At 41.3% G+C, this 144,179-nt stretch overlaps 6 protein-coding genes across 15 annotated transcripts; 3 read left to right on the top strand and 3 right to left on the bottom strand.

The window, feature by feature from the left end:
- Positions 1-78,531: 78,531 nt before the first annotated feature.
- On the bottom strand, positions 78,532-93,397 carry LOC309691720 (DENN domain-containing protein 2A-like). 2 transcript variants are annotated; one of them, XM_082509603.1, is made up of 20 exons: positions 93,177-93,397; positions 90,524-90,595; positions 88,310-89,440; positions 88,128-88,219; positions 87,646-87,740; positions 87,338-87,550; positions 86,658-86,751; positions 86,522-86,572; positions 86,232-86,428; positions 86,005-86,114; positions 85,745-85,814; positions 85,363-85,440; positions 83,560-83,700; positions 82,894-83,042; positions 82,138-82,315; positions 82,003-82,044; positions 81,306-81,414; positions 80,641-80,910; positions 80,014-80,100; positions 78,532-79,089 (listed from the first exon to the last, which is right to left on the bottom strand). In XM_082509603.1, exons 2-20 carry the CDS (start codon positions 90,580-90,582, stop codon positions 79,058-79,060), a joined length of 3,198 nt encoding a protein of 1,065 aa, XP_082365729.1. In that variant the 5' UTR covers positions 90,583-90,595; positions 93,177-93,397; the 3' UTR covers positions 78,532-79,057. The 2 variants fall into 2 exon arrangements, with proteins under 2 accessions (XP_082365729.1, XP_082365730.1); XM_082509604.1 differs by lacking the exon at positions 93,177-93,397 and adding an exon at positions 92,255-92,477.
- Positions 93,398-93,426: 29 nt separating this feature from the next.
- Positions 93,427-102,561, top strand: slc37a3 (solute carrier family 37 member 3). The gene is made up of 14 exons (XM_082509605.1): positions 93,427-93,543; positions 95,703-95,901; positions 96,915-97,029; positions 97,305-97,397; positions 97,723-97,806; positions 97,959-98,104; positions 98,443-98,539; positions 98,647-98,731; positions 99,098-99,306; positions 99,389-99,530; positions 100,396-100,497; positions 100,667-100,866; positions 101,039-101,104; positions 101,350-102,561. The coding sequence occupies exons 2-14, from the start codon at positions 95,825-95,827 to the stop codon at positions 101,440-101,442; spliced, it is 1,509 nt and encodes a 502-aa protein (XP_082365731.1). The 5' UTR covers positions 93,427-93,543; positions 95,703-95,824; the 3' UTR covers positions 101,443-102,561.
- A 185-nt stretch (positions 102,562-102,746) lies between these two features.
- Positions 102,747-108,261, bottom strand: cdkn1d (cyclin-dependent kinase inhibitor 1D). 2 transcript variants are annotated; one of them, XM_082509617.1, is made up of 3 exons: positions 108,080-108,261; positions 105,479-105,963; positions 102,747-105,383 (listed from the first exon to the last, which is right to left on the bottom strand). In XM_082509617.1, the coding sequence occupies exons 1-3, from the start codon at positions 108,217-108,219 to the stop codon at positions 105,325-105,327; spliced, it is 684 nt and encodes a 227-aa protein (XP_082365743.1). In that variant the 5' UTR covers positions 108,220-108,261; the 3' UTR covers positions 102,747-105,324. The 2 variants fall into 2 exon arrangements, with proteins under 2 accessions (XP_082365743.1, XP_082365742.1); XM_082509616.1 differs by lacking the exon at positions 108,080-108,261 and adding an exon at positions 107,622-107,815.
- Positions 107,823-133,596, top strand: sapcd1 (suppressor APC domain containing 1; the record flags this gene model as incomplete). Of its 4 annotated transcripts, none has more annotated exons than XM_082509612.1 (5): positions 107,823-107,912; positions 124,000-124,152; positions 132,153-132,323; positions 132,734-132,889; positions 133,051-133,596. In XM_082509612.1, 5 exons carry the CDS (start codon positions 107,823-107,825, stop codon positions 133,138-133,140), a joined length of 660 nt encoding a protein of 219 aa, XP_082365738.1. In that variant the 3' UTR covers positions 133,141-133,596. The 4 variants fall into 4 exon arrangements, with proteins under 4 accessions (XP_082365738.1, XP_082365739.1, XP_082365740.1 ...); XM_082509613.1 differs by lacking the exon at positions 107,823-107,912 and adding an exon at positions 116,871-116,888; XM_082509614.1 differs by lacking the exons at positions 107,823-107,912; positions 124,000-124,152 and adding an exon at positions 128,312-128,852.
- A 2,346-nt stretch (positions 133,597-135,942) lies between these two features.
- prdm4 (PR domain containing 4) lies at positions 135,943-141,164 on the bottom strand. Its single transcript, XM_082510543.1, has 12 exons — positions 141,078-141,164; positions 140,722-140,788; positions 140,409-140,524; positions 139,611-139,799; positions 138,746-139,516; positions 138,509-138,658; positions 138,301-138,419; positions 138,114-138,199; positions 137,899-138,026; positions 137,096-137,650; positions 136,844-137,012; positions 135,943-136,741 (listed from the first exon to the last, which is right to left on the bottom strand). Exons 3-12 carry the CDS (start codon positions 140,521-140,523, stop codon positions 136,384-136,386), a joined length of 2,640 nt encoding a protein of 879 aa, XP_082366669.1. The 5' UTR covers position 140,524; positions 140,722-140,788; positions 141,078-141,164; the 3' UTR covers positions 135,943-136,383.
- Positions 141,104-143,324, top strand: LOC309692235 (achaete-scute homolog 4-like). 5 transcript variants are annotated; one of them, XM_082510548.1, is made up of 4 exons: positions 141,104-141,172; positions 141,325-141,434; positions 142,460-142,512; positions 142,609-143,324. In XM_082510548.1, the coding sequence occupies exon 4, from the start codon at positions 142,613-142,615 to the stop codon at positions 143,150-143,152; it is 540 nt and encodes a 179-aa protein (XP_082366674.1). In that variant the 5' UTR covers positions 141,104-141,172; positions 141,325-141,434; positions 142,460-142,512; positions 142,609-142,612; the 3' UTR covers positions 143,153-143,324. The 5 variants fall into 5 exon arrangements, with proteins under 5 accessions (XP_082366674.1, XP_082366672.1, XP_082366671.1 ...); XM_082510546.1 differs by having other exon boundaries at positions 141,325-141,462; XM_082510545.1 differs by lacking the exon at positions 141,104-141,172 and having other exon boundaries at positions 141,249-141,462; positions 142,433-142,512.
- Positions 143,325-144,179: the final 855 nt, after the last annotated feature.

The raw sequence follows: 144,179 nt of genomic DNA, 5'->3' as shown, positions 1-144,179 counted from the left end.
TGGGATAAAAAGCCAAAGGAGGAGATAGAAGCCACTGACATCAAGACCAGGAAGTTCCTGACCATGCATGGAGGGTTTCACCCCAAGTCCAGCACCATGAGGCTGTACGCTAAGTGGAAGGATGGAGGCCGGGGACTGGTGAGTGTCAGCACCACGGTCTAGGATGACATAACAAACATCCACGAATGCATCAGGAAGATGGCCCCAATGGGCCACGTGCTCAGTGAATACCCCAGGCAGGAGAAACCCAAGAAAGAGGAGGAACCATCATGGAAGGACAGGCCCCTGCATGGTATGCGCCACCAGCAGATAGAGGAGGTAGGACATCCAGAAACCCTACCAGTGGCTGGACAAAGCTGGACTGAAAGACAGCACAGAGTCACTAATGTCTAATGAGGCACTACACCAAGGGTGGTGGAGAATGACCAAGCTAAGACCCTGTGGGACTTCCAGATACAGACGGACAAAATGGTGGTGGCTAACCAACCGGACATAGTGGTGGTAGACAAGCAGAAGAAGACGGCCGTAGTGATAGATGTAGAGGTTCCGAATGACAGCAACATCAGGAAGAAGGAACACGAGAAGCTGCGCAGGACCCACAAGCTTCCAGGCCTCTGGTAGAGGACCCGAGCTTGAATGAAAGACCGCAGGGGCGAGAGGGGATTTTAAATTTTTTTAATATATAACACATCTGCTGCTGTTGATTTGTGTCAGCATCTTACAGAGAGAAAAAAAAAGAACATTCGTCACTGTGACTGTTTAATTGAAAGTAGGCACTGGGGGCTGTTCTATTGATGTGTTACTAACCACAGCAGAAGGTGAGATCTAGGCTTCAGAAGTGTTTTTAAAAAGAAAAATGCATTTACTAATATATATATATATATATATATATATATATATATATATATATAAAATTTGTTGGGCCTATTTTAGTCTACCTAATCTACTTGTTGACTGTATGCTGCATGACAAGAGATGGACAGGCAGGCAATGCTTTTCTCATGAATGTTGGATTTGGTTTTTGGGGGTGTGAGAGAAAAATCTAGAGAAACAACAAAGGCACACACCTGCAGGCTTTATTTTGTTTCTGAATTTCAATGGTATCAGGGTCACCGATAGCCCACACATTTGCCAGACGCATGCACTTCCCCTCATGCACTCACACATGCACACAGCCCGAAGCTACCACTGCCCACACACTTTCACTCTTGAAGCAGCTTCTTTTTATCTGGTTTGTAGATAAAGGCTAACATTTGGAACCAAGCAACACATGCAGAGAGACATCAGACGACTTTTGGCATCGATCACATCAAACAAGGGCAAATCCTGCACCCACGCCATGGTGAACCACTTCTATGTGTGAGTGTGAAAGAGAAGAGGAAACAGTGAGCTCTAACAGACAACAACAAGTCTGTCTGTTGCCTAAACCACAAGCCAAATGTCACATCCAGTGCAGAGGCCTCTTTTTTCACAAATAAACAAATACTGCAGATTTTGCAAAGTTAAATTAATAAAAAAAAGTACATTTTACCCATTAAATGTCAGCTTTTTTAAAAAACTACGTCAACATTACTAGTCAGGAAAACAAATAGACATAGTCAGCACCAGCTACCTATCTCTCTCTTAGACATGATAAATGTCCACTCACAAAAAAAGACACCTGTGAGCACTTGGGCCCAATCCAAAAAACATGCTGCCCTTTTATGACTGACGACGACGATGATACATTTAGCTTGCGATAAGCTGCACTGGTCGATTATTAACTGTAATTAAGGTCAACAATCATCACGAAAGCCAAATGTTTGCGTGCACTCGGGCAAAGGGCAGTGTACACGAGTAATTGATAAAGGGATAAAAAAAAAAAAAAATCCATCTCTGTGCTGGTTTTGATAAGGTGAAGAGGTCAAAGTTCAGCTGTTTGTCACTACAAAGTCTCCTGTGTTTTCAACTTTTATACATTTTTGGTTTTTTAATAATAAGTAACAGAATATTCCACCAAACATTCAAGGAAATTTTTTAAGCAATTGTAGGCTCATTTTTAAATAAATTTCCTCAACGTTCTTGAACTATTGATTCAGTTTGCATCACACATTTGTGCAATGTTGACTTATTCTGCAATTTATTACACATCTGCTTATCTTACTGTTTTCAGCAGCCAAGGTACGCATAGTTTCTGCAGAAGCAAGCTTCTGTATTTACCAGCAGCCACCTTTAATCCAACTAAATGAAATCTTGTGTATATTTAAAAAAAATCGACAATATTCCAAGCACTTTGTTGGTCTGAACTAGCAATAATTTTACTACAATATGAGCGATAAGTGCTGTTTGTAATGAATGCAAAGTTCATTTTTTATATTTCTGCTTTTAAAAAAAGAATCAGGAAATGCCATGTGTTGAGTATGTGTTTTGCTTAAAAAGTCTCAGCCACATTATGTAGATTAGTTTGCATCATTTGTTGATCAACTGTGATAGCTGATACCCAAGTAGAAGAAAACACCAATAGCTGTGTTTTCCATTACAGTGACTTTGTGTGTGTGTGTGTGTGTGTGTGTGTGTGTGTGAATGCAAACTTGCATGTTTGCAATGATATCTGAGCAAACATAAAAGTTTACAGATTGTGGTTTTATAGGTCTTTAAATTATATTTGTTCTTCTCACTGTGTCAAAGGATAGCGCATAAGGCCTGTTCCAAATGCAGATTATACTGAATGTAGCTCAACAGAATAAAATACTGCACTATCTCTGGGATACTTTCACTTAAAGATCTGATTAGTAAGAATATTCACAGAAGTGTGACTGTTTGTGACATCAACTGAAAGAATAAACATTAAGGTACATGACAGCTAGCAACAAAAGCTGATCAATTTGTTTATTTTTTCTTGCATCCAGATCTACTGCATCATTTATACAAATGTTAACCCACCATTCTCTAAACTATCATTTTAAATATTTTAGGTTTATCAAATGAAATCTAAGGAGCTTGGAGTTCTTTAAGTTGTCCAGACACTTTTGTTTCCAAGCTCCTTAGATTACCACGACCCAGATGACTGAGAACCTACACAGATACACCAGATGAAAAAGTAAAAAGAATGTGGGACACAGGGGTAAAGCTAGGTGGCCACAGGTTCCCTTGGCCCTGTACCCCATGGCCATGTCCAGCACCCTTTACACACTTTAATACACACCTTCACACTGTATTGTGAAAAGCATTCACTCACTGCTGAGGTGCATAGTGTGCAGAAGTTACCAAATTTCTGTATAGTCAAAGTAACTCTTAATGCTTTGGCATACTAAGACATCAGCTTTGTGAGAAAAGTTTGGGGATGGCCCCTTCATTTTTCAACATGACTGCGCAGCAGTGCACAAAGCAATGTCCACAAAGACATAAATGAGCAATTTTGGTGTGGAAAAACTTGACTGGCCTGACCTCAACCAGACCAGAACCCTTTTGGGATGAAGTAGAGCAAAAACTGTGAGCCAGGTTTTCTTGTCTTAAGACCAACATTTACAGGATACACCAGGTATAACAACTAGCCTGCTGCTAAGTTAAAGTTAGCTTAAAATAAGGAAGCTAGTCACCTACGCAGCCATAGTTAGCCAATGCTAACTATGGTTTAGGTGTATTGTAAATACAGACCATGGAGCCATCCAGTTTCTCAACTAATTATCCAATTAAAGGTTGAAAGTGCCCATTCTGTCATGGTCTCCGTGCCTGCCCGGTCGGCCCCACAAGGCTACAATTGCTGTTGCTGTTTTCTCCCTCTCTGCCTGGGCGGAGCTCACTGTGGGCTCCCGCCCTTGGCCCACACACACACCTGACAACACTCACCCATCATCACCGGGAGCACTATTTGAGGCTGGAACACAGATCCTCTCGTCGCTGGATGATTGTACCCCTAACGTTAGTGTTCTCACAGCTCTTGTGCTTCATATCCGTGACTTGTGATTAGTTGGTGACCTGCCTTCTCGTCTGCTTCAGATCTCCCCCCCCCCCCCCCCCCCCCCCCGGACCTGCGACCTCCCTGCTGCGGGAAAGTGTGTGAGTGTGAGCGAAGAAGACGTGAGCGAGTTACCCTGTGATTTCCCCCCGGAGTTTTGGATCCCTTCACTGTACATATATTGCACTGCACTGTAAATAAACCACACCTTGGAGATACCTTACCGCTCTGCGCTTGAATCCCTGTACCAGATCGTGACACATTCCAGCTGTCACAGGGCGAGTAGGAGGGTACATCTTGAAGAGGTAACCGTTCTACTGCATGTCTAAAGACTTATTTACAGTTGCCACACTGGTTGTATTGTATGTAAACAGTGATGTTACCACAGCCGTGCCAACATTTATTACTGGCATGGTGGGTGTGTCAGACTCCTGAATGAGAAGTGTTGCCGCTCAGATAAAACCTCTGCACCAGCTCTGCTATAGAATTGGAAGAAACTGAAAAGGTAAATAAAGAAATTGCTGAATTTATTTTTTTTTAAAAATTCTCAAGAGAGCCTAGTTCATTCAAGACATTGCAGCATCTTTCTATGTATAATCTGGAAATCTCTGAGCTCCTGTACTGATATTTGATTAAACTGGCAGTAAAAACTTACAGTAATGTTCACAATCTGGCCACGGTGCAAACATGAGGTAATTGAAATATGCATGAGAAGTCAAATTCATACAAAGTGTGTCTCACGCGAGCAGTTATGACCCACGCCGCCATCTACGAGGTTGATGGCAGCAGGTAACACTGACACACCTGTAATACAGTCACTCTAGAATCACCAGTTAACCGACCAAGCTTGTTTTTGGACTGCTGAAAGCTGAATTGCTCACGGAGGCCAGCTGTCAGATTCAGACCTCAGATCTTACGCTAACCACTGCACCAGATAGTAGTTCATTTAGAAACAGAGACATTTAAAGGTGTTTAGCAAAATGTAGCGGAAATTCCCTCTCCGTGAATCGCTACCTTATCGTGGTGGAGGGGTTTGTGTGTCCCAGGGATCCCAGGGGCTATGTTGTCTGGGGGCTTTTGCCCCCTGGTCGGGTCTCCCATGGCAAATTGGTCCTCAGTGAGGGACCAGACAAAGAGCAATTCAGAAGACCCTTATGAGAAAAACATCGAGGGAACAGTTTACCCTGCCCGGGATAGGGTTACCGGGGCACCCGAGGGCGAGCGTCTGGTGGCCGGGCCTTAGTCCATGGGGCCCAGTCGGGCACAGCCCGATAAGGGGACATGGGCCCATTGTCCCTCAGGCCCACCACCCGCAGGAGGTGCCATAAGGGTAGGGTGCATTGTGTGCCGGGCGGCGGCCAGAAGCGGAGGCCCTGGCGGACTGATCCCCAGCTACCAAGACTGCCAATTGGGACATGGAATGTCACCTCTCTGGTGGGGAAGGAGCCTGACTTAGCACGTGAGGTTGAGAGGTACCGGCTAGATATAGTCGAGCTCACCTCTACGCATGGCTTGGGCTCTGGAACCAGTCTCCTGGAGAGGGACTGGACTCTGTCTCAGTCTGGAGTTGCCCCTGGTGAGAGGCGGCGGGCTGAGATGGGTATTCTAATATCCCCCCCAGCTTGCTGCCGGTACGTTGGGGTTCTTCCCGGTGGATGAGAGCGTTTGTTCCCTGCGCCTTAGGGTTGGGGAACGGGTCCTGACTGTCATCTGCACTTATGCGTCGAGTGGCCGTTCAGAGTACCCAGCCTTCTTAGAGTCCCTGGGTGGGGTGCTGGAAGGTGCTCTGCCTGGAGACTCTGTTGTCCTACTGGGAGACTTCAATGCTCACGTGGGTACCAACAGCGAGACCTGGAGGGTCGTGATTGGGAGGAATGGCCTCCCTGATCTGAACCCGAGCGGTGGTTTGTTATTGGACTTCTGTGCAAATCACAGTTTGGCCATAACAAACACCTTGTTCGAACATAAGAGTGTCCATAAGTGCACGTGGCACCAGGACGCATTAGGCCGCAGGTCGATGATCGATTTTGTAATCGTATCACCAGACCTGCGACCATATGTTCTGGACACTCGGGTAAAGAGAGGGGCTGAGCTGTCAACTGATCACCACCTGGTGGTGAGTTGGATCAGGTGGTGGGGGAGGACGTTGGACAGACCTGGTACACCTAAACGCGTAGTAGAGCAGAGGCCCCAGTCCGCGAGATCTTCAACGCACACCTCCGGCAGAGCTTCAACAGCATTCCGAGGGAGACTGGGGACATTGAGTCCGAATGGACCATGTTCAGCATCTCAGCCCATTGCTACAGGCCATTTGATCCCTATACAACCGTTGCAAGAGCTTGGTTTGCATTGCCGGCAATAAGTCGGACTCGTTCCCGGTGGGTGATGGGCTCCGCCAGGGTTGCCCTGAGGTGGTTTGGGCATCTGACAAGGATGCCTCTTGGGCGCCTCCTGGGTGAGGTGTTCCGGGCATGTCCCACCGGGAGGAGGCCCCAGGGCAGACCCAGGACACACTGGAGAGATTATATCTCTCGGCTGGCTTGGGAACGTCTTGGTGTTCCCCCGGATAAGCTGGAGGAGGTGGCTAGGGAGAGGGAGGTCTGGGCTTCTCTGCTTAGGCTGCTGCCCCCGCGACCCGGCCCCAGATAAAGCAGAAGAAGATGGATGGTAGCAAAAATTCTCTCTGTTATTAATGTCAGTGTGCTTAATTTAGTAATACATTTATCAAATTAATAGGTATTGCTGAATTTAACCTTGACTTAGCCTCTCTCAACCTTTCTGTAAATATTGCAAAATCAAATGTTTGAACCTCTGACATGATCACTGTCACACTGTGGAGGCTCTTCATCATGCAGTAAGGTTAGTGGTCAACATCGAGTTAACAAAGTATTTGAGGGCATTAACATCATCAGTTTTTTTCCAGGATATAAGAAACATTTAATCTATACAGGCCACTAAAAGTTGTACCACCTATTCCACTGTTCTACCAGCTAACCACACAGCACTCAATCTGGCCACTCACTGATACAGTAAGAATATGATAAAGAGACTGACAGGCAAACTTGCAAGCCACAGCACACATGTAAGCAAAATATGATGAGCAGCTGTTGTTAATTTCCCAACCTGTCTGTCACCCAGACCGTTTTTGCAACTGAAGGCATTCTGAACTTTCTCTACGGCTCCAAAGAGGCCAATAAAATGAGCCATAATTGTTATGTAGATGAGGAGTGAGGTTATGTCCCCGGGTATATAAAAATATATCTTTATATGGGAGCATGGTAGGTAATGAGCAGTCATTATGATAGGAGCTGTCTTAGATTGCACACTGAGTCACATCCCAAGGGCTCCACGCTGCAATATAAACACAAATATACACACATGCACGCACACACAGACAATGCTGGGAGTTTTCTCTCTGGGCTGCAATCAGAAGGAGGGCGAAGAGAACAGCTAGCTGAAACCGAAGCTTTTCAAAGGTCTCGAAGAGAAAGAGATTCATAGAGAGAAGGAGTTACATACAGAAAAGACTGAAAGAGAATAATCCCGCCACACAAATGTAGGAATGTCTTGGCTTTTACACACATCTACCATCAGTTTAAAAAAAAATCTGGAAAGTTTGGTGTGTTTGGCAGCAACACCCTCTAAATTAAACACAACCATGAATGTGATTTTATCGGCGTCACTCCTCCTATCTTTTGCTCCACTACAGGAGTTTCTGTACGTCGTGCATCACATTTAAATACTATTGTGGAGTCAGATAAAAGCAAAAGGGCAGTATTATCATTTTCACCACAAGAGACCCCACATTCACAGCTTTAGCAGCAGCCGCACCTCTCTTCAATAAACTATCAGCTGCGCTGGCACACTTTGAAGTCTCAACCACATTCATGCAGGAATTAAAACCAAAATTAGCACAAATAGGATGAGGTGTTGTAATCATGCTGTTTTTGGGCTTAATTAAAACCTCTGTGTCTTTAAGAATTTGACTTTTGCACTTTTAGGATAAAATAAAATTGGTGTCAAGTGAACATTATTGCTTGTTACAATGAAGTAACCAAAAAGTTACAATAGGACTCCTTCTTCAGCCTGGTGGCTCCCTTCACCTCTGGTGTCCACCATTTGGTTCGGGGGTTACCACCATGACACATGAGCATTGAAGTCTCCCAGTAGGACAACAGAGTCTCCAGGCAGAGCACCCTCCAGCACCCCACCCAGGGACTCCAAGAAGGTTGGGTAGTTTGAGCTGCGCAGATGACAGTCAGGACCCATTCCCCGACCCAAAGGTGCAGGGAACAGACTCTCTTATTCTCTGGGGAGAACCCCAATTTACCAGCAGCAAGCGAAGGAGATACTAGAATACCCACCCCAGCCTGCTGTCTCTCACCGGGGGCAATTCCAGACTGACAGAGTCCAGCCCCTCTCCAGGAGACTGGTTCCAGAGCCCAAGTCATGCATTGAGGTGTGCCTGACTATATCTAGCCAGTACCTCTCAACCTCACGCGCTAACTCAGGCTCCTTCCCCACCAGAGAGGTGGCATTCCATGTCCTAATTGCCAGTCTTGGAAGCCGGGGATCAGTCCGCCAGGGCCTCCGTTCCTGACCACCGCCCGACCCACAATGCACCCGACTCCTGCAGGTGGTGGGCCTGCGGGACGATGGGCCCATGTCCCCTTTTTGGGCTGTGCTCGGCCGGGCCCCATGGGCTAATGCCATCAGATGCTCGCCCTCAGGCACCCTCCCCAGGCCTGGTTCTAGGGCGGGGCCCCGGTAACCCTATCCCGGGCAGGGTGAACTGTTCCCTTGATGGTTTTCTCATAAGGGTCTTCTGAATCGCTCTTTGTCTGGTCCTGCACCCAGGACTAATTTGCCATTGGAGACCCTACCAGGGGGCAGAACCCCCCTGGACAATATAGTCCCTCCACCACAATTAGGTAGTGATTCGCAGAGGGGCTCTGCACATATTTCATGCTTTAAAAGCATTTTTCAGACCTGCCTATTCTTAATGTAGCTGTTCACACCGAATGTGTAATTTTGCTGGACAGATTTGCTTCATTTATTTTATCCAACCAAGATTGATTTTTCCAATTTCTGCAAATAAACAGATCTGACCAATGAAATCACTGCATTTGGCAACATTGCGCTTGTAACTCAAAATATGCACCGTTAATGATCCATATTAACGGTGGATAATAAATCCACTATTTATGAATACAATGATCCATAAATAGTATAATAATACTATTTTACCCCAGACACACAGCTAAATGCTGTTTTCCAGGGAACTGATTTGCCGGTGAGTTTTACCCGCTGATCTGTAATTTGGAGCAGCTGAAGAGCAGGTCTGCAGGTCAGGTTACAATGGCAGTGTAGCCTGGTAAGAAGCGAACTGCCTGTGCAATACCGAAATCCCAGGGTTAACCTTAAAGTTACCTGGTTAAGACCAAATCCTGCTTCGTAGTACAGGGAACGGGAATCAGAGTGGGTAGTGCCACTTTATATTTTTAGCTTCTTTCATTACACATTTTTTCTGTCTTCCCCTGTCTCTGTTTTTAACGTCAGTGTTGGATTTTATCTTGCAGTGTCCTCATGTATCTTACAGTTTTGGATTCCTGTTTTTGTTTCACTCTTAGACTTTGTGTATTCTGGATTTCAGCAGCTAAATTACAAGCTCACCTGTTTATTTTTTCAACGTGCCTTCTCATCCTGCATATGTAACCTCTGTTCTTTTAGTTTAACATGGCACATGCGTCACATTGTTCAGGGGTGAAAGACTTTGACCTTTTGATCCACCATGACCCAGACCCTGCCCATACATAGATATTTTCACTCTTTATTACTTTTCATCCACACTTAAGTGGTTTTCCCAGCCTCAGTGATAATACAACAGAGAGACTAGTCAGCTGCACCATTGGTCTTACAATGCAACTGCTGCATGTCATGTAGTGAGAAAAAAAACCTTCAAATAAAAGTTCATTTTCTGCATCTGCTGGATTTACAAGCAGGTAATTATTAACTACTACATTAGAAATATCTTTAAGGTAATATAGTGTCTTCTTTTTTCATGCAGCTTGCTCTGCTCCTGAATAGGGAAAAAGATCAGTTAATATTTGTGTAACGAATTACTGTTAGCATTATAAGGCATATGTTTTGGTAAGCTGGTGTCAAATGTGTTCGTCTCATAAGCCAGTTTGCACAGGTCTTTGGGTACGCAGAAAAAAGGATTATGAGGTCTCAACCAGTGCAACGCAGATGTTATGCACAGTTTAAATCCCTTTCAATAAACTGTCTTGAACAACAAAGAGATCCACAGCTCAGTACAAACAGAAAGAAGTGCCAACAAAAAGTACAATATCAAAATGGCATGGATTAGAAATGCAAACAAAGCATGGACCATTTTAATTGTTTTTAAATGCCATGGACAGATCAACATGTAGACATAATTCGCTGTGATATTCTGACACCTACATAGGCATACACGCTGGCAACTGTAGAGGGGGTTGAGCACAAAATGTGGTAATGCACACAACGCCATCAAGGAAAGGTAATGTAAGGACATCTAGTCAGGTGCAACCAAGGAAGGCCTGGGTGTTAACTACACAAGTCAGGGTAAATAATTAACTGGCAGTTGTCTACAGACTGGTGATGCCCATTTCACAACACTACCCTGCTTGAAGAACAGAAATGAGGCAATGTGCCCACTAAAGGCTAGGATTAAAAGGCAGCTAGCTAATAAACATACACACAGTTGAAGGAAATCTAGTTACTAACTGAAAGGTGAAAGTAAATAGAAATAGGTAGAAATATCAACATGGGGATTTTGCTGAATAACATGATCAGTCATTTGTGGTGTTTTTTGTAATGCTGACTTTTCATCATGTTATTAAACCTAAGGGTCATTTTCTCTGAAAGGAAGCAGAGGGCACTTTCTAATATCCACTGTCCTTGGCTGAATTGCTGGTCAACTTCAAAGCTATTAGAGTAGGACAAGGTCAGTGGTTGTAAAACAGCTTGTTTTCTGGGGGTAGAGTCAATGGACCGAGGAGAAGGGAAGAGGTAAGTGGAGATCTTATCTGGGCTGCGCACGCTCTGTTAAAGAGGAAACTCCTTTTCAACTGCCTGTCAAGAAAAGTTGATTATCTGCATAACAGTGACAAACACTTGAAGCAGATCTGTACGGGCAAATTAATGAAAGGGTGTGGGTAGGGTTAAGTAAAGTCAGTAATATGACTAATGTTTTTACGTGGTCTGGATAAAAAAAAAAAGGTATTTCAAATACCAAATAACAAAGTTCAAGAGCCTTTTTGTACCAGCAAGGTGATTCCAAAGAGCTATTAGCGTTAAAACCTGGGCCTGAACCGTAGTTATATTAATCCAGAAACAACACTGACTTGATGATATCTGATTGAACAGCCCCAAAAGCCTCCTGTTAGTTGCAGTGCATACACACATTAAAAGGGAGTTTTTCCTTCACCACTGTCACCAAGTGCTTACTAATAGGGGTTTGTTTGATTGTTGGGCTTTTCTCTGTATTATTGTAGGCTCTTTATCTTATAATCTAAAGCACCTTGAGTTGACTGTTGCTGTGATTTGGAGCTATATAAATAATCCTGAATAGATGTTACAAAGCTGTGCAGACCTTAGGAGAACTGAATGTATTGACCCTGTTCTTTAGGTCTGTCAACGCTTGTAACCTCTTACAGTTAGTCCATAAATGTAATTTTACGTACTTAATAGGTCCAGGTTTTTTTTTTTTTGGTTTTTTTTTCTTTTTTGTTTTGCAACATCTCTTAGGTGATTCTGCAAAGGTAAGCGGGGTAGGCAAGGTAAACAAGTGGGATGAGATGCAGTTCATCATGAGCTGACAATAATATTTATTCAAGGTCAAACAAGGAAAAAAAACAATAACAGATGGAACCTCCTGTGTACTACATGAGCAAACAGTGAATAAACATGGATACACTTTGTTTCCTCTTTTTAGAACTCAAACTAGAACTCGTTTTTCATCGGTTTGCCATTCTTTATTTTCAAAAACGTCTTTCACACATCTTTCAAAATTATAGTTTGAAGACACAGAAACTACTTTACCACATGCTGATGAGTGGTGGATGAAATGAATACGCTGCTGATTGGAAAGTCAAAAATCTTGGCTGACTGATGGAGTTTCAGATCATGTTTCAACCTCAAAACTGACAGCCTAAAAAATTTTTGGAAGCGAACATACTGTATGCTCCAACCACCGAGCCATAAGTTATGCCCTGGTAGGAAATCATGGAGAACACTGAGGCTCAAATTCATTCCTTGTCAAAACAGGACATACTACAGTGGCCATTAAATTGAAAGGAATGTAGGGAGCGCGTCTCATAATTTCTCTCTCTGTGTCTCTCTTGGCCTCGGCCTTTTGGAAAAGCAAAATGAAAGACAGGCTCTTGTTTGCATGCTCAGGGCAGATGCGTGTGTGTGTGTGTGTGTGTGTGTGTGTGTGTGTGTGTGTGTGTGTGTGTGTGTGGGTAAATGAAGGATTATTAGATGATGATGAGGGGACACAGGACAAGGAACACATTTCGCAGATGACCAGATCAAAGAGTGACAGCTTGGTGGATCCCTTTGTCTCACTTTGTTTGACATCTCTCTCTACCTGGCTCCTCTCTTTTTTGGACAACCACTAAAAGTCCACTAATCTAATTAGGGTTTGCTTAAAGAGACAAAGTGGAGCCTCATCTGGACTGAGTTCGAGAAAAAACGGCTTTTTTTTTTTTAACTGTGGCTTGGAAAATCTCCAGTTTTGAGGGAGGAGCAGGGGTTTTGCTTATCATCACTGCTTCACGTCTCATCTCTTTGCTGCTTTCAGGTTTGCTCCTTTAAGGACAAGAGCTTATCTCTTGTATCCAAAAAGTGCTGCATTCAAGGCAATCGCATGCGTGTATAAGACAGACGCTCAGGTTGACTCTAGGGACACGGAACAAGTGAAAGATAAGAAGCAACTCTAGATTAAAGCAGGGATTAAAATGAAATGGATTATTAATACTGGTAGATTAATTGCTGTTTTCAATCTAATATTTAAACCCCAGAGTAGATCCATACTGAGCAGCCACATACAGCTGATTAATAATGGAGATGGAGCTGGCAGCCCACATGTAAACAATGTGTTTAACATCCACTCACTCTGACAAAAACATTACACTGTGATATATCCAAAACATGCCAAGTCATCATGATGTTAGCTATTATATTACAATTGAACTCAAAGTCTGAAATGACAGTAAATATGCATTAAGATGGGAAAGCAGATAATGTCGCACACATCGCCATGTTGACACTGTAGTTTTGAACCAGCGGTTGGGTTTTGTTTGGCTTGCGGCGTAATGGTGAGTGTGATTTTACTACAACAAGGGTGTGGCTGCTCTCAACTTTACCACACACACACACACACACACACACACACACACACACACACACACACACACACACACACACACACACACACACACACACACACACACACACACACACACACAAACTGTCTTTCAGCATTAAAGAGCCAGTGTAGTCATAAATCTGAGAATCCTCACTCTTGTTCCTCTTTGTCTATGTGTAGCAGCCGGCAATAAGGGGTGAAATTCACAGTAAGATGTAGATCATTATTTAAACTTATTTCTCTGTCTAGATTTATTTAAGTATTCTAATCTAAACATTCAGAAATAAGTGTTTGTTGGCATGCAGAAAAGCTTGAATCCATCCTGCCTTGTAACAGTGGTTCAGGCTGAAGGTGGTGGTGTAGTAATGTAATAATGTGGGGGACATTTTCTTGGCACACTTAGTAACAACTGAGCATCATTTAAGAACACCACAGACTACCTGAGCATTGGCGCTGACCATGTGCATCGCTTTATGGTCACAGTGCTTGCAGCAGGATAATGCTTTCTTGAAGGTTGTTTAAAGAATTGTGTCATGGATGCGCAATGGACAAATTTGTGATGCCATCATGTCAATATGGATCAAAATCTCTGAGGAATGTGTCCTGCAACATGTTGAATCTATGCCATGAAGACTTAAGTCAGTTCTGAAGGCAAGGTGTTAATAGAGTGACCAGTAAGTGTACATTCTGTCTTTTAGTGTAGAATTTTCCTGTGTGTACTCAGGCATCACAACCTTTTGCAACTTAAAATCTGCACACAAAAGACAAACAGATCAAACAGATATACTCTGTCATGACAGTAGAACTGCTTTTACTACTAGCTGTGTTAACCAAACCGGTCAGGCAAGCCAGCCTCCTTTAAAACTGTTGGGTGGAGACATGTGCATGGGTAACGGCACGTTGACCTTGCTGCTCTGCAGGCATTTCCAAACAGATAGAGGTAGTTTTCCATCTGTAAAGCACCACAGGAATCAGTGCCAGTATTTTTCCTCATGTTTTTAGTACACAGCATATGGTATAGAGAATGTAAAGGTATGACACAGAGGCGGAAATAAAATACTAGTTTTAGTTTTGAAGAGTTCGAAGTGGGCTCTCCAGGAATTGTGTGTGCAGTACATGTGTTGGTAAACACGTGCACTTGTCTACCTTTGCACTCAGGTCTGTGCTTATAATTGTTAGAACACTATGACCTTGTAGGTGCAGCTCAGTATGTACTCTTGTGTGCGTGCAGACCCGGGTAAAACATTTACAGTCACGGCCAAAAATCATGTCATGCAGGTGGCGATTAAATTTGCATTACAGGCCATAAAACTCCGGGTGTGTGCTGTATATTATCAGCAGGTACTTGAGTGTTTATATATGTAATAAAATTATTGTTCCACGATAAATCTGCAGTGATAATTCCACCCTGATGCCAGCAGATAACAACTGAGGAATATGCACAGATTACTTCACCTTTGGTTTTTTTTTTTTTTACCTTGGTGTTAATAAGCATGACTTCCCTCTTGATGAGCATTTAAATGCAGATTCACTTCCTTTTATTGTGGCTTACAGTAACTGGTGCCGTAGGTTTTATTACAGTTTGTCGCGGCTACGGTGCTCAAGGTATTCACGGACACTGTGCACTACATATTTAACCAACCAAAACGTATAACTCATTCACTCGGTCGTTAATTTCATGTCAATAACGATCTCAGTCTAACTTCAGCTTTTAAATATTGCTACTGTAGCTAATTTGGTCAAATTATATACATATATATATATATATATATATATAATTTTTTTAATTTCTCAAACCCCCCCTGACCTCTGCCCCTGAACCACTCCAGCCTCAGCTGACCATTAGTCAGTATTCTTCTGGAAACCACTCTGACCCACAAACCACTCTGGATCACTTGCCTCTGGCTCCTCACTTCCCCTCTCAGCTCAACCTGGTATATATATCTATCCCTCTTAACTGCACAGATTAAAAGCAGCATAACATTAGTCTTTATTAATAAACAGTTTAAACAACTGCAGTCCTGTCCTGGTCTGTGTTCTGCATCTGGGTTTAGCAGTAAAGGCCACTGGATTTAAAGTATACAGACTTAAGAGGTTCTTAAGGTTAATGTGTAGACAACAACAAAAAGCCAATCCTGAATTTTAATTACATCAGAAATCATTATTAAATCATTAAATCAATTAATTAGAGTCACATACATAAATGAGCACAACTCTTTAATAACTTCTGATTAATAACTTATGCCTCTTTTCCACCAGTACCTACTTGGTTCAACTCGACTCTACTCACTTTTGAGCGTTTTCCATTACAGTCGAGTACCACCGCTATGTGCTTGGGGTCGTTACAGCAATGTGGCCGAAGGTCCCGTGACATCATTTGTATGTGACACAACGCAACAATGGAGGAAATGGAGGTGATGGTATACCTGCTGCAAAACCAATGGTAAGCGTCTCCACCTCGTCGCCGGACCGTGGTGTTGGTTTCTGCGGGGTTCAGTTCTCTTGTTGTCGAGTTTCAAAAATGGCAGCTTTGATTTTTGAGAAGGGGTTGCTCTTATGATTCATCGAGTGACACCACTGACTGACCAATCAGTGGCACGCAGTCTACTGATGTCACATTTTCGACTTGATTCACTTGGAACCACGGTGAAGTAGGTACTAAAAAAGTACCAGCTACTACTAGAGAGTGCGAGAATGAAAGTCTGTGTCACACACCAGCAGTGTGATTTTGCAACCTGCTCAGAATAAGAAAGTGTGCACTCTGAGAGATATTTTAATGTCCTTTTACAACTTGTTCTGGTTGTTGTAATTGATATATAACACTTACATATAGTCACCTGATAGATGGCAAGGTCAGAGTTCACCCAAAGCTGCTGGAGGTTTGGGCCTGACAGGTGAAATATAGCTGAATGTATTAAGTATTAAATAAATATCTCTTCACTTATTCATTATACAGTAAAGGCTTTAGCTTGACTATTACCTCATCTGTAACTGTCTCAGTGTGCTGTAACTCTTCCTACACGCACACAATCATACACACTGCATGTGAATGAACTACCAAATACTCCAGTACTCCCTGCCTGCCTTGTCTTATCTTGAGCTTTAGCTTGTGCCTGAGCACTTCATTAGTCACACTGTCCTAGTATTAGGTTGGACCAAGAAAAATATCCCCCACGCATTACTCCACCAGCAGCAGCCTGAGCTGTTGATACAAAGCAAGATAAATCCATATTTCCATGTTGTTTATGCCAAATGCTGAGACTTTGACACTCATCAAACCAGGCAACATTTGGTGAGCGAATTGTAGCCTCAGTTTCTTGTTGTTAGCAGACAGTAGCGGTCTTCTGCCGCTGTTGCCCATCTGTTTCAGGGTTTGGAGATGCTCTTCTGCACACATTGGCTGTAATGAGAGGTTATTTGAATTAAAGATGCCTTTCTATCAGCTCAAAGCAGTTTTGGCCATTGTTCTCTGACGTCTGACATCAACAATTTCCTCTTTTTTAGGCCATTCTCTGTAAACCCTAGAGATGTTTGTGTGGAAAACCCCAGCAGGTCAGCACTTTCTAAAATACTCAGAGCAACCCATCTGGCAGCAAGAACCATGCCACGTTCAGTCGCTTAAGCCAAACTCTCCCACCATTCTCATGCTCAGTTTGAACTTCAGCAGTTTTTTTTTTTTTTTTGACGATCTCTACATGCCTAAATACACCGATATTTGATAAGCGGATGAACAAATGTACCTAATAAATTAGCCTGAGAGTGTATTTCTTTATCTCTTTCTCTTGGTTCTGCACACCTCTTTTATCTCTGCTTCAGAGCGTGATTCAAACACTGTAATGCATCATCATGAGCCCACCATCCCTGTGTAAGGCACTGGCTGAAACAGCAAAGACATCCTGGGTAAAATGATGTCATGTTTAACCTAATTTGGTTGTCAAAAGAGACTTAAAGGTGTGCTAAGAACTGTGTCAGCACAATGAAGCATTAAAAGAACATGACATGTTTATCACTGTTTCTAATAGACTCAAAAGAAGAAAGAGTAACTTATGTAACTCTTAACAGATAATCAATGTGTGCATTTATAGTATATTCAAGATCTAAGAGTCTGCAGCAGAATCTACAACAAATGTGTAAAATGTGTGAAATTAACAAATAAGAGCCTTACTGTGGTTACTGATTTGACCTCCCCTGGTCTTATGAGAGGCTTTTGAGCGGCACGAGGAATCACTGTGTTTGAAAACTTCTTAAATTAAGACAGAGTAATAAGGGAAGAGTGTTTGTTGACCATCTGTCAGGGTGCCATGGAAACCTTGGGTGTTGCTGCTTGTAGCCACATATGTCTAGAGGAAATTGTTTGGTGAACACACATGACACAGCTTCCCTATCTCGTCTTATCCAACCTCAAACCAGGTGCTCGCACAACTGTTCAACAACAATAATCCCAAACAGGAAATGTTGACAGCAAGATGTCATTGTCTCTTTTGGTCTGTGAAAATGTTTTGGTTTTGTCAGCCAATAAATCAGTGAATGGGAAGGTGGAAAAAAATGGAGGCAAAAGTAGGTCTGTAAATGCCAAAACAACAAATCTGAAATCTGCTTGTCTTCTCACGATCCAGATTTTATGTTAAAAGACAGACCTTTACATTTACTTTACAGTAAAGGATCGTAAATTGCTCTAACTCAGTAAAAGGTCAAAGCAAAGTGCTCCAAATTACCGGAAAAAGCTTTTTATACGAAAATGAATTACAATAAATATATATGCCACATTTAAGGAGAACCACAAACTAAATGCATACATGGACTTAAATAGCTCATTACATAACACATTTGTTAATTTAAGAGGTGTCGTTGCCACAAATCGATCGGGACGATCGTGGCTCAGGAGTTGGCAGTTCGTCTTGTGATCGGAAGGTTGCCGGTTTGAGCCCCGGCTCGGACAGTTTCGGTCGTTGTGTCCTTGGGCAAGACACTTCACCCACTGCCTACTGGTGTTGGCCGGAGGGGCGCGATATGGCAGCCTCGCTTCTGTCAGTGTGCCCCAGGGCAGCTGTGGCTACAACTGTAGCTTGCCTCCACCAGTGTAAAGCGCTTTGAGGGTCTCAAAAAGCGCTATATAAATGCAATCCTTTATTATTAAATCATTTTATACTTTGCAGGATATTGCTGTTACATGGAACATTCCAATTTTTTCAGATGTTGCTTAGTTACATTTCTGCTGGACAGAGATCTGATGACTGTGGAGGCTGTTTGTACAGGATATCAGATGATTGGATCTTTGTGACCACAGTGTGGTCTTCTGCCGCTGTTGCCCATCTGTTTCAAAGTTCAAGATGTTGTGTTCTCAGAGATGCTCTTCTGCATACCTTGGTTGTAATGAATGGTTATTTGAGCTACTGTTGGCTTCGTATCAGTTTGAAGCTGTGTGGCCAGTCTCGTCTCCTCTCATCCGTCTAGAAGCCTAAATAAATTGCTACAATTGGATTGGTTGGTTAGGAAGTTATGTTAACGGGTAGTTTAGACTATGGTGGCCAGTGAGTGTAAATTAATGAGATGCATTTTGTGTTGTTTTCTAATCTAAATGGTCTTAAACAGGCAGCTGTGGATTCATCTAGGAAGATTTTAGGCAAAAATCTTGTTGAAATTCAGTCAACACTGTACATGAAAGAGGGTTGCACACTGCAGGACTCCAAACCGTAATCTTCTAAACATGGGTGACATCAATCTAAGTTATTATCAGCTAGCTAATGCACAATGCAGCGCTTTGTTATGAAGAACAGGTTTGCTTGAAATGTTAGGTAAAAGTTAAATACTCTATAATCTGTCTCAATATAAATATATTAAATGAGATAACATAAAATATACTTAGTGAAAAGCAAACACTGATTCCTCTGTATGTTTTTTATTACAACATGCCCAATCTGGAGAAAAATTAAGGCTCAGGCAATCTTCTTTCTCATCCTTTCTTGCCAGAGTGGCGGAGAATCTCCATGGATACCATTATTGAAATATGGGTCAGTCCTTTTACCTACTGGACAACTGGCCAACAAATTTAGCCGAGATGGGGATGTACCTGAATTTTTTTTTTTAAATGTAAGTCTAAAGTTTCCTCAAAAGACACATGCTGTTTATGACCAGAAAGAAAATAGGGTCACAATAGCGTTGGCAAGGGCAGAGCAGCTGTCTGAAATGACATTTCCTCCAAACAAACCAAGAAAAAGAGTTTATGACTGTGCATCATAACCAGATGTGATGGTGTCCTCGATGGGGTAATCCTATTAGCTTAAATCAACAGCAGCCTGGACGCTGGGAAAGCAAAGTGAAACATATTGCTTGCACTGGGAGAAGGTCAGATGTAATTTGAAGAGTAGGTTATTTAAGTCAGTCAGCTAAAGCATGCAGTCAGCGCGGTTATTAAAGCACGAGCGCTGAAATTGAAAAAAGATTTTGATAGTTTACCTTTACACAGTATGATGTGTTCTGCTCTGCAGGAGAAGCTGACTTTATGAGAATAAATCAGCGGGACACCATCCATTCCTCAGACAGAACTGATGCCTCAGTTTTGCCAAAACATCTAAAAACGAAAAGAAAAAAAAGAAGTGGGCAAATTCCAGAATAATTTTAAGCGCTCCTGACTCCACTGCAAGTCAGCCGACAAATTTATCCCTCATTAATGATAATAATACCCCTTTAAGGCTATTTTCAGCCAGCAGTGGTTGCCATCAGATACATTTTTAGCCTGTTTAAATGCTCTGTGCTTTTTCCAACTCAGTTTCAGAGGGAAAATAGATGCTGGTTAGAGAGACCTCAGACCGCAGCATGGAACTACGTCAGGCCCATTAAAACACCAGAAGTTCACTAAGTATAGGGAGCGATCCTCAGGTCGCATGCCGTTCCCCTCTCTCCTTTTCGCTCTTAATGTGTGATTATGAGTGTGTGGTGGTTATGAAGTCCAGGTTCATTTGTCAAGTTAGCAGGAAGCCTAAAATTTAGGGGAGCGATCTAAAATACAGGGCTGTAGTACTCAGGTTGTGCTTAGCTGAACCCCCATGATATTACATTTCTTAATTAACTTACAGATTAAAATCCAGTGTCAAAGCAAAGGTAAACACCTTCAGCCAGTGCCGAGGAAAAAGTTGGCAGTTTTCCCCACACTAGGGAGCGGGATGTCCTGACCCAGCTATGGTGCACTGCACATTTTAAAGCACCAGTCTTACCACCAGTTTTTATTTCAGTGTTACATGTTTAAAATCAGAGCTTAGCCACAAACAGCAGCCTATCTGAGCATGAAATCTACACTTTTATTTACTATGAAAGTCACGGTGATATTTACATTGTCAGGGTTACGGGATGTTAAAGGCCAATTTTGGTAACGCTCACTTCACAAGACTTGTTTTCAAAATGTCAACACTGATATTGAGATCGTAACGGTTATGATGATGCGTGCTGATCTGGAGCTGGTCTTTTCTGTTATGCGTAGTGACTGCAGCAGAGAAAAATGAGAACAATTTTAATTGGTTTACTTATTTCTTTACGTATTGCTTTCAAGGAGACGGACATGCTTGTCATTTTTAATAAAGTGGTGTTGAGTAATAGTTCTTCGAGCTTTCTCAAGATCTATCTTTAAAAACTTCACATTTTCAGTCCCTTGTATCAGAGTAATGTACTTTGTTTGTTGAGCAAATTCAAGCATTAAAAAAGTACCGAGATGTGTCAGATCCAAGAAATTATCTACGGGAGCTGCCAAGAAGCTTTTCTTAAAGAAAGAAAACAGGAAGAAAAGGCTCAGTTATGCAAAATTAAACAAAACCAGTGAGGGAGAATCTAAATTTGAAACTTTTAGTTCAAATTGTACAGAGGATGACACAGGAGTAAGGTAACAGTAACAGTGAGAGTCTACAACCATCTGTGAAACACGGTGGAGGCTCTGTCATGGTTTGGGACTGCATTTCAGCCAGTGATGTTGGGAATCTTTTCAAAACTGATGGAATTGTGAACACAGAAATTTCAGCTTCATTTTTCAGCACGACAGTGATCCCAGACACACTGCTAATGCAGTAAAAGCATACCTGGAAAGAAAAACACTCAGTGGAATATTATCAGTCATGGTACTGTTGTTGGCATTGTTTGGGTCAGATTCTCACACAGTCCCTCCATGACTCTCTCAGCAGTAGTGCGATACATAGTCAATGTCAGCAGCAGCCCTTGATGGAAAGGCTGATCCAGAAGCAAGGACTGCGATGGTCTGGCCATGTCTGCACCATGAGCAACCATCGCCTGCCATACCGCCTTCTGCTGAAGGAGCGGCCTGCCCACTGGAGAATCAAGTGTGATGCACCCAAGAAGACTTGGATCGAGCAAATTGAAGACGATCTTAAACAATGACGTCTAACCATCGAGCAAGCAAAGGTCAAAGTATATTGTTGACCAAGATGGAAACCCTGGCTTCGTGGACCGCCAGCTAGGGACGGAAGAAAAGATCAGTAATGAATTAGCCTCCCCGGAGCCTGGACCTCAACCTTTTTGAAGGACCGTGGGATCATCTAGACCGAGAGCAGAACAAAAGGCAGCCAACATCCAAAGAAGAGGTTTGAATGTGCTTCAAGAAACTTTGAGAACTATTCCTGAAAATACTGTATAGGAATTTCTTTTATTTATGTATTAATCACATTATTTTATTGTATAATGCCTTGGTGCCACTGGATTTTAACATGTCTGACACCCAAGACAAATGGTGGGGGTGTAGTAAGGAAGTTGGGAGAAGCAGACCACTCCACAAGGGAGTGTGAACCTTAAGGTGTGAAACAGCTGTGTACTGCCTTTTGTTCCTGGAGAAGGTATTTAACTGAGAGACATGCTAGGCTCAGTGAGACTCTGCTGACCTGCCCCGCGGTCATGTAGGTTCTCCACAAGCTTGGTTTTCTGTTCTTTGTGTGTTTGGATTAAAGAATGTTAGCTACCGCTCACCGCTCGTCTGCAGGCTTTATTTAAATGGAAAACTTCCACAACAATACTTAAAAACAAATGACAAGAAAGCTTTCCTAAGAGAGTTCAGGTTGTGTTGAAGAATAAAGGTTGTCAAACCAAATATTGACTTTTCAGCTTATTTTAATTTTACATATTTAATTTTATGTACTGGACTGTTTGCATATTAGTCATTTCACTACTGCCTACTGGTGATGGCCAGAGGGGCCGATGGTTCGATATGGCAGCCTCGCTTCTGTCAGTCTGCCCCAGGGCAGCTGTGGCTACAACTTTAGCTTGCCTCCACCAGTGTGTGAATGTGAGAGTAAATGAATAGTAGAATTGTAAAACGCATTGAGGGCCCCGAAAAGCGCTATATAAATGTAATCCATTATTATTATTATTAAACCTCTGCAAATATTTCCAATTTTTTCTTGTGAAGTACAGAAAGAAAAGAGGGCTGGCTCGAGATACCTCCACCCTTACAGCTCATAGTCTGCTCACGCACTGATCTAGTCATTTACTTCTTAGCAAAACACCTGAATAGTGCCTCTTGCCCTGGCCTGTCTTGTCTTCATTTTTTTTCCTTCAGTTTCGCTTGCTCTGCCTCCAGCATAGTCTCAAGCTCATGCTCACCACTGCACCCTGCCCTCTTGACTCAGCCACCAGCCCGGCCACCTGCCATCGCTTCCGTTGCCAGTTGGTAACCACTGGCCCTCTCCCTTCAACTGTTATTCATAGTAAAAAGAGTTTAACCAGTTTCTTTGTCCCTCTGTCTGTGCCTGTACCTGGGCTCACCTGAGAACAGAACACGTGCGTTTACATTCATGCCCTTTTATTTCACAGAGAAATATCCTGTATGATTGATGGCAGCGCATCGTGAAATACTTCCACACACAATAACTGCTAAATGTAGTTTAAAGAAAAGTGTGACTGCTACAATAAAGCTGCATCTTCTATCCAATAATCTTGTGTTATTTCTTGTTGCATAGCAGATTTCATCATTTTAAAAGGAACACACACATACACACGACTGGCAGGTTTACTGGGAAATGACTGAAACCAAAGGAAGTGAAAGGAAAACTTACAAGAAATGAATTTTTGACCTGTTTTCTGTGCCAATATATTATCACACTCTCTGACACTCCCCTCGAAAGCAGTTTGAACCAGTATCACTGGACTATCTCACCCTACCAGTTTTAATTTTTCTATAAGGAAATGGATGCAGATCTTTTCAACTGTTCATACTAGCCTTTACTACTACCTGATTGCTGAACAACTCTGGCAACGTGAATAGCTGACCTGGTTACACAGTATCGGCAGTCTGTACTTGTAAACACACGCATGATGAGATAATGAGGAAAACTCGTTACAACCATCTATAGATAAGAGCTGAGTGAACTTTGCTCACATTTTCCCTTGGCTCCAGCGATTTGCCGGGTTAGTCTGGAACAGGCACACCAAGTCTGATCAAAAAGTTCTTTGAGTTGGCCCCCCCCCCCCCCAAAAAATATAGGGGGGTGGTTTTCCCTTCAAGGTCATATCCCTGAACACATCTAAGAACATGACACTGAACTTCCACTTTGATATTCTGACACATGCATGACTCACAGCCTTGTGAACTGTTGCACTTCTTTTAGAGCATATGATATGTATTTCATAATTCAAATGCTGCTGCCAAGGGACTTTCCTGCTCAAAGGTACAAGGAACATTCTCTTAAATTGTGGCATGGATGCTTTAGTGTGTGAGTGTTCCATCTTTTTGGAAAGATACTCGGTTTTATTATGAAACTGAGTTTAAAAAATATATATAACTGGGTTGGTCTTGATGAGCATTCCTCCACGGCAACAGATGACACATCATTTATTTAGTATTTCTTAAAGATCAACAGTAGAGGAGTAAGCGATATTTTTCAGGGCTGTTCCCAGGGAATTTCCTACATGATTGTGTCATCTCGTACGAAAAAAAAAAAAAAAGAAGAAAGAAAGAAAGAAAACGAGACAGACTAGAATCGACTGCATGCCAAGCATAATCTTCCTTTTCTTTTTCTTTTTTTTTCTCCATAAGCTTTGTCCCTTGATGAACAACATGTGATGTCACACCCTCTTTGGTCCACACCTCTGGGAGCTGTTAAAGGTTTCATTTATAAAGTATGACTTTGTTATGTGAGGCAAGAGTGGACAAACTCGATATTTGTGATTTTTCACCATGGAAACTTTCCTTCTGATCAACATGACGTCAGCAAGTGCTTTGAAGCTCAATTCATATTCAAAATATATAAATGATGCTGTAAATTGTGACTACATACAAGCATACCAAAGCATCATTACTTTACAGCATGGAGAGCTGCTAAAACTAATATATTAAATTAATACATACCTTCATACCGTGTACATTGTAACATACACATAATAGACCCATATTTTGTACCCTCATACCTATAACACACCTATTTCTGTAATATATCTATATATCTATATTATTGCTAATATACATTTTGTAATATATAACTATATAAACTATATTATGGCTAAAGCACTTTCTGGATGGATGCAAACTGCATTTCGTTGCCTTGTACTTGTAACATGTGCAATGACAATGAAGTTGAATTCTATTCTATTCTATTTTATTCTATTCTATTAAAGTAAGAGAGGTGAATGCACTTCCAGCTTGGCCAATGTCCAGTTCAGAGTTGATTACTGAACTTTAATCTTCATGAACTCTGGTGAGTTACTACCCAGTCTGGGCAGTGGAAATGGGCTTGAATTGCAACACAAAACTTCTCAGCACACACCAGGTGGGGCAGAAATTTCACTCTGCCCGTATTTAAAATTCTGAATCATTGTTTGAAAGCACAAAACCTCATGTTGTACCCATTGGTAAACCATTTTACGATAGCAATACCACAGTAACAAAAGCACAAGCTGCAGCAGTTCCTTTTTTAAAAAAAATTCTACGAGTGTTTACTAAGCAAAATGTTAGTCTCTGATCTATCCTATCACTGACAGGGGGGAATGTCTCTTGAATCACAAGCAAATTGCTTCCAAAGTTTTAGTCGTTTTACTAAGAAAGGTGTATTAAATGTAATTGTGAACAATACCTGTTATTTGAAGTCATGTTCATATCTGTGGAATGGATTAATATTCAGGCTTGTTGGTTCCATTTTCACGTCCACATCATCTGCAAGGATGCACTGAGTCTTAAATGAACACAAACTTTAAAGTTAGCTGTTGTGATGCTGAAACAATGAGTTGAAAGCTACTTTTTTATTTTCGGTAACTGTTTTCATGAATATAAGAAACAGAGTTCATGTCTGCATTGATCTTAACTGATCTCATCAATTGTTCTTTCTTTCAGTATGACTAGTGATAGAGTGATAGAACTATGTCGAATATATTGGTGGAAAAGAACATTTAACCTTTTGCTAGGTACTTGCTAGGCAACGTGATAATGTCATAATATCTGATATAGGTAAGAACCTCAAGCAGCCTAAAATGTACCAATGTGCTAAGTTTGGTTGCTCATGTTCTGTTCACATTCATGTCACAACTGGCATTAAATTCAAAATAAGTTTTTATTTTTAGAAAAATGCAATTTTCCAGCTTGTCTTTGTTTGATTTTCAGAGTTTGTGTTCTTTTTTCAACAGAACAGACAAAGAAGTAAAACTGCTGTAAACGATACGGGTGTGCTTTTAGATATCTAGTCATCAACTGTGCTTGTGTGGTTTGTGACATTACTCAGAACAGTACAGTTTTACTGTAAAGAGATGCAGGATTATCCGGATGTGCTAGATTGGGCGGTAAGAAGCAATGCAGTTTGAAAAAAACTGGGTGAGGTTCTCGAACTATTTCAATAAGAATTTTTTGCTTAAAACTCAGGAGAGATCCTGACCAGATGGCTTTTAACAGTGATAACATTGTGAGACTGAGACGTTGATTAATTTCATCCCATTTGTCTCACTAGGCTTTGCTACCATGGAGATATGAACAATAATGCACTTTATTCTGCTTGTTTATGACAAATGTGACCTCAAACCCAAGTCATGGCACACAGTGAGACATTAACCTTTATTTAGCTACGACGGTCTGCTGATATTGCTTCTGTGATCAGAGGTCACATTTGCTGCTGTACAAAGATTTTCCTTGCGTTTGACTGGCAAACTTAATAACAATGGCATATCCTGAGGCAAGAAGCAACTTAGTTGCCACCATCTACACTTATTTTGCACTCGGCTAAAAATAAAAGACTCGGGGAGCAAAACATCATACATATGCCTTATAAGGTCTGGGCTATTGGGGCCCTTTATGGTTTCCTATAAAAATAAACAAGCGTGCTGTCATCACAGAGGCTGTTATATTCTAAAGCCAGGCAATTAAAAATGTGCTGATAGTAGCAGGGTAGCAGCCGAGAGCTGAGTCCGTGCCAGGGCTCCATATGTGCGAGGGTGGAATGAACTCACAGCTAAGGTCACAGGAAAGAACAGAACATTTGGTGGATGGCATTGTGGAGTTTGTATGCAAAGGATCTGCACGTGTGTGAGTGTATTTACATTATGTGCTGGTACGTAAATGCTTTAAACTGTTTGCTTACTTTGTGTGCGTGGGCCAGAGTGTTAGCAATGCACCTGCAAAAAAAGAAAAAAACAAAGAATAAAAATGGTCTACGATTATAATACACATTATAAGTTAAGACCAATTGTTGCACCGTGACAGCTTAATAGGGTGTGAGCAGGACTACATTGTTTGCTGTCTACCAGAATTACTCAGTTAAGATGAATGGCGTCTTACACACGCACTCACTCTTGCATGTGGGGTTGTTTGGGATGTGGCGTGCGAACAGGATTATGCACTCAATCACTCATCAGCGTTTATGACAGGTTGCACACATGCACGCTTGCGCACACACAGACACACACACACACACACACACACACACACACACACACACACACACACACACACACATTCAACCTCACACAGACTCCAGGAATATCCCCCTGTCTTTCCTTGGAGGAGTGGGATCACGCTTTACACTCTTTCAGGGTGGCCCATACTGCTGCGTGCCAAATTCTGTATGTAGGGAAACAAAAAGAGGAAATTCTATAAAATTCTATACGGGCTTTACCTTTTTACTGCTCTGCTCCCTTTTGTTTGGAACACTAAAAATAGTTTGGCAAATGCAGCATATGAATTTTCTTACCAACCTATTTGCAACACAGGTCTTTAGAAGAGATGGCTCGTGTTGCGAGATACGCGTAAATGGTGTAATTTGTGTTTACACTGCAATCAAAGCCGAGCTAAGAAAGTTGAGAGAAGTGCAGTGAGAAGTCCACCACAGTGTTGCTTTTATCACGTTACCCCAGGGAAGCTTGATGATAAGCACTGATGCTTATCCACACATACATTTCAAAACTAATCTTTTGGGGTTTATTTTCATGTAGGCATGCAGTTTAGAGCATGCAGCCGTTTTCTGCACTGTGTATTTTTTTGCTCACCTCTGCCTCTTTGGTAGTGCGGTGAGTCAATAAGCACTACAGTGGGAGGATAACTGTGTTGGCTTGTTTTGGCTTGTTATTAGAACATATTAGAGGCTTGTGAAAAGTATAATTACAGGAATGAGTCTTAAAGAGATCATTTAATTTAAATATGTGCTAGCATTTAATGATGTATTTACTTTTGGACCAGTTAAGTAGGAGATCAAATCTCCTGCTTAATCATCAATCAGCGATTATACACCAATCTAAGCATATAAACTTTTTTAAAAGATTTTTGTTTTTGCTACAAATTCCACCTATCAGTTCAATTGACACAATAAGTGTAAGTGTAAGTTTTTCCTAGAGCAATTGTGTGCTACTTTAGGCTTCACTTATACAGGCATAGAGACTGGTTGGCAACCAAATGGTAACTACTGGTTGCTAGGAGAATATGAGCATCCCTCCGTCAAACACTCAGTACTTGCTAGCATGAAACTGTTTGCAAACAGAAATACAATGCTGCACCAAAAACCTCTGTTCAGTTGCTCAAGCTGATTTATCTTCAAGTGGCAACTCCCACGTTAAAAAATAATGCCAACAGTGGAACATCAAAACTACAGTTTATGCAAACTGCAACATGAGGCTGGTTGCAAAAATGAATCATTCCCAATAGACTTCCATGTTTGCGTGATGCAGCTTGTGAGTAAACCTTGCTCACCAAGTTAGCTAGGGATAGCAGAACATCTTGTACTCCACCCTCTCAGCCAAATGTGATTGGCTATGGCTCCAAAAAAATACAAACAAACAAAGCAAAAACAAACCTCATGTTTTTAACACTCTGGTTTAAAATGACATTTCATAGACAACTAGATACTGTTATACTAGCTATCACCATCTTTGATATACAGTCTATGGATTATTGGATTCTTAATACACCTGTTGGTAGAATTGTGTGATCATAATGTAGCTCAGAGGTGTATAAATCACATTGTCTCACAGAGTCTCTCAAAGTCAAACGTCTTGTTGTCTGCAGAATTCAGCTCACAACTGGGAATCTATTATCTAGCATGGATGAAAAAGAAAGCAAACATATGACCTACTGTGTCTGACTCCTGGAGTCTGAGCAAGCAGGACTCTTATTTGACAAATGATGTCACCGAAACTTGGATAGGGCAAAAACTTGGGAGCAAACACCGATGTGCGGAGTCATAAGCACACACACACACACACACACACACACACACACACACACACACACACACACACACACACACATTGTAAACCACAGGCTCTCGGGTCAAAAGAGGGGTTTGTCTGTCACGAAACAAGGATGCAGTGGGTAGTTAGCCCAATCAGTTATAGCCATAAAAGTCAAAAATACAATAGAGCCACACAGAAATCTTGTGCAATCAATATGCTTCCATAGGAAAACACTGTTGAAAATTTTGAATTAAATCTTTTGGTCATTTCGGTTTCTGTCCACACAAATTCCCTGTTATGTACACTGGTAATACACAAAAAGAGCCTCAGTACCATTTGTTTATTGAATAAAAATGTAAAATGAAATTAAAATGTCACTTCTAATGAATTCAATCTCAAATTCATTATATACACAGATAAATCTAATGATAATCTGTACTCTTGACTAATTTGAAGAGGAACACGTGGCCTACTTTCTGCACAACCACAGCCCACTAAAGCTTATTTCTCTGTGTCATAGAGCTCGATTGTTGCCCAAAACAAATCCGAATACCTCAAGCCACACCGCTGATCATTTTAACATGGTCAGTTTTTTTCTTGCAACAAACATGGGGCCTCTAGTTTATTTTGATTCATTCCCACAGCTATTGTTCTGCTGTCATAAATACTAAGGCACCAAATGAGTATTAACTAGCAGCTGAAAAATTGTCCAGGTATTGCTGGAGTCACCATTGTTGAGAATTACTACCAGCTGTTTTTGAAAACTAGTTTGCCCTTTCTAAGGAAAGACTGGACATTTTTTTCAGGAACAACCTTGGAGTGGTAAAGGAAAGTTTAAGTCTGCACTTTCTAAGGGACGGGTTAATGCATTGTTAGTTTTGGACTTTTGTGGTTTCTGACATTAAGAAAACCTGCCTTTTAAAGTTCTCCAGAGCCCTGGTAATGAACTAATCATTTGATTCACATGTGCTGATCCAGGGTGATCTCCTGCAGGACAGTGGCCCTTGAGGCCTGGAGTGACCCCCCCACCCCCCACCCCACCCCCCACCGCCTGATCTAAAGAGTGACCAAGATCATAGATCAAGCTGTCCAATAATCATACATTTCTTTTCAATCTTCATGCAACACTCTAATTTTTGCTAAGTGGTGGCATTAGTGCCTATGGTGGCCATATGTGGTAGATGCAGGATTCTAGATGACAAATGGTAGCCCTCACTGAAGTGGGGGTAGAGATTTAGGGTTTTCCTTTATTTTGCTGAAAAAGTATTTTCAGTTTCCATGGCGAAGTCCAGCTGGCAGCAAAACCTGTGTTGAAATGGGCTGACTTGGCTTATGATGAAAAAGCAGAAACAGAAAAATGTTCTTTCAGTTGTAATCTGAGCGCTAATTTACTTTAAGAAAGATAAAAACAAAAGTGTGAACGAACTGGTTGGGCTCGTCTTGATTATCAGACCAGCTGGGTTAGCCGTCTTCTTACCATTTCCTCTTGTCTCTAAATCCACCAAGACTTGGACGTTGTTCGGACATTCTGGGCTGTGAATTCACCTTTTTACTTAATCTAGATAATGCATGGTGCACAAAAGAATTACAATAAAAGAGATGACATTTGTCCTATTACGTTTCAGTCTACTCCTATCTAATATCTTAAAGATATTATATAATTATCATATAATAGAATATCATCCATTAAAATTTTTTGCTTCTTATCCAGGTCTGGGTTTTGGGGGCAGCAGTCTAAGCAAAGGGACTTTCTCTACAGCCATCTCCTTTAACTCTTCCAGGGAGACACTGAAGTCTTCCCAAGCCAGCTGAGAGATCTAATTTCGCTTTTGTAGGTCTGGCCTGTAGTCTCCTCCCGAGATGAGGTGTTTCAGGTATGTAGTGCATACCTGAAACACCTCATTTACGAGGCATCCCAGGGATGTCCTAGTCAGATGCCCGAAGCATGTCATCTGGCTCCATTCAATACAGTCGTGTAGCGGCTCAACTCTGAGCCCCTCCCAAATGTTCCGTCTCTTTTCATTACTTGTATATGTGATTTCATTCTTTCAGTAGTTACCCAAAACTCGTGGCCATAGATGAGAGTAGGAATGTAGATCAGCTGGTAAACTGAGCCCTTTGCTTTCACACCCAGCTTTGTCTTTACCACAACAGACTGGTACAGCATCCGCATCACCACCCGTGACGCACCAATCCATCTGTCAGTTGTCCATTCCCTCCTTCCCTCACTCATAATCAAGACCCCGAGATAATTAAACTCATCTATGTGGGACAGCAAGTCCTCACGAACTCAGAGAGGATACCCCATCCTTTAACGACTGAAGCGTGGCCTCAGACTTGGAGGAACTAATTCTCATCCCAGAGACTTAAAAGTCAACCTGCAACCTTGGCCAAAGCGATCTTATGCTTGGCCCAGTATAACCTAGAAACCATCAGCCGACAAAGCTATGAGAACCACATCATCCACAGAAAGCAAATCAGAAACTCTCTGCTGCCTGGCTGCACCTGGAGGTCCAGAAACTTTACAAACAGATAAAGAGACAAAGAATAGCCCGAGTGGAGTCAAACTCCCACCAGGAACAGGTTTGACTCACTGCCAGCAAGCTCCTTAACAACAGACCAGATGTACCTATACTCATGAGCACTCCCCACATGACCTGCATGACATCCTGCAGCACAGTCGAATGCCCTCTCCAAGTCCAAAGACTCATGTTGACTGTTTGGGCAAACTCCCACACGCCTTGAATATCCTCAAGATGATTAAGTCATATATGATGCTTTAATACTAAATATGAATGTGCTTACAAGTCTACATATTTCCACATCAAGATGTGTTATTAAAGAATCAATTTCTTGGCTCTTTAAGGACCTACAAGAACAGAGAATAAGGGAGGTAAGAGTAGGCGAAAGTAATGGATATTTGCAGAATGCATTTACCTGATGTCATCTCTTTCCAAATGAGCTGTGTAACTGATCCTGCCAGCCAGCTGGTCTTCACCGTCTGTGGTTTGGGTATAATGAAAGAAGGAAGGGAGGAAACAGAGAGTGAAAAGTATAAATGATATATTGAGGTGGTTACGTTTACTGCAGCAGTAATTTTGAGCTCTTACATCTGAGTCACTGCCTCATCAGTCATCATCTGTCGCTTTCTAGCTCTTATTACCTGTTTCTGCTCTAATTACATGTTGCACTAACATTTTTAGGGTTTCTTCTTTGATGGTTTTGACTAACAGGAGAAAGGGAAGGACAGGGATATTGGATTTGATTCACATTAACGCTGATACTGTGCTTAAGTGTTTTACCAAGCTCACTTCTCAGCTAAACGTGTGTGAATAAGGTCCAGTCTGGTAAACAATTTTATTCAGCGTGCAGCTTCATCCTTCACGTCACCTTTCATCATCTGTGCTTTCTCTGTACGCCTGCTTTTACCTCAACCCTCTCTCAATCCTCCCAAGCACGCTCTCTCTCTCGTGCCAAGACACTCTGTTTTATGCACCCGAGAAGGGAGGGGGGGTCCCCCTCTGTCTATTTCTTTACCATGTCTGCACCACAGGCAGCACACGCGACTTCCACTTGTCCATTAATGCTGTTGGATCAGGAACAGGTGGTTAATATAGTTCAGTTTGACGGCTTTTCCAATGCTGGCTGCACGCTCTGTTTTGCCAAGCAGAAAGATTGCGTGAGTAAGTGTCCTTAGTATTTATACAAGGCCATTATGGGATTAAAGATATAGAAGCTGTTTGCTCCTCTGATTTTTGCAGTTTTAGCAAACGCACGCCTGGTGACAGGAAGACATGGGTGTGTTTGTGCACGCACGGAGGGAATGTCACACTAGCATGACAGCCTGTCCTTGTTAAGCAAGTACAACAGAGTCTTGTTTGACAAGATAACAACTTGCTGTGGAATTACTGTCATCTCTCGTGCAATACATAATTCAGAGCCATGGATGAAGACACAGTGAAGGGCTTATATGTGCTTTTTTGTCATTCAGAGGTCGCTCTCTTCCAGTATTTCATGTGGTACCTGTAGATGGGGCTTGTTTGTTTATGCTTTCGTCATGGTGGCAAGCTGACACTGCAGGCTTAATGCCAGCTCATGTGTCTGCACAAGCCTTGGTGTTTTGGCACTGCCACTGTTATGATAAATAAGGTAACATAATAGGACCTGAACTGTTTTATCAGAAGTTCAAGGTCGCAGAGTTTATGAGTATCTATATTTCCTCTTTCGCTGAATGAGAAATTTAAAATGAGCGCACACAGTATTCAACACAGATATACCAAGGTGTCAAGTAACAGTTTAGCAGCACATTGATGAATGAATTTAAAGTGGGCCATTTATGCTTGTGTCCAGCATAAACATAAAAGTTTGATTCGCCAATTTGATACATTTGATAGATTAGCCAGTGGCAGCGCACTTTACTAACATGGCACATGATGTAGCATCTTTACAATTGTTTTTGACACTGAACATGTTCCAGCACCTCCAATAGGTGAAAACTTATCATTCAAAATCATAATTCTATTCAGTCTATTATTGCAGACTGAATGATGAACTTGTACTCAGTGTAATGTTGCAGTTTCTTCATTACCTTTTTTGGGGGAATTTGACTTTATATTTGTGATCATTTGTGGATCTAAGTGATATTTTTGGAATATATAAGGGATATGGATGGTCCCGTTTTTGGATCAGGTGGTGATGTTGGTGGTGTGTTAAATGTTGTATGAATACTAGATGACAAAACCACAGAAAGCAACTTAAAAAAAAAGAACACAATATAAAATTATGCACATGCATTCTTATATTTAAGTAAGTAATGTGCAGAAGAAGTAGAAAGAAATTAGAAAAACAAGAACCCGTAACCCGTAACTTCAGTGCTGACAAAAGAAAAGGAAATACTTCCTTTTTGTTGATTTAATTCAAGCTTAAGATTGAGACAAGCTATCTTTTGCATCGGCCGTTTGTCGGGTCCCAGAACATAGGTGGGTGGCAGTGGTTAGCAAAAAAACTTCAAAACTGCACCTTTAGATATGTTACCTGAGATCCTGGAGCTGCTTAAACAAAGCTGCAAACTCTCTACGTGTGTTCTGGTCCTTTATGTGGTTTAACATAAGATGACAGACTAACTGCACTTTTTCCTGTGATTGCAGTAAAAAGGCACCAAGTTTCTTTCATTCAAAAGAAAATAAGAATGAAAGAAAACAATGGAAAGATTAGATACGTTAGTGGTAAGTCAATAGTTAAGTGTTAAAGACTGAACACTACATTACACTCCAAAAGCACTCAAAATAATGTCACGGCAAGGCTTTACCTAGAAGATTAAATCAGTGAAAAACAGTGGAAACAACTGTTCTAAGCTCTTGATGTCTGGATTTCTACAGAAGCAATAATGAGCTGTATGTGATCTTTACATTACAGGCTAAACATGGAAAAACCATCCGATCTGGGTCACCTATGGGTGAAGAAAAGCTGTCTTTTTTCCCCTTTCCTGTGCGATTCTATGTTGGCTTATGAAAGCCTACAAAATGAGTGATGTCATACCAATTACAGCACAATGAATCTGGTGCAATAAACCCAAAGAGTTTGACTGCTTTATTAAAAGCCTATCAACAGCGACCGCATATTCTCTTTCCCGCTCACATTATTTACATGATTTTCCTTAATTTCTTCCCCCATTTTTGGACTTTAACCTCAGCTTGCCTTTTTGAACGGGACAGAGAGAAATGAGGGTCAGGTCAGATCTGAATGGTGAAGCGATAGTGAAAAATAAAAGGAACCAGCAAGAAGAAGGCCTGTGCTTTTGTTGGAGGCTGGCCAAGACACGGAGCAAAGAAAACAAGCGCAGGGGAGCTGCTGCAAAGACAGTTGGGATATTATCCACTCAGAACATGCACACTCCAGCTGATTTATAACAGCAACCTGCAGTTTATCAAGCTTCATTTCTCAACAAAAATGTGTATTCTACCTCAGAGTTGTTCATATGGATTGCGCTAAGCTTTTTCTGGGTGTGAGTCTTTACGCACAGTTCTTTTTTACTTTTCTTTTTTCTTGTGATGTCTCTTTCCATTCTGCAGGAAATGAAAACAATAGATTATGCTCTGCTCTGCTCTTCTGGTGGAGCACAACATATAACATGTGTTATCTGAATTATCTGTATGTGGTAATATTATGCATCATAGAGTACAGTCATGTGCCAGTCCATTCGCCAGATTGAAGATTTTTTACTCATACTATAAAGGTTATATGTTTATGTTTGTTATATGTTTGCTTTGTTCATGCCTTTATCCTAATCTCAACATTTTGACTCTTTGATTAGTCCTACCTGTTCCTAATTGCCTCTAATGGTGTACTAATGGTGTCTCCTTTTTTCTAATTTACTTCTAACTGTAGATAAAGTGGGTTTAAGATCACTGTAGCCTCTTAAACTCACTTTATTTCAACTGGCCACCAGGGGGCGACTACTCCAGTTGTAAAGACAGGTCAGATGTTATGTAAGTCTATAAGATAATGATCCTACTTCCTGCTTGATTTATGGACTCTTAACCACTTCCCTAAGGCTCCATTTACACAAATCCAGAAACTTGGCAACTGCCTGACAACCAGCAGTTGCTGGGGAAAATTAGCATTCCCAGGCTGGTTGAGTTGTTGCCGCTAGTTCCTACAAAACTGAGTGCTAAAAAGATTGTATTTAAAAAGATTTAAATACTTATACTTTGTTCTCAATTTACAGCTTATATGACTATTTTTCCACATTTGACTGCCTCAAACGTTTGCAGACAAGTCTGTGTCTTCCCCACAAACTACAAGCAACCACAGAATCTGCTTGCAAGTAGGTTTTTGATGCAACATCCTTTGTGACTGATGTCACCCAGCAACAATCAGTAACCTTGAACAACCACTTACAACCGGTCTGGGAATACACATTTTCCCCTAGCAACCAGACTGGTTGCTGTGGGGTTGCTATGACTGGGGACTATTGAATTCATGCACTGAAGCTCTAGTTTAAAGTCTTCTCAACACAAAATGATCTTCATTCTGTAAATTATAGTCTTGTTGGGGTAAAATAAACCCTAAAGGAAAGCCGTGCCTACCTCACGGCTTCTCACTCAAATTCACTCTGCTTGTGACTCCTAGTTTCAAAGGGAAGAGTGAGACGGGAATCCACTAACTAATGAACAATGTCAGGGTGGCTTTTGTTGCATTCTACCTGCCAGGCGTTTGCATTTGAGCCTCTTACCTTGAGCTGAGCTTTATGTTACAAACTAAAGAAGAAAATGATGTACACTGGAATCTGTATACAGGAATCCTAAAATCCCTTTGAAGCACTCAAAATAGACACCATCGCATTCGTTTCTGCTGGGTGTCACTCTGGATTACATCTCTGTATCCCTCTGCTCCCCCGAAAGGTGCAACAACTGCTTTACTTTGGAAAACTCACTAATGCTTCTGTAGCCCTAGATTTTCCTTAAAAGTGAAGCAGGCCGACCATTATAATCAAATTAAGCCTCTGTCTGTGTAAAGTATGTGTGCAGTTTATGAGCCAAAGCAATGACTATTAGCTGATGAGTGGAAATATCTATAGCATAAATCCAGGGTCCAGTCAGTACTGTGTGCTGCCTCCCTCCTCCTCCTCCCTTTACTCTCCTCTGCCCTCCTCCTCGCCTGCTTTCCCGCCAACTGAAACACTCTCTTTCTCTCTCGCTCCCTCTCTCTGTTTGTCTTTTGCTCTCTTTCTCTCTCTCCCATCTTGTTTTCTTTCTCTTTTTTCCACGTTCTTTATCTCTTCTCTGACTACTAAACAGGTCTCACGTGAGCTCTTTTTTTCCATCCGCTCAGAAAGGACACCGCCCTGTCTGGCCTCTGTGGCGGCCTGAGCCATACTGTGATTGGCTGGAGGTCGAGCACTGCAGGCATAGCGTGTCTAAGACAAAAACACAGGGCATCCTGCCAGTTGTTGTCCCTGAGGGGTGAGAACTGTGAGTTGGAGAACACTGAGTGAGTGCCTGCTTGGCTGGAGGACAGTTTCACTGCAACACACTGTACATCTGTTTTGCAACCACTTCGTCCCCACATATTGAACACTTCCAAGTGAAGAAGACAATATCCTTTTACAGTGAAGATAAGTGAAGATAAAGTTTGATCCCTCATAAACAACATAAATATCACATAAAACCATTCACTAGGAGCTTGTGCAGTTTTTAAATGGATATCAGCTTTTGAAATGAGACCCCTGTGTACTGGCAGCGTGATGAAATAACACAATGCTTCAGCATATGACAGAAGCTTGAAACACCTCATGGAAAAAACAACAAATCTTTTTTGTCTGTTTTAAAAGAGTTCTCAAAGCTCTCAAAGCAACATGAGAAAGCAGAGCTCTATTTTCTACCTGACAACTAAAGTTGTCTATTTCCAAATCTGATCAAGAAGCCTGCAAAATGATTTCATGGGGCAGAGTGAAGTTCCTGGCTGGAGTGGCCGCTTGAGGCTGTAAGGTGGAAACTGACTCAATTTTGAAGTCATCTCTGACTCAAGAGCAATGGAAAGTGTAAACAGCCTGGTCCTACAAAAGAAAAAAGAACAGTTCGATCAAGGTCACCGCAACCAACATAGCTGCGTACTTACCCTAGACTGTTTATAAATGATGGACATAGCACCTGTTCTCATCTATCTGATGGTATAAAGGGCTTTTGTACCATATGACTCTTTCCTGATGGTTTCAATAAATACACACAATTCACTAGTCCATGAACATGCAGTGTCCCTCAGCGAATCTTGCACATTTGGCCCCCAGTCGTAATGTTTGGTTTCAAAATACCAAGATGGCAACAGTAAGATGAGTGATAAAGATAAGTATCTGAAAACCGACTGTGGCTGTTATTCTTCACCAGATTGTTGCTTCCACCATGGTGGTAAATTAGCTCACCAGGTTTAGTTGCTATCCTCATACTCCTTGACTTTTTTCTTTAATCCTCTTTCCTCATTTGTTCCCCATTGGTCTGCCTGGAGTTGACTGTTTGTTTCTCAGGAAACAAGGGCTCCTTCACCATCCCTAGATTCCAGCCCACCTGCCCACCTTGGGTTGAACTTGGCGGGAAGTCCACTCTTGGGAAAACTGGTATACTTAGACTTTTTAACCCTTCACAGACTGACAACCAGCAACATTTTCAACTCTAAAATCTCTGCTGATGTCTTTTCTCCTTGCCATTATGTTTGCACATGGCTCAATATTCCAGATCAGCAATTTGCCAATACTGGCACCTTGGTGCTTACCCACCACTTACCCTCATAGGTCCTGGTGGAAGTTGTAAAGCAATAAAGATGCACTTAGTTTTTCACACACTGCTACCTGCATTTTGGCTTAGTTTTTGTTAAATACATAGAGACATGGTGTAGCATATCATGTTATGTTATTCATCTTTGGTTGAATTAGAATATTTTGAAAACCTACACAAACCTTTATTGTGTTGTGACACATTTTATTATGTCCTGATGTGTAAAGCCTTAAAATTGAAAGAAAGTATACTTTCTTTTTCCATAACTGTATGCACACTTCAGTGTTGGTAGTTAGTTCCAATTTTTTTCTATTCTTTTTTTTAAAATTATCTGCAACAGCCATCATCCTTGACCAGTTACTGTATAGTAGTGAGACTGAAGAGAATTGGCTTTCATGTTTCCACACTGTGACAGCTGTGGGCTTATAGTTTATATTTGTCTTGTGAAGGTATTATCTCAGAAATACTTTGGCACAAAAGTTCAACCAGACTCACAAATGTACTAATTTGATTTTGGTAGTCAAAGTCATGTTGGCCTAATTCTTGTGAAGCTCAGTCATACATGGAGGGATTTTTATCTGGTCTGGGACAAATTTCTGAAAAAATCTAAAGGATTAATTTTTAGAATACACTTAAAAGCCTTTAATTTTCTCAAAATTTGACAGTGCGCCTTACAATCCACCTTATGTATGAATTCTGGTTGTGCTTACTGACCTCGAACCATTTTTATCTAAAATCTGTCAAAAAATGTTTTAGTACGCTACAAAGTAACTATGAAGTAACTACGAAGCCGCACCGCTTGATGGATTGTCGGAGCATTACGCCTACCGTAGTCAGGAGCCTTGCGGAGTAATCTGGGTCCAAAACTCTGCCTTCTTCAGGTCCCAAAGTCACATGAACATTGCAGCATCACCGATAATTACAAATGGTCTAAATTCTTTCATCTTTAATAAAATGATCAGTGTTGCTGCTTTACCAGGTTTAACAAGTAAGTTTAACATCCAGACAGCCATGAAAAGAGAATTTATTAAATTTAACAGAGTTATAAGTTAGCAGGAAGTTAGCTCGCTTTCCACCTAAACACGAGATGAAAACATACCCGTTCATCGACAGTGTGCCTTATAATCCGGTGCGCCTTATCGTCCAAAAAATACAGCATAAATTGATGACAATTCAAAAATTTTAAGTACTGTTTAAGAGTCACTGCAGCTCTGCTAATCATAGAGCTGGCGGTTTGATTCCTGGCCTCCTGAGTCTGCAGGAAGGGGTTCAGTATCTTTACCCAGGGACACACATTTCCCCCACACTTAAAAAAATTGTATTTATAATATTTAGTAAAATTATTGCTTCATGTTTATGAGGGAAGCTAATCTTTTTTGTTTGTTTGTTTTTGTTTTTAGTAAATGGATCAATTGGGGTGTGATTGCGTGTGACAGAAAGAGCTTAAAAGACATAGAATAATAATGATAAAAGAATTGTATGTATAGCTTACAATAAAAAGTGCTCTGAGTGCTCAGGTAGAGCAGTAGAGCATGATATAATTGCCACCCTATTTACTTTGTACAGAAGAATAAATGGACGTAAACTACAAGTTGATGAGCTTGCATAGCCATCCAGTCATGAGATGGCAATATCAAAGGTTTTGTTGTTGTTACTGTTTAAAATGACATCTCTGGGGTTTGGCAGCCACACCTAGAAAGGTGCTGCCGCCAATGCAACCTTGTATATGATGAGTTAGGTCAGTCCACCAAATGAATATCTTAGATGTAGAAAAAGGTTTTGGGGGGGGGGATAGAAGCCAGACAGCTAATTAGCAAAGACAGGATAAAACAAAAGAGGCACTGAAAAGAGAGACAGGATTTCACAGACATCCCTGTGTGTCACTGTCTCACTACCACACCCTAAACCTCTCCCCCCCCCCCCCCCCCCTTGATAAAAAGCATTTGGCTGTATATGTCTGAACCTGCCATGACTGAGCAGCTCAACTTCTTAGAAAAATGTCTGCATGTGTCATGCAAACATAGATTACCTCACAATCTAGACCAGACATTTTACTTGGTTACACCGAAGCCAAGACAGACCTTCAACGTGCTCATCCCTAGTTCAAGTCCTAAGTTGGTAATTTCTGGAAATGGACAGTCGCCTTGAAGTAGAACACATTTGGATAACAGAAAATTAGATGCACATGAGCAATATTTGTTTGTGTATTATAATAATGTGCAGTTTACCCCCCTTCACTTGGATTTCAGAAGAAACTACCGTCAAAGTGCTGACTGGGCTTCTCACAGTCTCGTATTCTAGAGCATTAAAGCATTATCAAACCATGGCAGTGGTTGAAGTGTGTAAGCCATTGAATTAAGGGGGATTTAGGAATGAGATGATATTTCAACGAGTCAAAGTGTGTGTGGAATGTCATGTTATGTCATACTATCGCATTGTCTTGTATCACCTAAATGCAAAATCTTGAAACAGAATACGGCAATTTCAGTGGAAAATCCTTACAAGCCTCATTAGTGTCTTAACAACACAAAATTTGTGGTTGTTAGAAGCCATAATTTGCTAGTGAAAGTTTGTTCACTTTCTAGAGTTTCAAGCTGACTCATTTTGAAATGTTGTCAGAGTTTGAAATATGCACTAAATAATAGATTGCATCTCACTAAAACACATGAACATCCCACCGAGAAACAAAAAGACCACTGAAACTGGGTTGACTTGTGACTGTATTACAAATATGATAAGGAAAATATAAGGTAGTGTGCATTTTCAAATTACATGTTTCACTTAGTTTTAGAAATATCAGATTGTTTGGCAAATGTAATGCTAACATAACGCATGCATCTGTAACATATTACTGTTTTAAATTCAGTAATGACTGGGGTCACTCAAACAATTTTGTCACTAATATTATACAACTTCAATCATCTGCATAACTGAAGGATAGAAACAAAAACTGACAAACATCCCTTTCCATGCATGCTTGTGCCACCATCTACAGTATCTAAGAAGTGGATAATTCCACATTACTTTGACCTTATTTGCATGGAAGCATAAGAATGTGAATGTAATGCACAAAGTGTGGCCAGGACAGGAACAGCTATCCACTGCTGCAAACACAACATCACATCTCCCCAAGCTCCTCCAAATGAAGCATGCCAAACACAAAGCTAGCTAGAAAGACCAGACACAGAGTGGTGTTCAAACCATCACATAGAGTAAAGAGAAATGTTGCCATTATCACCAGTAGATTTGGTAGAATCAGTAGCCACATTTTTCTATAAAGTGCTCTTTGGGCTGGCTTCTAGCAGCTGTGTGGGAATACTTCAATACTACAAGAGCAGATCTTGCGTAGGATCTCATTTTAACTACAGGGTCTGTATGGGTGATATGTGGTTTTATAAAGTTTAAGTTGATTTAACTCAGCTGGCTTGGGTGTCCCCCACAGATGAACTGGAGGAGGTGGCCCAAGAGAGGGAGGTCTGGGCGCTTCTGCTTAGACTGGTGCACCCGAGACACAAACATGGATAAACAGCAGAAATAGACGGATGGATAATTCACCTCATGTGTACAAAAATGTAGTAGCAATTACCTTTTGTGCATTGAATTACTTTCTACAACAAGTGTGGATATGTTAGTAAACTAAAACCGAAATGCTATATACTTTACACAAGGAATGTCAAACTCATTTTACAACATGGGCCACATACAGTCCACTTTGATCTTAAGCGGACAGGACCAGTCAAAACTCCCCTTTCTGTCAAGTTTAATTACACAGTGAATCCTTGAAATGTATTAATGTAAGAAAAATGAGTGAAATTTCAACAATGCATCTTAATTATGCATGATAAAGAAATGTTAATGTGGTAATTAGAAGACATTTGTTAGCAGAAATAAATGTGTAAAATTGCAGAAAACGTTCTGGTAGCTCATTACCTAAACTGTCCTATAATTCACCTAATTAGTCACCTAATTAGCCTTAAGAGGTGTCATGAAGAAATGACACACAGGTACGCATTAAGATAGTTGCCCAGAGAGAGGGCATATTATTTATATGATCATCTCAGACACACAGCTCGACTGCAAGCACAGAACAGTACAGAACCCCACCCACAACTGTTTAAAATGTTCTGTTTACAAGAAGTTTACAATAAGAAAAAGGTTGTCTTTAAAGGCGTGTCCCTTAAAGAGGGAAGAGTTACAATGGCTTGTTTCAGGAAGATGATCAACTGAGGGGTTGCACCAAGGCTAGGTATTGGAGAAACAAGGTTTATTTGGTTTATTTCAAACTGTAAATCATGCAAAGCAACCATAGTCTATTGGTGAGTTATGGTACTGGAAATCAGCATAAAAGGTCCCCTTTAAAGTCAAGTAAAGTAGTTTCAGATAAGAGTCCAGAGAAAACACTACAACCTCTGTAAAAAAGGAAAAAAAAGAAAAAAGAAAACACTATCACACTGACCTTTGCCCAGAAGCTTCCTGCTTTTTTTGGACTTCAAAAGAACCCAAAGCATAGCCATCACCCTGAGAGCTGTTTGTCACCAGGATGTGATGCGTGATGGCGACCCATGCGTCCCACTAAACAATAAAAAGCAGGACTTTCCTGCTGCTGGAATGTAACTTCTTAGAAATTCATCTCTCACTCATCGCCTCTTTCGGAAGGCTGGCAGGGTCAAAAGGGTGTTCGGGTCAGTGGAAATGAACATGGCAAACAGCAGTTACAGACAATAGGAGGACCTATAGGAATGAAAGCTTTATCTCCTACGTGTGGCTTCGTGAAGGCGGATGAAAGCGAGAGCTCCTGGTACAGGTCAAGTATCAGCTCAGCAATCGGGGTTCATATTGCACATGTGTTTCGTGCAGCCTTTGTTTTGACTATGTAAAAATCAAGGCAGAGAGGCTACCTAAAACTTACGTGATTCATTTGTTAATGTAGGAAAATGTAGCAGGAAAATAATTGTTAAACTTGGCTGTTTATTTATTTGGCACTTCTTGGAAATGCAGTACACAGAAATGCTTCTGTTTTCAACAGTAAAAAGAAGAGAGACAGAATGACACGCTTCCTTAATGGTTTACATGACTCACTGGCAAATACGAGCCTCGCTGGTGTCCTCTCCCCCCCTTGTTCTTCTCTTTGTTCTAATTTTAAAAGCCTGACATTGACAATAAATAACCTCCCCTTGGAGTTTCAAATGAGTCAACAAAGCTTTTTCACCGCACACCGAAGTGTCAGCAGGTTCAGACGTCTGTAACTCGATATGAGCTCCGAGAGAGCCCAACTTTGCCCTTTGACCCCTGGACCGGTTCTGCATCCTCTCATCTCTCGTGAGACGTGATGCAAAGCTACAGAGCTTAAACACTGCCAGGCCCCCCAGACATATGAGCGCTGTGACTTCTGTCCTCAGCAGACACGCTATGAGGACAACAGACACAAGTCACAAATGATGTCCCTGATTGATGTTGCTGTTTCTTGACTCCCCCCCCCCCATACATTTCTTCCTGTCATGCTAAAAAGAACAAGTTTGTGATTAAGCATTGACCGCAGACACCTCCTACTGCTTTCATTCCCTTTCACCATAATCCCCCTAAATCTCCACCCTCAGCCCTACATTTTTCTCTCTTTATCTTATCACTGTTGCATGTGTTGTCATGCTGCAAGACAACAGTAAGACTGTGCGACTTTTATCAGCACACAGTCCTTGTACTGGTTTATCTTGACATTTCTGTAAAGCTGGGATGTTGCAGCCACAGAACGTGACGTGACTTGAGTGATGCAGTTTCACTCGAGTCCTATAATGCAATTCAGTTGCATAATACTATTAAACCTATATGTACCTTGTAACATGGACTTCTTTTATATCTCGTTCCTAGTCAAATTAGACCCTATCGCCAGGGGATATACATAAAGTCACGTGATGATTACTTTTCCAAACTTCTAAAAATTTCCTTTCTGAGTCATGTTGGGCGTGTTGTTCAGTACCTCTTTTGACAAGTGAATTATTTGTACTTTGCATGATTAACTGTTTAAAATTATCCTTATGAATATTAGATTAGGCCTTAGCGCAGCCCCCTCAAGCTCCTGTCATATTACGCTAACTGTCTTCTTACCAACTGCCAGAAAGTGGGTGTGGCTTCACAACTGTGCGCCTGAGGTGACCATTTTAGGAATATCCTCTTTCTTTGACATCATACAGATACGGCAGTAGAAGTAATTGTCTGAAACAACACATTTAGAGCAGGCAAAACTCTGAGCTTTTGGGTCAAATGAAGCTTGTAAATAATAATAATAATAATAAATCTCATTATTCATTATTGTAACAACAATTATATGATTTAAAAAAAAACACAGAATTTGTGATGCTTGTGACCATGAAAGTAGTGCTAGGGAGCACTTTTGCCTCCATGTGAGTGAGACAACATAAAATACTGGAATAAATGTTAAATAATTCAAAAATAAAAGACAGCTGTGGTAGGACAGCTCCAGAAAGAGCCTGTCTGGCAAAACATTTTGGCTTTAGTCGCAGCTTAGTAAGAATGTGAATAAAAGCCTACAGTCAAAAGGTTAGACCTGCCCGCAGGCCAGTGACAAAATAAGTACACCCTCTGATTCCGTAGCTTGTAGAACTAGCTGCAATAACCTGAAGTCAGTATATTCTGTATAACTTTATCACATCATTGTGGAGGAAATTTGGCCCACTTTTCTTCAAAACATTGCTTCAGTTTGTTTAGGTTTGCAGGCATTCATTGCACATCTTTCCTAAGGTGCACCATGAATCTTTGCTTTTAAATCCACTCTGTTGTAGATTTGCTGCTGTGCTTGGGATTATTATCCTGTGCCAAACTTTAGCTGTCAGACAGACAGCTTCACATTTGACTCTAGAATACTTTGGTATACAGATGAATTCATGAATTCAATAACTGTAAGATACCCACATCCTGTGGCTGCCAAACAAGCCCAAATCATCACCCCACCACCACCATGCTTGACAGTTGGTATCAGATGTTTGTGCTGATATGCTCTGTCTGGTATATTTACCAAATGTGCATCTCCACTTTGGTCTCATTTGCCCAAAGGACACTGGTCCGGAAGTTTTGCGTTTGCTGTCATGTTCTTTTTAGAGAGCAGAGGCATCCTTCTGGCAACTCTTCCAAGCAAGTCATAGTGTTCAGTTGTTTTTTTTCCAGCTGTACTATCATGAACTTTAACATTTAACTTGCAAACTGAGATATAGCTTCAGGGTTTTTGGCAAATACACACTTGGAGACAGCAAAAATGTCTCCAATAAGACCTTAGAGACATTTTTGCTTGGACATCAACTTTGGAGACTATGCTCCAGACCTGTAAACTGTGAAAAAACGTCTGCTTTCATAGAGTTGCTCACACTTGCTGATGATAAGCTCATGAAGAGCATTGGATTAGCAGCAACATAGCTGCTACTTACCTTCTTAATACTCATGAAAGCAGCATTAGTGGACTATTTATAACAGGACTGCATAGAGTTCTGTGGAAACTTTATTTTTCAAATGATTGTATAATGCATATACATGCAAATACATGAATACACAAACATTTTCTGCACACATGCACACACAGAGTTGCACTCCAAGAAGGAAAGAGACACGGAGCTGTGACAGATTTATGCCTCTTAAAACCACGTTAGTCAAAAGAGTAATAACCAGCCAGTCTTGGCACTGAATTTTGCTTTTCTTAACCTGCTGTAGAGCGCTGATTAATTTAGTTGGCAGAGCAAATATTTAACACAAAACATCTGTTTGCCCAGGATAACTCCATGTAAAAAATGTTAACATTTGCTGACATGTTAACACTTGTTTGTATTCTCATGAGTGGGTTTGTGTTTGAACAACAGAGGGGGTGGTGTGTGATAGAGCTAGAGATAGTCTGTTGATAACTGCTGTCTGGTGTAGAAAACCGCACAAGGCTGTGAAACCACTGCTGAGGTCTGAATAATGAGGAACTCTAACTGTCAGGCTCAGACCCCCAGCACAGAAACACACACACACACACACATTTAACACCTTAAAACCTTTACCAGTATAGAATATGAAGCCTTGCATCGGTTTTAGGTGGAATCCCCTGCAGCAACATGTAAATGTATTAAATTAGCGTGATGTGAAAGCGCTCCACAGCTGCTTTATAAAGTTTAATGACTGACTTAGAGAAATGATCTGAAATGTTGGACAAGTGTGCAGCATGATTGCATCATCCAACTCATCCACCCCTTTCTACATCAACCACAGACACCTGATTAATGCTATAGACACACACACATACACAATTCTTACACACATACACACTGCCTGCATGCATGCCAGCACACTGAAGCACATGACTCACATGCTCCAGCCTATTATTAAAACTGAATACGTGATGGACATGTGGTGAAAGAGAAGGCAAAAGAGCGCCAGGGAAGAGGAGAAGAAGAAGGAGGATGTGGAGGTCATTGGGTTCCTCGGCTGCACTTACTGGTCACACCGCAGAATCACGTCTAGCTTCTCCTCTCTTCTCCTCCTCTCTCCATCTCTTCCCAACAGGCATGTAGCCTTACCACACACTAACGGTCTGAGTCAGAGACGGGCTGCTTATGAAATCCAGGTTTGCCACAGTGCGGCCCCTAACTCGGTTAGATAAAAGACACCATAAGTCAGCTCTGAATTTTTGATGCTCACAAAACCAGCTCACCAGTGGTGCAAAAGGTAATGTGCAAGATCTGATGCATCTGTGCTTGTGTGCATGCCTCCATGTTTGCGGCCTTCTTGTTGATACATGGACCATTTCATTTTGATGGTTGAGCATGGTGACAACAAGTCAGTTGAACATGAAAGTGCTCAGCAGATGTTCAAAAGTCGTAAAGACTGACGTATATCACAAACAGAAATGTGGCAGCACATACTGTATCACCCGACTCACATTTTGAGCCAGGATTTGAGGGCTTTGAGGGGAAAAAAGGCAGCCTTGTGTTTTAAATATTTTGCACAGAGACGTGCAAGTAGCAGGGAGATATCAAAGAACATAATCCAAAGCTTGGAGGGAACTTGGTGCTGCTTTTTACAAATAAAATAAACCAACCACACAATTAGAGTGAAGCTTTCGGGGGTTTACTTTCAGTTAAATAAACACAGAAGAGCAACAGAGCAGTGCAGCGGGAATAATGACACACAATTAGTTTCTTCAGAGTTTACATGTTGGTGCAGTAAAAAGTTTCCCATCGCTTTTGAACATTTTCACATTTTCCACTAGAGAATAAAACTCAAATCCTGAAACTGACAGTTGTCATTGTTTGCAAATGGAACAGAGCACAAAAAATAAAAAATAAGAAAAGAAAATCTCAGTCATATTTAAAAATAATACCATAAAAGCTGTAGCGCCCACACACACAGTTTCGTCACTTATGAAGTCCACAGGGCCACATGTTGGATCACGTTTGTTCAAGTTTAACCAACATGTTTTGTATAGGTAACAGCTTCTACTGAGAAATGACAAACAAACACACCGCACTGCATTATACACATAATGTTCCAGTGTTACTAAACTGTACTTTCATGCTCTAGAGCAAAGGTTCTTGCACTTTGTGTGGCCAGAGATGGCTCACATCTGTCTTCGCATGTCAGCATGCCGCCTATTTTGGCTTAGCCCAGGATACCGTTGCAAAACCAGAGTTCCTGTTATCTCAAACACGTTTTAAGTCAGCAGACTTAGCCTTTGCAGGGAGTGCATTTTCTGGTAGCCAGCAGAAGTCCCTGTTCTATTCAGCCCTCTATTTCTTTTTTTGACAAAGATAAAGATACAGATTAACAGAAAAGACATAAAAAAACCTAAACCCTACTCAAGTAATAGCCACGGTTGTAATATTTCAAATTCAAATTCAAATCAAATTCAAATTTTATTTGTCACACACACACAACCATACACAGTATGAAATGGGGGTGAAATGCTTGTAGCTGTACAATGCCCGACCATTAAATGACAGAAGAAAAGTTTTACAATATTTACAATTTACTACAAAAATTTACAAATTAACTTAGGAATTTACAGTAAAGAATGTGCAAATAGCAGAAGAGATTATAAAGATAAGGATTATAAATTATAGGAATTATAGGATTATAGGAAATGTGTGGTGGTGCGTGTGGTGACGTGTGTGAGAGTCCAGTCTTATAGTGACGTGTTTGGGAGAGTCCAGTCCTACACCTTGTCTTTATATCTTATATCTTTAGCTCAGCGATGACACGGGGCTGGGGGTGGGACATTTTGTTTGTGTGAATGATTTCCATGTGTCATTAAGCAGTCTTATATATTAGAGTAAAATTCTAAGATTTAAAGCAAATCATTTTCTGGACCTCTTGCCCCTTGGGGGTCCCCCGAGTCCGCTTTGAGAACCCCATCTCTAAGGGATAAGAGCAATATTTGAAGTAGCTGTGAAATTAGACAAAATTTTCTGCATGAATTTACTGTCCTAAGGGGAAGCAACTCTGCAGTCACTTCCAGATTACTGACTGAAATGATTCCACAGAACTCAAGACAGGAAAAGTTACTGATATGAGGTCGCCTCGGGCTAATGAACAGAAATACAGCTCAGGGTGCTGCAATCAAGCAAGAACTGCAGTATAGTAACAGTAGCAATTCTAAGTGTATAACTGCTAGCATCTCTTAATGAAGGGTCATCAGTCAAAAGCAAAGAAAGAAAAATTATTATTTGACATCATGGAGTACACGGACAGCCGGCCGCAACAAAACAGTCAGAGATTAAAATAAGCAATCGGGGGTATGATAAACCTGCTAAACATGTCGTGTATGTAGGCTGCTGGCAACTGCTGCTTATAGGCATGCAGCACTGTTTATAAAAGGGATTAAGACCCTTAACATTCTGTATTTGCAACATCCCCTTCCCTTGATGTTCATGTAATGTAGCCATAAGGGCAAATACATGGATAGAAATATGGAAAATCATGTCATGAAAACCATGATCAAAGCAATATGAAGAAGCACTGTGTTAGCATAGGCTATGAAGTTGCACTCAGCTGCTGTCCTCACAGATCAGCTGGCCTTTGTATATGGAACACCATCTGCAAGCTGCTTCGCAACCCACCACACATAGATACACAACTACTTTTTAATTGAATTAATTAATAACTTGGCCTTCATCTGCTGGCACCAATGCCGTCTCTCTTCTGCCCTGTTTTTGCAATTTTTTTTTCCACCTGTTTTTTTCACTGCATGCACACAGAAGTGCAGAAAGGTCCCAAACAGAGCCATCCCACCAAATATAAATTACTGCACATCAAAATAACACTTTCACTCTGGCTAGCAGCGGTCCTGACTGAATTGTTATACAATTTTGAGGTCTCAGAGTTCATGTCCCGGGAATATATTCCATAATAAAATTAGCAAAGCCTCTCTTTTCACAACAAACCACTTCCTCGTTGGAAAAAAAAATTTATGTTTCCAACATCATTTTGTCGTTGAGATGCAGCCACAATTGGCAGAAACAGCCCGATGTGCTTCTTCTAGCCTGACAGTTTTACCGACTGAAGGATACTTTGGATAACAAGGACTGACTACCACCACCAATCCACATTTAAACTACATCCAGCCCAATTGAATACACGCACATACATGCTTTTTTTTTTCCATATAAGAAAGTAAGAAAACAAGGATCCTCTATTGCTGTCTTGTGGCCAGTAACTTTCCTTCAGGGCACCCATGGGAGCCATACATTTTCACTTATGGCACGCTGACTCTGGATTTTATGAGATGAATTGTTTTGGGATTCTGTGAGAAGAGAAAGAGTAAAACTTTAACCATCTGTGGCAAGACAGAGCACGGAGTAAGAGAGAGAAAGATGTTTTCACCCACAAAAAAAAAAAGTCCTGGGCCTTTTCTTCTTAATATAAATAAAGATGTAAAACTGCTATTTAAAAAAAGAAAGAAAGCTCTACACTTTGATGCGAGTTTCCTGCTTTTGCAGCACATTTCCATAAAGGGGATTGGTGGCCTCTTTAAATGCAGCGTCTGCTCGCAGAGACATAACAATCTTAATCTTCACAGTTTGATGCAGTCTTTGCACAATGATCCCAGCTGAGATAAAGGAAAAATAAAAAATAGGCCAGGATCTTCCTTGAAGTGTGTCAACAAGTAGAATTTTACTGTGTCAGTCCTGGGATGCATGGTTAAAAATAAAACAAACTGGCAGAGCTCCTCTTTGCAGTGTGTTTGTTCGCATTTCTGAGAATTTTTAGAGGAGATGCTGCATCGCCTTGTTTTCCAGCAGTGAGCTGAGGCCTTCTAAGTTGACCTCAGTGATTGTACATCAAGCAGACAATGGATGCACCGCCCCCTGCTGGAAGATGGAGCATGAGAGGATCTGTGTGTGTGTGCTAATTAAAGAAAAGAAGAACATTTATCCTGGAAGATTATTTCATCTCTGGAGTAACTGCAAAACAAACAATGAAATCACACGGGCATAAACAAGGAGAGATGGTAAATGGTAAATGGCCTGTATTTGTATAGCGCTTTACTTAGTCCCTGATCCTGATCCTCTAGAATTTCTGAATTGCTGTATTTGAAGGTCAAAAAAGACTTAAAATCTGTGCTCTATGAGAGTCAAACATCTCTCCTCTGGTCGGCTGGCAGAGGCTTTCAAAATTATAAGTTATCTTTAAAATGCATGGTGTCTTTGCTCAGACTGTGTGATGAAGATTAAGACCTGGTGAACGGTGATCTCCTCTGGTGTTCTCCCTGAGGTGGAATAAAAGCATCACTTGTTGTGCAGTGTGTTGAGCTTTGCATGAAATTCATTTCACTTCATCAACTTCCCTGAGAAGTTTAAACATCATATCAGCTTCTTTGGCTGAAATTAGCTTTGGCTCTAGAGTAGACTTGGGTCATTTGACCACCTTAGCAATTTAAAAAAGAATAAGGTATACGTGGGATTTGTATGGTGGCCTTGAGAGGCCAAACAGTGATTTTTTAAATTATTTGATTGTGTTTTTTATGCTTTTGCAGCATTTTTACATTTGCTGTTATTTTCTAAAGTTGCAGTGAATTTGACCTCTCAGGGCCACCATAGATTTGTATCTCTTTACTCCTGTAAGTGCAAACTAGAGACACACATTTGAAGGGCTTGAAATACAAACAAAGTGTATAGTTCCATTTAAAAACACAAGCTGAAATGCATCGTGAAAGCTACAAATACAGTGCAGTCACTGGTAATGTTCATTAACCCTGTCCACACCTTGCAAACGATGCTGTGATCATTTGTTCTATGGAGCTGTCCATTTTCAAAGCTCAGGTTGCATTAACTGAGTCATTTGCCTCCATTAAAACCACAGCATCATCTCTGATGGTACCATTCCCCAGTTCGCGCTTGCCTTCCTACTTCCTAAAACATGACTGTATTATTTGTGTGCAGCGCATTTTTTATTACCCGATCTTCCTGACAAAGGAGTTTTACTTATCTTAAATGTATGCCGTTAAAAAAAAAAAGGTTGAATGAAATAAAGCTCTGCTCCTTCTTTACCTCTGAACCCCCCTCCACCCTATACAACCTGTAAACCTCTGATTTATTGTTATTACAGCTGAGCTGAATGAAAGAGTGGCACAGACAGGAAGGGTAGCAAAGAGGGAGGGACCTGACGCAGCCGGAGGCTACAGTCTGCAGACAGTACGTGGACTTTTAAATGGAGTGGGCTGATATGGCATTTAAACATGTCTGTCGCAGCAAACTCCATTTCTTCGTGTGGGCAGGTTGTCGTCTGGAAGGAAATCAAACTCATTTATGAAAGGCAAACATGGTATGTACTGTGACAAGGATCACTGCATTGGTTTGCTTATGAAGAAATATATGTGCTAAAGAAGATGGGCTTAAGAAAAAGATAAATCATTTTCTATATTATTCACCAAACGTCTGACACATTCCCACCCATGTTTTAACAAAAGTCCTTTTTTCTTTTTACCTTTTCTTTTAACAACTACTGCAAAACTGCCTTCTCAAATTATATTTCTGTCTAAAATACCAGAGAGCCAAAATTATTACTAATGGACTTTGTCAGAAAGTCACAAGCAGTGAAGGCGAGAACAGGGCACCCTCCACTAATCGCATATTCTTGAGCGCTGTATACAACATAATCATGTTCTTCAGTTGTTATTTGTACAGTAGACTCAGATGAGTATCATAAATCAGATGGCATGGAGTGCTCGGTCTCAAAGTCACATGATTGCCGTTCAAAAGCAGAGAGAGCAGTAATTGTCCAGATGTTTCATAGTTCTGACCCTCTTTTAACATGATACAGCTGTATACAGCTTTGCTGATTGACTGACTAATTCACCCAACAAAAACCTCCTGGCAATATGTTTGCAATCAAAATGTATAATCTTTTCAATATGGCGAGGAACGGTTCTCGGATAAGTGATGTTTTAAGCGATTTCCCATAAGTTTGCGTTTGGCTTAAAGACGAAAAAGATCAGCCGTTAAGTGTTTACTTGATGGTTTATGGCCAGTTTCCTGCAAATGACATTCCACTCAGCCTCAGTGGTAACTTTATGTTAATGTTAATTAGCAAATGCTAAGCCATGACTGCATCAATTAGATTGTCACCACAGATTTTTTAAATAAATGTGATATGATGTATTTTCTGAACAGCCTGTGTTTGAAGCAGGGCGTACATCAATATATAGATAAATGTTATATTTCAACTCTGAGAAAATGAGCATGCAATGCATATGCATGTGTTTTTTTACTGCAGCACCATGTGTAACACTTTTACTTTATCCTGTCACCCTGCAGTTTCCTGCTTCCCAATGCCCACAGTTTCACACGCTAAGTTCCCACCATCCAGTCGTGTCTTTCCCACTACCTCTTTTCCTTCCCGCCATCCAAATGCCCTGTATCCACTTACTGCCCCCTTACACACCTAAATCCCTCTACTCCCCTCTCACCCCTTCAACCCCTTCTTCCATCACTTCTTTTTTCTAATTCTCTGCAGCTCTCCGTGAAAGAGCACACTTCTTTTTTAACCTGTTTTCCCATCTTTGTTCCTCTCCTCCTCTCGCTCTTCTATCCCACTTCTCCTCTCCCTGACACTGTATCTCCCTTCTGCCCTCCTGTTCAACCATGAAATCCGTGTCCAGCTGAGTTCTTCTGGGAGCCAGTGTTACCAGATGGCATCAGGCAGAACCCAAACATCTGTGTTACCCAACTCGGCCCGAACCAGACTCCGAAGGATACGCAGCTGTATAAACAGCGGGTGTGTAAAAATGCAAGCTATGCGGCCAAGCAAAGGGGTCCTCACCAGGTCGCTATGAAAAGAAATATTATTAATAATGATAATAATGACAGAGGAAATACCTAAGTTCGAGACGTGACTTTGTGTTTGTGTGACAGTGGGGCATGGGAAAGATACAACACAAAACCCCGGGGCCAAGATTAGATAGTTTGCGAGGTTTAGTAGATTAAAAACATATTGGACTGTAATTACAGACATCGCCACAAACAATACTTAAAATACATGATATATTCTCATGTCTGCAACTCTGTATGTAAGGTTAGTTTAGGTTAGAAAAGCACTAAAACCACAAATTTTCATAGTTAATGTTAAAGTATTGTTTTTCCTAAGCACAGAGGTTTCTTGCATGACATCGTGTGCACATTGCTGAACAGCTGTCTCCCAAATTAGACGTGATGCAAACACTAGCCGCGGGAAAAAGGTGTATATTCCCAGTATGGTCGGACAGCGGTTTCTGGTTAGCTGCTGGAAGTTGTTAGATTAAATTAGCAACTTCCGCCAAAACCCTCCGTCTGATTTCCGGTAGATTGCCATGGTCACATTTAGTTTGCACAGAAGACCCCAACTTGCCTGCAAACACAGACCTTCAAACTAAAATTAAAAATCAAACGCAATTGCAAGAAGGTTTTCACAAACCTTTAGGAAACAAATATTTTTTACTAGTGGATCAACAACCAATTGATTTCACAGCGACTGACACAACCTACAGCAACCATTCATGGAAATATACATTTCTACCATGACAAGATGGTTAGTCTGAAAGGGTGGACAAGTTAACATCACATGGTGGGTGGTCATATCACGGCAAAATTAGACAGTGCCTTGGTAGCTGATCGCAATTGTTTCCAGTCATCATACTTAGCTAATTTGCTATTCAATCTGGCAAGAGTATGCATATTTCTGTGTATTAGCTTAATTTAGGAAAGAAGTGGGGTTAAAGCTACCAGTTATCACTTTTGTATTCCATCCATCCATCCATCTTCATCCGCTTTGTCCGGGGCCGGGTCGCGGGGGCAGCAGCCTAAGCAAAGAGGCCCAGACCTCCCTCTCCCCAGCCACCTCCTCCAGCTTATCCGGGGGAATACCAAGGCATTCCCAGGCCAGCCGAGAGATATAATCTCTCCAGCGTGTCCTGGGTCTGCCCCGGGGCCTCCTCCCGGTGGGACATGCCTGGAACACCTCACCCAGGAGGCGCCCAGGGGGCATCCTTGTCAGATGCCCGAACCACCTCAGCTGACTCCTTTCGATGTGGAGCAGCAGCTGCTCTACTCTGAGCCCCTCCCGGATGGCCGAACTTCTCACCCTATCTCTAAGGGAGAGGCCAGCCACCCTTCGGAGGAAGCTCATTTCTGCCGCTTGTATCCGCGATCTCGTTCTTTCGGTCACTACCCACAGCTCGTTGCCATAGGTGAGGGTAGGGACGTAGATCGACCGGTAAATTGAGAGCTTCGCTTTTACACTCAGCTCCCTCTTCACCACGACGGACCGGTGCAGCGTCCGCATTACTGCAGCTGCAGCCCCAATCCGTCTGTCGATCTCCGGCTCCCTTCTCCCATCACTCGCGAACAAGACCCCGAGATACTTGAACTCCTCCACTTGGGGCAGGAACTCATCCCCGACCCAGAGTGGGCACTCCACCCTTTTCCGGCTGAGAACCATGGCCTCAGATTTGGAGGTGCTGATCCTCATTCCCGCTGCTTCACACTCGGCTGCGAACCGTTCCAGTGCGAGCTGGAGGCCCTCACCCGATGAAGCCAACAGAACCACATCATCTGCAAAAATCAGAGATGAGATTCTGAGGCCACCAGTATTTTTTTTAATTATTACATAAAAAGATAGACTATCTTGTAGACAGAGCCTAGCTTTTTTAAAGTGCATTCTGATTTTATGCTAAGCTAAGCTAGCTGTCTGTTTGCTGAAGCTATCCATTAAGTAAAAAATATGATAACTAGACTTCATATTTTGACATTTTTGATAGTTTTTTACATTTTTTATCAGTACCATAGAAGTAGTGATAACAAAAAAAATATATGTATTATTATTTAGAGATATGAATCCTGTTTTTCATTTTTTAAAGATGGTTCTGTCAGAGATAAAACCTATCTATTTGAAGTCTGTTATCAACATTCCTACAATGTATTATGGACAATGTGACAAAGTCAAATTTTGTGTCAAATGTCTTTTGCTAAAAAAAAAAAAAAAAAAAAAAAAAAAGCATAAATGCATGAAAAACCAGAACAATGTCTGGCATAAAAGCTACAAAAAACAGTGTTATACACACACACACACACACACACACACACACACACACACACACACACACACACACACACACACACACACAAAGTAACAAAAAAATTCCCTTCTGGTGAAAGTTGAAGCATTCACAAGGACCAGGATATACTAGAACAATGGGGCAGCACACAGTACATGACTGAGTAAGCCGTGCTTGATGAGTCGGGGCTAAACTAGGATTACCTGCATGTGGGCTGTAACACAAGTAACTTATTCACGGCCTGAAAAAAATTCAACAAAAGCCTGATCTGTCTCATGCCGTACAGTTTGCTGATACATTCCAAAGAAACACAGATTTGGGCAGTTCGTGTTTGTGTGTGCATTTTGAGTGGATTATAATAGTTTATCTCACAGGGAGCCTTTGGCCTATTCTTTTTTGCCTCAAACTCCAAAACAACACTCAGGCCCACTTGAGAGTACTCTGGGCTTGGATGAGCTTTGCCTCTGGCACAGAGTCATCTGCACAAGAATCTGGCTGCTCTCCAAGCACAATATTTGTCAGAGTAGCTTTGTTTGAAACCTTTACTGTTTTATTACATTCTACGGCCTGGAGATGAGGTTTTAGATTCAACCTTAAGATTCCAATTAAAAGCCCTTTCATGTTTTTTTAATCACTCAAAAATGTGTACAGTGTTTTTAATCAGCCTGCACAGCTGCACAGAGTGGAAAAAAACATGCATTAATTTTTCATCTGCATCATATGGTTTGAATAATCTTCTTTCAGTATTTTTTGAGACGTTGACTTGAAGATCTTCCACTTCGCATGTCAGCCCAGAGGAGAGGAAAGATGTAAGCAATCTGGATTTGGAACCGTTAAAGGCCACGATTGAAAAAAAAGAAAAAATCATAGTAATAATAACATCTCGCCCAGTTTCAGATTCGTCCTTTGCTGAAAAACATCCCAGCTGGGTGGAAAAAACGCTTCGTTGCCACTACAGATTTAGAAGGCCATCTCTTAAGTTGCAATAAATCTAGAAGCAATAGAGCAGAAATTCCTGTTTTAATCAAAACAATCTGAACATATGTGCTTTTATTGCTATGTTAGAATAAAAGGTGAAAAATATATAAAATCAATCTCACAGGGTAACCTGGTTTTCAGTGCCTGGACCACGAGACTGACGTTTGGCATTTGTGTAATGGGAAAAAAACAAACCAAACAAAAAAAGAACTGGCTCCTGTTTAGTCAAATATTTTATTAAATGCTTAAAACAAAGACAATGCAACAAGACACTTGTTGCATTGTCTTGTAAGTCAGCACTTTGGGTCAAGTATCAAAAGGCAGCAACGTGCGATGAATCCAACTATACCCAGTGCGCAGAGCTGTTAGCTTCCTGCAGATGCAGGCCTGGCATATGGGAGAAGTCTGGACCTCCCATGATAGGTCACTCACAATATTGCCAAAAAAGAAAAGAAAAATCAGACATTTTAGGTTCTTGCACGGTGCTGCAGCACCAAGCTTTTCAAAGATTACTGGTGTAACAGTCTACCTTCATGTTAGTTGCTTTTTTACTTTTCCTCACTGTTTAGGTCTGCTCCCTGACTTTGTTTCTAATACATAAAACACACCAGAAAAACCAGATTACACTGTCTTTTCAGCAAGACCTTCAAACTCCTTTGAAGATCAAAGAAACATGTGTACTTTTGCATCTGAGCGTGTGCCCTCGCATTTCTAGGTTTAGTGCCAGGTCCTTTCCTGTTAATCGTGGCCGGGACTCTGTGGATGGCAGGCGGCCACGGCTCAGGTTCCTCATCATAAAGCAACGGAAACCCATTCTGTCCATTGTTTGAAAGTGCTCCCGATGGCACACCAACCGCAGCTCTCAGCAGTGCAGATTTGCAAATGTTCTGTGTAACGTTAATAGAAAATGAGCACAGAGGTCTCCATTGAATGACTTTCCAGCACATTAGTGCCAGGAAGCCGATCGTTTTAATGTCAGTGGTGTATTAGCGCTGCTATATAGGGTTTTGACTGTAACTATCCCGGCATTTACTATAAATATACACTTGGAATTCTTTTTCTCCCTAGCATATCTTTAAGGCATAGTTAAGTAATTACTGGAGATTTTTAAATAAACACATCCGTTGCACAGGCTCGGTTTTGTTAATAGGACAATGGTTACCACCCTTTCATGGTGTAGCTCCAGCACTGTTTAACACTTGACTCGATGCCCAGAGAACATGACACATGAGGTGGAGTGCTGCTCAGGGCTGCGGTCCAGCATCTCAGCTCTGGAGTATCCATCATATTTCACACTGTCTCACTAAAAGAGCTTTTCATTTATAAGGCCCTGGCTTCCTGGTTACTCAAGCCCGCCGGCATTTGTGGTATGCAATGTGCCGTGCGGCGCATTTAAATCTGGCCCGTTTCATACAACTCCCTTTTCCCCTTCTTATCTCATTTTGCAGAAAAAAAACACATTAGGAATATTATGTGATAAACAACAGCAAGCTTTCCAGTTAAATTTAAAAAAAAATGCTTTGATTCATGCTGCAGACACACTGAAGAGACACCTGGAGCTGAACAGACTGGAAAATCAGTGCGCATACTCTATGCAGTAAATACTGAATGTGAGGTCAAAAAGCAACGGGCAAACTGATACTTGAGTAATGTCCCAGTAAAGTGATGCAGCCTTTTTCGACTGTGAACTTGCTACTTATGTTTATAATCTGTCATATTTGTAGAATAGCGTGCCCATTATGTCTTGCCTTATGTTCTTGCATATATCCTTTTACAACAGTGGTTGCAAAAATTATACATGGCCAAAATTTCATATAATGAGGTCAGGATTTGTACGAGTAATCTGAACCAAGAGATCAGTTTCTCTAAGTGCTCTAAATCGGAGGTGTCACATTCATTTTAGTTTACTGGCCACTGACCTCTAGAGTGCCGGAGAAGCAAAACCATTCATATGAAATAAAAAAACTCCACTCTTTCAGCGTGACAAACAGCTTTATTTGCCATAGCAACAAAATAAGTGTAATTTCACTTAGGTTTTTCCACTTTCTGTAAAAATACTCTCATTATCAGTTTCAATAATAATAATAATAATATGTATTTTGTAGGGCAGCACGGTGGCACGGTGGTTAGCACTGTTGCCTCACAGCAAGAAGGTCCTGAGTTCAATTCCACCATCAGGCCGGGGTCTTTCTGTGTGGAGTTTGCATGTTCTCCCCGTGTTTGCGTGGGTTCTCTCCGGGTACTCCGGCTTCCTCCCACTGTCCAAAGACATGCAGCTTGTGGGGATAGGTTAATTGGATAATCCAAATTGCCACTAGGTGTGAATGTGCGAATGAGTGTGAATGGTTGTCTGTCCCTATGTGTTAGCCCTGCGACAGACTGGCTGGGATAGGCTCCAGCGCCCCCCGCGACCCTGAAAAAGGATAAACGGAAGTGAATGGATGGATGTATTTTGTAATAAAAAAAAAAAAACCATGTCTTTTCCTGGCTTATAGGCCTTGCTTTCGCTGTCCATCTATCCATCTTCTTCCACTTCCACGTCCAATTCCGGGTCAGCATATTTGTGAGCACGGGACATGGGGTGGGAACAGCCTCCAACTGAAATGTGACTCCCCACCTACCAAAACTACTTGACTAGTGTACTCTAGCCTTGTAATTCCCAGTACCATTAGATGAGAGCATGGATAAGACCAGAAGCATTGTAACTGAATTGATTTACTCAAGTACTTTACTCAGATTTAATGTACTTGCACTACAAGTATTTCCATGTTATGCCACTTTCTTTCTAAATTATTAAACGTCATACTCCAAACCTATTTTAAACCATAAGTTACTTATTATTTTGCAGTGTAACTACAGTACTATGGATCAAGCTAACAGGAAATATATAAGTAATTAAAATCATCAAAAGCTGCAACAGTAGAGATATACACACCAATAAATCAATAATTATGATCCAATAATGTATATCACCAGAGGGGACTTTTTTATATTCCACATAATTATTTCATTTACTTAAGGTACTTTAAATATATTTTGATTATATATATATTTTTTAGATTATGAAGTTATTTAAGTAGGATTAAAACTTAACTAAATAAAGTCTTCTCCAACATAAGATTTTGTTTAAACTCTTGTGTGTCACCTTGTTTCAAATCAAATCCCTTTTATTGTCACATTAAATTACTGGTACAATGGTACAACACATGTGAGTAACCAGTTACTACACTGAGTTTATTTCTGTTTGGTCCTCGCTATGCCACCCCATTTCAAAAGTCCTGGATACACCCCTGTTCAAAGTCACATGAGGGGTCTTGTTATGAGAGGGCTGTGTGCAGGCAGGAGTGGTGGACCCAAAGTGCAGACTCCGGAGACAGACGTGAACTCAAAAAAGGTAACAAAACTGAGACTCCAAAAACCAAACTCAGGCAAACAGACAGAACACACAGCATCATAAACGGTAGCTCGCGACACAGACAAACTGAAACACAGGGCTTAAATACACAGAGGGAGCAATCAGGGAATAGGTAACAGGAGGGAAACACAGCTGGGGCAAATCAGGCCTAACGAGACAAAGGAAGCACAACCAGATGCATTTACATGAGTCAAGGACTTTCAAAGTAAAAGAGGAAACATAACACAGACTGAACTTACAGACACAGACTCACAGGCAGGCACTACAACAGAGGGAACAGAGACGTGGGACCAGGGCAGACACAGAGACATAAACCATAAGATAGAACTCTAACAAAAAAACCAAAGACTAGAAAAGATAAATAATATAATAAACTCAAACCTCTGGGTCAACGACCCAGGCATCCTAACAGGTCTAGCCTATCCCAGCTAGGGATGGGTACCGGTATCCGGTGCCATTATGGCACTGTTTCTGACATAAACGGTAGTAACCAGACCGAAAAGCAGCGCACATTTCGGTGCTGATGAAATATCTGGCGACGCATAGCGTTTTTTTTTTAAAGCCGAGAAATGCACCATATTTAATAGCTTGCTGCAAGACCGACCACCGAGCACATCTACTTGCAGGTGTGGTGCCTGTTATCGACCCGGAGTTAGCAACATCCCCCAAGAACCCGAAGAGGAGAGTCCTGCCCCTAGCCCTGCCAGTGTAGCAGAAATGAAGACGGATGATGATGGCAGCAGCAGCTGTTCTTCTCTGCGTGAGCTAACCACATTATTACATTAATGCACGTAAGGTGAACTAGCAAACAGCGTTGTAGTTACATGCGGCTGTCTTCTTGTTTGATAGAATGATACCATATATGCCCTATGGCTGCAGAAAAGGCTAACATCGTTATCTTTTTACAAAATCAGCTGAACATGAGAGGTTTTAGTACAAGCACCGGTTCCAACCAAAGGAGGTATGTTGTATCAACAGAAAAGGCTAACTTGGTTATCATTTTGCAGAAAAAAAGAGACTTCTAAAATTAAAAAATAAAAATAAAAACATAAGAGGTTTTTGGACAAAGTTTGTGTTCTCCATTCTTTAAGCACCGGCACCGTTTCAAAAGTACCAGTTTGGCACCGATATCGGATAAAACCTAAACGATACCCATCCCTAATCCCAGCTGGCACAGGGTAAGAAGCAAGGTATGTCTAAGGTCTTACTTTCTTCTTTGTAGAAATACAGAGACACAATTAATCTTCTCTGCGATCTTTACGCTTTGAAAATCCGTCCAGTGGGCTGGACTGGTGGCCCAATTTTGCCCACATGTCGTATGCATCACACTTCTAGTTCTAGTTCTGTTTCAGACAGTTATTTTTACTCTTGGCACTTTATGAACGAGGCTGTGAGTACAGAAACTCCCCCCCCCCCCCCCCCCCCCCACCTGCTGTTGAAACCTTTTATTCTTATTGAACTATTTTTTCCCCAATCAGAGGCATAATGCAGAGAGGGTGGCCTAAGAGGGGGAAGCTGTTTTTTTCCACACATTGGAAGAGAAGGTCCATATGATAGATATGAATTATTCTGAACTGCCAGTCATGTAAAGCTATTCTAATAGCATTCAAGAATAAGAATAGGGGCCTGGAAATGTTAGAATACGACCCCTTTAACCATGCTCACCATCTTAGTTTATAAGCCAAGTTGTGAGACTAGTATTAGTACTAATCAGGTGCATGATTATGATGAAAGGTAAGGGCAAACAGAAAGGCTATCCCAAATAGGCATTACAACTTCTTAGTCAGGACTAAAGTGATGGTCAGATTGATGGACAAACATAGAGAGTGTCCATAGAGAATAAGGGAGTAAAACACAGCTGCTTAAGTTCACATTCTGCAGGGAAATTGATGGGGTGATCAATTACTCTGAGAACTTGTGGCTTTTCAAGGTTTCATTAGTATCTGCTGAAGCCATTGTTTCCCCGATCTGCATTGTCTGTAAATTCACTGTCTTGGTATTCAGCCTGGCATTCACTACATTCCAGCTATCATCAAGGCCAATCCCCACAGTCTGGCACCAGTCAGTAGTATTACAGTAACATCCTGTCCTCTGTTCACAAAGAATGCTTGCTTTGGCATATATTTGGATGTGTTCTCTATTAGAGGCTTTAGCGCTCTTAGTCGCTGCATTAACTGCACTCATTAATGACTGTCAAAACACAGGAGGGATGTTACACTGCCAGACGTAGAGCAGGATACTTGACACCACTTCTAATCTTTGTCTGCTTGAAATACCAACCAGACGTGAACAGAGGAACAGACAAGGAGGGAGAGGGATTGCGAAACCAATGTTTGTTCAGGGCAGTGAATGGATTTTAGAGCAAATAGTAAAATTAAACTGTGAGTTACCATGTGTTCGAGTGACTTCTGTATATGCTACCCTTACAATTCAGCTCAGGTCCTCCTAATACAAACTGTCACACTGGAAAAGCGTGCACTGTAGTTTTTCACTATGGATACAATAGCCAGTGTGACAAAAACTTTGAAGGTATGAGTATGCCATAATTAGTTGTCAGTTAGCTGGTTAATTGGTTAGTTAAGTTAGCTACTTCAACCTAACGGAACCACATTTAGACAAACTGGAAACTTGATTAGTTATCAGCTAATGCTATCAGTGGTTAGTTGGCATGATTAGCAAACTGCCTCCATTTTTAACCATGATATTGGACATGCTTTGGATAGCAAAGTTTATGTAGAGAACCCATGCAGACACAGGAGAACATGCAAACTCCACACAAAAAGGCCCCAGCAGTCCAATGGATTCAAACCGTGGACCTTGGTGCTATGAGGTGATGGGGCTAAAACAACACAACACCATGCTTCCGTCAAACAGAACATAATGCTTTTCAGTTATTAAATATAAAACTGAACACAAAGAAACAGCATATGAAGGTGGCTGAAGTGAAGCCTAGCAGAGCATCTCTGTGGAGGAACCACAACATTCGGTGATGTCCATGAGTTCTAGACTCCCTGCAAAAGCATTTTAATCCAAAAATTAAAACCAGTCCTCGTATTTAAAATAATGTTTGTTTGTTAAGTTACCTTTGAACCTCTGAAACTGGGTGCAATTTTGCATCTTGATTGTTTAATTTCTAATCTAATGTGGTAGTGTAAAGCAAGAAATTAACTGCATTTGCATTCACAGGTGTTCAGGCACCAAACTCCAAATAAATGCTGACTAAAACAGAGTAATACAGATAAGGTTTTCATGAATTTAACAAGAGATAAATGGCTTAAATGAAGCGCAACAATGACCAGTAAAAGCTAATAATCTTCAGTGCTGCGATAATAAACCTGTACACTTTTACGTCTAATTCTTTACCATGAAATGGACAAACACTATGATTAAATGACAAGCAGAAATAGAATTAGACCTCCTGGGAATTTCTTGCATTTTAAATCTGTTCTTGCTCAGGTTGAGTTAATTTGACCAGACTCCCTCTTCTAATGTGCTACCAGGTCCCCTACAACTGCAAAAGGTGAGTTGTGTAGCACTGGAGGTCAGCCTACAATTAATACTAATGTTAATGCACTCTATAACATATTTTAGCCCAGGTTCACATTTAAAGTCTTGGCTTTCAGCTTCATGTTCATTTACGTTCTACGTAAGGCAATATGTTTCTTCAAACGAGAAGCTTTTGTTTGGAGACAAAACTACCATATTGGAAGCACATTGCATTAAGATTCATCCCACAAGCTCTGTTTTCTGTTGCCTTAATAATGAGCTGGTCCAGAGCCCAAACCCCTGGGAGCAGTATAATCACAGTTTAATGAGCTGTATCAGGACCAGTGCCGAGAGCCAGGGGATTTGGAGAATTACTGACCAGGCTACAGGCCCTACCTGTTACCCCAAATGCTCCCATAACAGAACATCTGGATTCAATGGCAATAAAACACAATTTGTGTGACTGTTATTTACACCGTTATTAGATTTGTCCAAACCGCCTCGTATTTATCAGCAAAATGTCTCCAAAGAAATAAGGGCTACAATCTTCAGCTGTTTGTTTTATGTTTGGCAGTTAGTTCTCAAACTGTGGTACGTGCACAAGTATATACATAAAGCTCCCGCAGGTGGTTCAACAGTATGTGGAAATTCTATTAATACGGCATCTTAATTACCAAAAAATGCTAAAAGGGTTTTTTGTCATGGTCAAATAAAAGCAGCACACACAAACACATCTGACAACAGATCCGGCACACCCCTTGAAAAATGAGTCACAATTACAACTGTTCATGGAAGTAAATATCATAAAACAGCAGCAGCAGATGTTTCAGAAATGGACATTTCCATTGCCTGTATAAGGCATCGGTTCAGACTAAAGAGCTAGAGTAATATGGGCGTAAAAATGAAAAGAAGCACCAAAGCAGATGCGTCTGGTCATATTAATAGAAGAGAATGATTTTAACATGTGTCAAAATGAAGGCATATCACTTTAGGTTCTTAGTAAACTTTGGCCCACCTGGTAGTTGTTAATGTCTGCACAGAAACACGCACCCCATGCACACGTCAGACTAAACAGACAGTTACACCTCCACAGTTCCTGCCGGATAACGCAATGCAACAAAAGGGAAAGTTTGATGTTGCTGGTAGATCATTTCAACAATTTGGTAGACTGAGTAGCCTTGTTGTTAATGAGTGTGCTATGAAACATCTTCTAATTTCAAAGAATATAATCTTTGAGTCCACATACAGCAAAGGTATGGATTCATAAATAGAAAGCAAAACCTTCAGATAGACATAGAACTAGAAGAGACATGCCTAAAAGTGATGGAGCTAAAGGTAAGTTTCATCTTTGTGTGCAGCCAGTTTCCTGCCACAAAACTGGGCTGCATAATACAGATAAACTGCACGATCAAAGACACTTTACTTGACTTAATGAAACATCCTGCACACCTAATCAGTTTTCATGGCGGATGCCTGTAAAACAGCCTTAGTAACACATGCAGACATGTTTGCAGGAACAAAATCATAGACTTGTTGTTTGCTTGATAGCGGCCAAATTAATGAGTGTCAAACAAGCTGTCTAAGTCAGAAGTATGCTAGGTGGAACAAAATCAATAAAAATGCATTCTTTTTCCTGAATAAATGTTATAAAGGCTATTAAAAATTAATCTGGACCCCCACTGTATTTAAAAAGAATACACTATGTGAGACAAGTAATCACTGGCCACTTTGTTAGGGACACCTTGCAAGACCCAAACCAGAACTCCCGTTTTCGAATCTCTGTATATTCCCGTGCGGAAACAGGTTTTCCACCTGAGGCAAAATTTCCCACCTCCATAACAACTGTGTGGACGCACTTCTCAGTCATCTAAACTGTATATATGTTTCAAGTTATGCTAATTAAAAAGATATAGTTGGGCATTTTGTGTTAAAGTTCTTTTGCATTAAAATACACTTTTAAGACAATTTTCCCTGAAAGAATTTGCATTCAATATCATAAAGTTTTGTAAGTGTCAGTGACATTACATTAACTCATCCGAATATGGTCACATCTAGTTTAAAAATAACAAACAAAAAGACAACTTGAGAATTAAGCAAGTTCCAGTGGGCGACATCACAGTGGCCAGTCCATTTTTCATATACAGTTTAGAAATGGAGCATTTCTTTAAAATAATCCCATAAACATGAATACAGGTGGATCAGCTGGCTAATACTATCTTCAGTTTTATTAAATTTCTCCATTTAATCAGTGAATGAATATCCAGTGCAGTTAAATCTTTTCTTTTCCTGTTGTAATCATCACTATATGATAAAGGACTAGTCATATTCATTGCCTATAGACCCATACAAAAAGTGACAAAAGTTTCTTGTGTACCAACAGTCTATAATGTCATGGTCTCCGTTGCCAAGTCAGGATATATTTTGGCTCTTGAGTGGAAACTGCCTGGAAGGAGACCCTACCCCGGAGGCAGCTCTCTGAGTCACCAACAGCCAAATTGTATAAAAGGACAGAGTCTGTGTTTGTACAAGTGTTTCACATAAGACCAGTCCCAGACATATTTCTGAATGAGGCGAAGTGACGGATGATTTTCGGAATTCCAACTTTTCCCTCTGTGAAGGGTCCAGCCAGATCTTCAGACACCTGCCTCACTTCTCAGGAATTTATCTGCAGACACCACTGGGCTACGTTCATATCCATGTATCACTATCTGTGCTGAAGTTCTAATTTTGTTATGTTTGCACGGACAACTCATTAATAACAAACACCAACATGATGCACAGTTATGGTTGCCTGGAAATTATTAATGCAACCCATGATACTTCAACCATTAGACCACCCTCTCCCATGTTTATTTGACATTTCAACACCTAATTGATTGTAAAAGCTGCTGAAATGTAAACTGCATTTTTGCATGTCGGGCCAGGTTTTCTGTTTACTACTGTAGCCCTCTCTTCATATCTCTGGGTTTGGAAGAGGAGACAGAAAGCTGTGAGCAATGACCACATTGAGGATCTACTGTATACTAATTGATACCATGTGTATAGGGAGGTAACGTGATACTAAGCTTGTGTACAACCCAAACACAGGCCACCTGCTGTGGTTTTGGAGAGAGACGAGTTCATCTCCCACCACAGTGGAGGCCATTCTGATTTGAGCGGTTCACACAAGGACACGCTGGCCAGAGTCCATAAGTCAATCAATCAGCGTGTTGAGTCCAGAGTTGAAAAGCTTTGGCTGGAGTGGCTGCTTTTTGCAGCAGGAGGAGAAAATGTCTACTTCCAAGATGAAACTTTAGAGGAGGGAGAAGACTGTAATTAATCACTGTTTCTAAAATAAAGAGAGTCCAACATGTAAAAGTTTTATCAATGGAAGTTTCTTTACTATCTCACTGTGTGCTCTTTGGCAAGACATAGTTTCACCTTTTTCCAATGATGGTTATCGCATTTTGGAACAAAATGTCCGAGGGTTGTTGTTGCCAAATTGCCTCATATGTCATTCAGAGGATTTCATTAAATGTCTCATATGTCCTATAGTCATTAAATGTCTTCAGCGTGCTCTTTAGCCAAATACAAGCTTATGAGTTCTGTACTTTCCGTTACAGCATTTGTTTTCTCACTCCAGACAGCTCTGTACATATCAACTCATAGTGCTTTGGAACATCCTGGAGAGAATTAGCTGAAAACCCTCTGCACCGTCTCTCAGGCTCATTTTGTTGTACAGAGAAACACGCTGCCAGCTACCACACACACACACACACACACACACACACACACACAACTATGCTAGTCACTCCCAGGACACAGCTCAGTTTGTCGCTTGGACAGTCCACAGATAAGATAATATGCAGCCCAGCCACTTCCCCTTTTCCCACATTTATTAAAACAAGGTCCAGCTCATGCTAACTATACATAAAATACAGTATGCCACATGTAAGAACCACTGAAAAATCAACCCACCCAAATAAACTCTGATTTTCCTCTTAGTCAATGACTTATATAAACAACTTTCTACATTTATTAATAGGATTATCACTGATTTGAAAACACTGAACAAAACGCTTTCAAGCTGGACTGGAAGGGCAGCATAGTTTGTTTTCACTTGTAAGGGTCTGGCAGCCTATAAGGAGCTGGACTGCACAGAAACATATTTTCCACATGTATCCTTTACATGGGAGATGGATAGTCAACATCTTCAGAGCAAAATATTATGTTCCAAAAGTTTTGCAGAAAGAAATGAAATCATATTAACTGTCCACAGAAGCATATGCCCAGGCTGAGATGAGTTTTGCTCATTTTTTCTTGGAAACACAGTCCAGTAAATCTGACATCCTGTTTAACCTGCCATCCACTGACAAATGGCTACAAATTAGAGGCTGACTGTATATTGACTCTTTGTCAATTTGGACTCAAAACAATTGTCTGCACTATTAAAAAGTCAACGCACCCATCTTGTAATCCTGCTTACAAGAACAGTAGATTCATGCTTTTCCCCAAAACCTGTGTAGCTGTGATGAAGTGTGCCACTGTAGTGTGGCCACTAGTGTGGACTTTAACATTGACTGTTCGTGGTGTAAATTGCATTTTAAAAAATTCCTATCAGCAAGCTTTCTTTATGTATTTTAAAGCTTTCTCTGTATGGTATATTTGATATGCATTAAAAGAAAATACTGACAAAGTTAATGGTCTGCAGTGATATTAATGACAAAACAGCAGGCAGCCAAACATTTAAAACCACCCTATGAATACAGTTTTAGCTAATGCTAGTAAACATGGTGTAGTCTGCGTATCAAGCAACAACCTCCAGGATTCAAGAACAGCTCAGAAGTACCAACATTTGCAGTTCCAGAAGTGGCCACTGGAGGCTTGTTCCAAAAGAGAGTAAATTGGTACTTTCTGCTCGTCCCTTATTTTGCCACAGCAGATGGATCCGCTTCCTGATTCAACCCTGCCATTTATCCAGGCTTTGCATTTTGGATTTTGAGCAAATTCCAATAATCTCCCACTTTAAAATACCCAACGTATGGGCTTCAAAAAGCATATTTACAGTATAATCGAACAACAGGTTTGTACAGTGCTCTTGTTTCCCCTTCATTATGACTGCATGGTTTGCAATTTGTATAGCTTATTGCAGTGCATCTTGTTTCAGCTCAAACGTAGGGGTGTGGCTGCTTTTACTGATATACTGTAGGCAGCTGTAATGTTAGGCAACACCAGTTTTAAGGCACCACTGTTTTTTAGAGTCAGACTCTAGTATTTGTTATTCTGTTGCTTAGCACTAATTTGCAGGCATCTGTACTTACTTACTTACTTTATTGCACTATGTGAAAACTGAAAACTTCACCCGCCCACCCAAATATGGTTACTATTGGCTTGAAGATCCAACACGGTAGCAGCCAAAATGCTAGCGCTGAGGCTCATAAACACTAGTTCACAAGCTAATGGGCATCACCATAGGTACATACATCTTTTGTGTACAGTCTATAATTTGGGTACACAACCTTTTTGTTTTGTTGCTTCTTTTTTTTTAACTTCTCTTAGGATTTATCTCTCACAGAATTATAGTTACCAAAGCACAGTACATGTCTCTCTAATGTCTGTTTGACACAAATTATTTTGCACACTACACTTAACGAGAATGCTCCTCCCACTTTTTAAAACTTAACAGGTCTTCTACTGTGTCTACTTCAACTGTGGTTTGCCTCCACCATTGTGTGAATGTGAGAGTGAATGAATAGTGGAATTGTAAAGCGCTTTGAGTGTCTAGAAAAGTGCTATATAAATGCAATCCATTATTATTATTATTCTAAAGTGAATTTCAGTCCTTCATTTTTGCAGTAGTCGATGTTCAGTTTGGGTGATACCCTATCCTATCCTGTTCTCTCCATAAGTGACTCAGTACAATTCACAACCTGCCCCAGTAGGAAAAAGCCCCTTTTCCAGAACTTTCCAGACCAAAGCCAGTTGAAGTCCTACAGGAGAACAAATCACTGTGGGGACTGGCTGAAGTGGAAAATGAAGAGGACCAAAATAAAGCAGAAGCATGTCTTTTTCATAGCAGCATGTTTTCTATTACTGTCATCTTAAGTGGAGACCAGCAGGAGCCAGGGAGTATTACGGTAAAGATACACCATTCGGAGCAAAGGCATATACTGCATTTCATCAGATAGTGCCTTGGCAGGACAAATGACAAACCTGAGGAAAGTTTCAAGGTTGTTTGGACAAAATGTACAGGAGCCCAAAATGCAAGTCAAATATTGTTGAATGTTGGTGTTTGAGTCCAATTAGATCAACTAAGAAAAATAGGTATATAATAATAATAATAATAATAATAATAATAATAATAATAATAATAATAATAATAATATAGAGAGTTTTTTTTTTTAAAGCTACACCTGAGTGGGGGTGTTGATCATCCTAGATGTACAAAACTGAAAGAAGGAAAAAGCGCTTCTGTGACGGATCTAGTGGAAAATAAACATGACCACCACGAGATAAGCATTTCTAATCCCCGAGAATAAATACACAGGCTGATGAATGTCTGAGTGACAGCTTAAAGACAGAGCTTATTTGTATGGGCGTACTTCCTCATAGCAACATTACTCACAGGCGCATACAGTTGTCAGGCAATTTTCCCTCTCTGCAAATAGCACCACTCTCTCAACGCACTCGGTATGCGCTGCATGCCTGCACAGTAGTCCTGATTTTGAAAACGCCCTCATTTACTGCAGTTTGAAGAAATTATAGTCAACAAAACAAAAGTTACAAAAGGTTCAATCACACTTATTGCAGAAATAAGATCTTAATGCACTATAGTGGCAAGGCAATCCCTAATTTGACACACATAAAACACACACACTAAAATACAGGGCTTGTGCTAATGTGAAAAACATATGTTACTGTATATCTTCCCTATTTACAGCAAGCAGTACTAGTCACTCAAGCTTTTTTATGTTAAGCTGGCCATTGTAAAACTGCAAGTGTGCCTTGACACTGAGTGCCATCGCAGGTATGAAAAGATCACATTTCATCTGGATCACTTTAACAGATGGTAGGCTTTACAGGAAAAGATATTACGATTGTTGTGCACTCTGATTGGCAGTCACGTTGTTCATTTTGGCAAGCTGTCAGGATGCTGAGAAGGAAGGTGAAGAAGGAGAGTGAAGAAAAAGAAACTTGTACAGACAGGCTTTTACTTGGGCCATCACCTTGCTCCAGACCAAAATACCGTGATCTCTGTGTTGATCCTTCTTTACTTCTCGATTTGCTCTCTTCTTTTTCCATGTGCTTCCTGCTCAATGCCTCTTTCCATTTACTCCCTGCTTTATTTTGTATGTTACTTCCTCCTGTGTTATTTTCCCTTCTGTTTTCACTTCCTTTTTTACTTTTCCTACAATCGTTATTGTCTTAATTGCGTTCACTTGTGCCATATCAACTCTCTCCATGGTACAGGTATGTAGTCTGTGCATATACACAGGTATTTTGGGGATTTTGTCCACAAGTAAACACCATGTTAGGAAACTGAACAATGAGATTGTTTTTTGTTTGTTTGTTTTTAATGCTTAAAATGTGAAGAACAAACAAAGAGAAAACATTTGGTTTCCCTTTGGGTTAAATCACCACTTGTTGACAGCACTTGACATCTTTTTTTTAGTTTTTATGTAGACATCTATTTCAAAAACAAAAGCAGAAAATCACATTTAAAAAAATACCTGTGTACCTGTGAACTCCATCTTTGTAAGCTTTAATATGCATCACATTCTTCAGCAAACCATTTGTACAGATATTTATTAGGTCCAACGGTGAACCCCAATGCTGATCCACTCACCTAGCATCACCAAGGCAACAACCTGTACAACAAAGCCATTGTTTTGGCTATCTCCAAAAGCAACTCAGTCCCTGTAGACTCCCATGTGAAAATGCTCAATTTCACTGACAAAATTAAATGTTTATAGGCTGGTACAAAAAGGTAATTCTCCTTTTTATGACATCAGATTAAAAAATAATAATAAATTGCCAGTTTGGCTTAAAATTAGAGGCACGATTCTGTATCTATTGATGAATATCAGAAATGGTAGCATGCTTGCTACCTCTAAGCGTACGGTTACATTGTAACCTTGGTTCTCTCTGGTTTCACTGACCTGAAAGATGGGCTCATGGCCAAGCTTGAAACCTGGATCCCCCGTAGCCAGTTACCAAGACTACGTTAAGTACCCTAAGAAGGTCTGCTAGATGATGTTTATGCAGCACTACGGACGATACCTACAGCCACCATTACCGAGAGTAACAAGCTGATCTACACCACGGCAGTAGTGATCAGTGAGATGCTTGGCTACAAGTTGAACAGCCAAAAGGAGCAGTACCCTCCATGGATAAGGGGGCTACAGGCTAAGATCAAGGTAGCACATAGGGAGGTTAGCCAACTATCGGAGCTGCAGAAAGGTGTGATGAAGAAGGTGCCTAAGAAGTACAGCAAGGGTCTCAAGTATGAAGAATTGGACAGCACCAGGCCCTGACATGGTTCAGGCCTACTGGCTGAAGAAGCTGACTGCATTCTACGAGCGCCTGGCAGTACAAATAAACCAGCTGCTAGTTGACGAGAGGCAACCAGAATGGCTAATCGAAGGCCGGACAGTCCTGATCCTCAAGGACCCTCAGAAGGGACCGGTCCCCTCCAACTACCGACCAATAACCTGCCTCAGCACCACGTGGAAGCTCCTGTCAGGCATCATAGCGGCTAAGATGAACAGGCACATGGGTCCATACATGAGTGGGGCACAGAAAGGGATGGGCAAGAATACTAGAGGCGCAAAACACCAGCTACTGGTAGACTGAGCAGTCAGCTGAGACTGCAAGACTAGGCTCACCAACCTGTGCACTGCCTGGGTTGATTACAAGAAGTCCTATGACTCAATGCCCCACACCTGGATCCTGGAATGCCTAAAAACTATACAAGATCAACAGGACCCTAAGACCCTTCATCAGGAACTCAATGGGGATGTGACAGACAACACTAGAGGCCAACTTCAAGCCCATAGCACAAGTCACCATAAGTGCGGGATCTACCAAGGAGATGTTCTGTCCCCACTGCTTTTCTGCATAGGCCTGAACCCCCTCAGTGAGATCATTGACAAGATTATCAGCTACAGATACCGACTACAGAATGGAGCAGTTGTCAGCCACCTCCTGTACATGGATGATATCAAGCTGTATGCCAAGAGTGACCGAGACATCGATTCACTGATCCACACCACCAGGATATACAGCAATGATATTGGAATGTCATTCGGACTGGAGAAATGTAGTCGGATGATAACAAAGAGAGGGAAGGTAGTCAGAACTGAGGGGATCAAACTACCAGAAGGCAACATTGCAGACATGGAGGACAGCTACAAGTATCTGGGGATCCCACAGGCAAATGGGAACCATGAAGAGGTCGCTAGAAAAACTGCAACCACCAAATACCTGCAGAGGGTCAGGCAAGTCCTGAGAAGTCAGCTGAACGGTAAGAACAAGATCCGGGCTATCAACACCTGCCCGTGATCAGGTACCCTGCTGGGATAATAAGTTGGCCAAAAGAAGAGATAGAAGCCACTGACATCAAGACAAGGAAGCTCCTGACCATGCATGGAGGGTTTCACCTCAAGTCCAGCACCGTGAGGCTGTATGCTAAGCGGAAGGAAGGAGGCCAGGGACTGGTGAGTGTCAGCACCACGGTCCAGGATGAGACAACGAACATCCATGAATACATCAGGAAGATGGCCCCAACAGATTGCGTGCTCAGTGGAATACCTCAAGTAGCAGAAACCCAAGAATGAGGAGGAAGAGGAGGCACCATCATGGAAGGACAGGCCCCTGCACGGTATGGACAAAATGGTGGTGGCTAACCAACTGGACATAGTGGTGGTAGACAAACAGAAGAAGATGGCCATAGTGATAGATGTAGCGGTTCCCAATGACAGCAACATCAGAAAGAAGGAACACAAGAAGCTTGAGAAATACCAAGGGCTCAGAGAAGCGCTTGAGAAGTTGTTGAGGGTGAAGGTAATGGTGGTCACAGATAATGTGGGCGATCGTGGCTCAAGAGTTAGGAGTTTGCCTTGTAATCGGAAGGTCGCCGGTTCGAGCCCCGGCTTGGACAGTCTCGGTCGTTGTGTCCTTGGGCAAGACACTTCACCCGTTGCCTACTGGTGGTGGTCAGAGGGCCCGGTGCCGCCAGTTTCTGGCAGCCTCGCCTCTGTCAGTGCGCCCCAGGATGGCTGGTGTTTTTAAGTGCAAAAGAAACGTCATTACTCTATATTACTAGTGATGCGTAAAAAAAATCCAGTTTTTCCATTTTTTTCGACTTTACTACTGGAATATATTACACTCTGTGACGTTTCTCCATCATCTGAGTTCAGAGGTAAAAAGAGCGCAACATAAATCCTGTCTTCTAAATATGGCCACTTCTGACTTCAAAAAAACAGCAACAGCCAAGAGGCAACACTTGAGGCTTTAAAACCAATTGGTAATATGACTACAGCAATCTTTTTATTAGTGTTGCTTAATTGTAATTTGTTCCTTTTTGTTTTCAGGTGAGATCTCTCCACTAGATGGATTTCCCTGATACTGGATACAGATACAGATGTACATTTAATTGTTAATTTATTATTAATTCATTTAGTACTATCATTATATAAGATTTCTATTTGATTTTCACTAAACTTATTATAAATATCTGCAAAAATAACTTAAAAATTTCATTCCTTGTGGAAATTTCAAACACAAAATGTTTACACTTAGACTGTGTGAAGATATTTTTTTAAAGGTTTATTATACCACATAGGTGATAAGGGGTGATTTTTCACCTTGTTTCATTTCTTGTCTCTACGCCAGTGAATTTTCTCGAGGAAAACCTAAAAAAATAAACGCTTGAATCCTCGTGCTTATTACGTTTCCACAAGACTTAATATAACCGCTCAGAGTCCTCAGACACGCACAACGTCCACACATTCAAAACCACATTAAGAGAGACATGAGCCGACATACCGACACTTAAACACCAGACCACCCTGTAACTATCCTGACAAACAATCCCCTGCAACTAGTCTATGTGTGCATGAGTGTGTTTGTCCACGTCCACTCTGCAGGCTCCAGACTGACTCCTCTCCGTGTTCGGCGGAGACACAAAGTCAGACAGCGGTGAGATAGGAAACTTTAAAAGAAATTAGGGGTATGACCCTTTAAAAGATCCTTAGAGCTGAATGACTTATAGAAGGAAAAAAACAACAAAACAGGACAAGCGGAGGATCTTAACCCTTGTCATCGGTTGCCACGACTAATGGTGGTGTAATAGTGGTGTGGATAAACTTGGACACGTATAGGAGACCACATGCAGACAGGCCTGACTGACGCACCCTCAGGCCTGGAAATCTATGTGTGTGGCCTGAGCTTCAATGCCCCCCCCCCCCCCCCCACCCCCCCCACTACTCTTCTTTCTCCCCCTTTCGAATTCTATTTCTGAGCCTCACCGTTTCTCCTCCTTTCAAAATCTGAGATTAAAGGAAGAGGGCAAGAAAAAGAGGTCAAACACACAACCCACACTTATTTTCCTCTTCTCACACTACCCTTGTGTTACATGTTCAGCGCCCCATTCTCTCCTTTTCCCCTCCTTACACTTCTTTCGTCCTCTTTGCTAGCTTCTGGTCAAGCATAGCAGCAGGGGAATGGAAACGCTCCCCTCCTAATCCCCTTCTCTCTCCTCTACACCTACCACTTCACCTCTTCTTTTCCTCCTCTTTCCACTGTTTCCACTGTTCTCCTTCCCCACCTCCTCCTGCCTCGCTGTTATGTTCTCCATATGCTTTGATGGCTCCTCCTCAGAAGAGGGGTGGTTGGGGGAGAAATGATTCAAGCCGCTGGCATGTATGGCAGTGCTGCAGCTGGACACTGCACCTGCAGCTCTGAAAAACAAGCTGACGGGTGCAAGTTCAGGAAACTTTCAGTGCATCTGAGTGTGTGTGTAGTGTACTGCATGCATTTTTCAGTGTGCATGGTCAATCAGAGTTTCTCAGATATCAAATTCTTCCCTACTTTCTTACTTTTCTTCAGCCAGAATCAAGCAAGTTGAACTACTGTGAGATGTTTTGGACTAAATAGGAAGGTTTCCCCAACTTTCAGCAAGCACAAGCGCACTGTATGGGCATCCCCCCAGGCACCGTATTTGTGTAGTGATAACTTGAAAACCCTAGGCACACAAAATTTGTGAAAAATTTCATGCAGCACCTGGGGTTTAGAAACACCCTGAGCTTTTTTTTCTTTTTTTTTTAAAAATCCAAATCCGTCTGGAGTCTAACCACAATGCCCTTTTTGATTGAGGGTTGTGGGAGAGAAGGTAGAAAAAATTGAAAACAAAATGGCAGAAAACGACATAGCACTTTTCATTTTGATTAATGCAAAGTGCTGCTTTTGCTTGCCGCACCTCCACGCCTCCATAAATGACACCATAAATCATGTAAATAGCAGAGGCAGCCTCAAGAGAGTTGCGAACACTGGTTTTCAAGCCTCGAAATGAGGTCGGCGTATCTCTGAAGAGATTTTCCAGTTGAAATAGCTGCTGGTTTTAATGGGCCATGATATTTGTATGATTTTATTTCTGCTGAGAATAGTGAGCCTACCTGCAGGCTTACATTGTATTGCCAAGCTGAGCTTTGCAGCAGGTAGCTGTGCTCAAGTCAGGGTACCACTGTGTAGCATCTCTTAAAGGTGGAATGCAGTTAGGTAATAGGCACCCGTGAAAGGGACTTAGCGAGAATTATCGAAGTTTCAACAAGCTATTGTTGCCTCTAAGTGCCAGATAAGAGTCCTCTCTCGCTGACTGAAAACACATGACATTTGTGTTTTCAGCAGTGGGAGATATTCCACTGGGAGGTTTGCTGTGGAAATACACCAGTGCAGGATGTAAGGCTTCGGGGGTCAACCCCTGCTGACTGGAATTAATCGGAACCATAATTACCTCCTCGCTAACGAGCTGGTTGTCCTGAACCGCAGCCAGGTGTTAAGCAGGAAACAGTATGTGATACATTGGGTTTGGGGTTCACCCCTCTCTACACACACAAGCGCACACAGACACACACACATACTCATAACTCCAAGAACCTGAGTGGGTTGAGCAAACATTCCAGCCGCTGTCCGTGCTCTTCTCTCACCACATCCATTCATCTTCCTGAGATGACTCCTGTCCCACAGCACAGCAGCCTTCCCACCTTGGGAGCCAGATAGGAAGTTGTGGTATGATTTTCACATTTGTTACTCTGTGACAGCCCGACTGAACATGTGTATTCAGGAAACACGTGTTTTTATTGCCCCCACAGCCCTGTCAGAAGCGCTTAACTATCCCTTCATCGTCTCTCATCTCCATGTTCAAATTGTGTATTTGTATTGACTTTGAACTGGATCTTATATAATGTTGTTGATTAAATGTGACTTTGTATTTTTCTAAAATATTTTCATGTCAACAGGAAAGCAGGACTGCAGGGCGCCCTCTGGTGCAGCAAACTTTGCAATAACAAAACTCATAGCTTGCTTTAAGGTGTTTCTTCCGTTTCTTTTTAATCTTTGAAATTTCAAAAAGCTAAATCACTGAAATTTTGGCTGGGTTCTAAAATGGGCAATAGAGGCCAAAAACAGTTCTGGCCTCTATTGCCCTCTAACAGAATCTCATTAACCTCCTTCCAGCTGAGCTGATGGTGCCAGTTGCTCATTTCAGGACCGACCGTCCATTTAGTAAATTATGGTCATTCTAAGGGTTAGATGGGAGCATTATATAGGATAGGCTACTAATTTGTGTTTGCCAGGTCATCAGCCAATGATTATATGGTTTCGCATTCATGTCTGCTCCTTATCTACACCCAGTTTCAAAACCCTAAGATTATGTCAAAAATGTTTATCTCAAGCCTTCACAATGGGATTTCACCAAACAACAGGTGATGTCACTGTAGTTTCTCAGAGTTAACCTATGAGGAATTGCAGTTTTTGGCACTTTTGTACTCTACACTTCAGCCCCAAAGGCTGATTGGCAAGTACTGAAGTAAATGTGAACCGTGTGGGTTTTAAAGTCTGGTGTGTCTGTTTAATATAGATTTTGCACTTTGGCCATCTGTGTTTAGAATCAGCAAGTGTGTCAGCGAGCCTGTGTGTGAACTTGCCATTTACAAGGTAACAGGTTAGGGGCTCTCAGGCGTGCCCAACAGGCAAGGACTGAACATACCATCCCTAAGACAATACGCTACTATGCTCTGCTCTGCACCTGTGTTATGTTTTCCTGCTGACAAAGATGTTTCCTCTTTGTGGGCTGAGGATCTGCTTTGTTTCCATGACTCAGAGACTAAAATAGTAAAGCTGCCACCAACCCTGAACCAAGGCTCTTTGTAGTAAAAGAAGAAAAAGAAAAGAAAGAAAGAAAAGGAAAGAACCAAATACCTTCAAACATACAAACACATCAGCCAGTAGTTAGGGAACTGGTGGCATGTGGATTACTCATGTTATAAAACTGGCACACAAATGATGAGTGAGTGCAATTCCCTCGGCTTTGATTCTCTTGTTCCCAGCGTGTAACAAACGGAAATTGTAAAATTTGCACCGTGTCATTGGATACATCTTGTATTTACCATAAAGTAAGCTCATCATTTGAAAATGTGCAAACTGGAGGAGGAAGAGAGAGAAAAGACATTTACAAAAATGGCACTGAGAATCTAAACATGTAATGCAACGGTTGTATGACATATTGCCATTTGCTTTGATGGCAACGAAAAAAATATGACAGCATCGAGACAAGAAATCACCACAGCATAGCCAGAGGATATTTATTCAAAGTGCATGTGATGTTGTCATGTTATGAATAAAAGAAAACTGAAATGCTATTTGGTGTAACTTTGTGGTCAGTCACTGTCAAAATATGTCTGAACAGCAAAAATATACTACTGCCCCCTGGTGGATTTAAAAGATTACTGCGAACGCTTCTTTCACTTTAACTTATATTCAAATCCAGACTACCACTGTTACTACTAATCAGTCTATTTATTTCCCATTAATCCAGGTTAATTCCTCAGCCATATGTAGCTCACAGCAACACACCAAACACAAAACCAGACATGCATAAACTGATGATGTCTGAAGAATCCTGTTATAAAAAGGATCAACAAGGTTTTTCATCTGTGTGACATGCAGCAGCATTTTTCCCTTGGCAGGATTAATTTGTTTGCAAAATCCCTCGTTCAGTGACATAAATCAGGATGAACAAAATTTGGTTGTGTTTTTCTTTGTTACATTAGTAGTTCTTCAAGACTTTCCTGGTTTCAGTGCTTTATTTGTTGTATTATTTCTTTGAAAGAAATTTCATTTTGTTTCCTGGAACAAAAAAAAGACACACACACAAAGTGACCAAAAGTGAGAATGAGCCCAAAACAATATTTTCCTCAAAAAAATTAAAGGAACAATTTGAAAGGTAATGTGGAATAAATGCATGCCATATCTTTGATCAAAATAAAAAGTATCAACCTACAGAGGGCTGCATTCAAAGAGATTTCAAAAATCAAATTGGAAAAAATGATGCAGCAGGTTTGTCCATTTTACTAAAATTTCATTAATCAACTCAAAATAGTAGTCAGTAGCTTATATGGTGCCTATGTGCTTGTATGCATGCCTGACAGCGTTGGGGCATGCTCTAGATGGTGTCCTGGAGGATCTCCTCCTAGGTCTGGACCATGGCACCACAGAGCTCCTAGATGTGGGAATCTGCCAATGGTATCATGGTATCATATCTGCATACTCTGACCACATTAGGCTGGACTCACTGCACCAATGTAATGTCTGACAACGGGTGTAAGGATTTCATCCCAATACCTAATGGCAGTCAGAGTGTCATTGCCTATATGTCAGTCCTACTGATAGATTAAGAGCCATTCTAGAGTAAAGCCTGTCTGCTATATTCTCCTCCATGCTCTTGAGACTGTGCACGGAGACACAACAAACCTGGCAATGGCACGTATTGATGTGCCATCCTGGAGTAGTTGGACTATCTGTGCAACCTCTGTAGGGTCCAGGTATCACCTCATTAGTGACACTGACCCTAGCCAAATACAAAACTAGTGAAAAAAAGTCGCCCTGTTGTTAATTTCACCAAAGCAACTGAAACTGTTTAACAACCCCCTCTGCTACTTAACTGACCAAATCAATATCCCAAAGGTTTCACTGACTTGATGTTACACACTCCTTAAGAAGAGTTCCTTTAATTTTTTTTGAGCAGTGTATATAAAGCAGTTGTTTCCTTACCCAAGCCTTTGAGAAACCTGTTAACCCTCCTATGTTCATTATCATGGATAGAATCCAGATACTCCTGCACTCTCACTTCAAACAGTCCTGGTGAGATTAAAAGAAGCAAAACAAAAACAATCATGAAGAGCTAGAAGAACCCATCACCCATACCCATTAAATTTATCCATCCTGTCTGTAAAAGTCACCAGTCACTTATGGCCAATCTAGAGTCACCAGTTATTCTAATTATGATGTCTTTGGACTGGAAGATGATGTAGTACTTGGAGAGAACTGGAGAAAGTGCAAACTCCACACAGAAAGGCCCCAGATGAGGAGTTCTAGACCTCAGGCAGTCGTTGGCTGCAAAAGGATTCTGACCCAAGTATAAAAAATCTTTTGATTTAAAATGATATTACTTTGACCAATTACTTTTGAGCCTTTGAAAATGGGGGATAAAACAACTCAAAGTGCTCTCAAGGCTTTACTATGAGGTATTACAGAGAAAACCCCAACAATCAGATGAGCCCCTATGAGCATACACTTGGCAACAGTGGGAAGGAAAAACTCCCTTTCAACAGGAAGAAACCTCTGGGAAAAAACACACTTTGAGACAAAATTCCTGTTCTTTCTGCTGTGCCTCTGTACCTCTGAGAGCCTGCCTATGAAGCTCCCTCTCCTGGATGAACCAGCCAAACATCTGCGTCTCCATGAAGATCTCCAAGAAGCGGCGCACGGTTTTGGATGGGATGGCTTTGCGAAAACCCTCTCGCTGAAAGAAGGACGAGGCAGGGGAGGAGGATGAAGAGGAGTAGCCGTCCTCCCTTTCGCCGGTGATGAAGAGAGGATAGTGGCCTACCAGCTCCACAAAGAATCGAACAAAGGCCTCGGACACAATGGTGCTAAGATGGCCTGAGTCTGGAGACGGGATGTTAGACGTGGTAATATAAAACATAACAAAGTCGACTTGCTGATCAACCATTTACATAATGTTCAAAAAGATGTTTACAGAAATTTTTATCTTCTAGTTAGTCTTTCTATCCCTTTACCCCAGTATGAATTATTTCATGACATTCCAAATTATTAGGGGATCAAGTCTTTGAACTACAGTGACTACTGACTTTTTCTCTGGCACCAACTAAAACCTGGTGGTAAACATGGTAAATATACAGCAGATCCACATTAAAGCACATAAGCGTTGTCACCACAACCATGTTTGTGTTCTAGGTTTAACCATAAAGAAGCCTCAAAGCCACCAAAGAAGCCTCTATGACACTGTAGAGTCATAGAAAAAAGTCCTCAGTTTGACTCACCGCTGCTTGTATCTCCTCCTCGCTCATTAGCAAGCTCTCTTCGCCTCTCCAGAACGTTCTCCAGAGCCGTCTGAAGCTTAGGTGGCAGGATGGAGTCTTCATCGTCCAACTAAATGTGAGATAACAGGAAAGAAAATGTATTCATAAACCATAGATAGGTAGATGTAACCTTGGAAACATTATGAAAGATAAATATAGCCTCTAGATCTCAAAAAAGTGAAGTCAATACAAAAAGTGCTGTAAACTTTCTCTTGCTGCAAAAGCACTTACGTTATGGTATAACTACCTTTGATTTCTTTGCTCTATGACTAGCTAAGAACAGTTATGGAAACTTTCTGCCACTGAAAAAACAAACATTTTTTTGTCGCCCAGAAGTCAAAGTTTCAGGTTATTATCTTAAAATCTCAACTTACTAACTCAGACTTCTGTGAATATAACTAGAAGTTTTAACTTCTGGGTGACAGAAAGCACCTTTTTTTTCCAGTGCTGGAAGCAGGCTTCTATAAGAAGTCACATACGCACTGACCATTTGAAAAACAATACACATTTAAGGCTTTTTTTTTTTATTTTTCTTTGGCTACAACGCTTTTTTTTTTTTTTGAGAAAGTCTGGGTGAGGCTGAAACAATTTCATCTACACAGATACAGAGTGTGACAAACCATAAACACACACACACGCCTTTAAAAAAATATCTGACCTGTCTTAGAAATCGACTATTCCCAAGATCCACAACCAGAACCTGTACACAGAAAAAAGGTTATTTCTCTGCACAGCAGCTCATAAGTAATGTATTCCTATATGATTGCAGTGACACTTGTATTACTCCTCTGACCTCCTCCAGGGGCAGCTCAGTGAGTTGGGGCAGGGAGCTGGACAGCAGGCCCACGATGAAAGGGGTTGGTGTGCAGACGATGTCGAGCATAGCTGAGGGCAGCACTGGGATGTAAGTGTGCTGCCATACAAAGGGGTAGAGCAATGCCACGACTGCATGACAGCATTGGGAAAGAGTACTAAAGGAGGGAGCAGAGAACACAACAGTGGAACATTATTAAATTGAGCTTTTAATGAATTTTAATTTAAAAAACAAAACAAAACTGACTTTCCCTTTTAGTCTATATGAGACAAAGGAGAGAATTATCAGTTATTCTCACCGCATGAGGGCACCACAGTCTAAATAGAGACTAGCCATTCTCTAATGTAATACCATTGCCCTGAGAGAAAACCAAGCCTACAGACTTCTTTCATTTACATCACTGCACTTTGCATTCCTGTCTTCTACTACTGTGGCTGATCTTTCTGACTCCCAGTGGCTTTCAGCAGAGCAAACAAACCAGTCCCAACACGTCAACAACTCAGCTGGCCTTAGCTCTCTGGTATGTTCCCTAAATAAAACTGGGACTGCCTTAAATTTATTTAAAATTGTGAGTCTAGACCACCCACATATCCTGTAACTTTATCGTAAAACACCCCTGCTGCTTTCAACTAATATTTGCCATTTTCATAACTGCATAAACAGTACAGCTTCATATATAGCTGGAAGATATGGATTTTGGTGTACAGACAATATGGCTTAAATGAAGGGACAAACCTGAGCTTGTCTGCTGTGAAGATGACTCGCCTCTCTAGCAGCAGAGAGCCAAAAACCCTGAGAAGCAGGCGCAGACTCAAGCAGGAGAACAGACATTCAAAATCCACATGCTCCAGGCGTGAGTCAGAGGGTCGACAGAGCTCCATCACCTAAAAGATTTGATCCTGTCAGCTTACTCAATGTAACACCAAAGTTGTGTCTGATGGACTGACAAATCCATTCCATCATTCGGTTCTAAATATGTTCATTTCAAGTCATTTTAATCTGGATCTGAACTACTTTCAGCTCTAGTTATGGTTAGCGAACTGTATAAGCTGTTCATCCACAACTGCTAGGCAAAAATGCAAAAACATTTAGCCAGCAAATATTTTGTCAAATCTTTACATGTGTAGGAAAAAATGTAGTAAAAGTTCCAAATTACTGGGTGTCAATAAAGGTTTCATTTTTTTGCAGTGTTTTTTTAGATGAAAGAAACAAAACTGGATGAATTTTGTATAGTGAGATTTAAATTTCAAAATCTGGTCAAAAAAAATGGCAATGTTCTTAGCAGATTATTTGATTTATGCTTAGGATTCCAAATAAAAAGACATTTTTAACTATTTTATCTGACTTTTTCTTACAGTTTGTTACTTTTTTGGGGGGTGGGGGGGTTCCACTGTCGCTCACCTCAGTGCCTGAACCAGGAAGAAAAGTTTTGATGGTGATGGTTTTCCTAGGAGCTGGAAACTGGGCCTCCATGATGGCTCTCATGAAAGGCTGGACCAAGGCAGGAGACAGAGCCCTGCGCCTCTCCACCTCATCCAGCACCTAGAATGCGTGCATATAAAACAAGCTTAATTTCATTTGTAATCTGTACTCCCCAAATTCCACCAACATATTAAGTTTCCTTAATCTAACCACCACTCTCTGCTCCTCATCCCTGCTTACACCCTGCTCAGGAAACAAACCCCTTGAAGCACCCAGGTCATTAAATGTGGCCAGATGATCCTCCAGCCACAGGACTGTTTTGACAGACTGGTCCATCTTTGAACAGCAGGACATGGAGACCTTTACTCAGTCTGTCCCTTTCTACAGTAAGTGCTGCGTAGAGAATGTGACAGTGACCAAAACCATCTGGGTTTTTCCTAACTAAAAAACCTTGGATGATGAGTGACGTACAGGCTCTGATCAAACTGATCAGACATGGTTCTGGATAGTAAGACTACACACCTTTGGAGCAGGAGTCACAAGTTCGATTCCCACCCGCTATCCAGTAAGGGTCCTGGCTAGACCCGCCATGCTAAAAAAAACCCCCCAAAAAACAAGCCCTGGAATGCTGCAGCTCAGACACAAGCATTTCACTACATTGTGTATGTGACAAATAAAGGTTGTTTATTGGTGTCACTCAGTATCAGATCCCCGCAAGGCTGCCCTCTCAGCCCCCTACTCTACACCAACCCATCTAACCATTGTTATTGTCAAGTATGCTGATGAGACTACTGTGGTTGGGCTCATATTTGATGGAGATGAGACAGTGTATAGGGCGTAGGTAGAGAACTTGTCCCGCTGGTGCTCAGAAAATTACCCAAAGCTGAACATCCTTAAAACAAAAGAACTCATGATGGACTTCAGGAGGCACAGGCAGGTCCACCACCCTCTCATCTTAAGTGGAGAACATGTGGAATCTGTCTCCACCTTCATTTCCAGGCACCCACATCTCCACCGATCTCACCTGGACCCACAACACCAACGCCCCTTAAAGAAAGCCCCGCAGCGGCTGCACTTCCTCCGTGTCCTGAGGAAGAATAACTGGGACCAGAAGCTGCTGCTGGCCTTCTAACGCTCCTCGGTGGAGAGGGTGCTCTCCTACTGCCTGGGTGTTTGGTATGAAGGGGTCACTACTGAGAATAGGAAGGCTGCACAGAGGATAATTAACACCACCCAAAAAAAAAAAAAAATCAGTGGCTGCCCTCTGTCACCCCTGGAGGCCATCGCCAGATCCTCCTCTCCCAGCAAAACCAGAGCCATCATAGGTAATCCCTTGCACCCCGCCCACCACCTGTTTGACCTGCTGCAACCTGGTCAGTGCCTCGGGTCAATCAGGTCGCACACCTCCAGACTCACAAACAGCTTCTTTCCCTGGGCCATTCAGACTGTTAACAAGCACTATCCCCCCACACCCCACCCCTGCCCACTCACAATATTAATCTGCGCCATGGTCTGAGTAACCCTCATCACTCAGGCCACTCGCATACAGACTCTTCCACTATTTCCAAGCACTTTGTCTCCAATGTGTCCCTTTCTCTTTTTTTGTATATATCCCTTTTGACTGTATATATTTGTCCTGTTTGTTATTTATTCCCGGTGTCTTACTATCTATACATTATTCCTACACAGTTGGTGTGGAGTGCCCATAATTTTGTTGTACATGGACATGGACAATGACAATATAGGGTAATAAAGGATGCTATCTGCGGAGGAGTGATTTACCTTGGAGAACAAGTTGAAGCAGCCAAGATGGCTGACAATACAATAGACCTCTGGCAGACGTTTGCCTTTTCCACTAGGCTGTGAGAAAAAGATGAAAATATGACACATAATACTCACTAGTGTACTCCTAGACATGAGGACAGACTAGTATATAAATCAACAGTATTGCAATACACACACTCCTCCTACAGAAATGCATAAGCAGAAACACATGCGCACCCGCACATACACAGTTCCCAGTCTCACACATTTCCGCCCAGAGTCTGAGATGGGCTGTTTTCCCACAGGCGCAGGCACACTATTCTGGTATGCTTATTTACTCAGCCGTCATTGTGGTATTTAGCTACTTCCTGTTCGGTGACGGCACACGATTTCTATTTACCAGTAAACGCCGGCAGTATCCAAACCTTCGGCTCCCATCCACTCCAGTCAAAACAAATGAGAACATCTCACTGCGAGGGAAGAGCCATGACAAAAATATAATTAGTGTATTTTTACTTTTCAAAGAGAAAATACACATATACTGTAAAAGTCAACACTATTAATGAAATTGATAGTGTTTCCCGTGGTATAAAGAGTTGAATTTTCAGTGTTTATTATATTGAGATAAGTGTGTCGCCCTGTTCATTTCACACTCCTCACCTTGGGTATCTCTCCACCGGCTCCCAGTCTTTAGCATCAGGAAAGCAGAACTGAGGAATGATCCTCAGTTGATCCTCCGTCTCCCTCATGAACTTGAAGGTTCGCTCCAGCTGCAGTTAAAATGAGGTGAGAGATTTAAGATCAGTTACCACTTCTTGCATTTCTTCTTTTTTAATGTATTTGGTCTTAAATTAAACTACTACAAAAATGAGACATGATTCAAGGACCTTAGGAGGGAACTGCTGTGTGACCTCTGGTAGATAGTGCGCTCCAGCCTTTGATTTCTGCAGCGACACAACCAGGAAATATTCAAAAAGTTTGCGCTGATGGAGCTCATGTTCGAGTGAGTGTCTTCTGGTGTGGACCTGAGCCTGGCTCGGCTGGCTCAGTATAGACTTCACCGACACGAGACGCTGGCGGTGAGCTGGAAGAAAGGATGTAAGCCAGAGCACTATTATACACCTCAGTGTGAAAAATAAAGAAACAATGACAGATAAATGAATAATTGAAACCCTACCTTTTGCTCTTTCTTCAATTTCACTCTCAGAGTCACTGTTCTCATCTGTTACTGTAAATTAAAACCCAAAAATACAAACTTACTAGACAGTAAAATAAATATTACAATCAATTTTCATTCCTTTTAACACTGTCACCTCTGCCCGAGCTTGTCTCAGCATAATGATAGATCCTTCTGAGATGCTTTTTCCTGGACCGAGTTTCAAATATGCTGTTGATCCTGAGTACAACCTGTCCAAAGGAATAAATAAAAATATGTCTCAGTGCCAGTAAATACTACTGCGTGATATCTGTGTGCAAAGAGGCTGTATCTGATGTATAGGAAAATATCCAAAAACGGAGGCAGTTAGGATTGGAGTTGAGGGTTATGGTTATGGTGTGTGGTGTGATGATGTTTCCATGTCACAAACTTATGACATGATTGGTCCCTTGCAGAAGCTGGATCAACATTTATTTTGATTATCCAGGAACAACACCAACACAGTGATACCTAATCTAATGCAACGTTCCATTTGCTTCGGAAATCAGAACTGGGAGCAAAGTCACCCCCGACTTCAGTACATTCCAGTAGGAAAGTTGAAAAAGTGAGGAAAGGATTATTTTTGCTCTTAAGCGAGGTACAACTACTAATCCATCACTAGCAAAACAGTGCAGTGCTTGTTTTCTCCAATTAAAAACACTAAATCAGTGCCCAGCAAATTAGTCTTAAATAGTATGTGCTTAATAATTTGCCAGGGTTAATAAAAGAAACCAACTGTTCAAAATGGATGTGATAAGATTCTGCAGCAAAAAAAAAAAAACATGCACAAACACAGACCGTCGGTATTCTCCGGCAGGTGCGGCCATAGGAATCCCCGGGCAGCCAGGAGGCTTGTTCAGGTCCGGTGGGGGTAGATGGAGGGCTGAGCTGGGGTGGAGATGAAACACCTCTACTGCTTCCAGTGCTATGGATCTGCTGGTTGGTTCTCCGCATGTCCAGCAGCTTAAAGCTTCTGCCTGAATTCTGCCTGAAGAACCCTGGTCTGGAGGCCTATGGACAGAAAATAAATAAATAATAATAACCATAATTATTTCTAACTACTGAAACCAAGTAGTTGCTGTTTCAAGTTCAGGGTATACTTTAACCTTAGCAGTGTCAGCACCAGGAGAGGAAGGTAAAGACTGCTGGGAGCATTGGCTCTCCAACTCTATATCCTCATACGGGTTCTCATTTGACGAGTCTGCAGAAAAACCAGAAGTAACGCATTTGACGCAAGTTTTCAAGCATGTCTGATAATTGTGCACAAAGTTAACATTATTCAGTATTTTACAGTGAAGCAGGGCTGCAGTCCTGCCATGACACTTTGGACTTAATTTCTGATGCAGTAAAAGTGGTAAAGTAGTTTACCTGGCAGTTTTGAGGAGGGGTTGTTTTTTTTTTTACACGTTTAACAAAAATTGTACTCATACTTGATTGTTTTCTGCTGAATACTGTATCTGCATGTTACAATTAGCATGTAGAAGAGGAAAAAACTCAGCTCTGGAATCAACTGCATCCCATCTAACTACACTTCCACTACAATTTGCTCATAAAGGTATTCAATGGATAATGCAGGTTGGTGTCTGACCCAGGATGTCTTCATAGTGATGTTCCTGAGACAGCGAGCGAGAGAAGAGCAGACCATTTGACCCCGCAAGGTCTTCGAACTCAAAGGATCTCCTGTCATCATGAGATGAAAGCATGAGTTAATACATTACATACAGCTGGCATAACTTCACCAAGCAAATAATCTTTCTAATCCATGGATACCTGTTGAAGCTGTCCCGGACTCTCTCACCTCTGGGTCTTCCGTAGATGCCAGAGGGAGGTTTCAAGGAAGTTTTCGAAGCTACTGACGGTAGTGGTGGGAGGTTCCTCTGCCCTCTGCCTTGCCTCCTTCCCAGGGAGGCAGTAGCTGGGTGCTGGAAGGTTCGTTGGGGTTTAGGGACGGGGTTGATGGGGGGTGCACCTGGCTCGGTGTACACATTTTCATGCTGCTCCTTCTTTTCTTTGGTCCCAGATCTTGCAACTGTGCTTCTTTGAGCTAAAGCTTCAGATTCGTTTTTCCTCACCTCCAGCTGCTTGTCCTTGCTCGGTGGGCTGAAGTAGTTTCCAAGCTCTGGGGGCATTTTTCCATGGTTCCCCCCCATAGCCTCCAGCTTTTTAAAAAGACTGAATACAGCTCTCTTCTCATGACTCGTCTGTTCTGCTGCTCTCCTGTCAATGCTTTTTTTCAGGGTTCCCACCTGCTGTTTATCTGTTGATGTAGGCGAACAGGGCCTTGAATCCCCAAGTTTTTCTACATTCTCTTTCTCGTGTTCTTGTTTTTCTTTGTGAACTACAACTCTTTTACAGTCTTCCTTTACTTGGTTGCTACCAGGCTTACTGATATTGAATGCTCCTCTTTGCTGTTTTGTGGGTTCAACCGGTGAACAAGGCCTGGAATCTCCATTTTTTCCTACACTTTCTTTCCTAAGATCCTGCTTTTCCTTATGGGCTACTTTTGTGCAACTTTCTGCACTTTGCTTGTCTTCTATACATTTATTGTTGCTTTTTGGCAGCCAGTCTGTCCTTTTTACACCGCTACTTTGGCCCACGTTATCCGAGGTTAGAGATGAATGAGTGGGTTCCTTGCCCTCCCATAGTGAAATCTTGTCCCTGATGCTGCAGCCATTTGATCTGGGCAGCTTGACTCCTACTAAGAGAGCATTGTCATTGCTCTGAGGGTCAAAGCTCGACCTCCTGTGGGCCATCATGGATGATTCTTCCTTCTGGTTAATGAGGTTTTCCAGTGGGGTAAAGGGGTGTTTTAGTGTTCCCTCTCTTCTGTGCTCACCTCCCTTGTTTTCTACTGAAGCGAAACAGAAACCACTTTCCCCCACCGGAGAGCCCCTCTTTAGCCTAAAAATAAAAATAGGAAATCATTTTAGAAATGCTTGAAATATAAAAGCAAATCGCACATTATCACATGACGCAATGATAACTTCCGGGTAAATCGAACAACCCAAAATGTCTCTTGCACTGGCTGCTGCACTCTGCAAGTTTTATGTCATTTTTTTCAACCACATGTGGGTGTTTACATACAGTTTATGCATGTCATATATTGTAATGATTGTGTGAATGCGCTGCGACAGACTGGCGACCTGTCCAGGGTGTACCCTGCCTAGGCTCCAGCGCCCCAGTGGACCCTGAAAAGGATAAGCAGAAGCAAATGTATGGATAGATGGCTTGTGTGAACGTATTTCACGTCGCCACGGCCAGCAGGAATAGAAACCATAGAAAAGAATGGCTTTCAGAGCACAGTTGTGGTTTTGTCCCCTAGTGTGTGGAAAAAACCCTCAGCTATGATGCAAAATTGAAGCATCTGCAATAAAGTCAAATAAATATACTTTTCCACTTGGAAGAACAAAGAAAATATAAAGCGAACTGGAGGCTTGGGTAAATTTGTCGAACATAGTCTACCATCTCCAGCTCGGGTCTCCTGGAATAACACGTTAACATTTATTTGGATTTTTTTTTAATGCATACTTTTCCACATTCCCAAATTCAATCAGGAAAATTGAAAATAAATGGAATACCAATTAAAGAATAACCTACTGCTAGCAGAGTTCCCTGAACTTCCCAGTATGGTCACAGTGACTGCCAGCTAGGGGACATTCAGTCTTTTTCTGGACAGTGGGAAAATCCATCCTGAGAGTAAATGCCAGAGGACAAGCCTATGACCGAGCATCTTCTCATCGGCCTCGCTAAATAAACACATGCTTGGATTGGAGCCCATTTCATCAAACTGTTATGTTTTAATAAATAAACGGGAGGAAATGGGAAGCCTTAAGTTGAAAGACCTTTTCTGACTTTCCCTTAATGGATGTAATGATTAAAGGGCAGCCTAACAGGGTTTCTTATTTTCTCAGGGCTCAGGGAGAAATTTGTGAAGGCCCGTGTCCTATTTTAATGCCTCACTGGTAAACCTGGTCAGATACAAACCTGTTGATAGATGAGTTGATGTAATCTTGCTTTGTTTTCATTCTCTCAGCGGCCTCCATGATCACTGCACACCTGGGAGAGAGAGAAAGAGAGACATAGAAGCAACTTCTGTCAGCATCTTCTCTGATTTTGCTTGTTCGTTGAATTGCACATTAGCGGTTGTTGTGGTTTTGCTCCCACTGACAATAGCTATCCGGCTTTACACTGTTATATAGTCTTCACATTGCATTTTTAGTAGATTAAACATTAAGCTGGTAAACTTCAGCATTCGGGCCACAGGACAGCTGGGCAAAATCAAAGAAACCATGACAGCCAGAGACTCAAGTGCAACTCCCCGAAGTAGTTCATCACACTAACTAACACTTCATTCAGCAGTCATTTAGGGCCTGCCTTTTCTTTCCTCTCCTTTAGTGTATTGTAGTATACTCGTTTTTCCACCACTTCCAAACATTTGACCCCTGCAGTGACAAAGCTGCTGTGCAAATTCTCGTACTTTCACATCTTCGAGGTCAATGTTCTTGTAGTTCAGCGTCCTCTAAAACAGGGCTTGGTGATTTCCCATATGTGAGGCCCCTGCCATCATTTGTTTATTGATATACACTCCAAATGATATGACAGATGTGCATAAGGACTACATACCACCCTTAAGGCTGTAGGGTAGCTGACTGGCTATAAAAAAAGCCATTTAGAGCTACACCATTTGCTAGAAGATACATCCTGGCAACAAGATACACAATACTAGTTAGAATTAGAAAAAGCACCACTTCAATCTTACTTTATTAGCAAACATACAATCAGTGGCCCCTTTAGGTACATGTTGCTTGTACCAGGCTGGATCCCTTTTTACCGTCATGGCCTTAATTCTTCACCGACAAGGTGCTGGAAACGTCCCTCAGAGATTTTGGCCAGGTACGCTGTGGTGTATAAATGATGCTCAGTTTAAAGTGTGGCTAGAAATATCCCCCAAATCACTACACCACCAGAACGAGCCTGAACTGTTGATCCAATGCAGTATGGATCCATGCTCTTATGTCTTCTGATACTACCAGCTCACTGTCACAGTAGAGGATTTTTCAGTTATCTTTTGTCCACTTTTGGTGAGCCTGTGTGTGAACTGTAACCTCAGTTTCCTGTTTTTAGCTAACAGGAGTGGCACCCGGTATGGTCTTCTGCTGCTGTATTCTGTATTCTGCATACCTTGACTGTAACACATGGTTATTTGTGGTAGTGTTGTCTTATTAAATTGAAGCAGTCGAGCCATTCTCCTCTGACCTCTGGCATCAACAAATGGATTTTTGCCCAGAGAACTGCTGCTCACTGCATACTTTCTCTTTGGTGTGTGGGAAAATATGAGCAGAACAGCAGTTTTGGAAGTACTTGACCTGACTTGATCTGGTATCAACAACCCTTTTACATTCAAAATTACTTAAATCACCTATCTTCCTCCTTCTGATGCTCAGTTTAAACTTCAGTAGGCTGTTTTGACCATGCCTAAATGGCCCAAATTGCTCTTATGTGACTGGCTGATGAGATATTTGTGTTAACAAGCAGTTCAGCAGGTGTGTCAAACAAAGCGTAGGAGTGTATATTTAGATACAGTGAAATTATATTCTGCAGTAATCTGTTTCTTCTGGCAAAGACAAACTCATGGGCACAGTGCATATTCTGCTGAAATCAGATCATTTCTAACATTATCTCCTTTCAAATTAAAACATTAAATCAGTTTCTTACCTCCTTTCGCTGCACAGTTTTCATGTGTTCATCAGTGGAATGGGAGCACAGTGCATCCCATGCTGCTATAACAGTATCCATTGGTATAACTTCCAAAACAGCTGTAGTGTGCAGTTTATATGCCCAGGTTCAAATAGATTTTCTAAGCCTTGAAACAATTCATCGACTGCTTATCTTAGTGAGCCTTGAAGACACAGTGCTGAACGTGCCCCCCTCTCCCTGCTTCGCCTCTAATCACCCTCTCTCTCCCCTCACCCTGGATATGACTTCCTCCCCCCCTCTCTCTCTCTCTCTCTCTCTCTCTCTCTCTCCCTTTCTTTACTGTTGATTCACTTAGAGCTGGCTTCAGAAACGAGCTGTGTACGAATGAATGGATGGATAGATGTCTCTTGATGCTAACTAAAACTATTTCATCCCATACTTTACATCCACAAGCTGTGTGGAAATTTGTGGAATGTGGGACAGACATCATCATATTACGGCTTTTCCCTCCAAATCTGAAATTCACTGGAATTGTTTTTCATTCCAGCTGCTCGTGCAGCTGCACAACCCCCCTCCAATGATTTCCAATGACGTTACGTTCACTGTCATACAGAAATTGATAGGAGAACATGTAAAAAAGGAAAATTCTACATTTGTTTGTACTTTTGACTGTCATTATGCAAATGTTTGATATAAATATTTATGGGAGTGTTTATTTACATTTGCTACATATAAGCGTGGATTTAAATCCTTCAACTTTTAAACTTCAAGTTTACTCACATCTTTTATCACCACACCCAACCGCGTACCACGTTGCTCTTGCACGTGAATGGACGTGAAGCTTTGGATGTTTGAGAAGCTAGAAGGCTTTGTAAAAGTATTACATACATATGTATCAACTATACGATTAGATAAATCTACATAATTGCCAAATGCTTACCAGAAATGTAGTGCTGTCCAAGTTCAAGTGCTGCAACCCTGCTGTAAACGGACTTTTTTGGCGCTGCAGTTTTTAAACTGTAAATACATTTGCTTGTAGCCAATGAAAGTTGGGTTCTCGCGAACAAGTGGCACGGCAGCAGGTGAAATGTGAGCAGCTGGCTCACTTTTTTTTTCAACAGTCAATCCCAGCTGTTATTTTTGGGGCGGTGGGGGGAGCTGTAATTCCACTCCTGTCCTACTGGCGGCAGCAGCGCGCCTTGGCGCTCTGCGAAAGTTGACGTTTGGAGTGACGGGGCAACACACAGTAAACACAAAACTGACGCTTCATCAAGAGCAAGCTAGCCAACGGGACTCAGAGCTGAAAGGTCAGCATATGTTTTTGTTTTCAAAGAGTTAGTAGCAGTCAGCTGTTTTTTCGGAGATGTTTGTGGTGATTTTAAAGGCGCAACGAACCCGGAATTGACTCGAAAGGCTCGAACCAGTATGCGGCTTGTTACTAAGAAAGCCGAGGTGGAGAGAAACTGCTCTGTAGGTGTGGCAGTAGCTTCTTTTCACAAAATAAACGTTAATTCGGTTGGCAGAACAACAGTGGAGGGTTTATAACTTCAGTGGCAAGATGTGTCGTTGATCCACGAAGACGTAAATCATTATTTAACCACGGAGTCCATAAAATTGTGATTGCTTAGTTCAAAACAAAAGCCCGTCTGTTCCGAGCTATCGAAATTTGTCAGCACAGCACGTCTCGGTCATATTCCTCCAGTGTGCTGTATTAAGTGCACAGCATAGCCCACACTGCAGACAATTTTTTGTTAGATCCTTTTTGTCTTCTGGGAGCTTGTCAGACACTTCTGTCCTATATGAAGGTTCTATAACAGCAAAATGAATGAAAAGAGGTGTCCATGATTAAACTTTCCCATGCACCTCATTTGCCACTGTTACAGAGTTTTGTTTTTGTATTGCATCTAGTTTAAAACTAGAGTTTAAACAAGGGTGTACAAACTATTGTAGATACTGTGTAATACTGCCAAAAACTGATTTCCAATGTTTCTGTGTATTTTTTATGTGTAATATCTTTACGTATGTTGGTAAATAGGCTTCGGGTTTACAAAGGGGTTATATATAGAATTAAAAAATTATCTGTTTTTCAAGTATCTTTATAAGTCTGTGTTATTGTACTTACATTATAACCAATCCGGTCCTTTATCCCCACTTAAAATAATTTTACAGAACTATTGTAATATTTGCTGCCATGTCTGCTGTCCTCTTGGCCAACTTACTCTTACAAAAGACATTTTTTATGTTAATGAGATTTTTGTAACTGCATAAATAAATGTTATATAAAAGTCACTGTCAAAAACTGATTGCGGCTTCTACCTTGTTACACGAATGTTGTTTGTGGCTCAAGATGACTTTATGTCATCCACAAGGGATACATTTGACATATGTTTCACATATTATAGCCCAACAAGTTACTTATAGCAGTTGAAATACGAGCAATCAGTTTTTGGCAAATACCGGAAATCACTTTTTGGCAGGCAATCACTTTTTGGCACAACACCGGCCCCTCAGGATTTCCCGTGTCAAGTACTCGAAGTGACTTTCATTTTTATTTTTCACACCTGCTTTCGACCACTTTTATCAAATGTGTCGAGAGTTAGAAAACTCAGATCTCAAACTGACTTCGAGAAATTGGTCCAAGCATTAAAATAGTCATGCTAAGCAAGCAGGTCATCAGCAGCTCACCAGAATTTTGCCATCAGTTTGGTCCATGTATTCTGAGCTGGTAGAGCGCTATAAAGATGAAGCAAAGCAGTGTTACAGCTGAACAGGATGGAATGATGAAGACAGTTAGTGCACACTGGGTCCATTGAGCCCTCTTTTTTTTAAGGCAACACACAAATCCCACCTTTCAGACGAGGTGCATTACTTCATATTTATCTTTTAACCTATGGGGACATAGTTCTTTAACAAGAAGTACTGACTGGCTGCCATATTGGAATTATCAGAGACTTGAAACGAATTAATGAGCCACAATAATATTTATCCCACAGTCTCCATTGAACTATAGACTGTATATGATAGCTGGATGTACCCACCATATGGATAGTGAGGTCAGGGTGTATTGGTGTGAAGCTTTGAACAGAGTGATGTTACCCATCCTGGTTTTAAAACCAGGGCCGAGCACCATACTGGTCAGTCTTGTTAGGCCTTGCCTAAAGAAAACCCTGCTTTATCATTGTGTTTCACTTTTGTTGGGATAAAAATTGACAACACAAACAGTGTGTTTTATTAGATAAAACTTGTGACTGTCTGCTGAAGCCATAAGCTCATAAGGAAAGTGTTTACACAGGTGATAGATAAGGGGAGCTGAGGGGTTGTTTTCCCATAGGCTTCTGTAAAATCTGCCTTCTTTATGTAATCAGAGGAGTTTCCCCTGTGGTCTGTGTCTGCAGCCCTGTCCTATAATCAGTGCTGAATGAAAAATACGTTATTTAGTTTGACATTGGCTTTCTTTCTTCTCCAGGCACGTCTAGTGATGTGTTTGTCCCATGTGGTATAGTGGAAGACTCTAGCTGAACCCCCTCCCTGTCCTCGAAGACCTTCACCAACACCTTCCTCCTCTTTCTTGTTTTGGCCGCTCCTGTGATGCCTCCATCATGCTGTGCCTCTCTGTCACAGTACACTCATCATCATCTGGTTGTCTTTCTTCTCACCTTCTTTAGGTAATTTGGAGTCACCCCGCCCTATAGAACTTCCTGTAAGCCTTGAGTAGGAATGCAAATGTCATCCTGTGCCGGTGTCTAGATAACATTGTGCTACGTGAGATATCCACAGACTAACAGAAAACTGACAAGAGCTGCACAAACTTGAAAACTTGAAACTGTATCTGGAATGATGGAATTTACACACATTTTTTGCAGCAGTTTTAATCCCAGCAAGTCCAATCTAGCCATATAGTTAATGCAGTGTGAATGCATGTGAGCTGTGAGGTCAAGTTAAAGATCTATGAGAGATTAAATCAGCTCAGATTTATCTGTCTTGTTTTATTATCATACTCTGAAACACATTAGAGTGTAGGAAAAAATAAATGTATCCATTTTCTTGTTTGTTTTTTAACAATTTTTGATCAAATCATATGCATGGAAATGCACATCCCTATTCACTGTGGAGGTTTATTAGTTGTTCGCTGTAACCCTATTTTTGCTACTAACGTTTAGTTTTAGTTTTCTTTTATTTAACAAATCTAGCAAAGAAATTAATGTCGTTTTAAATAGACAGTGTGTATCATATAATAGGCTTTGCTTTATTTTGGTTCAAGTAAAAGTCATATAGAGCAATTGCTGTTGCCATGGCATCGGACATTTGTGCATGAAATCTTTATTACAAGCATAAATTTGGCTTAAGCATTCAGTTGTTTTGGAAGTGGATCTTGTTTGGGTTTGTTTTTTTTTTCATTTTCATTTTTAAGTATGTAATTTCAGTGTTTCTTGCACAGCTGAAATGACATTACTTTGGAATTTTACCTTTTTATTTACAAGTAGAGAGCTGTTGTACCCAAGAGCCCTCAAAAATCCGTGTTCAAAACAAAAAGCATGTTCAAAACTCATAAATGTAACCTTTAATTGATCCATCATATTAAATAAGAATGAAATAACTGCGCTGCACTTTCAGTAAATGTTTGTCCACATATGTTTTGTCATTCCTTTCTGAGTAAAACTGCTTTCTGTCTTTCCAGCTACGTGTTGCTGCATGCGTCCAGGAAGACATTCAGCAATGTGAAAGTGAGCATCTCAGCTCAGTGGACGCCTTTCATTCTTAATGACAGCTCACCTGACTTCTCGCCTGGCGAGGTAATGAGCATACAGCACAGAACAATGTGTCTCCCACATATACAACGCTGAAATTAAAATAAGTCAGAAATATTTTTGGCTGGCCACAATTCCAAAGTAAAGCCTTTGTTTTTTTTTACTTTTTTTTGTGTGTTATTGTTTTTCAATGTGCACACTTAGCTTCTCTGCAGTTTAACTTAATCCCTGATGCACAAAAGCAAAACTTTTACAGTCACGTCCTTGGTCTAAGAGCCTGTATGAACTCTGCACAATCACGTTTTCTCTGACTGTCCCAGACCTGGCAGGATAATCGTCTGTTTGAGGATGAAAAGCAGGCCACTCTGTTTCTGGGGATTCTGGACTCCATCTTCCTCTTCTCATATGCAGTGGTGAGTACATGATTTTCATTGTTTATTAGGATGCGTCTGCCACACAAATTGGTAAAACTGTGAGCAGAAGATAATTTTGTGTATCGACCCCGTGCCAAGTTGGGCCTGCATTTACTCAGGAATGGAAATCATTTGAACCATCTGGTGACCTGTGTGGATTATGATAAGAGTAAAACAAAGGCCAGCACATCTCTGTAACACTAAGTATCAGATTTGTTCTTGGAACTCACTGAGAAAGTACATTATGCCTGTAATTTGAACAAAATCAGATCAGACTTTTATTTATTTATTTATTTTCTCCATTTTTTTGTTCGTGTCCACACAGGGTCTGTATCTGAGTGGTATGATTGGAGACAGAGTGAACCTCCGCTATGTGCTCTGCTTCGGCCTGTGTGGCTCTGCTGCAGTGGTTAGTACATAGTACAGAATTATATGATTGATTATTAGGGTGGTGGTTTTTGCATTAATCATTGCTGGTATCTGTATAAAATCCACACAAAAAGTAAAGTTTCTGACAACTACAACACCAAACACTCAAGACAGCTGTGCATGTTTCTGCAGGAGTTTGTGTTTGGCACTTTGACTGAATGGCTCCACATCTACAACATCTACCTGTACAGCAGCCTGTGGGTGCTGAACGGCCTGCTGCAGTCGGCCGTCTGGCCCTGCGTGGTGGCCGTCATGGGCAACTGGTTCGGGAAGGCGGGGTGCGTGTCATTTCTGTGAATGTCATTATCTTTGCCTTAACGGCTGCCAGATGAGTTTGGATCACAGACACAGCATCTGTCCAACCCAGAAATATTAGTCAGGCTCATATTTGCCAAGTCGACCTTCATCATACACGCCCAAATGGAAATACAGATGCTCACACTCGCCATCAATAGCCTCTATTCACTGGTGCCACAGTGAGAACATAGGCCTATTTAGACCCAGTTTTGCTCTGCAGCAGGGCATATTCTGCTCATATTAAAAACGGTGAGTGACAGAGTAAAAAATACTTAAAGCTGTTCTATAAATAAACTTAATGCCATTTATCTCTTTTCAGTCGTGGTTTTGTGTTTGGCCTGTGGAGTGCATGCGCCTCTGTAGGCAACATCCTGGGTGCTTTCCTTGCTTCCAGTGTTCTCAAATATGGATATGAGGTGAAGCACATATAGACAAACATGTTTTATTGTTGCCCCCCCCTGCCCCACTTAACATTGCCAACAACTAAGCACTGAAATAATGTGCTGACTGTTGCTGTGTGCAGTACGCCTTCCTGGTGACCTCTGTTGTGCAGTTTGCGGGAGGGGTGGTCGTGTTCTTCGGCCTGCTTACCTCCCCAAAGGAAGTTGGTAAGGACTTCAGGAAGCAAGTTAGATGTTAAAAATGTAAAAAATTTGCAGGGTGTTTGCTTGTTTTTTTGTTTTTGCATGCTTTAAATATATTAAGGTGACTTCCCAGAATGTTGCATATGTGTTCATATTCTCCATAATGCTTAAAAATTTATAACCCTCATTTCTTCTTAATACATTGGTGCATATACTATGTGATCAGGTTTCAGCTTGTTTTGAAATACCATCAACTTTGTATCTTTACTTTTTATAACTTCTTTCCATGAGAGGTGTTAACTCGTCTCTACCTCAAGTTGAAACAGTTTGAATAAGCTAAACTTTTGATTAAACTTATGGTCTCCTTTAATGTGTGTGTGTGTGTGTCAGGTCTGAGCTTGGAGTCAGAAACTGGACTCAGCCCCATTGAGACAGACACAGACAGCCACAAGCCTCTGATGAGCGACGAGGAGGATGAGGTGGAGGTGGAGAAGTACAGCAGGCGAGGCCAGTCTGTCGAGCAGCCTGTAGAGCCTCCAGCTGAGTCTCCACAGGCCATCGGCTTCTTAAAGGCTTTCTGTCTTCCTGGGGTGTTGCCTGTGAGTGTGAAGAAGACGAACTATATAAAACTATATAACAATGTTTTTATAGTGTGATGACTTTGTCTCGCTTGCACTGCAGTATTCCCTGGCTTATGCATGTCTGAAGCTGGTCAACTACTCCTTCTTCTTCTGGCTTCCCTTCTACTTGAGCAACAACTACAAGTGGAAGGAAGCCCAGGCCGACCGCCTGTCTGTGTGGTATGATGTCGGAGGAATCATCGGTAAGCAGCTGCTTGAAAAAGAAAAAAGTTCTGTTATAAAACTGAGGTTTGACTTTCTATTTTGAAAGAAACAATCAGTCATCCCTGTGACTAAACACTCAGGCTTCTCTGAACACTCTTTCCAGAAATGTTTTTCCCGACTTTTGGCTGTGCAACCATAGTCCTGATATGGTCATCTCAGATCCCTCCCGCTCTTTACACTTTGTTTGCGAGGGGCAACCAATCAGGGCAAAGTTTGCTTAAAGGAAGTATGTAAGGAGAGGAACTAAAACAGCTTGTTTCAGAGAACTGATGAGCTGGGGACCAGTGTGAGATTGTTTGGAGCTGGGATCAAAGCAAAGCTGCTCTTATAGAGTCCAAGAATAAAACCATTGGAGCTGGTAATGAGCAGTAAAGGTCCTGTTTAAAATCACTTATCACTCATCATTTTGTATGATGCTTAATAATAGAATGTTATTATCACAACTTATAGTAGTGCAGTGGTTCTCTAACGGTGGGGCATGCAGCCTCTGGAGGTGGGGGCACCATCAGATAAGCATAACTTGATTTGGATCCTTCATCCATCTATTTTCTTCCACTTGTCTAATTCAGTGTAGGGGGCGGGGCTAGAGGCCATCCCAGCTGTCATAAGTTGAGAGGCAGAGTACGCCCTCGACAGGTGTGCGGCACGGCTGATTTTGATCCTTGCTGTACTTAATGGTGGTTTAAACAAAATAATGTGTGGTGTGAATATTTATTTATTTTTGGCAGGGTCCTAAAGTGGAGCTGTAATGTATGCAGCCCCACGTGTAATGTATTCATTGGTAAATAACTTTGCAGTTTGTCAGTTCCTAATTTGCCTTGATCATGCTATTTTTTGTATCAGGAGGAACATTTCAGGGTCTGATCTCTGACTTTATGGGGAAGAGAGCGCCGGTGCTGGTCGTCAGTCTGATGCTGGCAATCGGAGCCCTGGTGGGATACAGCCGTAAGTACATGCACGTCATCTAACAACAGCTCACGATCTGATATCTTCTTCTTCATAATAATAAAACAAAAAAAACTGCATTTCATGAGTCAAGGCGTCAAACTCACAATAACACTGTAAGGTTTAAAATTCACACGATTAATTTTGCGTTTAAAATCCACTCTCTCAGGATCACCTAATGACCAGGTGATAAACGGTGTGCTGCTAGCTATTACCGGACTCTTCATTGGTGGGCCGTCCAACATAATCAGTTCGGCCATATCTGCTGACCTTGGCAGGCAGGATGCTCTGAGGGGCAGTAAGGAGGCCTTGGCTACTGTCACTGGTATAGTGGATGGAACTGGAAGTATAGGAGCTGCTGCAGGACAGGTAAAGATGAAAAAAAAAATCAAATTGGAGAATTAAACAGAATGAATTTGGCAGCATGAGAGCATGTTTGCTTCCACTGATGCCTTTTTGTGACACAGCTATGACATTGACTGTATACACACGAGTGATCAGACTGACCTTTAATTTGACCATTTTCTCCCTCGTCTTCTAGTACTTGGTGTCTCTGATAGAGAGCAAGCTGGGCTGGATGAGCGTGTTCTACTTCTTCATTGTCATGGTAAGATAATTCTTATCCTTAAAAGGACAAAATGTGTTAAATAAGACTTTAACTTTGAATTAATCAGAAAGGTGTTTACCGAGGTCGTAAATCAAGTGAGATGTAAGCTGGATTTCTTATAAACTCCCCCTGCTGACCGTCACGAAGCATGACACCTGGTTACACTTTTCAGTCCAAGACATTCCATCCATCTTTTATATACAGTTTGCGCTTGTTGCTTAAGGCTTCTTCTCTTCGTGTTACAGACTGCGGGCAGCATTGTGTTCATCACTCCCTTGCTTGTTAGAGAGCTGCGGGCCATGTGGACAGAGAGGCGAGCGCGGCAACGGCAGCTGTAAGAAATCTTAACCACCATCAGTTTTTACTGTAATCAGGTCTGGTGTGATTTTGTGGTTGTTGAAAGATGATGCTACTTACAGTGCATGTAAGATTTGGAGTTTGAGCTGAAGTCCTTGCCTTAAGAAGAAAAAAACCACAACAGGTTGCACTGTTCTGTATATTCAGGGCTTTGTAAAACATCCCAGAATGTACTAATGTGTATATTTTAAGGTTTTAAATGGATGTGAATGTTGATGTATTTGAATCAGTGTTGCCAAATATAGAAACTAGAGCTTCTTACCGTAAAGATCAGACTCTTTGAGAAAGCTTAATGCCCAAGGAATGTGAACAGTGATTGTAAAGTAGAACTCTGTAATCAGTTCTTGTAGATATGTATCATATTTTAGTCATTTTAAATATTGCACTATGTTCTTCTCACAGTAATCAGGCACAAGCCTTAAAACATTTTAATAAATCACTTTTAGAGGTCTGGGAAAGCTCCAGATCACTGCCATTTTATCTCACCTGTGTACAGTTTTTTGTAATTGTGTTTTAATGTTGTACTGTAAAGTCTTTTCATGGCAGGGGGCTGGTTCTCTTCATTCTGTGTACATGTGATTTTCATTTTTCCCTTTTCCATTTACTGTTTGCTCGAATGTTGACATCTTAAGTTTTAGTGTCTTAACTTGCACACACGGGCAGAAATGTTCTTAAACTCTGTGTTAACAGCATAGCATGCCTTATTTCTGTAAAACACACTACCATGGTGGAAAGGTTTGCCTGTGTGCATCAGGAGCCCTGCATATGTTTTAACTGATTTTTAACTGTAAATCCATGTAGGTTATGTCCAGATTTAGGTTTTAACAGCCAGTGTAGGTAAATATGTTTAATTTAGATGCAGTGGTATCTGCAAGGTGGGCAATTTGTTCTGGTTAAGATGGTTAATTTAGCTGCACATTTGCATGTAGCTATATAGGATTGTGTAAAGCACATTTAGGAATAGCTATTGCAATTTTTTTTATCATGCTAAGAAATTTTCTTTGTCTCTTGAAAATAAAAAAAATCATATGAGATTCCATATAATTTTTAACAAATGTAACTGTTTTTTGTTTTAAATAAATGCAATTTTTATTTCATGGTTTGCTGTCTGTGCAGTGTTGTATCAAATCCACCAGGGGGTGCTCTGAATGCAAACTTAAACCTTCACTCCCTTTTCTTTCCTGTTGAAGCAGAAACAAGTGTTGTGCTGGTAATTTCAGTTTATATCCATATAATTCATAAACATTTAACTGACTGAAGCACATTAAAACACCAACAGCCTTCATTCAACTCAACAATTAATCTCTTTTAATTACACTTCTTACATGTTGCAAAGATACATATACCAGTATTAAATTACAGTTTAAAAAAAATTATTATAAATCGTATGGAAATATTGTCATACATTCATGCATATACAAAGTATGCACTACCTTTTAATATAGCTGCGACAGGTGAGTTAGGAAAGCAGCGGTTGCTTGAGCAGAGTGAGACACTAGAGATTCATTCTATTTCTGTCCAAATTTTTCTTAGATTTTATTTTATTTTTATTTTTCCTCTTAGTGGATTTGAGGAGCAAAGCTACAAAATGCTGCTTAACCGTTAGAAGCCACGTTCAACAACATGGCAGATCTGCTTGGACACATCTACTCCATGTCTGTTTCTCTTTAAGAATTTTTTTTTTCCTTATTTTTGAAGATTACCATAAAAAAAGTAGTTCCTTTGTCAAAAATGTTTAAAGTAGTGCAATGATATGGTTTCAAAGAAAAACAATTAGTTAGTTACAGCAAAACAAAACTAAACCAAAACAACAAGAAAGAATGGGGAATTTAAAATGATGTCCCTCTGAAAACAAATGACAAAGACTGAAAATAAGTTACTACAAACACGCTGAGAAAACAGATGCACATTCAAACTTACACAGAGATAAAGTAAAAGATAAAAAGAAAGAAGAAGCAATTTCTGCTTTTATGAAATGTGTGAAAAACAGTTGTGCAAAATCATGGAAGTCAAACCCAACATGATTATAAACAACTACTTTCATGGTGAGGCAGCTGAGTCATGAAAGAGAGACAGACACACTCTGGAGGGGGGGCACTTACAGACCACTCATCATCTGGATGCAGAAATCCTTTGATCCAGATAGGATCTGAGACCTTTTTCCTCTTGTTCTGGTTAAATCTGACCCTTTTTGTTTTCCTCATGTGTATTTTGGGAATGGTGTCAAAGCAAAGTAAAGGGAACAACAACAAAAGCTAACCCCACACCGCCCCTCGGCGAGTTTCCTCTGCACGGCCCTATGACACACTGACTCTTTCACCTGATGAGAAATCCGACACGAAGCAACAGGTTTTTACCACAACAGAATAACAACTTCCCCCTCGTTGAGTCTGTCTCTCTTTCATGCCTGTAGACACAAACAACCTGAGCTACACTGATTGATTTTTTTTGTCTTTTTCTGATTTTCTTATATTTGTGTTATTGAATTTTATGATGAGGTAGTTACAACAGATAAACCCAGGCTATGGCTTTTTACCCTTATACAAATTAGAATCACTGTAGCTAGGGCAAGCCGCATGCTATTTGAGTCACAAAACATGCAGTAACGGATCACAACAGAAAAACTCTTTTTGTTTTTAAAGTGTTGGAGACTTTCTGTAACCCACAACTGATCGCTCAAACAGTGTGCAACTTAATCCTTTGGTTGGACTGCATCAGCTGCCGCAACTTTTAAAACGAATGAAAAAACAAAATAAAAGGGGAGAAAAAACATTGACACACTCACACATACATATATGTATCTTCTATATACAAGCCTTATACAACTGCACAGCAACAGAAAATGTGACACTTTTTTATATATTAAAAAAAAAAGTTAAACGGTAGAACCAGAAGATTTGGTTCCTCTGAGCTGCACCACAGTGATAAAAACACTACATTCGCATTTACAATATCACACGAAGAGTGGGAACATGCTACATTAATAAAAGCTTAAGCCAACCATTAAGATATGTTTATAGTCTGTTGCCAAAAAGATGCTAATAATATAAAGCAAAAAAAAGGGGAAATAGTTTGTACTTTTTTTTTTTGCTGTGTTTTGATGGTTTCAGATAGTTTTAAGTGGCAACGGTGGAGTGTTTTATGAGCCATAAGGGCTTGTAGTCTAAGTTGTAATTTAATTACCTCGCTTTTACACTTTATTTTTTTTATCAATCTGAATAATAAATAGTGATATATGAAACATTATTATAATTTAAAACCCTGACGTACAGCCACATTCCCTAAGAAACCTCCACCGCTGACCTTTTGCCCCAAAGGTTGATCCCAGTCACGTCACCACATTTTGACTACGGGCGAGGTTTTGACCCCACGCGCTGTGGGGTTAGACTAAAGGCTAAACTTGTCAAATGAAAATCACTTATGACTTGCAGCAAGAGGGAGGGTGGGGAGAAAAAAAAAGGTCAAGGGCTGAGGTCAAATACTACTTAAGGCACGTTCAGAAGAACATTAACCTCTTCAAACTAGAGCCTGTTTTCTGTTGGATCCTGCGAGAGTGCATTCAGAATGATTTCACAGTATAGTTAACAAAAAAAGCTAACAGTATGAAGAGTATACAGTATTATTATTATTATTATTTCTAGCTATCCACAAAAACCGATTTCTAGAGTCTAATTTACTTGGGCAATGGTAGCTTCCTTGTGCTGAGTTATAAAGGTATGTGGTGTCAGAAGTTTTTAAGCCCATGCATGTATGAGCTTGTGGACAGTCACTTGCATATTGCTACATATCTACATGTGATGCATATGAGGTGATGTGAGGAGGGATGTCGACCACTTGGTGATCCTCCGCTCATTGTGCTTTTTCTACTGCCGAGAGGAAGCCTTGTTATGCAGGAGCCTCCTCTTCTTTACCTTGAAGAAATCTGCAGAGTGAGAGAACAGAGTGGAAATCAGTTATGAGTGTGACCACAGAGGTTTAACTTTCCTTGTCTTAATCAAGCTAATCCAGCGAACTCACCTGTGATCGCAGCCTGTCTGCGTTTCCCCGTTCGCTGGATCCGGTAGCACCCCCTAGTGGTTACTTCTAGGTACTCGTCCCCAGACGAGGCGCTCGACCCAGGCGAACCCTCGCCCGACAAAGACGACGTCCGCCGTCTCTCCTTTGTCTTCTCAGCTCCAGACCTCGCCAGCGGTCGAACCGTGCAGCTGTGGTAAAACGCCGGCACGTCCTGACACCTTAGTGCCTCCCATTGGATGTTGGAGCCCTCTAACGGCACGTCGCTCTGGAAGTCAAAGTTCCAGCGCTTGTTGGCCACCTCCACGCTCATGCAGAACAGTCGCTGGAAGTCCTGCTGCAGCTGCTGGTGATCCACGGGCCCAAAGAGGTTCTTCCGCACCGGCCCCGCCTTCAACTTCCAGGCCTCGATGCCTCCCAGGCGCGAAAGCTCTGGGTCAGATTCCATAGCTGGTTCCGCTATTGATTTAGAGGCCATCGCCATGTCCCTATCAGAGAGCAAACACACATGGATATATTAGTCCAGTGGAGTTCCAAATGAGGTGTGATCTGAGGTTTTACTGGCACAGATTACACACGCACACACTCAAGCTTTTGAACACCTAAACTCCCGCCCTCACCCATATCGGCCTCTTGGGCGCCCACATGTTTTATGTGATCACACACACACACACATGTGCCCTCACCTGCTGAGTAACTGTTGCAGCAACAGGTACATGAGCTAACGCCAAATAAATCTCCAGCAACCTGCTCTGGTGTTCACAGGCCAAAGGTCGACAGTAATGGTCAGAAGGTCGACAAAAAAATGTTTCCCCTGCATTTGTGACATTTCATTAGAGGCAGACTGATGAATTCTGAGCACAGCCTCCGCTGGTTTCCAACTCCCAGCCAAACCCAGTTAACATTTTACAAACAACTCCAACTAACTTCCCGGGGCTTAAAAAGAACAAACATGGTATTTGGGATAGGCAGTTATTGCCACGCACTTAATGCAGCGTAAAAAGTTGTCTTTCCTCCCTGAAGGCAGACCTAAAGCTAAAATAAATACATAAACACTAAATGATTTTGCCCATGCAAATGTAGGTCAAAACCCTCAGGAAGGGAGCCCAGCGCTGGAAATTGGTTTGTGGTCATGAATTGCCTTTTTTTTCCCCCTGCCTGCATAACTGATTTAGAAACGTTCCGTTAAGACACTGTTTTTCCAGAGGTGAAAACGCACTTTACAAATTCGCCTATTCTGCTCTTGAACATACCAGCACTCTATCGGGCGAAGATAAGCCTGAAAGACAGCAATTAGACCCTGGGTTGGGGGGTGAGGGAGTTGCGCAACTGTCTGACACCTAATACTTTATAATGCTTATACTTTCACACGTACACTTAAATGCATTTACGGCACCTGCACACCCACAGGAACCGTTACAATGTCCCAAACCACAACAATTCAAACACTTTCCTAAGTGAGTGCGTATTACATATTTATAACTTCAATGACCTATTTTAACTCACATTGCCGTACAAAAACATTTAAAAAACGGGCACATAACAGTTTTTGTGTTCAGTAAGAGGACCGCGCTCCCTGAGAGAAAGTTGTTTGCGTCGAAAATGAAGTGGGCGCGGTGTGCTGGTGGTCAGGTTTCTACTATGCTCGGTGTCCCCGAGGGAAAAAAAATCCTCCACTCCTCAAACTAAACATAAATAAATATATATCCCTCCACTTTAAAATGCATTTATTTCCTTTGCAGCACTATAACACTGGCATTAAACTGCGGATAAACGCACAGCGGTGGGTGTTATTTTTTAAGGTTTTGCGGGTTAACAAGGGAGCAGCCAGAGTTCGTGACGCAGTTACATTAAACGAGGATGTGGGTCAATGAGATGCGACACACAAACAGCCTCATGTCTTTTCTAGTCTCTTCGCCCTTGCTACATAAAACAACACACACGCACTATTTTTTCTTACGAAAGCATACAGAACGCTTACATTTAAGCAGTGAGGCGAGCAAACTCTGTTAGCTTCAAAGAAAGATTAAAACAAAGCTAGCGTCTTATTAAGAAAAGGAAAAATAAAAACTAGCCTATATATGTCTATAATGACCACCAGCAATATTAATACTAGTATTATAAACATTATTATTTTTTATCTTACCATAGGCGTCAGTATCTCAGAATAGTCCGGTAAAAGTGTCGCTTTGACTGCTCCAGCTATTTTGTCGCACCGGTTTGAGGAATTAACGGTGTTGCTGTGTGACAGCCCTCGCGGACATAAACACTGTCACGCTGCAAAGTTTCACTCAAACACTACCCACGGGTGGGTCGGTCCTGTCCCCTTATCCGCGACTTGTTTGTTATGGACTGCGAAGAGACAGGGGACGTCCTTACGCGAGAAGTCGGTCACGTGGTCGCCACCAAAACAAGATTGCTGGAGCGCAGCCAGGAGGTTAGTAACGATATAATAGTTTATTAGCGTGATTAAAATATGAAGCACGTTGCACTTCTTTTGGGAACAAAAAAAAATGCACACAAAAAACACCTACACCTATAAACGTGCTACAGGAAATAGATTAATAAAAATGTATCACATTTTAATAAAGACAAACTTCTTACCTCTGATATGTTTGCGAAAATGTGAAATTCCTCGCAGCTCTCTTCCCAAACCTGTTCCCTCTTCGCTCTCCCCGCGCTGTGTTTCGCTTCTCCCTCTCGGCGCTCAGAAGTAGGTCAAATATTTTGGCAGTGGCCGCCATTTCCCCTTTTCCGTCTCTCAAATGTGACACACAGTTCCCGTGTTTGCTTGCATCACGTTTTATTTTGGCGACGTGCCCGTATCCTCGAGTCACGTTGAGCTGCAACGTGACAGGGCTGGACAGACAGACTCATTTGGACTTGCCCTACATTTTTCCAGTTGAATACAAATTTCCAACCAAGTAGGGAATAAAATAAAAATAAATCACCTGAACTTACTTCACAGGATTCAATGCATTTAGTAAAAGAGGAACTTGTTTTTTAACTCAATTGCTACTTCTCCCCTTGACCTCTTGACCAACTTATTATCATAAATACTGAAAAGAACATAATGTACTTAATGCTTTCTGACCCTGAAGAAAATTAATTAGATTTAATCTTGTGCAATTGCAGCTCTGAAAAAACGACGTGACATTGTACTGCATGCCATCACACATGATGTTTTCATTGACAATTTGTCTGCTGACCAAATTAATAAGGTGTTTAATACATTAAATCATATATCTGTTTATGTAAAACGTGCATAACTCTCTGTCTTTTGGGACTTGATACAAAGTTGAGTCAGGGTGCGTGGAGCTTGGATAAACTTTGTGCTTGTGAGTAAAGACCTTTGGTTCAATGAGTAAACCATTAACGAGGAGGACACCAAACAGTAGACCCATTGTTGGGTTGTTTGGTGTTATAATGTATTATAGGAGTAAACATAATACTACGTTGCTGTTGTTGTTGGTACCATTCAATGAATTGTTCCCAGAACAACTGAACATGAGTGCAAAAACAAAGAGATGTTCCGTTGTTTCAATAACACCTTCATACAAACAAAACACATTAATTGCACTCAAAATCAAATTTTACAGTTGAAGAAATCACTGGATGGATCAAAACCATTCATTAGTTTTGGGGAAATAAGAGTGTTTTTACTAATCCACTGGTTGTGGTTTTGATAGGAGATTTAAATAATGGTAAACAGAATCCAGTATATGACAAAAAGTAACACCTACATTTGTATCTAGTCACAAAAACTGATTTTTCACCCTAAATAAACATGAAGAAAAAAGTTGGAGTAAATTGAAATATACAAAGTTAGCCTTTCAGCATAAACATGTTTCTGAGTGTAATAGTTATATTTCTATCCATCCAGCTCTTGTAAAGCATCGGGTTTCTCTTGCTGGGTATGTATCTATTGATCCCAATGATTTCTTTTAGGTGGTGAAGTTCAGATTGTAAAATAATGTCCAAAGATTTAGAGACCGGTGTTATCTTTAGAGATGATTTGCCAACACCGCAGTCACGTTTCAAGATAAAGCGTGTACCAGCCCTGTTAAAAAAATAGTCTGAGACTATGTGCCATATCACAGTTTTATTACATTGTTTCTGCCAGTTTTAAAATCTATTACATTTAACTCCCTTCAGGTTCCTTCCACAGAACGTGCATGTTAGGGTGGTTTTACACGACCTAACAGTCATGTTTTTTTTAAATAGTTCTTTTACTTTAGTTCAATTTATGCTTTTTTCCCAGTGGTTTGATTTCTTTTCACACAGAAAAAAAGCCAAGGGAATTCCAAGTGAACCAAAATGCGCAATTTCAAACCTTGTGAAGATGTTCAGCCTGTTTTGGCCACACGTGTCTGGTGAAGCAACAAAAGTAAATAGAGTAATGACGATGCTGTGTTCTGGAGGACTGGAGAACATGGAAAATTTACATTAATTTCACAGCCAGTTACTAGACCGTAATGACCTTTGCACATCTATGGTACCCTGCCGCATCCCAGAATGCAAAGCAAAAAATGCTATGGAAAGGTGGTAGTTGAGTTGCTTCACATTCACACTACAGATAAACCACGGAGCAGTTCATTTGGAGCCCCCACCCCTTTCTTGCCATACAAGTGTTTTCTTTTTACTTTATACTTGAATACCTCCCACTTGTCTATATATGATGTAATTTTAGTGATGTTCAGGGACCCCTTCAGTGTGGCTCTTGTTCGAGAAATTAGTTACATCCATCAATAGACTTGTAACACGCAGACATCTACAGTCTAAATTCATTTAAATCATCACTGTCGTCACTATTTCCTGCCTGCCTTCCTTTTATTTCTATTTTAGTTTTTAGTGTCAGTGAGCACTGGTGGTATTTTTGCATCCCTTTTGCTTCTTTTATCTTTCTGACACCTATTCTGACACATCATTTGTTCCCTTAACTTAAAAAATATTATTGTTCTTTCCTGTTGTACTCTCCCGTTTCCTATTGCTGCAGTGCCTCTTCACATGGGCAAAAAATTTACTGTTTTATTGCTTATCAGTGACATAATATAGAAGTCATCCAAGGGGCCTGTTAGCCAGCCAACGGCCCTCACTCCCAAAGGTTATTCAAGGATTTGCAAACACATACACGGACTATTTTTAAACTGTTTAGCACAATGAGTTATTCAAGTCTGACACAAGTAATGCTTTCCCTCCTTCAGTAAGAGATGCAGACAGAGGTTTATGAGCTCTTCTGGTCAATAATGCGGTAACGAGTGAATCATTTCCAGTGTGAATGCAACTTTAAAGGGTCCATTAGATTGCTATCATCCTCACGAAGAGTGGCACACACCAAAAGAGAAAAGAAACGACCAATTTGTGTACCTTTTTTTGTTCTATTGCGTAGACATTCAATGGCATATCAGTACAGAAGCTCAGCGATTGCCAGATTATGTACAGGAAGATGCTGTAACAGCTTGAAAAGATGACACTTTCCATGGAAAACAGAAACAAACCTCCATGTTTTCTTCCGGGGTCTACTTTCTCCACTCGTGTACTGATACACAGGTTTTGTTTCTGTGGTGAGACCTGTCATTCAGCAGAATACTGCATCCCATCTGATGCGCTCACAGTGAAGATATGAATCGTGCTGTGGTGATGTCACAGATAGCTCGCGACACAACCAGTGTGGCGACCACAAAACCTCCTTAAGGCCTCGATTATACTCTGTGGCGGACAGAGAGAGCTGGAGACCCGACAGGCAAGCAGTCATTCCTGTTATACTCCTTTGAAGTCTGAAGCCTGGGGTGCATGTGCAATTGGTTTACTTCATATACTTTACTTCAATTTACTTCATTCAGACCCTGCTCCAACCCAGAAAGTATCATCCTGGCCTTAGCCTGCCTTGTGCTTGTACCAGCCCAGCACCATCATCCAGTGCTGCAGTGTCAAGAAGTGAAGGTCTTTAAATGGCGACTTGACCCTGCCTTGAAAAGCATTCACAGCAATCACATTGACTCCTATGCTAAACTGCCTGACTTTAAGGCAAAAATATTGTACCATTGAAGAAAAGGCCCTCCATTTCCTGTTAATTATACCCTGAGTGTCTGGTTTACACATATGTAATTCTTCCATTTGTACTAGAAATAACTGTTATCCAGAGTGTAAAGTTAGGTGGAGAGATAGATCTACAAGTTAAAACAATACATTTCATAGTAACTGCCTTTCTTTCATGCTCCATAGAGCATCCAGAAAGTGTCAGGTTACGGTTACGTTTCACGTTTCTGGAGAAGGTTGGCACTGAAAAATATCCGTCGCATGAATACTTACATGAGGGGACCGAGTGTCCCCTCAGCCAAGCATCTTTGTCACATTAATGGAAAGATACAGTGTTTCTTTTTTTAATGATTCATTGTTTTAGGTCTCGTTTATTTTAACACTAGTCAGTCAGGGTTGTGGCCCACTTCCCTAATGCCCTACTAATCTGTGTGTGAGGTGGCCTTTTTATACACTGTAATATTTGAGGACTCAGCAGCAGACAATAAGTCCTCAGCAGCATGATCCCTCACTGTTTTGTCAGCTCTGTGACCTGTATTTACAGTCAGCTTATTGTTCCACATTTAATTCCTAATCCTCTTCTTGTTGTCTACAGTCCTGTGTGTGTGTGTTTTGGTGCGCCCGCCCCCTTTTCCCATTCTTAATCCTGTGCTTTATTTTGCAGTTGCATATGCAGTCATTAAGCCCATTGTAACGGCTCCACGGTCAGTGCCCATTGAATATATTAGCACTCTTAGTAAAACAACAGTCATCATAGTACAATGTGACTTGGTCAGAAGACTGGAAACTGTCATGGTGAGCCTTGTGATTGCAAAAAAAGGAAGAATACAGACTTTTTTTTATTATAATGTTACTGATTCAGTGCACAAACAAAGGAAACAACAGAGAGTCCACTAGGAACCCTATAATACACCTCCTTCACATTTATCTGATAATATTGACAATTAATACTGACTTTCACTAAACCACAGAATCACATTAAATTACCAATTAAATACTGTTGGTCACATTATTCCCCGTGCTGACATATAGCATATGTAGGAAGGTGTTACAATACACACTGAGGTTAGGCTCATGTTCCTTTGTGCCTTCATTATTTTAAGTACTGCTTTAACTACCAAATATTGTGCCATGCAGAACTTAAAATGCAGTTTGGTTTCATTCCGGATGAGATTGAGGTTTCAGAAAGGTGCGTGTCTAGAGATAATTTTCCAGCGTTGAAGCTTTGGTGCTGAAGATGCTCTGAGGAAAACACCAAAAGAATGTACGGCACGTACCGTACGCCAGTCTCGTTTGAGCAGGAAGCGTCTGTATTGAAGGGGGATGCTTTCATAGAGATAAGGAGGACAGAAAAACTGGTGAGAGGAAGTTGTTGGTTCACAGGTGCAGTGCGGGGGTTTCCACATCCTTCTACCCTTCAGCTCCGGAAGCAAGCGCTGAGAAGAGGCTTACCACAGACAGGAGATTGTTTACATCAGTCATTATTTCCTAGCATACCACAACAAAATGCAGGCAAGGAGAAAAAGAGACACTTAATTGCACAAGAAGTAGAGGAATGGCAGCGAATTACGGGAAGTTGGTCTGCATGTTACATCACTGACATAAGGCTTCACAGCTGCCTGCTTACAGCCTTGCATTTGTTTGCATTTATGTCCATAAGCTAGAAGCTAACCTCCAGACAGCTCGTTTGTAGAGTATATGAGGAAACTACCCCCTGTGCAATATGATGGTAATCAAGCATTTATATTAATATTTTTGTTTTTTGGAAACAAAATTTGACTATAATGATTGTAGCATAGACATGTACATATATATCTGTATGTACCCTGTATGTCTGCTCCTACATCATCATGCATATAACAATTAAAAGTCTATGTAACATTAGCATCAACGGTGTCAAAGAGGATTTGGGCCTGCTTGAGAAATAATCAGTGCTTTACTGAATGTTGTTTTGAAAATGGATCTAAATCTAAATTTAATTGTACAGTTCAACAGTACGATGACACAGTCTACAATCATTTGACTTTTAAGCGGTTTTCCTACGGGGCATATACGCTTTTTTGTGTGCTCACAAGTGCATGTGCAAATGTGTACACACAAACGTTCATGCAACAGATAAGGATCTACACCAACATACAAGCTGTACAAGCAGCAAAGATACCTGTAGGCCTCAACCGTGCATATGTTACATAAAGTAAAAAAATAATAATAACAAGCCAGCTCCAGTAAGGACGGGCTGGTGAATTACAGGTAATATGGTGGTGGTGAAAAGTTATTGTGTTTAGAGAACAAAGCTACATATTTTGGAAGATCATTGTGGTTACTTTTTAGTGCACATCAAAATTACACACCGACATACAGTGACTGTGAAGCTGTTCAGTGATAAGCTAAAATTTTTGAGAATACTTCTTTACTGTCTTGGTGTGAGGTTCATGAGAAGCTCATTTATCCGTACCAACTGACTACTAACTGAAGTTATTTCCTTGTTAGCTTAGCTTAGCATAAAGACTTCAAAAATAAATATAACAAACTTTGTTTGTTGATTAACATAATAATATTTTTAGGTTAGCTAACTCATTAGAATCTGTTAATTAAAGCACAACCTAAATGATTTCACTAAATGATTTGATTTTGAAACCAGCTTGCTTATTTGCTAAGGACTAGCCTATGACCATAGCTGTCATGATCCTGGGTCCTTTTGACCCAGCGTTTTGTGTTTTCTCTTCGCGATTTTGGTTCTGTTCTTCCTCTGGTTAGTGTTTACTCTGTTCTGCCCGTGTGTTCCTGTATCTAGTCCGCGTTTCTTAGGTTGTGTCCTTTCATGTGCAAGTTCCTGTTTTATTGTGAAGGTCTGCGTCTTATGTGAGTGTTTTCAGTTTGCCTCCCTAGTCTCGTCATGGTTATCACTCCCAGCTGTGTCTCCCACCTGTGTGTAATCTCCCTATGTTCTCTGAGTGTATTTAAGTTGTATTTTCTGTCTTAGTAATTGCTGGTTCGTCTGTGTTGTTTCCCCTCGGTCTCCCCGTATGTATTTCCCCGGACCTCTGCATCTTCGTTTCTGGTTTGTTTTGTTAGTTTTACCCAGTTTAGGTTTTCCTGTTTCACCTTCACCCACGCCATTGCTGTTTGTATTTTCTTTTGTTAAATAAACACTCACCTGCTCCAGAGCTGCTGCCCTTTGGGTCCTTTTCTACATTCCACACGGCTTGCCCCGGCAATCCGTGACAATAGCACAGATAATTGTCCTTTTTGAAATATAGTGTGACCAATTGTTACAAAATAGACTTAATGTTTTATTTGCTTTAAACCAAAATGAGCTACTTAGCCCATACATTTAGCAGGAAAGTGGTCGAGACTGAAAACCATTTTAGACTAATAGTTAATGCAAAAACTTCTTGGATGCGTTTTACGACACAGGAAGTTAAAAAAAAATCCTTTTAAAATGTCCAGTAGCACAGAGAGTAAAAGGGTCCAGTTTGCTGGCAAGTGGATGAGGCCGAGCCTACTCGGTGAGATCCACCTGTCAGACCTGCCACGCCTCTAATGCAATTATTCCAGGTGAATGTGAAAAAAAAATCACCTCATTCAGAGTGCTTATGGAGGGGGGGGCGGCTATTCACAGAAACCCAAACTGATTTTCTACCAAGTTTTAAACACTTGTTTTAATGCTGTAAAGTTCAGCAGTTTATCATTGGAGCCTACAAAGGCTTAAGTGACACAAAGTTGTAAAAACTGCAGTTTTTACAACTTTGTTTATGACTGTAATTCCCTTAGTATTCAGCCCTGCTATATTTAGCATCTAAAATTCTTCATTTGCCTGGTTTTCACCTTAACTTGCATGTTTTTGTTCTGCAAACCATAAAATCTGTTCTTAGCAGGACATTAATATTGAATGGTGACACACCTTCAAAGCCAATGGTGGAGTTAAAATCAAATCAGGACATTAGTGCTGTAAAAAAAAAAAAAAGGGAAAGAAAAGAAAAGAAAAGAAAAAACTTTGTGAGTGAAAAATATGTGAGGAGTTTCCATGGGAGTTTCCACTTGTGGAGGCCACAGGTGGGGTTGTCACAGAGAGTGGGGGAGTCAGTCATATACTATTTTCATATATGTGCTATGTTGAAAGAGCGAGTCTGAGAGAGTTTGCTTTGGGTCTGGAGAGACCGAGGGTTTGGGGTGGCAGCTAGTTAGAGCTGCTCACTGGGGGGGGGATACTTGGTCGTCACGGTGAATGGCTCTAAGATGAAATTTGCCCAAAGAGACCCTGACTTTGTTTGTTTTGGGGGCTCCTCGAGGGGCTAGCGTTGGGGGGAAAAGATACAGACAGGAGACTCTAAGATTTATTTTTTCAGACTTGCGGTGTCTCATGCACCATTTCCTGAGTGTGCACTCAGCGTGTTCCCACTTTGCATTTTATCTGTACACTTAAAGTACTACTTGTTCTTTCAAGAACAGCCTGTTCTCTGAGGCGGTGCTTTCTGAAATATTGTTTCTGCAGAGTGTATTTGTGGGCGTGGGGAGAGGGAGGAGGAAGGCTGAAGGGCGGAGCGAGGCTGCTGTAAATCCATCCTTTGTTTTTATCTCTGCCTCTGTGTGTGTGTGTGTGTGTGTGTGTGTGTGTGTGTGTGTGTGTGTGTGTGTGTGTGAGGAACTTGTTTTGGTCTTACTGAGGTTAATTCAATGTCAAAACTAGAGCAAAAGTCACTGCAAGGCAATATGAAACATTAAATAAAACCAAAGCAAAATTTGAATCATTGCAAATGCATATAGGCTTAATGTGACTGCATGGTGAATAACTGCATGGAATATACTAAGAAACTTAAGTGAAGCTATATTTTATGTGCCATTCATAAGTCCAGGAGGGCTGTCTGCTTCTCCTCCCTGCAGCTGAGCTAAAATAGGTGCTTCAGCTGTTGTGCTTTTGCCCTTATCTACATCTGGTGAACATCTGGTTTCCATCTGACTGTGCTCGTGTGGAACTGGGTTGGGTTGTGAGCGTGACAATAGTGCAAAAAAGAGAGAGAGAAAGGGAAGAGGAGAGGGTATGGAATATGTTCGTGAGCTTCGATAAAGTGTGCGTGACAGGCTGGCTGAGAGGACGAATGAGTTGGGGGGGTAGGGGGTGAGCTAATGACTTGCCGAAAAGAGAGAAAGATTGTGTGTGCTTGTGTGTGTGTGTGTGCGTGCGTGCATGTTAACCTTGCCTGCAACCAATAATCTCAATGCTGCCGTGACAAATTAGGCACAAATCTTTGCTGATGTGATTAATCTCATTGTTTCACAGAAAGTTTTTTTTTATTTTTTTCACCGGAGACGATCACATCAGAAATCTGCATGGAAGAGTGAACTGGCATCTTTATCTCTTCAATGGAAACCTGTTGAGTCCTGTTTTTATGGCTCAGTTTAAAGCAAAGTATTATACCATGACTGGGGGAAAACAGAAGGGGCAAAAAAGTTGTAAAATTAAGTACGAAAAGCACCATCAAACCTATGTGTGAGTCGGATTCTTGCTTTGTGAGCAGATGATATGACGATTAATGTTTAAGATGTCCATCTCTGGGGGAAAAAAGAAAAGGCCTTTGGGTTTTAAGGGGGCAGCAGGAGTCTGTATTAAAAATCCTCGATTTGGGGCCACAGGGTATTCATGGTAAGCAGGCCAGCTGGGTTGCTTAGGAACAACCTCTAAAGCCTGTATGAACCTTTCTGCATATACATTGTATTAGATAGAGTAAATGATAAGATGTGTTGCACCTTTTGTTGATCAATATCTCTTAATATGAGATTTTAAAAAGTGGTTCTAGGCTTGGAAATGTGATTTTTAAAATGATTTTCATCCTTTGTGTCTCTTTATATTGTAATACACTGTTTATCTTGGCGTTTTGTAGTCCAAAGCTGCATCTATACTGCAAGCACTTTGCTCATCGTTCGTGACTTTGAAGCTGACGGATGGCTTCTTGCAAAAGTTGTGTTGGGTACCCTCAAATGTGTTTACTACCAGGTCGTATGTCAATCACTGAAATCCTTCGCCTCACTGTTTGTCACACAAATGTTTGACTTGAAATAATATTTTAATGCTAAAATAATAAAAACAAATATAAAAAAGCATATTTTTATTTTTTAATAAGAATCCAAATCTGTTACTTCCCTGAACAGACAAATGTGGTTTAGGTTTAATGTTATGCCCGATTAATTTCTGAAAAAAGTCCAGTTTTTCAGTTTGTAGTTTTAAACAAGTTTTTAAAGAGCTTTCTGAAGTACTTGTGTTTTCTTGTTTTTATGGTGTAATAAATCTCTTAATCACCACTAGTCCTGGGTTGGAACCTCCTTTTGGTTTCAGAACCTTAATTCTTTGTAGCAAAGGTTCTTTGCTACAGTGCAGGACAGATCCATGCTTTCACATTTAGGTTGACGTCTCCATTTGTGCTGCAACAGATGCTGGGTTTACCATCTTCTGTTGTCCAACTGGTGAGGTTAAGAAAGTTGTAGTCTCAGTTTCTCTTGTCTTCTGCTGCTGTAGCTTGCTTTGAGTTTTTCCTGACAGCACACATGTTCGAGTTAATCTCTCTATCCTAGTCCCTTGAACCAGTCTAACTATTATCTGCTGACCACTGGCACTAACAAGGCATTTTAACACACAAAACAGGCAGTTATTGAATATTTTGATATTTTGTGTTGCTTTTTAGATCTCTTATAAACCCGAGAAATAGTTGTATGGAAAAATCCTAGCAGATCAGCAGTTTCTGAAATAATCAGACCAGATTGTCTGGCACCAACAAGCATTTTACATTCAAAGTCACTTTAATTGCACTTCCTTGAACTTCAGCTGGCCGTCTTAACCATTAAATGCATTAAGTTCCTGCGTTGAAATTTGGTCGACGACATACACTGTGAGCATTTTCACAGGTTTACCTGTAAGTCTACATGTAAATACATACTTAGAGTAATATTGTAAAGGGGAAATGATGGTGCTATTTTTTACCTTTCTGGCAAAGTATTATACAAACCCATTAATAACTTCTCCATTTGCTGCTCTGCTACATTATACTGCACAAACTGCAGATAATATTGCAAACAAACTGAACAAACAGTGTGATGATCTAAACATCCATAAAGCATCTTTTTCTACATAAAGTTCTGACACAGAAAAGTCCGTAAGGCCTCAAACACCCTCCTTGAAATAAACAACCCTCAATGTGTGTTTATGATAAAGAAAGTACTGTATGTGCACAATTCAGGCGCCAACTACAGTGTGTGTATGTGTGTGTGTGAGAATCAGGGGGAATGTGGCTTATGGTGTAAAGTACATCGATTGGGCAACAACATTTGAGATGTGCTGTTAAAAAAAAGTGTAGTTTGACACATTTGGTATCTTTGACAGCTTTAATTCTTGACTTTCATTTAAAGTTTCGTGGGCCTGAGCAATGTTGGATAAACTCACCTAGTTCCAAGAGTAAAGGTAATGACACTATCTAGTCTCTGATAAAAAAAAAAGAAGCTCAATGTCTGAGAAAAAGTGCTGGCTGTAGGTGCGCTATCCCTAAACTACATCCATGAGGCCTTAATAGGTCAGATTACAGCCAATATATTGTACATGTATAAGCACACTTCCTGCAACTCATCACGCAATATTATTTTTGGCACGAACACATCATATTCAGGATTGAGTTTCCTCTCAAACCGCTTGTTTGTTCCATTCCTATCCATTGCTTATATTTGGTTCTTAGGACAAGGAGGAGCCAGTCTGTAATGAGCTCCCTTGAGAGACTGCAAAGACATGTCATTTTTTTCATCACTGGTTTTAAGTGTGTGTGTGTGTTGAAGGGGGTTGGGGGGAAAATATGTTTAAGATTCCACAAAACTATGATCTGGAACAGTGAGCCCAGAATGGCCCGCACTGGATATTGGACTGTAGAGGCGAAGGGAGCGTCCAGCTTCTGTGGCGAGGAATAATGTGTCCATTCCGCTTGACAGTGACTCTTCATGACTGTTTCACATCGCTATATAGAGGGGCCGTGGCCTGTCCGTGTTAGCTGCTTCTTCTTCTTCTTTTTTTGTTGCAAACAGTTCTATAAGTATTCATGAAACACAGGAGTGACAGCGAGGGAGCAAATATGTGTGTGAGAAAGTGTGTATGTGAGAGAGCAAGACAGGAAGCAACCAGGGGCCCACTCTCAGCCACAAAGTAGTAGTAGTGACTAAAAAGATTCACTTTAAGAGGAAGTGAGTTACTGTATAAAATTGTCTGTGTGTGCGCTAGAAACTTCAGACTAAATATGAATAACCTACAAACATGTATGCACATATTGCGAAGTATTATACCATGACTGGGGGGAAACAGGAGCGGCAGAAAAGTTGCAGCTTGTGTGAATAAATTTGCACCGTTTATGTAATAAATGTGGTGAATTCACTCCTCAGGGGAGCCCACGGTGGAAACCTTTGTGATCGTATGTTGTCTTACTTATGACCATATATGCTGTGTACAAAAAAACAGGCCATCTATTGCTCAGGATATTATGAGCTCATGAAGCTTTAGGCTTCATTTTGGCAAGACTCACAGGTCTTATGATGGAACACACAATCCTCCCTCTGTAATGTAACTTTTCTATATAAAGGAATATCAATAAATGTAATATTTATATATAAATATTTTGAAATTGCTTTTCTGGGTCCTTATCTGGTCCTCTTTTCTGTCTAAATTTGCATCGTTTGGGAGAAGAAAAGTGGTTCAGTCGGTTTTTCATAGCTATACTTTGAACATGTTGTTCCTCATGAAAGAAAACATCCCCATTAAAAAAAATGGGGGTGAGGAAAGGTTGAAAATAGCTGACATACTTTTGAGGAAGTCTCTCAGTTGGCACTTAATTGTGTTGCTCCATCTGGTGTTTTGTTGAAGTTACTGCGGCACAGACTTATGAGAATATAATACAAAATGTCAGCTTTTAACAGTTCGTATTCTTCAGCAGGCAGTTTGGACTTATAGCTCCCTCTACTGTTCATAACCTATATCACACTTCAAGTAGGCTGTGGGGAAAAAGGGAAACGGAATGGAGAATATTAGAAAGCATTTTTCTAATTTTCTGTTGTCCAATTTTGTCCCAGTTTTCTGTTTTTACCCTGACAGGAGTATGCTCTTCTATTGCTGCAGCCCACAGAAAACTACACACAGATGCAGAGATGCTCTTCTGCATAACCTGTTGTTAGGAATGCTTATTTGAGTTACTTTTTTCCTGTCAGTTTGAAGCAGTCAGGCAGTTTTCCTGTGACCTCTGACACCAAAAACGTATTTTCAGTTTTCTGAAATACTCACTTAAGTGACCTTTCATCCCCATTCTGTTTGTTCAAGTCATGTAATAAATTGAGTTGCTGTCATGTGATTGCACTAATGAGCAATTGAAGGGGTATGAAGTCTCAGGTGAGTGACCTGACCATGACAAGATGAACAAGTCCTGCTATTCTACTGTATTGCAAAAATTAAATACCAGTGCATTTCTTTGCATTTGACCCAAACTCCTAACTTAAGTGCATTTAAGCTGGCATGGCTCAGATCAATGTGTTATCTATTATGACCCAGGTCATGATACTCTGTGATACTCTTTACTGTACAGCACTGTGATAATGTAGTGGGTGGGACCAATGGGTGGGCACTGTACCGACAGGGAGGTCCATCAACACATGTTGATGGACCTCCCTGTCAGGACAGTGCCAAAAGAGGCTTAACCGCACCCACTGAATAATCAAAACACAGTATGTACTGAATGTGATAGCCAGTCTCCCAGCAGCCTACAGTAACAGCTTAAAAGAGGTTTTATGGTTTGTTGTGTTTTGTTTTTTCTGAGCTTCTTTTTTTATAAATATTGGTCCTCGATTATCAGAGATTGTGAGACCTTAGAATCCTAATAATAATTTGATATTGTTTGATTAGCATCAGAACTCCAGCTAAAATATTACTATGGTATCACTCTCAGGGGTTATCCCTGTTACACCTCACCCACAGCAAGTTTGTTTAGGTTATACAGCAGCGTAATAGCAAACAGTCCTTTTCACCAAAGTATTTCAAAAAGAAAGAAACAAAACTGCACAAAGACATACACTTGTGGTCAGAAATTCAAATGCAGTCATCACGGACATGAATGTCATGATAGTGTGGGGGGGGTTTCAGGGTGTGTAGCATACATCTTTAATGAGTTTAATGACTTAAATTATGTTGCTTGTTTGTTTTTACCCCTCAAATTTTAAAGGCTGACAGGGTATCGTCATCACCCTGGTGGGCGGTCGGGCGATCGGTATTGACATCTAAGTTTCTCGATAACGCAACAACACGGTGACGTAGGAGCTTCAAATTAATATCATAAGTATATCTACTAAAAATTTCAAATCTCAGTGATCTCAACGTCAGAAGCAGAGGAGGAGCCAGACATTTGAAACACCCGGGGCTTAGCCCTAAAGGGTAGTATGCATGTGGGATTTTTTTTTTTTTTTTGAGGGGGGGGGGGGACTTAACCAAGACATAACCACAATCAGAACTAGATGATAGTAGCACTAAAAATCATCATAGACCTGCACTACACTTATTTATTTAATTCTACCAAAGTACAATATTTAGATTGAGAAAAGTTTATATAATTATTTAGCCTTGTTGTGCAAACAAGCCTGCATAACTTAATAAATATAGAATTTGAAAAATAACAAACCTAAAAAGAAACACTAGGTACGAGATACATGAGTACCTATGATACAGTGATACTTTTAGTAAGCAACCATTTGACTAACATGTGTGTCTCACCTGCTCTTGTTCATCTCTGTTCTGTCCTCATTCTCCATCTCAATCTCTGCTCCTCTCTCTCTCTCTTTGTGCTGACAATCATCAAATATACAGTTGAAACCAGATATTTACAAACTCTTCAGATCAAAACAAACACTTTTTTAATTGTAACATCAAATCAGACTAAATGTTTATTTTTTTAGATTGATAAATATAAAAACATATTTGTTAACTTTAAGAGTAAAGAGAGAAACTGTCTGTGTTTTTTAATTGCAAATGGCACCAAATTGTATTCAAACTGAGCCACACTTATGGAGCTCCACAGTTCTTTTCCTGGTGTTTTGGTTGACATCTCTTGATTTTCCCATGTCACAGAAACAGGCTCTGTGTTTTGCCTTATATGCATCCACAGCTGTGCCACCAATTTACTCACATGGACTCTACTAACCTATCAGAAGCTTCTTCAGCTCAGAATGGAATCCTCTGGAGTTTTCTTATTAATTAACAATAAACTTAGTGTATATGTACTCCTAAATTTAATGAAAGTGATAAAAAATAGACAGCTCTGTCTCTCTTTATTCTGACATTTAACTAATTCAAAATATATTTCAATATTTATCTAAAACAAAAGTTTACTCTAAATTGATGTTGTACAGTAAAAATGTTTTATGTTTTCTCCCTAAAGTGTATGTAAATATCTGGTTACAAATGTGAATATCCTGCTGTGTACTGAACTCCCTCTTATTTTGCATAGAAATATACTGAACAACATACAAAGCATAATATATAAAATAACATTTACCCGAGTTTTTTCTTTGAAAGAACCCTCTAATGTCCATTCTTATATTTCAGTACATAACTGAAACCGATTTAGTCGGGGAGGGTAAGAACTGAAAATATGAAATAAACACACGTAAGCTAAGACTCTCTTAAAAAATAGCATTTGTTCGGCTTTTCATTTCGCCATTTGTTGATTCACTTGAAGAGCAAGTAAAATAATATTGGTCAAGTGATCAGTTTCATATCAATCTTTCGTGATGCACCGTCATATTTACATTATTTGTACGGTACGAATGATTTGCTTTGGTACCTGGTCAAACTTAAGCTCTCCTTAGTATGGCTGGCTCCGTCTCTCCAACAGCGCACTCACGGGCAGCAGCTGCCCCCGCCCCCTCGCTCAGTCGCTTAGTGCCTGAGCTTGGATCATACCAATATCAGGGGGGGATTCACGCACAGTCGTAAATTCCCACAGTGTGCACTATGTGCTTCGAATATTGTGTGTACTTTTTGTTTTATACAGTTGTCAGCCAGGCATCTAACTATGAAAAAATTACACTCCAAAATACCCCGGGCTTCTGACAAAACAACCCGGGCTTAAGCCCCGTAAGCCACCCCCACGCTCCGCCCCTGGTCAGAAGTCAAGTTTTCTGAAAATCCTGTAAATACAATAACTTCAAAATGAGGCAACATAGGATTTTTAAACTGATACCACAGGTGTGTCTGCTCGGAGGCTGAGAAGTAGAACTAGCACACGCCAGTATTTTATAATTTTTGTACTGTGCAGGTCTTCTTCCAGCCACCTTATACAGAGTCCAGAGTCCTCTTCAGAAGTAAATGCAAATTTTCTTATACCTCTCTGTGTTGTGATCTATTCTTTTATATTACATTTTATACTTGTTTATATTCATCAATATTTCTGCCCCGTGTGTATTTGTGTGTGTTATAGTTGCAGACTACAATGATACAAATTTACTGGAAGCTGCACTGCTGGGTGGGGACAGCTTCATTGAAGACACACCAGCTCCTGCATCCCAGCCTTGTTGGCAGCTTCATAAGAAAGATGGTGATGGCAGACCCTGAACCCGTAACTACCACAAAGGTTGTTTCTTTTCCTCTTTTCAGTGCATTTTTGTATTACCAGCGGCTATGTGTTGTGCTTATTCAGGTGTGCCTTCAGTGAGGAGGTGGAATAAGTGGATAGTATTTTTGTCTTGGCTTACCATCATAACTAATTGCACACCACCTGGAGTCAAGATGACTGAACGGTCTAAGGCGTTGCATTTAGGTCTTGCAGGAAATAGTTCATCAGGAATGCATGTGTGTGCATGTTTGAGTTGCTATTTGTTTCTAAGGCTATTTGACCTCAAGTTTAAATACATAAGTCAGATTCCATTCAGTTTAGGGTTATGCATTCGAGATCATTCAATTGTATATTATGATATATTGACAGATAAAAGCGTGCTCAAGCATCTTTGTAATCAGTGTTCAGTAGCTGAGCAAAAGCTCTGTGTTCTGGTTGCCTTCTCCCTTGGAGGCGTGGGTTCAAATCCTGCTCCTGTGACGAAGCATTTCAAAATATATTTCATTCAGTATTTAAGAAATTTGCAAACATGTAAACATGGATTTATTTCTCACACATAAGTTGTAAGAAAGCTGATGGGAAACGCAGATCCTAAATGGATAGCACTGGGAATAATTGCGGGTTTTTAATGCTTCATGCACTGAGAGCACAAAACATTGTGTGAATCATTAGTGCATAAAGACTTGCTTCTTCTGCATTGCTCAGGCTGATCTTCAGCATCTATTCATGAGCTTGATCCTACTTTCACCTGCTCTGTCTGCCGGTGCAGGCCTCCTTAGATGACCTGGTGGTACCAGGGCCCACAGGTGCACCATATCCATGCTGAGCGAGGATGCCTGATATACTGCTGCAGCTCAGAGGTCCTGAGCTCAAACTATCCTCTAGCCTCAGTCTCCTGGTAGCTTGTATTACAGGCACACACCACCACACCTGGCAAGAAGCAGCCTCACTCACAGAGCTTTTAACGTCATCACATTAGAGTAGTGTCCTTCAATAATGGAAGTAATGGCAAAGCAAATAACTACTGATATGAGATTTTCTTAATTAGCAGAAGGACGTGTGTGTATGTGATCATTTTGTTTATGCACTGTCAGATAAACAATAAAACATTCATGGATTTTTAATAATCACATAAACAATGACAAACTCAGGACACTGATGGAAATCAAACTGCAGGAATTCTGTTTGGCTACACAAGCAATTTTACATTCATGAGGCAGACCACAAAGACTGAAGAAAACTGTAAACCGGAGGCTAACTTCTGAGGTTTTTCTCAGTTTTTTACAAATGTCTGTCTGAATTGTGTGACTTTGTGAAAGGTGTGACTTTGTCAGGTCTTCCAGAGTAAGATGAACCAGCACAGGTATTTATCATTTTGCCAAATCTCATGGGCTATTGTGTCATGATGGCAGAGCGGTTTAAGGCGCTGCGTTCAGGTCGCAGTCTCCTATGGAGGCGGGGGTTCAAATCCCACTTCTGACAGCAAGTTTCTCGCATGTAGCAAATGAAAGATGAAGATGCTGTTCATCATTACAAAACTAGTCACTATGCAGGGTTGAACAGTGCCCAACTAAGAGACCTGTGTTATGAGAAATTTAGATCTCAAATGCATTTTGTCAGAGTAACACTAAGAATAGTTGTACCCTGTTCATCTGAACAAGTCAGTTTCCCGCATTGAAAACACCTGAATGCAGTAGTGGCAGTCGAATCTACGCCTTAACCTGCTCAACCATCTATATCTTCCACAGCGCTTTTTGGTGATATAGATAATTCCACAGAGCTTCCTGTTTCATCTTAAGCCCTCAATACATGCAGCTGTTACAGAGGTTACAGATATGATATTATGGTTGGTGCTTAGAACTTTGGTCTCATAAAAGCAGATCTCAATGTGTTTTGAAGTGAATTCAAAGTCCAAAGCATTAACCATTACACCATGGGAGTGCCAAAATAATGCCATTAGAAAATTAGCTGGAAATCATTGGATTGTGCTGTTTACTGGAAAACAAAATGAATCATATTAGCTTTAGTGGTTAACTTGCATTTTAATGGTATAAAGATCATGTAAATAAAAAAAGAAGGTCAGCCCTGATTTTACCAATAATGCTCGAATGACAATAAAGTTGCTCCAGTGATTTCAAATTTGCAGATTTGTGTAAAAGAAAGTGATTCTACCAGTATGTGATAGTGCCTTTAATAAATAGTTAGCACAGTGTACATGACAGTTATATATCTTCAGTAAATATATTAGTGACATGAAATTAATGACTTGCTTTGTTGTACATGTCAGCTATTACAAAACTCACCAACGCGGAATTAGACCTGACACAACACCAGCATCTTTACTTGAACAGTGTCAGACAAGCTACTTGCTGTCAGAGGTGGGATTTGAACCCACGCCTCCAGGTGAGACTGCGACCTGAACGCAGCGCCTTAGACCGCTCGGCCACCCTGACACATCTGTAGTCATGGTTTCGTGAAGTTAAAAATTTAGGACGGCTGCCTATGCCATCTAAAATGTTCGGATCATGCTGTTGTTACAGAGGTTTGGATCTTTAGCCATCAGAATTGTTGTCTGCCACCCTCCTGGGAAGAGCTGAGGAGAGCCCCAAACGAGAGGTCACCCAGCAGCCACGGAGCAGAGGGTTGCAGTGACTCCTCTCAGGCCTCAGGCCCAGAGGCCATCAGGAGTGAGCCAGTACATACATGAGCGCCCAGCCCCAGACACCAAGAAACACCAAGAAACACCAACACACCGACCTCTCAGAGCATCAGCCACTGGCAGAGAGTGTGGAGAGGGGAGGTGAACAGGTGCACGCAGACACAAACGTGCATTCCCACCCCCATATACACGAACAAATACTCAGCACTCACCCGACGTAGAGACAAACATAAATAGACACTGTACACACATTCACACTCCCCAAACATACTCTATATCCCAGGTCCGTGTACCCCTGCCCCCAGAGGGGCAAACCGTACCCAGACCCAGGAGATGTAACCCTTCTCTCTGGGGTGGAGGAAAGCAGATCGCCTCCTTATCTGCAGTAGCAGGGAGGCCCCGCATCCCAGACCCCAATCCGACGGCCAGCACTTCCTCCCAGCTGCCCAGCCCTGATGGTTAACAGAACGGGGGTGAGTGAAGAAGTGCATTTAAAACACAGGAGGGCATGGTGCTTCCTGCCAGAGAGCAGCACGGCTCCTCCCGAAAACCCTCAGTGTCTATATGCATTTAAAATTGAGGGTAGGGCACCAGCGCCAGAGGTGAGTTTGAATACACAGACTATCCTCTGGATGCTGTATAACGTGCAGGAATCCATGATGTAAATTAGCCTTTATGCATGTAGTGTTTCGTGTCCACTTTAAAAGGGAGCACTTTTGTCCATAGCTTAGCTGCACAAGCTAATGAATGACCTCTCTTTTGAACAAAACGCCCTCACACAAAACAGGAGGGGTACCTCCAAAGTTTGGTTTTGTCCGTTCATTGATGGTAGTTTTGTGCTTGATGCAAAACGCTAGTATAACATATATTTAACACATTGTTGTAGAGGTTAATTGTAGAACCAATCTGAGGGGGCACAGTAGGGGATTTTATTTTCTATATATATATTTTTCCCTCACAAGTTGCACTAAAATCTCTCCAACAGGGCTGCTGTTGGATCCATAACAGCCACTTTAGCCTGAGGCCCTAATGAATAACATGTGTTGCTGATTTTCTGTGTTGCCATCGACTAACTGAACAGCTGAGCGCTGATAGTAATGCTGTTAGTGTCAATAAACTGAGCCTACTGAAGTCTCTATCTCCTGTACTTGCTCTCAAACTCCAAACTATACTCGCCATAGTCAAGTTTGTTTAGCAGCTCCATTCAGTGCTCCACACCTCTGTGCTTGATCTCTCATCCTCAGGTTATGTCACATTCCAGGCAACATGTTGGGACAGAAAGCTCACCTGAAACTAACAAGAAAGTGATTTCGTGCCCTTCCTTTGGACCTAGCTGCAGATTAGCATGATTTTCCTTGAGCTGAGGGACAACTTCTTCGTATCTTGTTGGAAAATCCAGTGTTTGTGAAACACAGCCTTGTTTTCCTCCTCTGGCCTTCTGCTGTAAATTTGGGATAAACAAGCTCCCCCCCCCCCCCCCCTGCTGTTATGACACTGATGGAAACACATCAGGAGCTGATAAGTGTGTAACCACACCTGTATCCTCCCCTCAAATCTCCCATCCGCAGCTTCATTTTCATATTTCCTGCTGGGTGCTTTTTCACCTTTTGTTGTCTTTTCTCTCATATTTGATCCGGCAGTGCCAGTCTCACCCCCTCTCCAACCCGGTTCTCCCTCTCTTTGTCACTGGTTGTCGATCAACCAGTCAGTGACATGTGGAATTTTTCATCACCTCGCCCCGGGGGCACCATGCTGCCTGCGCCTGTGTATCGTGCTGCTTTTTTTTCCAGTCCTGCCTTCTCTCTCTCTCTCTCTCTCTCTCTCTCTCTCTCACTCATGCACACTCATTCTCTCCCCGCGGTATTATTCTGAGTCAGCCAGTGGCAAGCTATGGTTTGTTGTTTGTGGTCAACCCAGCTGTATGGGGTAGCAGTAGCTGTCAGTGACTGATCAGCTCTCCATGGCCTATCGTCCCTCCAGCTCTGGCTCCTACACTGTGGTTATCATCCCGCTTAAGACCAGTCTGTGCAGCGTGGACGCACTTCGCTTCTACCTATGGGTGAGGATAGAGGTGGTATTTGTGTGTCTATACATCATCTGTTTTGTCTCCCTGTGTTTTTTAGGAGTTGTATGAATGATCAAACTGTTGTATACTAAACATGCTTTTGATGGACTCTTCTGTCTCTGGGGAAGTGTCACTAGTTTGGTACATTTGGCCAACCTGCAATAACCTGACTTTTCCCACTTCTCTGGAATGTAACATCCATCATTTCTGTGTTGATTTTGACTCATTTACTCATTATTTTACAGTATTCTTATAAAGAGACAAGTTTATCTAGGCTAAATGGCAGCATATTTCACTAGTAAGTTCAACCGGTACAAGCTACAAGCTACAAGGAACGAGTGCCAAGAAACACAAACAACTAAAGTGCAGGGACAGAAATGTCAGAAATCTTATCTGTTGATTAGAACTGAGATTGTTAAACAATTATTTTCATTAATCTTTGAACAGACAGCAAACACAAGTGTAGTCTCACAGACAAAAAAAACTTTTTTAACTTTTTAGGCAAATTCAAAGAGGTAAAAACGTCCAATTTTAAGTCTTCATGTCTGCATAAAGCTAATTCAGTGTCACACGAGATATCCTCAGTTCATTCTTTGATTGCACTGTAGGACAAAGGCAATTTTAATAATATGCCTAACATGATATCTGCACATTTTTGCTGCCGTCTGAGGTTTTATCACATTTATTCTGTTCTGTGTTAAACTCAACTGGTGAATACCATGCCTTTCAAAAAAAAAGGCATGGTAAAAATTCAGCATTTTTAAAGCTGGATAAGTTTTGCAAAAGAGGATTTTGTGGTTTCTAAGTGCCTCCTTATATTGCTTGGTGGAGTATTACTCAAGTTACTTGACAGGCTCAGGCTCAGGGCTCTCTACTCTCACTGTCAGTCAGGTTTTTCATGTGTCATGCTGTAATAACATCCAACTTTTGGCAGCTGTGCAAAAAGCTTTTTTTTTTGTATGATTTGCCTCAGGTAAACACTGCTTCCAAAGTACTGAAACAGTGGATTAACAATTCATCCATATCTTTTTGTCTAGCAGTAATAGGTTCTGACTGTTATTGAATTCCAGCACACAGCTAGACTTGCCTCACACAGCACAGAAGTGTGCCTCGACACACCATTGGGGAACAGCTTTGTTAGTTGAAAAGACACATTTTGGATTCATATAATGATGATGCACCAACCTCTGTTCAGTTGCAATGCTACTCTGCTGCACGTGCTGCAAACAGTGCTGAGATAAATGTTGAAGCTGCTCTGCTGAATAAAATATGTTATGACAGCATTTCTAAACTATCCTATTATTGCATTATTAACATTTAAGAAAAAAAGGTTTACGCTTATGAGCCAAATAATAAGTAACAACCTCCTGCCACCGATGTCAAATGACCTAATTAACAAAACAATTGATTGACTATTAAAATAGTATATAGTTAGCTATTACAGCTATAGTCTTGATGGTGTACCCTGCAACACACCACAACCATCAGAAAATCACACCAGGCATCAAAAATAAGATCAGCCTGATATCTGTGCAGTGATATCAGTCACCATTCAGTCGATAATTAAAAAGAAAGTGAAGAACAAAAACTATATTTTAAACAGTGCTTCCATTATATTTTTATCCATGGGAGAGAAGTTTAATAGGTGCTAGCTACCAAGGGGCAAACTCCAGAGCTGAAAAAGTGGCAAAAACTGCAGTTCCTGTAGCTGCCACTTGAGGCTGGCACCAAAATGAAGTTAATCTCCACAGACTCATACATTCAAAGGTTGAAGTTTAGAGATTAAAAAGCACATTTACTGCCTGGTACAAAATAGGGTTTGCGCCTGTGTGGGTAGTTTTCTCTTTTTAATAACTCATCTGCCTGTATAATTGGCTTGTTAGTCTCAGCACTAATTGGCTCAATTAACGTATTCCTGCACCCAAACAGTTTGTGAATGCAGCTTTCTGACCAAGCTAGCTAGAGTTAGCTTGATAAATTAGGGCTCCACCCTTTCTTCCATATATGGCAGCTGAGGTCACGGTGACTACTTTCATCTTTGATACTGCCTGTGGAATTGCCATGATATTTTGCAGTTGTTCTCTTGTGGTAGGGAAACTATATTCTGCTAATGTCAGTATGTTTAGCATAAAATATCACGCTCACCGCGTTTTTTACTTCTCATGAATTTTACATTTTCTAACTGGAAAAATGTGGATTTTAGGGGTTAAGGTCACGGCACAATCCTATAGAAATAGTCGCAAGTCTAATTGTTTCTTTTAAACATTAACACGTTTGAGACAAGAAAGCAGAGAAAACTATAGAGCAAATGTGCATGTTTTCTCACTAACAGCTAACCAGCCCAGTGGTGTATATGCTTTCTCCATTCTTTTCTTTTTTTTTAAATGTAGTGTTTGTTTGTGATAACAGTAAGCCGACTCAATGTGACAAACTTGTAGATAATGTTGAACCTGATCTCTTTTTCTCAAGGCTCTCAGAGTTGAATGTTTTCACAATGTACATTTTTGGTTAACTATCATAACTGAATCATATGTGGCAAACTGATAACATAAGGTTGACAGCCATGGATTAAGAGGTCATGTTAGCAATATTCAGATTAAGAGCATGTCTCATTAATACTTCTAGCTTTTTAAATTTGTTTTCCATTTGAACAGCACACTCACTCACTGTGTGTTTTTCAGACAAGTTGAATTGTCACGTAAAGGTGATGCGCATCGTTGTATGTATAAAGTGCATGTGTTGAGTCAGGTTGCGTTCAGTCATTTCTATCTTTGCTTTATTCGGGGTAGCGTGACTCTACAGTCATCCCAGTGACACATTCCCACATGTCAAGCTCGATCTTCACAGCTTCCTGTTGAAGGATCAGTGTAACCAGTTTTCTGTTAGCAGTAAATCTACTAACGATCAGCAGCCGAGCCAGAATAAATTTAGACTATTAACTCTAAAATAGAGAATAGAGTTTTCGGCCTCACTGTCGTTGAGATTACAGTGACTAATGGTCTGAAGTCATGAAGCCCCACCGCCACATGTCATGTTTCTCACTGTGTGTCTTTGTTTCAGCCTATTTAAAGAGCCTGTAACCCCGCTGGGCATAGACTAAAGAGCTAAAGGCCACCTGCTGCTCAGTGTTGCCTGGTACACAGTGCCTCGGGGCCTCTGGTTTACATGCTTCTATACATGAACCTGAAGGTCAAACATGTTAGCCTAGTACACAGGGACATACCAAAACTGGTTCTATCATATAACTCAGCACAAACAAAGTTTTCCATTTCATTTAGCTTCTTTGTGTTTCAGATTAAACGGTTGAAGGATCTGGAGAAGGAGAAGGACGCTCTGTGGTCTGGTCTGGAGATTCTGGAGAAGGCTCGGCTCTGGTATCTCCAGCGGCTGGAGGAGAACAGGGCTTGGCAGGATAGCATCGAAAGCAGAAGTGGGTTTGTCTCCAGAAATGAAGATGGAGCAGAGGTACAGAGAAGGGCCTCTTTGATTTTACTGACATGAGGCTGTCATGTTTAATAACGATGAATGATTACAGTCTTAACTTCCTTCTGACTTTGAAAAGGCTTGTCATTGTAACACAATCACAACTGGCTGCCTTATTGTCGAGGCTGAAGGATGGAAGTTGCATCGGGCCTTACCATAAATTTTAGCATGCACAGCGTCCAAGTTTAGTGGTCAATATCTGAAAAATTGTGCAAGACTTCAGCCTCATTCCTAAACGACAAACATTTCCTGTAATTACATTATTTTAAGCATCTATTTCATTTTCATCTGTTAGTGAGAGCATTCCTCACCAATCATAAAGATGAGACTTGTGCTTGGCATCCATTCGGGTGTTTCTAAGCCCACTAACAGTTCTGTGTGCCTGTCCTCAGGCTCGCTCCTGCCTCCTCGGGTCTCATATCCAGCGGGTGAACGGTTCTCTGGGCTCTGTGATGAGTGAGCCTAACGCCATGACCGGCAGCAACCCCTCTCTGCTTGAAGCAGTGGCAGACAGTGACCTCCGGTGGCACAACTCAGTACTGACTCAGGTAAAGAAACAACCCTCAAGGAGGTAGAAGAAATATATTTTAATTAAATATTGAAACATCTTCTTTAAGAGCTTTTAATAAAGTTACGTGAATAAGTTTTGCATCAGCGTTCTTATGATTTGTCCCTTTGTGTAACATTGTCATTTTTCATGTTTTAACAGGAGGTGAAGAACAAGAATTGTCAAATATCCTTGTTAGAACAGGAAAAACACGCTCTCCTCAATCAACTCCATGCACTGAAGAACTGCTGACTATAAGCTTACACGTGTATTACACCCCAAACTTACATTTAACTGGATATCATACAGTTATTTGCATGTAAATATGTATTTAAATTAATAAATGATAGTAAATGATACATTATTTTTTTCTTTGCTTTGTATGCAGTGAACCAGCCTGACTGGAAGGTTTTTGAATAACTTGACTGACGTGTTGAATGTGCTGCATTTGTTAATTCCTCATGACTATCATTTAACTTTGACCACTTTATGCTCTCTGCTGCTGATGATACATTTAGGGTTATGTCAACATCCAAGTATTCCCACAAATTTGTTCCTGCACTATTTGTCTAATTAAAATGTAAAAGTATATTAAATAACAACTGCAAGTCCAGAAAAAGATGCCCAGGCTTCATTTGAACCGTAACACCTTCTAGTTTCTGTAAATGTGCTTGCTGGGCACGTGAATAAATCATATTCTAACTGTAAGAGACCCTGTGAATATATTCAGTTGTATGTAGACGTACAGTTGAATAATAGATACACCTGGATCACTGCATTGATTCTTTATGAAATGAAATGTCTCCATGTTTGGAGATACTCTCTGAAATGGATGGACACAACATGACTAAACTGATACCACATGAGCAAATTAATTTTTTTTTCCTTTACTGAATGCACTGAGTAAGTGCAATAAGTGAGCAATAGTGTTTAGTACTTCTCCAAAAGACACTTGAAGCAAAGTAATCTCATTATAATAAAGGCTTACAAATTTGAGAGACTAGCCCATGTCTCAGTTTTAATTACGTTCATTTCAATGTAATTTATATAGCACTAACTCACAAAACTAGTTGCCTCAAGGTGTTTTATATTTATATTTATATTATTAGCAAGACAATCCCAACAATCACACGAACCCCCAACAAGTTAGCAGTTGGCAACAGCGGGAAGACAAATTTACTTTTAACAGGATGAAACCTTAAACTGAACCAGGCTCAGGGAGGGGCAGCCATCTGTTACAACCAGTAGTTGATCACTTAATGAGAAGTACAGAGATTCACATTGGTGGAAAAGTGAACAAAAGAATGATCATCAATTCACATTAAGAAAAACTGCTGATAGCTAAATGACTGTTGCTGCTACTGTCTTTAGAGGGTGTCCTGTAAAGATTACAAGAAGAGGGGCAGGGATAGCTCAGTAGGTAGAGTGGTTGCCCCATGATTGGAAGGTCGGGGGTTCGATTCCCCTTAACAGCTACCCTGAGGTACCCCTGAGCAAGGTACCGTCCCTACACACTGCTCCCCGGGCGCCCAATGGCTGCCCACTGCTTCACTAAGTGAATGGGTTAAATGCAGAGAGCAATTTCCCCACGGGGCTCAATAAAGTACAATAAAGTAAAGATTACAAGAAGAGCTCAAGAAACAATCCTGGAAGAGTTGTTCAAAACAAAATTTAAAAAAACGGAGAAACAAAAATATACAACACTGTTTCGAGGGGACACGGTACGGGACATCAGCTGCAAAGCCTCATTCCCACTGTAGAGCACGGTGGAGGGAGCATCATGGTTTTGGGCTGCTTTGCCATCTCAGGGCCTGGACTGTGAGAAGTCACTGAGGGGACAAATGGTTTAAGGTGGTATTTTGAAGTGGTTACTTCAAAGATGGGAACCAGGTCACAGTGAGTTCTCTTCAGAGCAGTAAGTCTGGTTTCAATCAGCTTGCATTCAATGAAATCAAGCTGGCAAATAAATCCATTCTTTTTATGGAAATATTGTTATTAGCTGTAATTTAAAAAAAGAATCTATTACTGTCTGCATTTACTGGAATTTACAATAAGTAGGGATGGCTGTAGCTCAGGAAGTACATCTACAAATTAGAAGGTTGATGGTTCAATCCCTGGCTGCTCCAGTCTGCATGCCAAATTTACTTGGGCAAGATACTAACCCCAACTTTCTCTCCAATTGGAGTATGAATGTTGAAATTCCTCTACTAATAGTGACATGGTTGCTTAACTTCAGAATGAAATAGGCACTCAGTTGGGCTCAATCGCTGTAGCTGGCTCAGAGTGATTGCAGTGTGTGCGAAATCAGTTTGCATTTATAAATTATCTGGCGAGTGATTGCAGTCAGTTTGGAAACATGTTGCGTCCCACCAGGCAACCTGTACAATTGCCTTACAATCTAAAGTGGTCGGTTACAGAATTTAAAAAAAAGTGCAATCACTAAGCAAACACTACGATTTTCCTAGTCACAAGACTTTTACCCCTCCGCTGTAGAAGGCTGATGAGGAATTGTTGGCAGGCGGGCAGACGGGTAGCATGGACACCCAACAATGCAATTAGGGATTTTCAAATCTATACCATAGGTGCATCACCTAAAAAAATCTCAGAGGTGTTAAAATCTTGTTGACCTGGACCTTAAGGTAACGTTTTTCTGAAAATCTTGCAAATCTGATAACTCAAGGGGGAAATCCTCAAGAAGACTTTCAAATGTATTTATCATTTCCTGGTGCATTTACCAGGAGGCTGAGGGGCAGCACTGATGGTTCTCATTATTTTTATTCCTAGTTTCACTCAAGTGTAATTAAGCCATTAGTTCCTGGCTGGCATGCTCGACTTCATACGTCACAAAAACATGCTCTACAATTTGTTAACAGTACTAAAAAATGCTGACATCAGCAGTGCTACCCTTTACTCTCTCGGTAAAGCGCGAATGGTGTTAATTTGAAAGTCCTAGATGATGTCCTTGAGTTAACAGATTTGCAGGATTTTGAAAAAAAGTTGCCAAATTTTCTTTGCAACTTAATGAGATGACACATAAAAAATATCAGTCTGCTCTATAGCACAGTTGTTCGTTTATTAAAATATGCATTACACAGTATAAAGCTGCAACATTACTTTAACACCCAGTGTGGGATAATGCACCATAAATGCCTACCATATTACTCTGTAGCAAAAAAAAAGGTTATCAGCCACATTACTGAGTGAGCTGAAGAATTAAGATTAAGAGAAAAATAATGAATAAATGATAGCTTATATGAAACCCGAAAACCAGTAATTACACAGGCCTGAGTCATGAGAGGAAAGAAAATACAGTCAGATCTCAGATTATTTTAGCAGCTCTTGTGAGAAACTAGACAAAAATGTGGCAGTTCAATTGTACTGATGGCCAAATATGTTATTATATATTCAGAAAGTTATATTTGGCAAAAACGAAAGGTAAACATCGATAGTTTTATGAACTTAAATAAATAAAACATCTCAACAGGCACAGTGTTGTCAGTGAGGGGGTGACAGGGACTTTTCAGAGTTATATCCACCGACATCTAAACCGCAGTCTTCACTATTGGCCGAGTCAACCAGTCTCTCTCTTCCTCTTCTGCTGTCGTCGTCGTCCTCCTCCTCCTCCTCCTCCTCGTCTTCGTCGTCAGCGTCCTGCTCCTTGCGGGACCCCCTTTCTGTCTTGGGCCCTTTGCAGATCTTGAGGTGGCGCGTGAGGTGGTATTTGGTGAGGAAGGCTTTGTTGCACTTCTCGCACACAAAGTCTCGGCGGCCCTCGTGAGAGTTCATGTGCTTCTTCAGGTGGTTGGTCTTGAGGAAGTGTTTGTTGCACTTTGGGCACTGAATCCGCCGCTCACTGTCATTGAGAAATGAAGGAGATTTAAAAACAACTATTAGACACTCTGGATTCTGAGAGTACAATCCATCTGTTGACTTTTAAAGCAATGAAGTGACGCACTGTGTGTGAGAGAACATGTGCTGCTTCAGGTCGTGTTTCCTGATGAACGCTCGATCGCAGAGGTCACACTTGAGCTTCTCCGCCCCGGTGTGGATGAGCATGTGCGACGCCACGTGGGACTTCTGAGTGAACGACTTCTCGCAGACTGTGCATCTGTAGTTCTTCTGACCTGTCAGTGCGAAAACATGTGTGCATGTGTTAATCAGTCTGTGTGCCGAGCATCTGAAGTTACACTATTTACGCTGTACCTACCTGTGTGAATTTTCAGGTGCATCCTGAGGTTGCTGGGGTCGCTGAAGGCTTTGCTACAGTACTCGCACTTGTGAGGTTTCATCCCCACATGGCCCATGAAGTGCACCTTGAGTTTAGTGGATGTAATGAACGCCCGAGTACACATGCTGCATTTGAATTTCTTCTCCCGCACGTGGCCCTGACCTTTTGCCCTGGAGGTAATGTTATCAGAGTTTCTATCACTGCCGCCCCCGCTGCTGGCGCCGGTGTCAGTGTTTGTCTGCCCTGCAGCAGGGTTGTGACAGGGCCACGGGGAAGAGGAGGAGCTAGAGGTTTCATTTGTCAGCTTGTCTTCCTGGTGAGAGTGTTGCTGGGGCTGCTGCTCCTGTTGCTGTTGCTGCTGAGTTGGTGGTTGCTGTTGCTGATTGTGGTCCTGCTGTGATGGGCTGTGGCTGTGTGGAGGTTGGGTATGGCTGTGGTTACTGTTATGGCTGCCAAGATGAGACTTAAGGTCAGAGAAGGAGGCGCACTCTTTGCCACACTGGCAGATCTGACCCTCGGGTACCTGTGTAACACCTGAGAACCAAAGAAAAGGAAGTTAGAGAGTTGAGAATGTGGGCCAGTCAATGGCATCTATTCCTTCATCCTCCAGGAACTGCCTGCATACTCTCACCATATGATTATTGTGTACCAGGAGGTACCTAGGACCCACTGCACCAATGTAGGGTCAGACAATGGGTCCAGCTGTTTACTCACACTCGTACTAAATGAGGGTTCCTTAAATTTATACAGAGGGTTAGACATATTTAGTCATGTCCGCTCACCCATCAGCCTGCAGTAGTCTCTGCTGTAATAGAAGAGCAGCTCCTGGTCCGGGTGGATCTCAGTGGTTGTGCAGAAGAAGAGTTTACCGTTAGCAGGGTACGCCACCAGATTCTGCTCTTCATGTGTCCTGGACACACAAACAAAAACGTGTTAATTTTAATTTGCATTGTGGGTAATGTAGGCAACAATGGCATATAAAAACACGAGCATTCACCGAGCTTTGCGGACGAACATCATCCAATTGCATTCGTTCTCATCTGTTGTCACGATGCAGAACTCTAGCACGTTGTTGTGGTACATCTGTGACAGAAAAACTTGTTTATCATGCGTTCCCATGCTTTCATCGTGGTTTTGTATTGAATGTGGCAACTGCACTCCTAACAAAGGGCCACAAGATTAACCTTCCATATTTGAGGTGTGTCCTTTTCCGGCCAATCAGAGAGGTCCACGTTGCTACAATGCTGGCCAACCATTGGTCCAAAACAGGTCCTTGGTGGAATGACGTCCCGTGCAAAAACTCCTATGAGTGCAACCACATGCACATTTAAACATGAGCTTAGAGTAACATCTGAGGTCTGTCCTCATTAATAATCAAGTTTCTTTTCTTACCGAGCGGTTCGTCGGCAACAGAGATACGCAGGCACAGTGGACGCGGGAGAGAGAGGCGAGCCCGGCTTTGGATGGGAGCATCTGGGATGAAAGTGACTGGGCCATGCTCAGGACAGTCTGAGGTATATGAGCACTCACACAGTGTGCACCCTAAAACAAAAATGCACATTAGCTTTAAAGATTTCTCCATAAGCTATCGATTTTACTTGGATAGGAGACTTGAAGTTAAAAACTCACAGATGCTGTAAGCATTGACCATGTTCTCCTTGTTGGAAGAGGAATCCTCGAGCTGCAGCGTCGAGTTCACCAGCACCAGGTTGTTTTCCGGCCCCAGAGAAACCTCAGCAGTGATGGGGGACACGTTAACGGCCTCCAGCCCCATACCAGAGTGTCCATGCAGAGACACAGGCTCCAGCTGGTTCTGGTTGGCCATGGAGCCGGTGAGTACCACACTTACTACGCCTGAGTTCAGCTCCCCGTTCGTGTGGAGTTGCTCCCCAAGTCCCCCTGCTCCCCCTCCCCCCGAGTTGCCCACTCGCCCCCCCATGTGATCCTGTTCCATTACCACTGGCAATTCGAGCACAGGGGGTCCATGCAGGGGCATCACCCCACCAGAAGAGTCCACCCCTGTCAGGCCCTCGTGAGGCTGGGGCTGCCTTCCCCCTCCGAGCTGCTGCTGGGTGTCAGGCACCGGCACTACTCCGACTCCATCCATTGAGGCCAATTCCTCCCCCATCCGCTCAGGAGACATGGGACTGCTGACACGTGACTCCATGGCAAGCCCTGTAGAGTCCAGCTCATGAGCACCTGTCTGGTGAAGGTCTGCCTGACCACTAACTTGTCTGGAGTCCATGGGCACCAGGCCCTGCTCCAGTGGGCCTCCAGGGCCACTATAGGGATCCAGACCTGAGGAATTGTTACTGGGCACAGACAGGGTCCCATCCATGTTAAGGCTGCTGGGATGAATATACTGAGGTGGAGGACGGTCTGCCAGGTAGGACAGAATACCTGTAGACCAAACACAGAGACCGTGTGGGATATACAACTTAAATTAAACATTGCCCTCGCCTCTAGATGAGTGTTCTGAGAAACCTTAACCCACCTGGCAGTATGTGTCGGAAGTAGCTGCTTTCCAGGTGAGGGTATGGTGGAGGGGGCAAGGAGTAATTCCTTTCAGGCAGGCCGCACATCACCCCTCTATCACTCAGTGGACCCATGGGGAGCATCAGAGACAAGGCTGAAGGGAGAGAACCAAGGGAAGGACCCAGACTGGGGATGGCCACTGGCATACCTAAACTCCCAAACCAAAGAACAGGTAAATACACACTGACGCTTGAGACAAGAAAGAATAATATGCAAATGAAAAATATGATCTATCTGCAAACAAAAACATTTTATACACCAGCTATAAAGTGAAAAATAACTGTCAATAGCTGTTTAATTAGTACATGAAACCGGGTTAACACTGACAACAGAAATCTGGACACAGTCATGTATGCCCCACGAGTCTGAGCAGGCCTCTACACAACCCATATTGTAAATATATGTAAATATGTGAGGATTGTCAGGATGCTTTCAAGCTTGATACCTTCATTAACAAAAATCTAAGTGCAAGTGTAACTTCTGATGACGAGTCAGTATTTTACAAGTATCAGTTAGAAAACAAACTAAATTTCTTATAATTATAACTTTGTTTAACAATAAGAAATAATTATTACAATATGCTTTGTGACTTTTTCTCCTTATTGGGTCTTCCAGAAATCAGAATTAAAAGCAGAATAGCTGGAGTGAGTATGTTTTGTTTATAAAGGACAAAATGTGTGGACCATCACAGATCACCAGGTCGGTCTAATGTGTTCCCAGCTACAGCATTAAGAGCAGGAAGCAGCGTGTTCCATACCTGGAGTGGGAATGGGATTGTGCGTGGGGGAGGTGGGCAGACCCAGGTGGCTGGCACTCACTGAGGACACGCTGAGCTGGTCCATGCCCACAGGACTGAGGTTCATGTCATTCATCCTGGAGAGTCAACATCAGAGGCAACCTGAGCGTTTAGCCAGAAAGCTAGCTAACATACACAAGTAAGCACATTTTGGGAGGGTGAGGGGGTGAGAAGGTTATTGTACCAACCTCGCGACCGTCTTTTTTTCTGAAGGGAAGCGTTTAGTAATAAACAGAAAGCACACAATGTGCACACAGATTAAGTACAAACTTACCTGAATTTAACAACTGAGGTCCTGCAGTAGCCGTGTACATCTGAGTGGTGCTCCTACATGTCTGTCCCTGCGAATTAAAGACAGTAGGCTTGAAATAAACTTAAAGCGCATGACACTGACAAAGAAGCTAAAACTAAAGTCAACGTTATCAGATTTTTTTTTTAAAGAAAATAAAAAAGCTTTGCAACTAGCTAGCTAGTTAGCCCAACATCTCCGGACTGGCCGCACTGTTAGCTTTGTTTGAGCGGTTTCTGCTGGGCAGTATTACACGTGTAACTCGATACGTCCGTAAGTGTTGCTTTGTTGCTGAAACGTTGAGGATTTTAAAAGGAAAAGCCGTGAAAACAACAACATACCAACACAATACCTCCATGACCTGGGCCATGACAGTACTGCCTCCCGGCGCATGCGCCGTAGCATAGAAGGATGGAGGCGCGTCGGCTGATCACAGGTCAGTAAGAGGGATAACCTCCTCCTAATTTACCTTTAGTTTTTAATATTTACTATTTAATGTTTTTATAAATCTGTGCGGTGTTTCTTAGTGAAAAATGTAACTAGGAAACGCTTATTTGCTTTATTTTGTTTCCTTTGGTGCTTGTTTAGCTGTCCAGGGAATGATGTTGGTGAGTACGAACACGGCAAAGAGGCTGTAGTTCGGAGGTGTCAAACATAGGGCCCGGGGCCCGAATCGGCCCGGCAAAGACTCCAGTCTGGTACGCTGGACGGAAGATATGGTGGAGGGTATAAAGTTTTGTTCTTTTAATTGCATTTTTATAAGATTTCCAGCTGTTCCTGCTAATAAAGAACGCCCCCCCCCCCCCCCCCCCACGCACACATACAGCCACTCATACACTAAAGTAGGTAAATAGTAGACAATGAAATGACAGAAAAGTTCTTGTATTTTTACTGTTTAGTAAAAGCTTATTTAGATTCTTCACTATTCTAAGAGACATATTCTTATTCTTTTAAATAAAAAAATACTATAAAAGGTAATATTTTAATTATCTAATTCTATGGGGTTTGTTTAGGTTGTGATTTTTCTTCTTGCTGCTCCAGTCTAGTTCTTGATTTACTGATTTGTCAGATAAACTTGAAGTTAATCTTACACTCCTCTGCTGTGACATTGAGGAGTGTGTGTGCTTTTACTACCAGTTGGTGATAAGTTTCAATTTTTTGGCACTGAAAGATTGAATGCTATCATGTGGAACAAATAACTTCATGTTATGATGTTTCATGATGGTTTTACGTACAAATGCTACCTTCAACTCATATTTTGTTGTTGGATTAGGATTTCAAGGACATACAGTCCCTTGCAAAAGTCATCTATTATCATTGTTGAAAAAGAAAAAAGAAAACAAAGATAGATGACTTTGGGATATTTTATCCCAAAATACACCAAATAAATCCTAATCAACATCCATAAGGCTAATTGTTGAATAACTTACAATGAAAATTACTTATAAGCCAATAAAATTTTCCAATCTTTTTTTGTCCTGCTGAGAACTGCTTCACACTGTTAGCGGAAGGAAGAAAACGTTGTGTAAACAATTTTATCTTGTTGAGAAAAGCTACATGGATTCATCTCCGCCCAGGATCACACCCACCCATGTCAGCAGCCTCAAAACCCCCAACAAACAAGCTGTCACTGACTACATCGAGGGCAGCCGACTTTGTTGTTGTTTTCTTTTCTTTTCTTTTCTTTTTTTTAAAGATAACACGTTTCATCTGCAAAATTCAGAAGGAAACTCGCGCACACACCAGTGATGGTTGTTGTGAGGAGGCTCTGACGAGGTGAGTTGAAACGATTCATTTGGTGCTGGATGGTTTGAATCGATGTAATACCCTCTGACTTTATGATAAAAAATGTATTTTTTCTTGTTATTTCAGCAGAATGGCTTACCACAGTCAGGGGATGATGGAGCACATTTCACTCGTCCGTCCGCTGGCTCTCCACGGCATCTCCATGGACAACAGCGGAGCGCACCGTCAAGACGCGCTTCGCCTCGGACTGCCCTGCCACCTGGACGCCTACTTTGACCCCGTGCACGGACAGAGATTACCCTGCAGACGATTCTCCTACATCCCCTTTCACGGACCCCTCGGTGTGTGCGATTACTCTTTCGAGCCCGCGTTTATCCGGAAAAGGAACGAACGGGAACGGCACCGAGTACGCTGCGTAAACGAGGGTTACGCGCGCCTCCGGGAGCACCTGCCTCACGAGTTCGACGACAAACGGCTCAGCAAAGTGGAGACGCTGCGAGCGGCCATTGACTATATCAAACACCTGCAGAACCTGCTGGATGTAAACGTCTCCGGGGTGGAGGTGTCACTCGGAGGGGCGCGCAAACTCGAGCGGCTACAGCAGAGCTCGGAGTGCACTAGCGATGGAGAAACTCAAACCAGCCTAAGCGAAAGCGGGGATGTTGTTTAAATAGCCCTGCCTGTCACTCAGACCTGCTGTGTATGATCAAAGTGTAAAAAGGAAAAAGGGACAGTAAAGATGAGCTGTAATTATTATTGAGTCGTATTATTTTTATATCATGCAGTCAATGAAATAATAATGTCTTTCTTCACTTTCGGAAAAGGTACATGTTACAAAATAATCCCAGCTCATTTATGTCATCATTAAATTGAGTTAAAAAAAAAAAAGCATTAACGTCCAATTATTTTTTTACCACATGTTACAAGCTCTTTGTGGTTGAAAAGTATCAACAAGGTTCCTGAGCTTGCTTTTGACTAAAACATAACCCTGTGCGACATGTCTCTTTAGAGAGACTTTAGAGCAAGGGTGTCATGAGGCCAGGGGGCCAGAACTGGCCTGGCAAAGACTCAAATCTAGCCCAATGAGCGCTTTGGAAATTATAAGCAAGTACTTTTGAACTTTTAACTGTATTTTCATAACGTTTACAGCTTTTTCTTTGGATAAAGACCTCCCCTTTTTCCATTCATACTACACCCAAATGATATGTAACCGATAAAATGACAAAAGTTCCTGTTTATCCACTATAGAAATTTAAGTTTGCTTGTGTTTTTTTTCCATAGCTACCGTAATCGCATACAGTACAGTAATAGCTACCAGAGCTTTTTCTGTAATTTAACATATTCAACACTTTTTTTTTCTTATACTAAGACATCTCAGGGATTAAATGTTTAGCTAAATGTCTTTCCACTGATGGAAAGGGGGAATTTCAACTGGTCCAGCCCAAATAACATGTGTGTATGTGGCCTATGATATAACACTGGTTCAACATTGCTGTGTCAGAGTCCCATTTTTATCCATCCTTCTGCCATCTTAACTGCATATTTAATTCAGTGTCACGGAGGAGCTGGAGCTTATTTCACCTTTTACTGTGGAACCTCGGGGTGCACATCACATGTTGACAGTCTCTTTGCTCTCCGGTTACTTTGAAATGTTTTCCTCAGTTTTAAAGCGCTGGATTTAGATACAAATAATTTCC

The sequence above is a fragment of the Aulonocara stuartgranti genome (assembly GCF_965226115.1).
Source record: "Aulonocara stuartgranti genome assembly, chromosome: 17".
NCBI lineage: Eukaryota > Metazoa > Chordata > Actinopteri > Cichliformes > Cichlidae > Aulonocara > Aulonocara stuartgranti.
The sequence above is the reverse complement of the archived record's forward strand: the minus strand, read 5'-3'. Positions and strand labels throughout refer to the sequence as shown.

What these genes read in the sequence shown, in the direction of transcription:
- LOC309691720 (XM_082509603.1), bottom strand. Translation starts at nt 90,582, where the DNA reads ATGGAGGCCGCTGAGAGAATGAAAACAAAGCAAGATTACATCAACTCA. An exon ending in GCTTCAACTTGTTCTCCAAG is followed by an intron (nt 83,701 to 85,362) that starts GTAAATCACTCC and finishes CACGCATTCTAG; the next exon opens with GTGCTGGATGAGGTGGAGAG. An exon ending in CTGAGCTGCCCCTGGAGGAG is followed by an intron (nt 82,045 to 82,137) that starts GTCAGAGGAGTA and finishes TTCTGTGTACAG; the next exon opens with GTTCTGGTTGTGGATCTTGG.
- slc37a3 (XM_082509605.1), top strand. Translation starts at nt 95,825, where the DNA reads ATGCCTCCATCATGCTGTGCCTCTCTGTCACAGTACACTCATCATCAT. An exon ending in TTCTCAAATATGGATATGAG is followed by an intron (nt 98,540 to 98,646) that starts GTGAAGCACATA and finishes TGCTGTGTGCAG; the next exon opens with TACGCCTTCCTGGTGACCTC. An exon ending in AGCCCTGGTGGGATACAGCC is followed by an intron (nt 100,498 to 100,666) that starts GTAAGTACATGC and finishes CCACTCTCTCAG; the next exon opens with GATCACCTAATGACCAGGTG.
- cdkn1d (XM_082509617.1), bottom strand. Translation starts at nt 108,219, where the DNA reads ATGGCGGCCACTGCCAAAATATTTGACCTACTTCTGAGCGCCGAGAGG. An exon ending in TTTTCGCAAACATATCAGAG is followed by an intron (nt 105,964 to 108,079) that starts GTAAGAAGTTTG and finishes GCTCTCTGATAG; the next exon opens with GGACATGGCGATGGCCTCTA. An exon ending in CAGACAGGCTGCGATCACAG is followed by an intron (nt 105,384 to 105,478) that starts GTGAGTTCGCTG and finishes CTCACTCTGCAG; the next exon opens with ATTTCTTCAAGGTAAAGAAG.
- prdm4 (XM_082510543.1), bottom strand. Translation starts at nt 140,523, where the DNA reads ATGAATGACATGAACCTCAGTCCTGTGGGCATGGACCAGCTCAGCGTG. An exon ending in ACACACCTCAAATATGGAAG is followed by an intron (nt 138,200 to 138,300) that starts GTTAATCTTGTG and finishes TTTCTGTCACAG; the next exon opens with ATGTACCACAACAACGTGCT. An exon ending in AGACTACTGCAGGCTGATGG is followed by an intron (nt 137,651 to 137,898) that starts GTGAGCGGACAT and finishes TTTGGTTCTCAG; the next exon opens with GTGTTACACAGGTACCCGAG.
- LOC309692235 (XM_082510544.1), top strand. Translation starts at nt 142,328, where the DNA reads ATGTCAGCAGCCTCAAAACCCCCAACAAACAAGCTGTCACTGACTACA. An exon ending in TGTGAGGAGGCTCTGACGAG is followed by an intron (nt 142,513 to 142,608) that starts GTGAGTTGAAAC and finishes TTGTTATTTCAG; the next exon opens with CAGAATGGCTTACCACAGTC.